At 39.5% G+C, this 144,179-nt stretch overlaps 2 protein-coding genes across 6 annotated transcripts in view; one reads left to right on the top strand and one right to left on the bottom strand.

Moving 5' to 3' along the window:
- Positions 1-7,392: 7,392 nt before the first annotated feature.
- Positions 7,393-89,770, bottom strand: EPSTI1 (epithelial stromal interaction 1). 5 transcript variants are annotated; one of them, XM_029936684.1, is made up of 13 exons: positions 89,444-89,766; positions 71,458-71,516; positions 69,426-69,509; positions 66,909-66,982; positions 66,183-66,266; positions 60,782-60,855; positions 42,705-42,798; positions 34,930-34,962; positions 34,672-34,704; positions 32,268-32,351; positions 17,897-17,970; positions 14,292-14,391; positions 7,394-7,922 (listed from the first exon to the last, which is right to left on the bottom strand). In XM_029936684.1, the coding sequence occupies exons 1-13, from the start codon at positions 89,620-89,622 to the stop codon at positions 7,914-7,916; spliced, it is 981 nt and encodes a 326-aa protein (XP_029792544.1). In that variant the 5' UTR covers positions 89,623-89,766; the 3' UTR covers positions 7,394-7,913. The 5 variants fall into 5 exon arrangements, with proteins under 5 accessions (XP_029792545.1, XP_029792544.1, XP_029792541.1 ...); XM_029936681.1 differs by lacking the exon at positions 7,394-7,922 and adding an exon at positions 8,781-9,406 and having other exon boundaries at positions 89,444-89,770; XM_029936685.1 differs by lacking the exon at positions 34,930-34,962 and having other exon boundaries at positions 7,393-7,912; positions 14,258-14,391; positions 89,444-89,767.
- Positions 89,771-117,586: 27,816 nt separating this feature from the next.
- Positions 117,587-144,179, top strand: part of DNAJC15 (DnaJ heat shock protein family (Hsp40) member C15) — a 71,441-nt gene continuing 44,848 nt past the window's right edge. The window contains exon 1 of the mRNA XM_029936686.1: positions 117,587-117,724. Coding sequence (XP_029792546.1) covers positions 117,620-117,724 — 105 coding nt within the window. The 5' untranslated portion in view covers positions 117,587-117,619. The remainder of the gene's footprint in view (positions 117,725-144,179) is intronic.

Below are 144,179 nucleotides of genomic sequence, written 5' to 3' on the forward strand. Positions count from 1 at the left end.
TAAAAATTAAGAAATGTTCATTATTATACAAAAGAAAAATATGAAAAAAGGATGTAAAATGATACCATACACATAAAATGTTAAGGGAGTAAAAAGGGAAGAGAAGTGGAAAAGAAAAATAATTCTTTTCTTCCCTTTTTTTTCGAATTGTTTGAACTGAAATGGCCATCAAGTTAGTATGGACTGTTACTGTTTAGGCTGCTCTTTATAAACCTCGTGGTAAACCCAAACCCAAACCCACGACCGATGCACAAAACAAGAAAGCCAAGCAAACCACTACAGACACTCACCTATCACAGAAAGAGATGGCAGGAGGAAAGGAACAATGAAGAATTACAAAAGCAATCAGAAAAAAATTTTTAATGGTAATAAGTACATACCCATCAATAATTACTTTAAATTTAAATAGCCTAAATGCTCCAATAAAGGACACAGAGTAGCAGGACGGATAAGAAAACAAGACCCATCTATATGCTGCCTACAAGAGACTCACCTCAGACCTAAAGATGCATAGGGACTGAAAGTGAAGGAATATAAAATGGATGTGAGAAAAAAGCCAGGGTAGCAATACTTATATTAGACAAAATAGACTTTAAAAAACTAATAAAAACCAAAGAAAGGCAGTTCATAATGATACAGGGATTCATCCAACAATAGGATAAAACAATTGTAAATATCTATGTACCCAATGCTGAAGCACCCAAATACAAAGCACTTAAAGCAAATATTAACAGACATAAAGAGAGAAATTGATAGTAATACAGTAACAGTAGGGGACTTTAACATTCCTCTTACATCAATGAATATACCATCTAGATAGGAAATCAATAAGGAAACATTGTCTTTCATTGATACAGTGGACCAGATGGACATAACAGATACATGTCTTCCAGACTAGATCATATATTATGCCATAAAATATATCTCAATAAATTTAGAAGATTGAGATCGTACCATGCATCGTTTCTGATCATGATGGGATAAAGCTAGAAATAAATCATGAGGGAAAAAAAAACCCAGAAAAAACACAAACATATGGAGAGTAAACAGCATGATACTAAACAACCAATGGGTCTTCTTTAATTTCAAAGAAGAAATTAAAAACAAGAAACATGGAAACAAATGAAATGAAAACTCAATGGGTCAAAATCTCTGGGACACAATAGCAGTACCTCAAGAAATAAGAAAAATTCAATCTAATCTTACTCCTAAAGGAACTAGAAAAAGAACAAAGCCCAAGGTGAGTAGAAGAAATGAAATAATAAAAATCATATCAGAAATAAATGACATAGAGACTAAAAACACAAAAGAAAAAAATCAATGAAACCAAGAGCTGGTTCTTTAATAAGATAAAATTGACAAGCCTTGAGTCAGACTAAACAAGAAAAAAGAGACAAGATCCAAATAAATAAAATCTGAAATGACAGAGGAGAAGTAAAACCTGACACCACTGAAATGGAAAGGATTATAAGAGAATACTATGAAAAAGTATATGCCAATTAACAGGACAACCTAGAAGAAATGAATTCTTAGAAACATACAATCTTCCAAAACTGAACCAGAACGAAATATAAAACCTCAACAGAATGATTGCCAGTAACAACATTTAAAGGGTAATGAAAAACCTACCAAAATATAGAAGACCAGGACCAGATGGATTCACAAGTGAAATCTACCAGACATTTAAAGAAGAATTAAAACCTATTCTCAAACTATTCCAGAAAGTAGAAGAGCTTCTGAATACATTCTATGAGGCTAGCACTATCCTGATACCAAAACCAGACAAAGACACCACAAAAAAAGAAAACTAGAGGCCAATATTCCTGATGAACATAGATGCAAAAACCCTTAATAAAATATTAGCAAGCTGCATACAATGCTACATTAAAAAGATAATTCACCACCCACAGGTGGTATTTACTTCTGGGATGCCAAGATGGTTCCTGATTCACATATCAATCAATGTGATACACTACCACCACAAAACAAAGGATAAACATTAATCTCAACAGATGCAGGAGAAGCATTAGACAAGTTCAAAATCATTCAGGATAAAACTGTCAACAAAATGGGGTTAGATGGATAATACCCAAAAATAATGAAAGCCAAATATGAAAACCCACAGCTAACATGATCGTTAATGGTGAAAAACTCAGAGCTTTTCCTCTAAGGTAAGGAACAAGGCAAGTATGTCCACTCTCACCATTTTTATTCAACATAGTAGTAGAAGTCATAGCCACAGCAGCCAGAAAAGAAAAAGAAATAAGAAGCACCCATATTGATAAAGAAGTTAAACTGTCACTATTTGCAGACAACAGGATAGTATACATAGAAAATTCTAAAAATTCCACCAAAAAACTACTAGAGTAATAAATTCAGTAGAATGGCAGGATACAAAATTAATACCCAGGAATTTGCAGCATATTTATACATTAACAACAAAGTTGCAGAAAGAGAAATTTAAAAAAACACACATTTACAATCGCACCAAAAAGAATAAAATACCTAGGAATAAACTTAACCTTAAACATACTCTGAAAAATGTAAGACACTGATGAAGGAAATTGAAGATAACACAAATGGAAAGATATTCCATGCTCACAAATTAAAAAATTAACATTGTCAAAATGTTCATATTACACAAATCAATCTACAGATTCAGTGCAATCCCTATCAAAATACCAACAGCAGTTTTTCATAAAACTATAATAATACTATAATTTGTATGGGACCACAGAAGACCCTGAATGGACCAAAGCAACCCTGAGAAACAAGAACAAAGTTGGAGGCATCACAATTCCAGATTTCAAGATATACTACAAAGCTGCAGTAATCAGAACAGCTGGAACAAAATCAGACACATAGATCAATAGAACAAAATAGAGAGCCCAGAAATAAATCCATACTTATATGGTCAATTAATCTGTGACAGAAGAGGCAAGAATATAATAAACGGTGCTGGGAAAACTGGATGGCTATATGTACAAAAATAAAGCTGGACTACTTACTAATGGTATACACAAAAATACACTCAAAATGGATTAAAGACCTAGACATAAGATCAGAAACCATAATAATTCTATAGGCAAACACAGGTAGTAATTTCTCTGAATCAGCCACAGCAACATTTTTTTAGATAGGACTCCTGAGACAAGGGAAACAAAAGCAAAATTAAACTACTGGGACTACATCAAAATAAAACATTTTTGCACAGGAAAGGAAACCATCAACAAGACAAAAAGACAACCTCCTGAAGGAGAGAAAACATTTGCAAATGACATTTCTGCTAAGGGGTTAGTATCCAAAATATATAAAGAACTTATACAACTCAACACACACACACACACACACACACACACTTACACACACTATGTGATATTACACAACTACAAAAAAAGGATGAGATCATGCCATTTGAGACAAAAAGGATGTACCTAGAGGGTATAATGCTACGTGAAATAAGTCAGACTGAGAAAGTCAAATACCATAGGATTCCATTCATAAATGGGAGTTTTAAAAAATAATAATAAACAAAAAGTAGAATCAGGACTATAAACATAGAAAACTGATGGTTGCCCAAGGGTAAGGGTACAGAGGCTGGGCAAATGGGTGAAGGGAAGAGGGAGATATAGGCCTCCAGTTACGGAATAAGTCACATGAATAAAAAGCAAAGCATAAGGAATAGAGTCAATGATATTGTAATAGTGTAATAAGACAGATGGTAGGTATACTTGTGGTGAATACAGCATAATATATCCACTTGTCAAATCACTAAGTTGTACACTTGAAACTAATGCAACATTGTGTGTGAACGATAATCAAATACAAAATTAATTTAAATTTAAAAAATAAAAAAAATCTATCAACATAATACCAAGAGGAAACCACAAAGGAAAAATATTGATAGATCCAAATACATAGTTAAAACTCAATACTAAGTTAAATAATCCTGTATTAAAAGATACATAAAAATTAGAATACTTACAACGCAGCATCTTTACGTAGATCTTTATAAATCAACTATATATAGGGGAACCCGGGTGGCTCAGTTACAGTTGAACATCTAACTTCAGCTCAGGTCACGATCTCACAGTTTTGAGAGTTCGAGCCCTGTGTTGTGCTCTGTGCTGACAGCTCAGAGCCTAGAGCCTGCTTCAAATTCTGTGTCACCCTCTCTCTCTGCCCCTCCCCCACTCACACTTTGTCTCTCTCTCTTGTGTCTCTCTACACACACACAAGAAGATAAACAATGACCAGTAAACCTATGGAAAATAGAAGGGTTAAGCTCTCTAAGTGACATTTTCTGCCCCGGATATAAGCTTACACACTTACACACCACTAACAGTATGAGGTATAGGGCATGCCTTTGGTGGTAATAAATATTTGTGTCACCTTTTGGGAAAGTAATTTGACTACCTATCTGAAAACCTCTATAAATGTGGATTCCTTTAAACCACCAATTCTAGTCAAGGTGTTTGTCCTTATCCAATCTTCAGCCAAGTATCTATAAGGATTTTTGTTGCAGGGATTTTGATATACAATCAGATAGAAAAGTATCTGAAAGGGTGCATGCCAAAATACTAACTGTGATTATTTATAAATAACCTGAAAAAATCGCTGGTTTTTTGGTTTTTATTACTCCTTGGTAGGTCTAAAGTTTCTATAACCTATTTTATAACAATTTGTCTCATTTTTATTCTCTTTTTCAGAAGAAGAAAGCATTTCAAAAGCACAGAAATTGTGATGAGAACTTCGAGATTCCTATCCAAAGTTATCCACAAGTCAAAGTTTTATTCCAATTGATTCAACAGGGCAATTAAATGTGAAAAACCAATAGAAGGCTCTCATACACAGCAACTCTTCCGTCTTTTCTGCTTACTCCCTCCTATAGAAAGAATTGTTCAAGGAAGATGTTTACAACCCCATACATATTCTAGATGATTTTGGCCATGAAGTCACAATTTTCCCTATCTGCACAATGGCATAGTGATTTTTTTCTTTCTTTACGTGAGACCAGGTACTCGAACAAAATCTTTGCTTGGGGAGGCAGGATAGAGCCAGCAGTGGAAGAGAAATTCATGCCAACTGTACTGAGATCCACTAAGGTAAGGAGGAATCCCTTTCCCCTACATCAGCTCCTGATTACATACTGGAAAACAGCCACAAGTGAGGAACGTCGCCCCTAGACACAACCCAAACAGGACTGTGGACCCGGAGGCCAGGCTGGCAGGTGAAGGGCCAAAATGGCTGCGTGCCACAGCAGTAAAATGCCTGCACCTTCACACATTTACAATCGTCTTGGCGACGCTTGCAATCCAGGCTGAGGGATTTAGTTTTCCCCATATTAGGCAATGACAAAGATTTCAAATGGACCAAACATTTTATATTAGAGTCAACAGCACCAACGCAGCTTCAGCTTGGCAGGAAGACCAAGCGCATCCACATTATTAATCCAGAGAAGCTAGCTGGGTGCCATCTGTTCTCAGCCCCACCACCCAGCGCAGCCCCTTCTATACCATACCTTCATCCTGCTTCTATGAGCCCCCTCCGTCTTGGCATAAGAACCTGAAGTCCCCATGCCTCCCTGGATACACATCTGGAAAGTTTATTTCAACAGAGTGATTGGTAGCACAGAAGATCTCTTAATGCCACAAAGTATTACTGGTTTGGGGGAGATTTCCACAAGACAGTGGGGTAGGAAGATCTTGAACTCACTTGCTCCTGAGGACACACCAAATCTACAGCTACATACGGATCATTTTTTCTTTGAAAAAGATCTGAAAACTAGATGAACTGCTTCTCCACAGAAAGGATAAAAAGACCAATATGGGGAAGGAGAAGTATAGGTGCAGTCTCACCAAACACCCTCCCCCCAGCTTGGGACACACAATAGGGATCTCAGCAGTCTGGCACTTTTACTGTAGAAAGGGGTTGGTACCCACATCAGTCACCCAAACCCCTGGGATCTGCACCAGAGAGATGAGCCCCACTTCCCCAAACATCTGACTCAGAAAATCAACAGGGCTGACATCCAAGGGACTCAAAGTACGGCAGCAAACTGAGATTTCCCTTTGAAAGGGCTCAATACAGTGTCGTTTGTCCCAAGATCCAGCAGAAATAAACAGCAATTTGAAAATCACCTAGTTTATATATGAAAGAGATACATTTACTAAACACATCTGCTGAAGGGGTAGGAGACAGCTGAAACTCCCCCCGTTGATGGAGGTACCGGCAGATGTCATTTTTGGACACCCCATCCAGCCTGCTGGCACAGGTGGGTGAGCCTGGACACAGAACCCTCCCACCACTTTGCTCAGACAGAAGCCAGTGGTCGCAGCACTATTTTACTGCCTTGCTGAAGCCAGAGAGCACAGGTGGCCGTAGCATTCCCCTAGTCCCTGGCTGGGGCAGGCAGATTTGAACAGTGGCAGCATTCTCCAGTTCATTAGCGAAAGTCCACGACGTGGGGAAGGCTGCAATACTTCCTCATTCCTTGGCTGGGGCTAGCAAGTGTAGCAGTCATGGCATTCTGCTCCCAGCCTAAAGCTGGTACTGGCACACAGACAAGGCACTCTGTCACTGCATTTCTGAAGCCCCTGGGGCACCTTCAGTCAAGACATTTTCTGAAGCCAGACAGTATTCCCCACTCCACTTTCCACTGCCTAGCTAAAGCCAATGGGAGATACACAGGAATTCCCCTTAATCACTTGGCCCTGGTGGCCAAGGAGGCTAGCACTGTGAGCTGAGCTTCTCAGGAATATAAAAATAAGAAAGACAATTCTTGGAAGCCCACCACCCCCAGGGCACTGTTATAGACAGCAGACTGAAACACAACTCTAGTCTTCCTGTGAAAAACCTTATTTACTTAGCTTGGAGCTTCAGCCTGAGGGACAGGCTTCCAGAAAAATTGAAGAGAATGCTTTCAAACTCATCTTATGAGGCCAGCACTACCCTGATACCCAAACCAGACAAGGTCACCACAAAAAAACAAAATCACAGGCCAACATCCCCAGTAAATACAGAAGGTCATTAAAGACCTTCATAGATAGAATAGAAATGCCTACTGAATTAGCTATAGTAAATAATAGATTACATAGGAAAAAAAGAGGATTCCAAAACACCTACAAACCACACATTGTATTTACATTTGTATCTAGTTGATTTTTATATAAACAACAGCCTTTCAGGGAATTAACTGAACCACTATGAAAAAAAGCAGAGCAACAGTAATAGTAAGTAAATCAAGACGAAAGGCATATCCGATAGTGATTAAGGTCCTACAATTAATCTATATGAACTACAAAGAAGAATATAAAACTGAGACCCATAAAGAGAGAAAAACTCTAGAGCCTTTCATTAAAAATGAAACAAACCATTTATACAGAAGTATTTCAAAATTTATTTAAAAGTGTGCTTAAAGGAATATAAAAATTTATTATTTTTTTGTTTTGTTCAAGAGTGTACCCTGGATTAAGTAGAGCTTAAAATCTAAAAAAAAAATGCCAAAGCTTCCCCAAACCTGATTTGAGAATTACATAAGAATTAGCTACTCAGAGAGGCAAGCTTGACGCACCCATAGCTCTTACAGACCTGAAAGCATCAAATGATCCCTCCTTTTTAATCTTACTAACACGGCTGTAATTATACTTCCAATAAGTTGTGAAACCAATGAGAAAAATAGTGTTAACATTTCACTGGCAGTGGAAATTAAGTATGAGCTCAGCAATCAGCTCCTGCAAACATGCAAAAATAACGACAGGGAAAAACTGGTCATCCCTACTTGCTAAGCTGAGTGAGTGGGCAGTTGAAGTCAAGGTAAAAACAGTAAGGATAAGCAAAGCAGCATTAAGGAAAAGCACTGAGTGATGTTCTTCAAGGTCAGTTGACAAAGGACAGATGTAAGTAAATATCTCTCATACATCCTGGAAGAAAAAGAAAACAAAAATTAGTACAGGCAGAAAAACAAAACTCAAAACCTTTTTAAGTCCAAAATGAAGCTCCTTCAAAGAATACTTTTATTATATCAAGTTCAAATGCTTATTTTTTAATGATTTAATGTCCCAGTGACATGGTTTAATTTTCAAGTCCCATTGCATTTGAGTCACAAAATAGACTCTGTCAACAATGTAATGACTTGTTGAGTGACAGTTCATCACCTGTGTTCTTGGAGATAGGCTAACATAGGTCACAAATAATAGTGTTTGCAAATATTGTCACCCACCTCCATAGTTACAGCAAGGACAGGACGAACACAGCGTGAAGCAGAACAATTCACATAGAAATGCATGGAATAGAATGGCACCATATTACACAGTAGAAAGCTAACTTCTAAGGGGAACTTGAGGAAGGGAGATGGACTAAATGAGTTCCCTCTGCCCCTACCAGGTGCAAAGGGTCAAGAATTCTCCATCAGGCCTCCAGAATGCTGGGACAAAGTTACACTTGGGATTCAGACCATTGCTGTTCGGACATTCTGGGAAACTAAAATCTCAGGTCGCCTCATAGGTCATGGCAAATGCTCAACTGCCCTTGAAGACATAGGATTTAGAGTTTCCACAGCATTTTAAAGGTCTCACCTACTGGCATTAGAGAAAAGAGAATTGGAAGTGATTCTTTCAACATCCTACACTACATACATCACGAGAAGTAGAAGGGTCTAGAAAACTTTTACTTTTAAAAGTAAAAGCAATTTTAAGTGATCAAAGAAAAAAATAGATATATATAAAGCAATATGAAAAAGAAAGTAATTTAAATGTTAAAAGATTTAAAGATAAAGATCAATCTAATTTGTCTACCCAAAATATACTTATTAAAGTCCTACTTCTTAAGTGTTTATATGATGTTTCAAGAAACAAGTCTTTCTCTCTTTGGCTTTCATTATTGTTTTGTCATGTTTTCTGCCTTCTTCCTTGTCTTCTTTTTCAGCCTTTTACTGTTTCTAGTATTTCCTCCAAGCCCTACCTGTGAGCTCCTCTCACTCATTCTTAGGGTAGTTCAGGTTCCATCAACTTCTAAAAAATGACACAGGCTAAATACATCTGTATACTAACGTTTTGTCCCCTTGTTGTTTACAAAACATGTCCAGGATAAAATCTTCATGTGTGGCTTTTCTTCTTTCTTTCATATGGTTTCCTTTGATGAACAGATGTTTCATTTTAATGCATATTCATCCTTTCTTTTTAGTTTATACCTTGGGTCTTACAAAATCCTCAGTTTTGTAGTCTATTCTAAAGTTTAAAAAGTTTTCTTTCTACTTACAATCCTTAATCCACCTGGATTTGATTGGTTATGATTCCATGAGGCTTCTCAATCTGTCCCACCAGCATCTGTTAAAGAGTTCGTTTTCCCCCAGTGATGTGCTCTGCCTTCTGTCATACATCAGAATTCCAGAAATGGCTGGGTCCCCCTGTACCAAATCCAGACTGTATTAAATATCTAACTAAGTCCCCATACATATTTCTTTATCTTTAGTAGTGAATTGGTTATTCTTGGTTCTTTGCTTTGATTAGAATTTAATGAAATCTATTGATAATTTGAGAGATCAATCTAATTCCTACCCATTAAACAAGGTATACTTTCTTCATTCATTCATTTATTGCTTAGGGTCTTTCTATAAAAATATTATAAATATTAAAAATATTTATAAATATTATAAAAAAGATAAAACTAGTTATAGTTATATATAGTTTTAAAGGTTTGGCGCATTTTTGGTTTATCTTTTTATTAAATTTTTTGTTTATCATGTATAAAAATGAAGTGAGTTTTATAAACTGATCCTGCATCTACCAACATTGTTGGCTCCTCATTTATTCTAATAACTTAAATATCAATTCCTTCAGGTTTTCTGGGTAGATAATTGCATCATCTATTAATTATAAATGTTTTTTCCTTTCAACCTTTACATATGATTTAAAGGAAATGCTTTTGATGTATTTTTATTATAGAATTTTGATCAGTATATTAACTAAAGAAACCTCCTTTCTCTTCCTCCTTTGTTAGCAATCTTTACCACAAATGAGTATTGAAATTTATTAAGTGTTTTTTTTTCCTGTTATCTACTGAGATGATCATATGGTGTTTTCCTATAGTTTATGAGATAAACCATCTCAGTTTTTGTTTTGTTTTTTCATTTGTGATAAATCTGTCAAAATTTGTGATTTTTCAATCTGTTTATGAGTTAGCCTAAATATATATTTTTTTTCTGTATAGTGTTTGTGTAATTTTGATTCAAGTTATATTCACCTTGCTTAATCCTTTGAGAGAATATTTTCTTTTTTCATTTGTCTGGAAAACTTTCTAGACATTTGAAATTGTTACTTCAACATTTAATACAACTTCTCTTCAAAATATCTAGGTCTGGTTTTTATTTTATTAAAAGACAGTGATAAATTAATTTAGACAGTGTTTACATCATTTTGAACTCCCATCAATGATGTGTGAATGAACCTTTATCAGCCTTGCCAACAGAATAGATTGCCAAACTTTTGTTCTTTTGCCAAGATAATAGATGAGAAATGGCGTTTTGATTTCGTTCTTTATTTGTATTCCTTTTATTGTGATGAATTCACTGAGTGCTTTAATTCCAAAGATTATATTTCTTTATTCCTAGAAGTTCTATTTTGTTCTTTTTTCAAATCTTGGTTGCCTTTGTCTCTTGTTTTCCCTCATTGTTTCAAATCCAAAATGTAGTCCATTCAATGTTTTATACATAGCTATTTTCAATTTAGTATCTAAGCATTTTAGACTATCAAATCATTTGGTTCTAAATCTTTGTTGTTTGGCCAACCTTCAATCACAGCCACCTGTTTCCTTGTGCCTGTGCTAAGTTCCAATTACTGTCTTATGCTGGGGATAGATCAGTGAGCAAAACAATTAAACAGCCCTGATTGATGCAATATGGAACAGACATTACCACAGGGAGAGGCTAAGAGTAAATAGCCAACAATACATATAAGCAAATAATATTAGAAAGATATGTAAGAAGTTGCAGAGTGCCATAGAAAAGGAAGTGGATGAGGGCAGAGGTGGCAGCATTAAATAAATGGCCAAGGAAACCTCAATGGGGTGGAATTTTCTTGAAGAAAATGCTTGGAGAACAAATCATATGGAGAAGGGTAGAGAGGGAGCAGCCATGCAAAGGCTTTAAGATGAAAGCATCCAGGTCTCTAAGTGTTCAAAGAGAAGCAAGAAAACTAGCACAGCTCGGAAGACTGAGGAAGAAGGACAGTGGCAGGAGAGCACCAGCAGGCTAAAAGTGCAGTCTAGATCATGAAGCACCTTGTAGGTGACTAATACAGACTTTGGCTTTTATTCCATTTGATTTGAAAAGTCATGGGAGCCACTGAGGGACTTTGAGCAGGGAAGTGACAGGATGTGGCTTCTGTTCCAAAGGGATCACTCTCATATTGAGAATAGATTCCAAGTGGGTAAGTGTGGAAGCAAGGAAATCATCTAGGAGACTATTTCAAGAATCTAGATAAGCATAATGGAGGTTAGAAGCAGGATAATGTGGCAGAAGTGGCGAGAAGCTACTGGATTGTATCGATTTTGAAGGAGAAGTCAAAAAGATTTGTTGATGGATCAGTGGTGAGGGATGTGAGTTGGGTTGTACAATTATATAAACAGGAAAAAGTACAGATGGAGTCTTTGGGTAGAGGGGATCAAAGGTCTTAGTAGGACATTCATGTCCTACTAAGTTTTAGACATGTGGAAGTTGAATGTCCATTAGACATGCAAGTAGAGATGTTGTGTGGACAAATGGATAATGCAAGTCTGGAGTCAAGGAAGAGGTGGAGGCTAGAATTAGAAATGTGGGAGTAATAAGGGGCACCTGGGCAGCTCAGTCAACTAAGTGTTTGACTTCAGCTCAGGTCATGATCTCGCAGTTCACAAGTTCAAGCCATAGGTCAGGCTCTGTGCTGACAGCTCGGAGCCTGGAGCCTGCTTCAGATTGTGTCTCCGATTCTCTCTGCTCCTCCCCCACTCATGCTCTTTCTCTCTCTCTAAAAAATAAATAAACATTAAAAAAAAAAGAATCATGGGTGTAATAAGCACATAAATTGTATTTAACTTAATGATAACGAATAAGGCCACCAAGGTATTAAGCGAACACAAGTTCAGGAGATGGTCCAAGGTGGATCTCTGAGGTGCTCCAATGCTAAGAGGACAACAAGATGCAGGAGATTCAGCAAAGGAGAATGAAAAGGAGTAACCACTGAGGTTGCTGGAAACTCAGGAGAGAATAGTGCCCCAGAAGCCACGTAAACAGCTTCAGAGAGAAGGGAGTGACTCACCATGACAAATGATGCCAGTACATCAAAAACAACCACTGGACTTTGTAATGTAGACATTGTTAGTGACCATGACAGGAGCATTAGAGTTGGACTGATGAAATCTAAATCCTGATTTAAATACGTGTAAGAGAAATGGGAAGAAAGAAATTAGAAACAGCTGAAGGACAGATACCTCTTAAAGTTCTGCTTGAAAGGAGAACAAAGAAATAGAACAGTAACAAGAGGAGGGGGGTATCAATATAATTTATGTTTCTATTTTATGCTGAAAGGAGTTTTCTAGTTGAGATGAATATTTGATTATTCAGAAGAGAGGGGAGTGTTATTAGACAAAGTCCCTTAGTAGGTGGAGAAGAAAGAATCTGATCTTCACGAAAAAACAGGCATAGAGGTAAGGATGTCTGTAGGGAGGTGGAGTTGGGAGCCTGAAGAAACTCTCATCTTTTTCACTGCTTCCTTCAAGTAAGGGAAGAGCTGATAACCATTTTGGGCTTGGCTATGATTGTCCTACTAAGGAAACTTTAATAATCTTCACTCCTATAATGAGAACATGATGTTCCTTTCTTTTAATCCATGAAGAATCTAGAATCTAAGCAGAGATTTATAGCTCACTTACGTAAAGCCTACCAGTAGTCAGTGGTGAACCAGATTCCCAAATTCTCATTCCCTTAGCAGCAGTTCATGTGGTATTCATTTACTCTGTCCCATTATCTTCCCCTCAATCCCAGGTATTTTTCTAAGTAGTTTCTAAATTTCAAGAGTTGATAGGTAGAGGAGAAAATGTGCAGAGAGTTTCCAAGTCGTGTCCAAAATCTCTCAATAGTATTTCACAACATACAAATTCCATGAACTTGGATAATGTCTCAAACTCACAATGCCCCATTTTCCACATGACCTCTACTCACATATTCTTACAAGTAAGTCAATAATTTGTAAATTGTAACTCATGATGCAAAGATACTGTGTTTTTTATTCTTTTCTCGCTCTTCCATCTCATCCCCATTCTCAATGCCAAAGTGATACACGTGAACATGCATTATAGAAAGACATGTCCGGTATCATTCCTTGAAAATTTGACTACACTCAATTATTGTCAGTATATATACTGAAGATAATTGTGAAATCTATCCATCAGTTTTAACTACTAAATGCCTTTCAAGAAAACATGCCTAAGATTTCCAACAGATGGTCTTCTAAAAATTATCTTTTGTCCATCAAATATTTATTAAAGGGTAATCTCTAGAGTTTCTAGGCCAGCAAGCACTTATTTTGTTGTATTTTTACCAATTTAAAGATCTCTATCTCTTCCATTTTTTTTAGTTGGTAAATATGTACTTGGCTTCAATTAAATTATAAAATCCACTGTAGTTGGTTTTGATTCTGCATGCATTTCAAACCCTGCAAACATATACATTCAGAAGATGTGGTATGGGTTCGATGATCCATTGTGCACACAAATGCATTAAACACATATTACAACACAGTTGCAACGTTTTCTTCACAGAAATCCAGAAGGACATTTCATTTTCAAAAAGTGCCTTTTGCTGCAGGGTTTTTGAAAAATCATTTTTGTAGTGAAAAATTAAATACTGGTTTCTTTGATGTGGTAGTTTCACTGAAAGAATATATTACTAGAGAATGCTTACTATTTTTATAACCATACTGCACTGAAAGTCTTCTTGGAAAAATTTTTCATTTGTTTTTGTTGTAGGTCTGGGCAAGGGGTGATAAAAAATCCTTACAGTCCAGGCAATTACCCTGAGAGCAAAGGGCAGGTGTCATTTTTTATTGTGACTGGCCAGAGCTGAAAGCGGGACTCTCTCCTTTTCTCTAAAAACTATTGTGGAATTTACAGTAATCACGCTGGCTGACTGCCCATCACACAGCTGAACAGCACACCAAAAAAATAATATCTTGGGAGAAGGCCCAACATATTTTTAAAATTCTCATTGTTTTTACTTTTCAACTTTGAAAGATTTTAAGAGAAAAGAAAAAACTCACCCAGCTGTTACCACTATTCATATTCCAATGGCCTCCCGAGTGCTCGAAGCCACCTGGCTGACTTTTGCCTTGGAGGCGGTCCAGAAAAGCATTATTTACCCTTTAAAACAATGAAAAATGTGTGTAAGTGGAAAGCTTGCCACAGGGCTGAGAGATTTTGGGGAACCTAACGTGCTATATGAATTGACTGTGGGGATTGCTTCCCCCTGCCCACCGCAGCTTAGAAGAAATCTATAGAAACTTCTCACATTAACCATATGACAATATGACATGCTGTTAATAGCCTTTGGCTGGAGCTGGTGCCAGTTGTGCCTCTGGGCAGAGGTGGCACAGCTCTGAACCTGAGAGCTTCATTCCCTCATCTTCTACCAGTTCAACAAGAGCTTTGTACCCAAGCAAATGGTTCCCCTACGGGCCATGCCAGGTTTGAACTCCAGAGGCTGAAGAAAGATGGAAGCCTCAGCAAGACCTAACACATGAAGGGGAATCCACAGTAGCGCTGCAGCACTGTTGTTGCAACATAGATGTCCCTCCTATATGCCCTGTACCCCCTGCCAGTCTTGCTAAAGTAAATCCTGTAAGTAAAAAGTAGAAGGAAAATGGGAAGAGAGTATAAGAAATGGGAAAGATCAGAAGAGGGAAACTCAAACTTACAGAAAAAGAATGGGCATAGCTTTCCCTGATGTTTGGTGATACTTGAAGCAACCAATTTCAGAAATGAACACACAGAAGGTGAAACCCTAAGGAAAGGCAAGGAAATGATGATCATAAAGGTCCATATAAGGGCTAACTATATGGTGATGGTGATATTCTATTTCTGAAGCTGGCTACTTGAATATTCACCCTGTAATTAACCTTTCTAAATATCTGTTTCATGGACTTTACTATGTGTTACATATTACACCTTTTAAATTTAGGGGCACCTGGGTTGCCTCGTCGGTTAAGCATCCAACTCTTGGTTTCAGCTCAGGTCATGATCTCACAATTCATGAGTTCGAACCCACATTGGTTCTGTCAGCACAGAGCCTGCTTGGGATTCTCTCTCTCTCTCTTCCCTCCCCCACTCACACTCTGTCTCAAAATAAATAAACAAACTTTAAAAAAATAATAAATTAAAGGCAACATCATGCTCTCAATTGCCCATGTATGGTTCAGTCAGGGATGTGGAAGTTAAAGAAACAATGTTGTAATAGGTACCCTACAATGTCAATGGATTATTAAGGAATAGCATCATTAAGACTGTAAGCTTCTTGGCAGAAACACAGTGCCTGATGCATAGCAGCAGCTCAATATATGTTTATGGAAGGAAGGGTAGGCAGGACCCATTCACAGCCTCCTTTTCAGTCATGAAGATTAACACAAAGTGGTCACGGTAGGTGGCTATAAGTCAATGACTGGGAAATTTGGGGACCTTGAGGATCATGACTGCTGGGTAGTAAAGCCAGAGGCTGGGTTTGTTTTGTGCCTGTCTGTGTTTTTTCAGTGCTAGCTAAAATGCCAACTGCACGTTGACCCACATTGATCTCTGGCTTGTTGGGTTGCTATTTTCTCAACAACTTCAAGACTTGCCAGGTGGTTAGTCACATCTTAGCTACTAGAAATTTTTTCTTTTTTCCTCCCTCACCATAAAGTATACCTAAGTGCCATATTCTAGTCAGCCTGGTTCACGACAGAGTGTGATATTTATGTCCCCTTTTCTACTTCTCAGCATGCACATTGAACAGTATCTTACTGAGCTAGAGGCCTGAATATTAAGAGAAATCTGACCCTTAAAAGTAGAACTAACTCCTACGATCCAGTAATTGCCCTACTGGATATTCACCCAAAAAATACAAAAACACTAATTCAAAGGGAAACATGCACCCCTAGGTTTACTGAAGTATTATCTACAATAGTCAAATTATGGAAAGAGCTCAAGTGTCCATCGATAGATGAATGAATAAAGACGTGGTGTATGTTTGTATGTGTGTGTACACAGAGAGAGAGAGAGAGAGAGAGCGTGTCTAAGGACAATACAAACATACACTCTCTTCAAATACTGATTGAAAACATAAAATATGTATTTAAAAACTTGATCAGTTATCTCAAAACTGGTTACTGAGTTTATTACCCAGAGAGATTTTCTATTAAATTTGCATCTATGTTTAACTAGAACCCATAAAAAGAAAAAATAAAGTGTAGAAAATAGCCCCCCCCCAATATCTAGGTATACAGCAGTATGGAAACACGCTTAAGAACAAGGGTCAGGGTTCCTATAAGAAAATAATCCTTTCCACCTCCAATCAAATAACTTGCATTTTTATTGGAGGCCCACTAAAGATGAATTTCTTAGTAATAGGGCCTGTTAATGTGATATATCACACTATCTTTAAGATGTTTAAAGCTTTACAATACAATTGGTCCTCAGAAATAAAGAGAAATAGGAGGAGGGAGAGGGGGGAAAAAGAAATAAAGGAAATAACTGGCTACCACTAACAACCAGTGATAAAGAAATACACTATCAAGCTTTTTTAATAGAAAGAATTTTAAAGAGAAGATGAGAAAAACCAGTAAGAGACTGAGCTAGTTTATAACCTACTTCATTAAAATAAAAAACAAAAACCAAGGTAGCCGTAACCGTTATCCCTCACCCAACAAAATAGCCTAACCAGTGTATCAGAGTTTTGATGTTTTCTTTTAATTGGAAAAAAGCCATATAAATTCACATTTGACATTTTAAAAATTATTTTAACTGAATTATGGAAGCAGAATAAGCCAGTCAAAAGATCAGGAGTACCCATCCAGAGTTCACAGTCGCAGCAGAATTGGGGGCTTCCATTAACACTTTGTAAAGTCTCAGTTACAATATGAAAGTACCACAATGTAAAAACACACATTAGCAATAGTGATAAGGTGAAACCTGGAAGTGAAAGCACTCGGTTTTAGGAAAAGAATTTGCTCCTTTAAATCACAAGAGCCTTATATGAAATACTTCTGAGATCCTCAACCACACTGCAATAAGCTAGGATAACCCAAGGGCCCCCAGGAAAATTCTGGAATAATGATAAATATGGCAGGTATTAGCACTGGCCAAATGTCAGTATGATATTTTCCTGGGTACTCTTAAGGTCTGATATTAGGAATAAGATAGAGAAAACTTAAAAATTGCTTGGTGGTCCTGTTTTAAGAAAATTTCCCCAATATGTTAGTCAATATAAAATAGTTCTTGTCTGAGCTTTCGTATGAGCATCTCATGAGTTCAGTTATTCTAGAGTTGTCTACAAACAGTAAAGGATCATCTCAAAGTATTAAAATGCTTTGTCCATGGGAGGTAAATTAAGTATAACCTAAATAAACAAATAGCTTGAGAACATGATTCTGTTTTCTAGTGTGAATTTATGCCGCCCATCCAGAAAAACTGGAAACTGGATTGTGTGTGTGTGTGTGTGTGTGTAGCAGTCGGCATCCTCACATACATACCATACCCCAATAATATAAAGATTAAAAAGGTAACACAGATTCTAAAATCATTCAATAAAACTACTAAATCTTGTCTTACAAGAATTACAAAAACTTTGTAAGTAATTGTTTTAACCAAGGATGCTAATTTTATTAGCCATTTATACCTTCTGTGTTCAACCTGGCGGGCTTTGGTTCTTTCTTCCTCCTGTTGCTGTCGGTTAAATTCCAGTAATTCACTCTATGAAAAATAAAAGTTTTAAAATATGGCTTTCAATTAACATGGTTGTACAGAAAATACTCAAATCAATTACATATTTAACCTTAGCTGGTAAAATATTTCATTTTTGAAACTTTTACTTAAGTACCATTTCCATGTGAAATTATTTTCTTATGTAATTAGGTAGCAAAAATGATTGTGCCTTAGTCAAACAATAGCTCTGTGAGTAGAAAATTGTAAAATTAAAAAGCCAGTGTGCATGCTCAAGATATTAGACTAATAGCTACAACATACATAGAAGAAAGTATAATGTGAGTCAAACTCACCTGTGTCTTACAAAGAAAGATCAAATTAGTTCTTAAAGAAATGCCACACAGTACTATTTCCAGATACTTCTCTAGCATTTCTTTCCCAACAAATTTATAGTAACTGACAAATAAATGTTGGACTCAATTTCATAGTATAATTCCATTAGTAAAACATTCTTCATCCTGAAGAATAATCTATTTACCTATTATTGACTAGTTACTTCGAATACCAGCAGAACTTAAGACTCCCTGGAGGGGATACTTGGCTTCAGGTAGGAGATCATGTTACCACAGCTAGATCTCTGCTTCTGACATTCCAATTATTTTCTCAAAGAGGCAGCTTCCACGCTTAGTTACTCTGTTTATGATTTTAACCAAAGAAGTAGGTGCCAGGATTTCTCTAGTACTCAACTGCCTTCTTGAGGCAGACTGATTTTTAACCTCTTTTCAAAAACAGAAAAAGGCAAAGGAGAGAGAATTACTAGGACTGTGTCATAAATTAATGCCTGAGTCAGAGAATTTTCTGGTGGAGAAAATACTGATATATCTTCATAAAAACATACCAACACATGTATTTTTAACCCTAAAACTTCCTTAATTAAACGTATAAGATAAATCCAAAGTTCAGACTGACATTTTGTGTTTTTTAACTTTATTCAAAGGCTCTCTGACATCCTACAGTCCTCAAAATAGAGAGACTGGTTTTATATATACTGTGATATTCCAAATATATTTCTTATCAATCCATAAAGCACATTATTTAATTCTAGTTCCTATCGAGCACCATCAACAAGGAGAAAAGACAGTTTTCTAAATAACTGAGTAATATTCACTCGACTATTCTACAGGCATTTATGCAAGTCTTATGCTAGAGACTCACTTTCCTACAGTGGCATGAAGTCATTTATTTCATTTTATTTTTTGCCGCTATAATACATGTACTAGTTTTAAAAGTTGACCAAGTAAGGTGCTACTTATTAGTACTACCAAGGCTTACACAAAAATAAAAGAAAGGGGCACATGGGTGGCTCAGTTAGATAAGCGACCCACTCTTAATTTTGGCTCAGGTCAAGATCTCATGCTTCTTGAGTTCAAGTCCCGCATTGGGTGCTGCACTGGCAGCCCCAAGCCTGCTTGGGATTCTCTCTCTCCCTTGCCCTCTCTGCCCCTCTCCCCGCCACACCCTGTCTCTGCCTCTCTTAAAATAAATAAACTTAATAAAAAAAAACCACTTCTGTCCTTCCCATCAACCTCAAAATCACTTTCATTTCCTGTGTATAGTTTCATCTGTCAATTACCTCCCTTCTTAACAGCATTCATATTCTTCTATGTCTTAACTTTTAGAAAACATATTATCTTTTGACTTCCTGCTATGGAAGATTTATGTCTCTATTACTATCCCCATCCCAGTCCCAACTTCCCCTCCCAAATACATCACCTTCCTCAGCTCTCATCTGTACGTGTTCCCACATTCTGTGTGGAAGGGGAGGGGCTTCACGTGTAGACTTCCAGCTCATCCTCATCTTTTCAGTCCCAGCTCTGGACGTACGAGGTGCCTCCAATGCCAGAATGGCACTAGGGCTGCTTCACCTGGCACCTCACTACATCTTGCAAATGAGTTTGGGCTTTTCCTGCTCTACTTTTCAGCTCCCAAAATTCTGCTGATTTCTTTTCTTTGCTGCAATTTCTGTCCTGTTCTTTTGCTTTTACTGGCTTATGGTTTTAATTTTTTTCCCCTTTATCTTCTTCTCAATGGGATTCGGGGAGAGGGGGACTGGAGATAAGCAAATGAAATGCTTTAGAAGGTGCAAATTTAACCAGAACTTAACACATTTTCAAACAAATCTGTTAGCAGAATTCTGTTATTTGATCCTTACACAAATTCCCAAAGGCAGACAGAAAAATAAGGTATTATTTGATGAGTGAATAAATTGAGTGCAGATTATGCTTGTTTTACAGATGAGGGAACAAGATCAGAAACTCAGTGTAAGTAACTTATCAAGAGCTAAATGGCTCGTTAGTAGCAAAATAATGACTAAAGCTTAGATTTTTTTGTATCTAGTCTCCCCTACAAGATGCATCCAAAATAGGCAGTTAAGATTAAGGATAATTTGTCAGTAGTTCATCATACTCGAGTATAAACACCACATCCAGAAATGTAGCACCCATTTATACTTAAAAGTTCTAACAGAACATATCCAGCCTAAATCAAAATCCCTCGTCAAAAAATGCTAATTCTTCTCACACACATTAACCCATTTCTCCGACAAGCAACTTCTGATATCCTGCCCATCCTAAATTTAATAACATGAACTCTGAACAAATTAAACTCTCATCAGCTCCAGACATGAGACAAAGACAAAACTAGAAAAGGCATATATTCTGAGTACATATGAATATTATCACATATTGCTTTAAAATATTTTTTCAGCCTTGGAAAATTGATCCTGAAGTTCATCTGGAAAAAACTGGTAAAATATGCAATTGTACCATGGAAAACAGAAAAGAAATGAGAGAGAATCAGCTTCACCAAATATTAAAACATATCATGAAACCACAGCAATTAAAACAATCTGACTGAGCTCAGGGACCCGTGGAAATGTAGTTTAACATAAAGTTTTATGCTAAATGCATGCAGGAGAGACAATTCAACGAATGACAAAGAATTAGCCAATGAGTATGAGAAAAATTAAAACCAGATTTTTAAAATATCAAAATAAATTTTATTGAGTCTAACAGTTGAACTTAAAAGATGGAACCACAGGAATTTTCAAAGGAGGCATGGGTAAATTTATTTATAAATGTGGAATAAGGAAGTTTCCAAAATCATAAAGGAAAATGATTGATAAATGTGGTTACATAAAAATTCAAAGCTTCTACTAGGAAATATTCCATAAGCAAAATTAGAAAACAAAAAAATTTTATAACACATATAGGTTAATTCAATTATTCTTTCATTCATTCAACAACGCCTGAATGCATATTATGAGTCGGGTATGGACCTATATGATGTGGATGCAATAATGAACAAGACAGATTAGATCCATGATTAAGAGTTTCTACTCTAGAAAAAGGAAAACCCATCAAAATATGAGAAATATATCCAGTTGTAATCCTATGCAGAGGATGAAACACATTAATGTGAGGCTCAGTTACAATTTTAGACCAAGCCTCAAGAAAGGTCTGAGGAGGTGGATAAACTAATGAGAAAAAAGAACAACCAAACAGAAAAAGGACCAAAGAATGGAATGAGAAAATTCACAAATAAAGTACAGATTCCTTAGAATTTCCAAATGGTCATCATCTTCACACACAACAAAGAAATATAAACCAGAACAGGGAGATAAAAATTTTCTATATACTGGCAAAAACTAAAAAAGACTGACAGAATCAAGAACATTCAAGCACTTTGGTGGCATATCTAAATTATTGAAAAACAATTTAGTTTTTGAAGGGCAATTTAGCAACAATAATTAACATGTAAAACATATACATCCTTTGCAGAACCATTCAAAGATATACATATAGGGATAGTCACAGTTGTATTATTGAAACACTAAAAGTTCAAGAGAAAGTCTCTGCCCATGAAAATGGACCTGGACCAGTAAATTAAACCATCTACACAATGGAATACTATGCAGGAGATACGGAGAATAAGGTAGATGGGAGAGAAGGAGGGATACCTATGGAGGGATCTCTAAGATACATGAAGTAATAAAAGGTTCAGAGAACAAACTGATGGTTGCCAGAGCAGAGGGGTTTGGAAGGTTGGGTAAAATGGGTGATGGCTTCCAGTTATGGAATGAATAGGTCATGGGAATAAAAAGTACAACATAAAGAATACAGTCCATGATATTTTAATAGTGATGTACAGGGACAGATGGTAGCCACACTTGTGATGTATAATGTCTAACATTATAAACTTGTCAATTTACTAAGTTGTGCACCTAAAACTAATGTAACATTGTGTGTCAAATATTCAAAAATTTTTTTCTTATGGCACAAATAAATAAAATAAATAGGAAAAATAGGTAGATTCAGAGCACTTTTCCTGGGACTGTTCCATGTAAACAGAAAAGATAAATGTATCCATTTCAACTTTTATATACAGAAGTATATCATGTTTAAACAATTTTCTTAAAAACATACACCAAAATGTTAACCATAATTACCACTGGGGAGAGAAGCATGGAGTGGATGGGCAGGATAGGAAGTTTTAACATCATATATAATTTTTGCTTTCTGACTTTTAATCCATGTGCATGTATTACTTCCTCATACCATCCACAGAGGTTTATCTGTGTGGCGAACCATCTTTGGTTTGTTTAGGTTTTCCTCTATTTAAAAATCCTAATGAGGGACATCTGGGTGGCTCAGTAGGTTAAGAGTCCAACTTTGGTTCAGGTCATGATCTCATGGTTTGTGGGTTAGAGCCCCACATCGGGCTCTGCACTGCTCTCTCTCTCTCTCTCTCTCTCTGCCCCACAACAGTTCTCTCTCTAAAAGTAAATAAATAAATTTTTAAAAATCCTAATGAATGTATATAGTTTTTAATACATAAAGATGGAAAAAGCAGAACACGATATTAAGAAGCCTAGAACTGCCAGGACGGAAGCAAAGAGGACAGAAGAGAGTTCCATGCATCATCCTATGACAGAGCAAGGACAGGGGGAGGAGAAAACCCAGAGCAGGAGGGAAACCAGGACAGAGCTGATGAGGCATTGCCATGCAAGGACATTGCTCCAGATGGCAGAGGGGAGGCTCTGGCATCGCTGCTCTCTGGACTATTATTCTATATCTAGCAAAGCATTTTTACTAGGAAGAAGCTGGTTTTCTTTTGGTGCCACACAGGATAATTTCGACTAATTAATTTGTTCTGCTGAAGTGACAGCCACTGCAGATGCATCTGCATGCCTTATAAGCACATCCTTGGCTCATTTACTGGCTTCTCATACAGAAGTGCAATATCTAGTTGGACAGATACAAATAAGTGGTTCTTGTTCCAAGGACTGAGATTTGGACATTAAGGAAACCAAAATACTGTAAGCAGGAAGAATGTGATGCACAGCATCTCAAACGCTGTCAAGTCTGGTCCCACTCGGCACCAACCATTTTCCAGACACCTGGATTCACACTGAAGATACAGATGCAAACAGACACAGCTCCACCCTGAAGGAAACCGTAGTACAATGAGGGAGACAGACCTGGAAACACAGGCACAAAGAAATATTGCTGATCACCAGTTCAAGCAAGAGGTCATGGGGCTACAGAGGAAGGAATGTAGAGAAACAAGATGCAAAGGTTGCTGGGTGTTGTTCAACAATGGAAGGGTATCATGAAGACTCCCAGAGGAAAGAGAACGTGTCTCCCCACATCTCCCTCCGCTGACAGAGCTCCATACCAAGAGGGCACTAAAGCAATAGGATAAACACAATATCATTTTGGAGATGCTAAGAGCAGGATCTGCTGTAAACATTGGCCAGAGTGGTGGAGGTAAATGCAGACAACACAGCAATCCACGCCTCTGCCTTTGCTCACCCCTCTGGAGCGGGTGGGAGGTAGCTCTCGCCAGAGGACAGGCTGCTGGGCTGGGGAGCTGCAAGGATCAGTGCTGGGGCCCAAGCTAACAGCAAAAAGTAGAGGGCTCACCACTTCCTGCCGGAGGTTGTCAAATCACTTCTCTGGGGTCCAATGAACCAAAGGGTCAATCACACAACAGCTAGGTGTGTGCAAGCTGGACGCTGGAAAAACCTGGTGAGGCCAGAATGGGATACTCCAGAGCAAGGCACTCATGCAGTAATTGAAGACTAAGATAGGGTCATTTGGAAATCATGTCTGAATCCCAGTGAGGCATGTTCCAACACGGTTCAGCTTGACTGCTTTATGTAAACATTAAAGTGCCATTGCCTGGCCAAGACCAACTTTTCCCAGGAGAGGGTGTTCTCTCAACTCAAGAGGAAAAGGACAGTGGAAGCAGGCGAGTTGATGTGAATGTTAAAGAACCCGTTCCTTTGAATGTTTTTTAATATAAGAGAGGAGCTCCATGGGGAGGGGACAGTTCAGAGAACGCCTGCTTTTGGAGGAGTAACACCTTTGCCCTGAAGGACAAAGATGGCCTCCACTAGGAAACAAAGTGGAAACTACTTGAAAAAATGAAGAGGGGACAATCAAATCAGCAGAAGTAAATATTAATGGGTAAAGTAGGGAAGTCAAAAAATAGCAATAGTGTGTATTCCCCTTTTTACTAATCACTGTTCTATCATTTTAATATAGACAAATGGACTTCCATCTATTAATAATCATTGAATCACATAGCTCTCACCCAGCACAGAAAGATTTCCTATCAACTTCCTTTTTTTAAAAAAATATTTCTCACAAAAGTTACTTGTTTATTGTAAAAAGCGTAGAAAATACAGAAACGATGAAAGCAGACATAATAATCGCTCATAAAATCTCTCTACCGATAACTGTTAGTATATTTCCTTCATTTCTTGATTTATACACAGAGATTATAACTTCTTATCAGCACCCCAGGTCACATTTTGTAGGCTTACCACGTGCCAGGCATTAAGATAAACTTTCTACAAGCTTTCTCTGATCCTAGAAACAGTATCACAGGGCAAATAACGCTCATACATAATAAAGCTTAGAGGGCTGAAGTAATTTGCACAAAATACAACATGAAAAGGCAAGTTTCAAAAGTCACCATTTTATAATATGTATTTGTTTCATTTTTATATGAGTGATCATATTCCCACGTCATTAAAACACAATAGCAGTTGTAGCATGGGATCCTGAACTGCAAATTCCTCACATCCTCTCTCACCAAACAAATGGTTTCAAACCTCCCAGTAAGATTATTTTAAAAATAAACAACAGTGTATGCACATCTCTGATCTCTGATTATTTCCACAGAACAAACGTGCACCTTTTATACCTAATACTTTCGCATTTAGGAAACTATAATTTGATATCGTCAGAGCGCCCTTCAGTCCACCTCTCACGCACGGCAGGACAGGGAGTTTCAGATACTTTTAAATAGCTGATGCCTTAAGCTCTCCTCGCCTCATCACACACACAAATTATTATCCATAGTCTGTAAAGCTTCGTGTTTAGTCTTGTGATTATTCTCACGGTTGAAATGTAGAAACAGTCTTTCCAAGCCACCTCATTCCACTGAAAATTTTATTGGAGTTGCACTAACCTCACAAATTAATTTGGATAGAACTCTAGTTATTACAATATTAAATTTTGCCACTCGGAAGCATCATCTATCTCTACATTATTCTAACTGAAACGGATCATAGGAAAGTTTGGTTTTTTGGTTTTTTTGCTTATTCACTTTTTGGAGGGGGCGGGGAATAGAGCAATTTCTTTACATAGTTGCTTTTTGATAAGGAATTTTTATTCCATTATATTTTCTAATTAGTGTTTGCTGATATTTGAGAAAGTTGTTGATTCCTGCATTTTATAACCAATTCCTTTATTTTATTCCATTTGTTCCAATCATTTTTTCAGTGGATTCTCTTATGTTGTACAGGCAAACTGCTCTCAGCCAAAAATAATGACTTATTTCCAATAATTAGAAAAGCTCCTTTTTAATTTTTGTCTTATCAAGTTGGCTAAAACTTTGTTCCATGCTATATTAAGAGTTTTTAGCTTAAAAAAAAAGTTTTCCATCAAATAACGTCAACTTACAAAGCACTAGGTTAAAATTTCCAGAACACTGGTTGGTAGTAGGGGTTGCAGATATCCTGATAATGTTTAGTGTTCTAATGTTTCACCATTGAATTGATGTTGGTTTGGAAGACTATATGTATGTTAAGACAATCTTTTAAATTTCTAGTTCACCATAGTTTTTTGTTGTTGTTGTTAATTAGCAGTAAAGATTAAAATTTATCAATGTCTTTTTTTTTTGGCAGCTAAAAAGGTGGTCCTATGAATTTTCTTTTATGACCTATCCTACCAGAGGGCAAAGATATAAAAAGTTGTAACACAGTCATCTTCATGTTCCTAGAATAAACATTACTTTGCCTTGGTAAATTATCTAAGAGAAAAAAATACCACTAACTAAAATTTTCTTTCAAATGTTAATTTCTTAAAATGTTTTTATGTTTTATTTTATATTTGAGAGAGAGAGAAAGCGCAAGCAGGGAAGGGGCAGAGAGACAAAGACAAAGGGTGCGCATCGAAGATGCAGAGAGAGAGGGAGACATAGAATCTGAAGCGGACTCTAGGCTCCATGCTGACAGCTTGGAGCCTGATGGACACGGGGCTCAAACTCAGAACCGTGAGATCATGACCTGAGCTGAAGTCAGATGCTTAACTGCCTGAGCCACCCAGACGCCCCACAAGTGTTAATTTCTCCAAGTTCCATGTTTGCATTCCCTTTATCAGGCTGTGACATCATAGGGATTAGAGTTCAATATTAATTCTAAATTAATCTCTCTCCTGGTTCATAAACCATTGTAAAGCATAGGGGGAAAAAACCTGTTCGTTGAAAATTCCAATGAACTTGCCTGTAAAATTTTCCAAGTTTAGCTTGTTAGGGAAAGTAATTCTCAGAAAACTTGAGAAACCACATGCATTTTCAATTGTCTTTATGTATTTTAACTCTGAGTCATTTTAGATTTTTATATTTTCCTATAAAACCGTTCATGTAATCCACATATTCAACTTATTAGCATAGCATTATCTCTAGTAATATGAGCTTAATCTTTTCCAAATGTATTGTCCTGGCTCCTCATTTCTAATGTTGTGCATTTGCATTTTTACTCATCTCTTCTTGATTGGGCTTGCCATAGGTTTGTTCATTTTGTTGACCTTATCAAAAAACAAGCTGTTGGATTTTTATAACAGCTGTTTCTTGAAGTTGTTATTAATTTATGTTATCTTAATTACTTCCTTCAGTGTCGTTTATTGTTCTTGCTCTAAATTCTTAGATTGGGGGCTTAATTCATTTCTTCTTTAGTACTGATTGGATTTAAAAGTTATGATTTTTCTTTTCTGAGTACATCTTAGAATTCAACCTTGCAAGCATTCCTCATTAAATGCTCTTATAATTTTTATCTATTCTATAATAACTTTCTCTGTCACTCAATTGTTTCAGTATTTTTGTAGTGTTTGGCTTGTTTTTTACTTTCCAAATGGCTATATAAAAAAGTCAATAAACATGCAAAACCGGTAAGGGCAACTGGCCTATCAGACATTCATTTAAGTTCTCGAGTGGTAGGAAGGAGGCTGGATAACTTAACACAGGGATACCAGGGTGCAGGATACACGGGAGCTGAGTTAGCTGTGCTTCTGAAAGAGCTCCAAGAGGCAGCACCGAGGTGGCCAGTAAGAGGATGAGCCGGAGGAGCACAGGGAGAGCAGGAGCGCAGGGAGAGCGGGGGCAGTGGGCCCTCTCCCTTCTCACTCCTGCACTACACACATCTCGGACACGGCCCACTGGCCAACCAGCGATCAGAGGAGGGTGTCTGGGCTCAGGGAAACAGGCAATGACCCTGGCTCCTACTGACTCTAGGAGGAACAGAGGCCACTACTCCTGATAATGAGGTCCCTGGCTTGGCAGCATGCCCAAAGAAACAAGAGCACCAAGAATCACACATTTGAGAGAGAAAACCACCGAAGATAAATCTCAAAATGGAAAGGCAAAAATGTACAGTGAAAATAGTAAATTGAAAACTTTAATGTTTGTGTAATAACCCTCAATGAAGAGATTAGAAAGAAGATGGCACTTTTAAAACATAACATGGTTATGAAAAAGTCAGCAATCTTGGTAAATAAACAAATTCAAGGCGTGTGCCAAATAAGCAGAATGGAATCTTATGAAATAAATTAGTGAGCAGGATGATCTAATTAAAGATTTCTACCAGAACACAATGAAAAATGCCAAACAGACAATAAGTATCAGGAAAACAATTGAGAGATATAAAGAACAGTTCTCAGATTTCCAAAATCCATTTGATACACATCCCAGAAATAAAGAACAGAGACAATATAGTAGAAGAAACATAAAAGAGAAATTTCCCTAAAGTGAGACATATATTTTGAAATTAAATGGGCCAAAGGTCATACAAGATTAAAAATAAAAACACTGAAATTTCTTACTACTGGGGAGGTGAGTTGGAGAGGGGGGGAAGAGGAGAGGAAAGAAAAGAGAAAGAGTAAAAAAAATATATATGGAAACCAATTTGACAATAAACTATTATAAAAAAAAGAACAGAAAACAAGAAAGAAAACATAGCTAAAAAGTAAGTTATGTAGCAAGAATATATGCAAATGTACTAGTAATCACAATACATGAAAATATATTAAATTAAAAGAGATGATACTGGGTAAAAGGAAATATAATTTAAACCAAATGACACAGAGAGGTTAAAATTAAGTGATGGAAAAAGAAATTGCCATATAAATTCTAACAAAAAAGCTGGAAGAGAAAATATTAGAATCAGACAAAATAAAAAGACAAAAAAGAAATCAAGCTGAAAGTCACTGAATAGGAAGACTAGTACATTTCATATTGATAAAAATCCATACTAAATGACAGATTTCCCATAAGTCTCATTGGTTGGAACTATTTCCTATGTCCATAGTGACCCAATCATAGTTGAAGAGAATGGATCTCCCAGGAGCAGTGAGACCCTTTGGGATTGGATCCCTGGAACCCAGATGCACCTGCCTTCTCTGAAACACGGCCCATGCCAAGTAAAACATATACCTGAAGAGAAAACTAAGGGTTTTAAGAGAAAGGCAGGCAATTGATAGCCTACAATACACAACCCCGATACAATACACAATTTATTTCCTTCACAGCATTAATTAGTACAAAGTCATTGATTGCTATACATTTAAAAATAAAGTATTTTATTTCTTTGTCTCCTTTTAGTTGTCTATCTCCTCCATTAAAAAGTAAACTTTGGGAGGTTAGGATTCTGTCTATCCCTATCTAGCATCTTACAAAAGGCTCCAAATATAATAGGAACTCAATACATGTTTGTTGATTGGATGGATGGATGGATGGAAGGATGGATGAATACTGGAAACATTACTCTGAGGTAGATTCACCAGAATAATAGAGTAAAAAAAAGAAAAAAAAAGGCCAGAAAAGGAAAGCTTTAAAGTGGTTTTAAATACCATTACAGAGTTAGAGAGAGACAGGGATTGCAAATGACCACTGAATTAAATGGTCAGAAGGGATTTACCCTTGGAGAGCAGTTCCAGTATGATCATTGCTAAATATAAACCAGAACATAAGGAACAAAGGGCAAAATGGATAATAAAGATGTGATCACGGGAAGATTCCCTCTGTCTTTGTCTCCCCCCCACCTCCCAGGTAGAAGCAGAAAAGGTAGCATCTCTGAGGATTGCAGAATCAAGGAAGGGGTTATTTCTGAAAGGCAAGAGCAACTATATCTGTTCACACACACACACAAAGTAGTGAAAAAAAAGAATATATAGAGTATAGGGGGAAAGGGGAATTATAAAAAAAATTCTAGAAGAAGAAACTGAATTAAATGTAAAATACTGAAAGGTTAACCTTCAGGAAGAACCTACTGTTCCCAGAGACTGGAGTAATGAAAGAATGTGAGAGAGACACAGAACAAAATAAATGTGCTATCACTTCAACTTAACCTAAATTATTTGCTCAAGAATCACTTTGTAGAAAGAATTCACTAAATATCTGTTGAATGAATGAAAAGAACAATCACATGAATAGATGTGATGTTATACATGTTTTTTTTTCCCCTGCATCTTCTTACCATAAACATGATCCTTGTTTTCTTGAGCTAAATCACTGAAGAGATACAGAATGAGACTCTACCAATCAAGATATGCCCTTCTGTGGACATGTAAATAACAGAGTGGAAAAAAGAAGAGAAATAAAAATAAGGTAAATATCCTTATATATTCTACTGTTATTGAAAACTCTAGGGGTGCCTGAGTGGCTCAGTTGGTTAAGCGTCTGACTTCAGCTCAGGTCATGATCCTTGAGTTCAAGCCCCATGTCAGGCTCTGTGCTGACAGCTCAGAGTCTGGACCCTGCTTCAGATTCTGTGTCTCCCTCTCCCTCTATCCCTCTCCCTCTCACACTCTGTCTGTCTCTCTCTCAGAAATAAACAAACATTAAAAAACAAGTTAAAAAAAAAGAAAACTCTAATGATGGAATTATGTGTATGCCAAAGTTATTCATTTTACTAACAGCTACAGTAAGTAAAGGGAAATAATTTATGCAAAAGAAACATATGCTCAATCAATAACCAGAAAATATGTATGTATCAATATTTGTCTAACTCTAGAAGAAAAACAAGATTAAGAAATAAAAAGCTTAATTCTCACTGTTTAAAATAACTGCTCAACCTGAAAATTAAATACCAGATCTGATTTTCTAATCTGTTGAGCATTCTCTTTGTGAAATATTCTACTTTTAATGGTTTTCACGTTCCAAATATGCCACCAAACTTTATAAAGTACTATTTAAAATTCACTAGAAGTTACTTTTCTATAAATCATATCTTACGCTGACTTCACAACATTCTCAGTATCTAAATACCTCAGGACTTGATATTGAGTTAAAAGGTCACAGAAACAGACTAATATTTACATATCACTTGATAGACATTATTGAAAATACACGAATGTATACCAGACTTGGCTTCTATGTGCTAATTACTACAGACTATTACTATAATATTAATTATTTAATTGTGCTTTCATTGTGAGGTCTTTGTCAAAAGAAAAAGATATTGAAAAAACACCGAGGAATAAAAATGTTTCCCGGTTTCTTCCTTTGTTACATAGTAACTTAAAAACTATATATACAACTAACATTGTTTCTTTCAATGATTTAATTATTACCTTCCATGCACAAAGCAGCTGAGTGACACAGTCATTTACACTGTGCATTGATGGAAACAACGACACAGAAGGGGCTGACCACTGTTGGACGAAGGGCAGCCCTTAGAAGGATCAAATTATCAGGGACCATTAATACATAGTCTATTTCATAAAGTAATTTTACACACAATCTCTATAAAAAGTTACGTTGTGCAGCAAAGACATAAGGAAAAAAAATGTGAGCCAAATCAAGGAAATCACATGGGAGTTGGAACTTAACTGTACAAATGAAGAAATATATTTGAGAGAGCTCCTGGAAAAGAGGACAGGATTTATCAGCCACCAACATGGCAAGCTGGAAAATAATGATGGGGAAGGTAACGGTGTCCAACTAGCTGGACAGTTTATTGTGCTTCTTTAAAGGATCTGGAATGCAGTGGCACCTTGGGGCGAGCCCCTCTGGCCACCCTCTCATCCCCTTCTGATGAGCTCCTGGCCCTCTCTGAGCATATGTGTGAAAGAAAGGCAGCATCAAGTCACAACACTGAATGTTTTCAGTTATCATACCAGAAGTTTTACATTCTAGCGAGAATCACCCTGTAAGTACCCTTCTTATGAAGCTCTGCATTCATTTCACTGACTTCCGTTGCTCAAAATAATTTGGAATACCTCACATATTTGTATATATGTGTAGAGTATCTTGTTTTATGTGTTTTCATACACATATCTGTTTAATATATGTTTTATAATATGTGTATAATATGAATATTGAAGCCGGCTTCATAACTTTGTATGAGTATTTAGTATTCATTATCCTCTGCACATGATTTGTAATTTCATATATCTTTGGTTTGGAAAATGGCCATGACACCGATTATACTTTGTAAACCAGAATTTCCCTGTGACCTGCTGGCCCACGTGTAGGACACACACGATGGCGCCCCCATGAGGCTCAGCATTGAGAGTGAGTATTGAGAGGGAGAGTTTTGACCCAAAGTTTTGACCACACCCCATCATACTCTTAAAACACACCGAAATCTCACCTTTTATGTTCAATGCTTTTTTTCCCATAATTTTCATATATGTAAATGTTTCTGTTCCTAAAGCCTTAAAAAGTATCTAGTACCATTAGCAAATAATTAGCAGTGACTAATAGGGTCTTGTGAATACCTTCTGACGTTGTTCCTCCTTCATCTTTTGCAATTTTTTATTTTCTTCTTCCTTTAGAGAATCCTTGTAAGCCCAGCTTCTGGCCTGTAAATGTATAAGGGAAAAAAAACATAGGAAAAAAGTCACCACCACAATTTACTAGTGTCCCCACCGTGGGACTGGTTCTAATAACTCAGCCTCTGGACTAAGCATCCAGTGAGCTCTCCATACACACTTGTTTACTGAGTGACTTATGCATGTGCCTGAAGATGTCCCTGGGGATATATAAAAAGAAGGCTTTTTGATTATGGTATAAGCATAATCATCCAGCACATTTTAAAGGATGATCTAAATGTTTGTTTAATTAAGCTTAAAAAATGTCCCGTCAGAGATAATCAACATAGTTTATTCTTCCAGTGATAAGGATTGAAGTAGAGGAAAGTTAAATGTTTTTCGAGAATATTCCAACTAAGTAACAACAATTCTAACCAGACTCTGGTAAGGAGAGAGCACAGAGATGCAACTGGACTGAAAGTCAGCTAATCAAGGGGGAGGAAACTCTATAGTCTTTACCTCATTTACAATGGTGGCAATGCATTAAATTGCCGGGCATTTTATTTCTGTTACTTTATCCAACCTTTAAATTCTATGAAGTAGAGATTATCCTCATTTTGTGAATAAGGAAATGGACTTGGTTACATGAAAGAACTGGACAAGAACACGAAATGAAAATGGATCTACAACTCCTGTCTGTCTGACACTGAAGCCCCAAATCCGCCATTCTCATCCTTGCCTGGAACGTCCTTCCCTCAGTCCTTTGTACGCTTTGCTGCTCAGCTAAAATGCTGCTGCATTCAGCATATAGAGAACTGAAACAATGCCTTACATTTCCTTAAATTCTAGAAGGTAGGCTTTGCCCAGTAAAGATATTGGTCCCAAGTAACGCTATATTCTTCTGTAATACATATATTCCAAGTAGCTGATCAATTAACATCAGAAACAAGCAACAGAGACAGCGACTTTAGAAGTACTGATGTGCCTACTGCTCATTAATGGCACCCTATTAAATAGCTTGTTGACTGGTGATTGATACCCTAGAACTCCAGAGATTCATTTCTTTCTAAGTCTTTGCATCCCCAATCAGTACCTGAAGCTTATTTTTATTTCTGAGAAGGAAAACAAAGGCTGTTCGGGAACACAGGAGTCATTACTTCTGGCTGTGTTAGAGCCTCAGGGGGCAGTCTCCTGAGGACCAACACACCCAGTAAGATACCCTTCAGCCCCACTGACCCACCACAACGGGGTTCCTCACACTGGCAGAGTGACCGTGCATTCTGGAATTTATGAGATTTCAAGTCTTTGTCTGTTCATTTGTCATATGCTTTCTCTGCTCACAGCGATTTGTAGCCGACCCTCTGTAAGGCAGAGGCGGCAGCCTGATAAGCTAATATGTAGGAAATTCCACTGTTCTCATAAAACTACAAGCAGCATCATGGCCACGGACTACATATTTCAGGCCTAGTTCTTTGCACTAATAATCCATAAAGCTTATGAAGGCTGGTTCCCGCCTTTTTCCTTACCATAATTTTTCTCAAGCACTTCTTAATTCATTCCCCCATTTATGTCACTATAAAAACCCCTATTCCATCAAATAATAGGCACTTGTCAGAAAGGGAGAGAGGCTTTCGGAATGGTATCATCTACAGCACTACCACCTGGAACAGTGGAACTCCAGACGTGCTCAGAAAGCCCTCGCATATTCAAACCCTGCTTCGTTAAACAAACACATCCTAGCATTTCCTCTTATCTAAATCCTAAACACAGGAGGACTGTGATAAGACACTGACGGTGGAGAGTGGCTCTTCAGTGACCCCTTCATTTTATGCTAGAGTCTTTCTATAAGACCTAAAAGACGGAAACAAACCAAGGGACACATCTACTCAAGAGATTAAAAGGAGTAGTGAAATACTTAGTTAAAGCAGATATGATGGCTTAAGTGAGAAACTTAAATTCTACTTGTAGACCTTCCTTTTAAACGTAACCTCTTAGGGGCGCCTGGGTGGCTCAGTTGGTGGAGTGTCTGATTTTGGCTCAGGTCATTATCTCACAGTTTGTGGGTTCGAGCCCTGTGTCAGGCTCTGTGCTGACAGCTAGGAGCTTGAAGTCTACTTCGGATTCTGTGTCTCCCTCTTTCTGCCCCTCCCCGCTTGCACTTTCTCTCTCCAAAATGAATAAACTTAAAAAAAAATTAAAAAACAAAAAACTTAACCACTTAATTGGTCTTTTATCAGAATATGGGTCCTAGTTTTTGACTCAGAAAAAAAAAAGGGGGGCAGGGAGTAGACACAAAATGTCATTTAAAATGGACACCACATGACCCATCAATTATGAAGGGTTCAAAGTTACTTACAATCTTAACGCTTACCAAGGTGTGATTCCCAGGCAGTTCAGGAAGTTTCTGTTCAAAAATAATAGGGGGGAAACAACCTCTTGATCACTGTTTTTCTTAGTTCTAAAACTTAACCACTTAATTGGTCTTTTATCAGAATATGGGTCCTAGTTTTTGACTCAGAAAAAAAAAGGGGGGGGCAGGGGATTAGATACAAAATATCATTTAAAAAGGGACACCACACGACCCATCAACTATGAAGGGTTCAAAGTTACTTGCAATCTTAACGCTTACCAAGGTGTGATTCCCAAGCAGGAAAGGAAGTTTCTGTTAAAAAAATAATAGGGAGGAAAAAAACCCTCTTGATCACTGTTTTTCTTAGTTCTAAATGCCAGCAATTTCTGTCACTGTGTTCACATACACTAAGTATTATTGTACTGAAAACACTGTATTCACTATCACTAAGTATTAATATAATACTAATACTAAATTTTTATTACTCAACTAAAATATGCATTTTTACTCACTTTACCGCAAAAGCGAGGCTTATAATATGTCCATTCAAGAAGTACTATTTAAGCCTCTATGTGCAAGCACGGTCATAAGACATGATCTCAGACAGCAAGTCACTAATAGCCTAGTGTGGAAGTCAGACACGAAGATTGATGGTTGCAAGCACAGCATGATGGGGACAATGACAGAAGAAGCTAAAAAGGACATTTAATTAAACTGGATTAAGAGCACCTCCTCAAGGTGGGGGCACTAAGTTGTGTTTAAAGAGGGAATAGGAATCAAACTAAGCGGGGGGGGGGGCACTTTGTGAACAAATGAAAAATAGCATTGTGGTAAGTTTGCGAGGTCTCATAAAGTAGCACAGTTCAGGAGGCTTAAACAAACAGAAATGTATTATGTCACAGTTCTAGAGGCTTGAAGTCCAAAATCCAGTATCTGTGTTGTTGGTTCCTCCTGAGGGCTATGAGGGAAGGATCTAGGCCTCTCTCCTTGGTTTGTAGATGGCCACCTTCTCCCTGCGTCTTCACATCATCTTACCTCTATGCATGTCTGTCTCTGTGTCCAAATTTCCCCTTTTTATAAAGACACCTTTCCTGTGGGATTACAGCGCCCCCCCCCCCTCAGTGACCTCGTTTTTAACTTGATTACCTCTATAAAGACCCAATCTCCAAGAAAGGTCACATTCTGAGGTAGTGAGGGTTAGGACTTCAGCATATGAATTCTGAGGTGGGCGGGGAGACCACAATTCAACCCTTGACAAACATTAAGTTCCCACTTCAAGATGGTGGAGTAAAAATGTTTCTGCACCATCCTTCTCTCAAAACTTACACAAAACTTGGGTGTCTGCGTGGCTCAGTTGGTTGAGCATCTGACTTCATATTAGGTCATCATGATCTCATGGTTCGTGGATTCGAGCCCTGCGTCCGACTCTGCTGACAGCTCAGAGCTTAGAGCCTGCTTCAGATTCTGTGTCTCCCTCTCTCTGCATTCCCCACCCTCTTTCTCGCTCTCAAAAATAAACATTAATTTTTTTTTAAATTATGCAAAACATGGGTGGCTCAGTTAATTAAGTGTCCAACTTCATCTCAGGTCATGATCTCACAGTTCATGGGGTTGAGCCCCACATCGGGCTCTGTGCTGACAGCTCGGAGCCTGAAGCCTGCTTCAGATTCTGTGTCTCCCTCTCTCTCTGACCCTCCCCTGCTCGCGCTGTCTCTCTCTGTCCCTCAAAAATAAATAAATGTTAAGATAACAATAATAATAATAATGAATAAAAATTACGCTAAACATAAGAGAAAATGAAACAAACTACATTCAGAAAGCAAGAGATACTTGTATTCTCAGAGAAAAACCTGTAAAGATGAAGTAGATGAAGAAATGGTAAGTGACTGAGAAAGGAAAAGAGCACAACACAAGGCATGCTGGGGATGGTACCCACAAGAAGCCAGTTTTCTCCACAGAGTGACATGAGGGCCCATGACATGGATGCCACAGCTATCAAGGACAACAGATGGATGGTGGGAAAGTACCTATGCCAGTTCCCACCCTGAAAACTCAGGTGCTAATTCTCACAGCCCAGACAGTGAGTCAAAAGTGTATTCTCTGGATAAACTAAATCGGGCACACCTAGCACAGGTCATGCTGGTTAAACCCCAGGTTGAGAATGAATGGCCTGTATAAATTGCTGGATACTGAGTAGTGAGCCTCTGGGCCCCTCCTCTGAAGTTTTCTCCTGCTTCCTGCATGATTTCTTCTGAAAATTAAAAGGGGATATTTTCTCCATGAAACAAAATCAGGTTGCGATTTTTTTTAAAAAGTAAGAGAAAAACAGAAGTTCTTGGAAAATAAAAAAATCTTCCCTCCCCTTGCAAAAAGATGACCAGTAAAATATTTAGGAGATACTCAAGAAAATGTGTGAGATCATAGAAAAAATACACATGTATGTACGTACACACACACACACACACACACACACACACACACACACACGTCTCCATCCCGGTTCCTGGAAGAGAGCTCCTCAAACTTCCATGATTTCCTAAGCCATAAGGGCAGTAGGAGCATCTTTTGTTCGAATGAAGCTCACTGGGCGGGCTCCTGAGTGGGAACTGGTCACCAGAAGAACTAAGCCAGGATTGGAAACTTGGAATTTCCAGACCCACCCATCCCTCCCAATCTTCCAGAGAGGGGAGAGAGGCTGGATACAAAGCTAGTCATCGATCCTGCCTGTGTGAAGAAACCTTCACAAGATCCCACAAGTACGACAGTCTGGGGAATTTCCAGGTAGGTGAACACATTCACACTGCGAGGGTGACCGCATCCCAACTCACAGGGACAGAAAGCACCTGCACACGGGACACTCCTAGACTTTGCTCCAGGCATCACTTCATCTTGCTGTTCATCTGTATCCTTTATCATATCCTTTAACAAACTGGTAGATGTGTGCCCCCAAGTTTTGTGAGCCACTCCAGCAAATTAATGGAACCCAGGAAGGGGGTATTGGGAACCCCCGATTTGTAGTCATGTTGGACAGAAGTGTAACCTGGGGACCTACTACTTGCAATTTGACATCTGAAGGGGGTGGCAGGGTTGAGGGACTGAGCCCTTTACCTATGGGAACCTCCAGGTCCACAGTGTCAGAACTGAATTAAATTGCAGGACCCCCAGCTGGTGTCATAGAATTACTCGGGGTGAGGCAAGTCCCCAAACATCTATCATCAGAAGTGTGCGTGTGGTAGTCGTGTGAGAGGAAAGGAGACACTCAGTGGGGAAAGGACTGGGGTTTTTTAACCCAATATGCCAAGAAGAAGGAAAAAATGTCAAAGAAAAAGGAAGGAAAAAAATTTTTTTCACAAAAACAAAGATAAATCAAGGAGGCCAAGGATTTCAATAAGAATTCCTTAGAGAAAATGAAGAGAAATAAATCAAAGAAATAACACAAGAAAATCACCTAGAACTAGAGATGAGTTTCCAGACTGAAAATGATATTAATGGCCCTCATACTAAGGCATATCATTATGAAGTTACAGAATATCAGAAAAAAAAAGATGATAAAATATTTCCAGGGGAAGCAGGGAAAAGCCCTGATATATAAGGACTGAAATTCAGAGTGCCTTGGATTTCTCAGGAACAAATAAATACTCGAAAGTAGAATAGAAAGACCTTCAAAATTCTGGAGGAAAATTATTTCCAATTTGGATCACTTACCAGAAAATTACAAGCTAAGTGTGAGGGCTGAATAAAGATAGCTTCAGACATGCAATGACCTGAGCATACATCTTCTCCGGGGAAGCTACTAAATAATATGCTCTATCAAAACAAGGAAATAAAACAAGAAAATAGAAGATAGGAGACCTAGAAATCGGGGGACCCAACATAGGAGAGCAATGCGAACAATTCCCCAGATGGCTTTAAAACAGTGATCCTCATCCTGGGCTGCACATTAGCACCATCTGGGGAGCTTTAAAAGTCCTGAAGCCCAGGCCACAATCCAGCAGGATCTCTGGGGGTACGACCCAGGCATCAGTGAATTCTAAAGTCCCCCAGAGGGTTCCGATGTGTTGAGAACCATTCTGTGAGAGGAAAGTCCCAGAACAACAGCCGTGTAGGAGGCCAAATGAGCCACCAGCCAGGCTAAGGCAGAAGAGGGACGCAAGAGGGATGTTTCCAGGAGGAAAAGAAACCCAAGGTTATCTGACAGACACGAAATGGAAAATTGTGTGGAAATCTGCATCAGAGACTTTTCGTGGGATGGTCACAAAATCTGAAGTCAGTCAAATATTCAGAAGAAACCAACCAAATGTTGAAGCAAAAATTCTAAGAAGTTGCAAAAGGAAGAAAATGTGAAGTGTACGTACTAACTGGCTTGGCAGTGAGAAAAAAGTTTATGAGTCATTATAGGAAGAGAAAGCATGAAACACTGAATAATTATATTAGGAGAATGGAGGGGAGGAATAAATGAACAAGATTTAAACTTGATTAGTCAGGCAAGAACAATACATACATAAAGAGCTACATGAATCCACATAACAAAGAAACAGTTAGCAGAGCGTGGTGGGAGGAAGAATGCCTCCCCCACAAAGAGTCCCATGTCCCAATCTCTGTAAGCTGTGAATGTCGCCTTATCTAGCAAAGGTGACTCTGCAGAAATTGAGGCTTCTGAGATGCAAGAGGACCCTGGCTGATCCAGTTTAGCCCAATGCAGTCACAAGGGTCTTTGTAAGAGGAGGCAAGAAAGTCAAAGAGTGAGAAGAAGGTATGAGGATGAAAGCAGAGGTTAGATGCAGCCACATGCCGAGGAGCGAGTGCCAGCAGCCAAGGAAAGCTAGGAGAGGCAAGGGACAGACTCCTCCCTAGAGACGAAGCCAGCCTTGCTGACACCTTGATTTTAGCCCCTTGAAACTCATTTATGACTTCTGACCTCCAGATCTGTAAGAGAATAAACCTGTGCTGTGTTAAGCCACTAAGTTTGTAGTAATTTGTTACATCGGCAATGGAAAATTTTTTTATTGAGGCATAACTGACAAGATATTATATTAGTTTCAGGTGTACAATATAATGATTCAATGTTCGTTGCAAAATGATCCCAGCAATAAGTCTAGTTAGTATCTGTCACCACACATAGTTACAAAAATGTTTTTCTTGTAACTGAACTTTTAAGATCTCTTAGCAACTTTCAGATATGCAGTGCAGTATTCTTAACTGTGACCACAGGCTGTGCAAGACATCACCAGGACTTAGTTTATAAGCAATGGGAAATTAATACACAAAGTTTAAAATACTGGGAGTGGGAGTGAGATTAAAGGAGTGCGAGGGACACATGCCTTCAAGTGTTGGCTTTTTTAAAAACGTGGCACATGAATAAAACCTAACCCAGACTGCACTAGGAGTTCCAAGCAGAAGTGAGAGGAAATAGCTGGAAAGGCACAAGCTATAGAGCAGTGCTCTGCACACATTAACGTGTGCACAAACATTAACCACAGACCGTGTGGTAAGATTCAGCTTCATATTCAGGACTGGAGTGGGGCCTGAAGTTCATCTGCACCTCTCTAGGCTCCCAGGTAACACCCACGCTACTGGTCCATGGACCGTACTTGGAAGAGCAAAGACCTAGCTTCTAGGTACAGAAAGGAGTCATGAAGGAAGGAAAGAAGGCAGAGGGCAGAAAGGACTTTATGCTTGAGCTAAGGCATTTTGACTTTATCCCTGAAGATACAGGGAGCCGCGGGCAGTAGAACACCAGGATGAGATTTTTTTTTTTAATTATTATTCGCTGTAGAGGAGGAGGCAAGAGGCAACAAAGCAGACTGGAAACCATGTCGTGTACAACCAGAAATATTCGATGATAATGACTGAGGAAGGCAGGAATACTGCTGACACTTCTCACCGGCACACACGCACAGTACAGAGAATTGTATCAATCCATGTGTAAGTAAACACTGTAAGTATCTTTTGTCTGAAACTCTCTTGTAAATCACTTAAAGGAATATTCTTGTAGTCCTTTTCACTGATGTGATTATATAGTATTTATTAAATTCCCATCCACCCATGGAGGAGCCACATGTAAATAAATGTAATAAGAACAGTTTTCTCCAAAAAGGTACCTTATGTGAGAATTAAATTAAAAAAAAAAACCAACTTGAAAGCTTATAGCTTATCACACCCCATAGAAATGGGTATCGCACAGTGTTTACATTCTGTACACTGACCATAGTTAAGGCAAACTACAGGTGTCTTCCTTCCATGTTAAAACATGCGCTGCAAAGTTGTGTCATTAGAAATGGGTCTGCAAAGCATCCTCAGAGGAATTCTACACAGATGGATTAGACAGAACAAGAAGAGTACAGTATTGGGAAAAAAAGCCACTTAAATATATCGATCACCGATAAATTATTAATAGTTTGGTGTCGAGATGGGAGCAGCTATCAAATGCAGTTCATAAAGAACCATCCTGCGTCCAATGCTGCTCCCTATTTTCTATTAATAGCTCTAGGATCGTGTGCCTAATGCACTAATCAATCCACAGAAAATGCAGTCCTCGGAGACATCACTCCTGTTTTGGGAAACAATATTAAAATTCAGGATGAGCTTGTTAAATGGAAGAAACAAGCCAAAATCAATACGCCGAGCACACACAATTCTGCCGTGTGTTTTGAACTGCAGGATTCAGGAAGGCCTCAAATAGAATCAAGGCCATCCTGGCAGCCAAGCACCCGGTTGGTAAAGTTATCCAGTTCCTGTCTTCCCTCCCTCCCTCCCAGCCACAGGGTATCTGGACAGACGTCAAAGACTGTCCCTACACAGGATTTAGCTCCCTACCTACTTTTCAAGTCTGTCCCTTTGTGCCCTGCAGTGAGGGGAGAGGGCAGACGTGACAGGACTCGTGGCAAACCTTAGACTTTGGAGCACCACGTTAGAAGCAGGGCAATAAAAGAAAAGGAACATTTAAACATTTCCGAGTAAGAGGACAATGAACTGATCCCAAGGAGTGTCATAATAGTTTCCTGACATTTTAAGTCATGGCCACTAAAGAGAAAGTAGCAGGGAGGGGAGGGGAATGAAGATCAGGTTTTCCTCATATCTTACTTACCCGCCCAAACCCTGGAAAAGCGCACACTTTTAAAACTTAAACCCATCCTTTCTTTCAACTACAATTGTTTCCAGAAGCATCCTGAATTATACTTACTTTCTTGTGCCCAGTTAGCCAGTCAGTCACCAAGGCCCTGCCAATTTTACCTTCTAACCGGTTCTCTAATCTGCGCTGCCATCTCCATCCTCCCACCCACGGCCCCGTTCCTGTCTTCATCATCCCTTACCTGGACTAATACGGAGACTCAGAGAGGCCTCTCTGCCTCTCTGTTCCTTTAGAGCCATCCTTTACACGGTTACCACAGTGATTCCACTAAAATACAGTCCTGACCTTGAACCTTCCCTGTGTGAAATGTTTAGTACCTTCAGCACTCACAGAACGAGGTCCAAGTTCTCAATGCAGCATGCAAATTTCTGACTCCCCTCATGGTTCCTGTGTCCTCCTCCGACCTTCTAGCTCATTCTTCTAACAGTGAGCTACACGACTCTTGTCCTCGAACATAAGCTGTGCATTTTCTTGCCATTATACTTTAATTCCTGCTCCTGTGTTCCGAATAATTTCTGATACCTGGAAGGACTCCTCACTTTACTAAGTCACATCTTTTAAACTTTAACTTTCTAATTGCTATATGCTCTAAGGTCTCCATTTTACTTTATAACTATGGTTTTCTCCCTCACTTAACTAAAGTCCTTCCAAGCAGAAATTGTATGCGCTTGGTAGACCTGACATAAACATAACCTTTGAAAAGGGTGGTGTTTGGTCCAGGTGCCTGTAATGTAGACAGCAAGTGCAAGCATTGTGTTTATGGCTCAAGGAAGCAACAGTTGAAGTTAAGTTTCAGATCAGGTCATCTGCCTATAGTCCCAGCCATCTGTTACATACAGGTCACTCGGTGCCCTCAGGCTTCATTCACCAAATGCCTCTTTATAAAGTACCAGACAGCAACCCTACACGACATTGCACTCACCCAAGCTGAAGACTGTGGGTCATGAAGAGCCATTTGACGGGAACTTCCGTCTGGCAACTCTGTGTCCAGCCTGCTCAAGAACTCCGCAGTTTTGCTGGCAGGAACACAAATAGGCGTTAGTGCCTTCATAAAAATAGAAACATCGTTACTTATTGTGCCTCTGGATACGAGCCAAGACGTTTATTGGGTGATGACTCAAAGTGTCCTGGGTAGAACAAAAGGTTAGTGTGAGAACAAGGAAGCATAGAAAACCAAAATAAAATGCTACCACAAGACCCCATTCTTGAAGAACATTTATATGAAAAGTATCAAATTAGCTTTGTGGAATGTGAAACTAGGATTTCAGTTTTTTCTCCTTTATGTACTTTGACATGGAGATAAATGCTCTCTCAGATTCCACAGTGTGGGGTCCTAACTTCCCGGCTCAGCATTTAAAGTTTGACATTCGGAACTCACACTAGAGTTGTGGAAATTGGGTCCCCGTGAGACCACATTCCACACTGGTTTCCCGTGGCCCTTAGCCTGCTTTCTCCTCTCGTTGCCCTCATGGCTTGGACTCCTCCTGGGATACAGACCCTCCAATCCAGTACCTCTTGGGCACATATGGATCGTGGATGCCCTCTGGGATTCTGGAAGCAGTAATGGCCCCTCGCTCTCCACACAGACACATACATACACACCTTCGCTTTGATCTGTACCTTCTATGGAAGGTAAGAAATGCTACGGGTTCTGGCCTGCATTTCCAACATCCCTTGTTAGCTCAGAAAGACTGGCCTAGAAATAGCCTAGGTTTTAAGAAGTTCTTTGTTTTTTCCTTAAAAACTCAAACCATCACCCCAATTTCTCCTCTCATCTATGTCAAGCAGAGAACACTAAAACTGTTTCCTAGACCTTGTTTCCTTTCGGCCCGCCACTGATCTCCATTTCTTTGTCCTTTCCCCATGTAATTTGTGGGATTTTTACTCCCCTGTTTCTGATTCACAACCAAACACTTCATTCAGGGAGGTCTAATTTATATTGCACCGGCCCCTCGCAGCCCTCTCTCTGCTGCCTCCTTCCCTCAGTTATCCCCTTCCCCCCTCTGATATTTTAGTCCTGCTGCTAAGATGCAACGCATCAAGTACTTAAGATATGGGCATCCAAAGAAACACAAGAGATTTGGTAAAAATAAATGGTATCCAGTGGAGGAAAAAAAATCAAACCAAGGAATTCAAAATTAAACAGGGATGCCAACATCACTTCAAATAATTACTTAGATAGAACATGGCATTTGAACAAGGTCAGAAGCTTGAGCTAGGAAAGGAAGAGCAAAAAGTTAAGCGACGTACATCACCCTGAGAAACACAAGGCTCCGGCACTGGAGACAAACAGCCTCTCCATTTGTCTAGGATCGCTTATCTTGCCCAGAATAGACAAGGAGACTAATGAAGCCGCAGAGTCTGGAAGCTGCCCCACTGTCTGGGGCTTTATGAAGTCATCAGTCAAAAGCGTTAAAAGAAGAGAGTTGCCAGAAGTTTGGAAGAGATTTCTGAATATCTTACGCTGCGTTCAGACTTAGGAAAAGCAGTGAAAAAGAAACACTGTGACAAACAAGAAAAGAACCTCAGACCAAGCTGACTGGTAGCGCCGTGCTGTGTTCTGACTGGGGTCTCTCATCCGCCGACGCCAAGCACAAAGCCGCCTGCATAGCCAACCACCAGCCAGGGCCCTTCTGCCAATTATCACTGCCCCACTTATGCCACAGGATTAAATCATAATGACAGGGCCACAGAACTGCCACAGGAATACAGGTACGGGTCTGTGGAGAATGTGGATTACTCCCAAAGTTGAACTATACAAACAGGCCATGTTCCAAGTTCCTAAACTAACTGATTGGTCTTTCTCAACTGTTAGTATAATACCTAGTACAGAATATGATGTCCATATATTGACTAAATTGAACTGGGATACTTGTAGGCAATTATGGTCATATTTGATAAAAAATAAAATACAGAAGAGGCTTTTTGAGGGCAAAAGTAGGCAAATCTTGAAGTGCCTGGGTGGCTCAGAAGATTAAGCATCTGACTTCAGCTCAGATCATGATCTCACGATTTGAGAGTTTGAGCCCCTCGTTGGGCTCTGTGCTGAGAGCTCAGAGCCTGGAGCCTGATTCTGATTCTGTCTCCCTATATCTCCGTCCCTTCCCCCGCTACAAAAAATAAATAAGCATTAAAAAAAAAATAGGGGAATCTCCCGGTGGGAAGTCCAACAAGACTGAGAACCCTCGACTGCAGCACTGGGTCCCCTTTCCCTTGGAGGTTTCTTGCTTGTCATCCCTGTGACTCTGCCACCTATTGAAGGGATAATCCTCTTTTGTTAATCATTCTGATGTAAGCATAAATCTAGGACTCCTTCCTTTATTTTCCACAGAGCAGATGAAGGACTACTGATTTTCCAGACTTGGTTTAGAAGACTTAGTTCACTCATGTCCAACTTAAGATGCTCAAGGGTCCTTCCTGCTTGTTGTTAGGGTGATTCCTATAGCTTATCCCACTCTCCCTTTGATATAATTCAGAAGCAGCAGGAATTGCTAAATGTCCATCAAATTCATGTGTTCTCTTACACAACTTGACTACACTTTCTGGCCTCCCTTGCAGTTAAGGTTGGCCATGGGGTTGAGTCTTGACTGATAGTCTGTGAAAGGAAATGATGCACACCCTTTCCAGGACTAATTACTAATTCTCACACATGCCTCTCCAAATGTTTTTCTCTTTCTGGCTGGCTGGAGTAAAGACAACCCCCAGCACAAACCTGAAAGTTGTACACTGAAAGTAGGAGAGCCTCGGTGGCTTGGTGCCTGAATATCTGGGTGGAGGCCTCCACCCAGACCTGTCCACCCAAGCCTTAAATGAGCAAGAAGGAAAAAAACCCATAGTACTCAATCTATTATATATTTTAAAGTCTCTCACAACCCCTAGACTAACCTAATAACACAATAAAAAAATGTACAAGAGAATTTCTCAATTAAGTGATGAATTCCAAAAGTGTAAGAGGCAGCCAAGAAGAGTTGAGGAAAAAAAGGATTCTCAAGGATTCAGTTAAGCAGCTTAGGGATTTCAGAACTTTAGTTGGGGGAAGGGAACGTGGGAAGGAACTTCATTCTGGAGGTGTCTTCCTGTCAGGCCTAGGGCTTCCTGGGCTCAGAGCATAAAGAAGTATGAACCTTCCAAATACTGGAGAGGGTGTCTTACAAAACTGGTCCTCTTATAAATTGATAATGGAAGGGAAAATTGGTGTTATGACTTCAGGGAGTAATTTAACAGTGCTTAGTAGATTGAATATGTGCATAATGCCTAGGTCCCAACTCCAGAGAAACTTTTGCATAGGTGTTTAAAGACACCTGAACAGGGTCATTTAATCCAGCACTGCTGTTAAAAGTCCCAGAGATAGAATTTTTAAAAAAAGAGAGGTGGGGGCAGCACCTGGTGGCTCAGTCAGTTAAGCATCCAACTTGGGCTCAGGTCATGATCTCAGAGCCCCCCCGTTGGGCTCTGTGCTGACAGCTCAGAGCCTGGAGCCTGCTTAGGATTCTGTGTCTCCCTCTCTCTCTGCTCAACCCCCCCCCCATGCTCAGTCTCTCTCTCACCCTCAAAAATAAGTAAGACATTAACAACAACAACAAAAAGAGTCCCAGAGATAGAGAGAAGGAAGATGCGGAGTGAGGGTGAGGGGAAGATGAGAATGGAAAGGAAGAAGAGAATGAACTAGATCTACATCAAGACTCAATATGGTTAAATCCAAAAAATAGTATCCAGGTGGTGGGGGGAAAAAGTTGTAAAGTGATCAAAATATCTGACGGACAGAAAACAAAATCTGTACCTTATGCGGATTCACATATATGTAGTAAAACCAGCACAATGTACATGATGAGAAAAAGAAAAGCAGCCCGAGACATCTAGGAGCTGTTCTGACACATCAAAATCTCAATGTTATTGCAAACTAACCCAGAGTTTATAGCTAAACCATGTTGTTCTACTGATGAACGTAAATGGTCCCACAGAATATCCACCTTACCCAAGTAGACCCCACAAATGATCAAATATCCCCCATCTTGCTAAATGAATGCGGACTTCCTTACCAATTAACAGCTTTATACTCATCTATGCTGTCCTCCCTAAAGGTAACATTTAGTGGACATCCAATCACAGAATTGTCCCCACATGCTGACAACACACAATCCAGAACAATCTCCTGCTTCTTTAGACCCTTCCCCAAATTAGCCAACTGAATCCTAAATCCTCATCGGTTATTTCTAACCGTCTTACTGAGCTATCCCTCTGTTTCTTACAGTGTGTGTTTTCCCTTTTTTTAAGTTTGTTTGTTTTTGAAAGAGAGAGAACACAGGTAGGGGAGGGGGAGAGAGAGAGAGAGAGAGGAAGACACAGAATCTGAAGCAGGTTCCAGGCTCTGAGCTGTCAGCACAGAGCCTGATGCGGGGCTTGAACCCACAAGCTGTGAGATCGTGACCTGAGCCTAAGTTGGACACTTAAGCTACAGTGCCACCCAGGTGCCCATGTTTTCCTTTTTTGTAATAAACCCAGAATGTTCAACTACTGGTATGTCCCTGGAGGTCTTCTGCTGAAGGCCAGACAAATGTTAAACGCCAGGACAGCTGTGACTGCTAGAAAAAAGATGGAGGGAAGGGATAAGCATGAACAGGTAACACTTTACCTGTCACTATACCAGTTCATATCTTTTTAAAAAGTGAAACAAATGTAAGCAAAGTCTTAGGTGTGACCTTAGTGGTTGATACATATTTTCTCAGATTTTGAAATGTTTCTCAAAGAGAGAAAAAACACACACACTCTTGTGGTGCTTATTGGGGAAAGCTTTACAGATGCCATTCTGGGTTCCTTAGAATAATTTCCAAAATACCAATAGGAATACCCGTGTGCGGCTGGCACCGTGAGAATCATTTACGGTGCTTCTTGTTAATCCCTGGACTCAAGACTTAGACTTTCCAATGCAGCAGTTGCTGTAGGATCTGGGAACATGTGTTCCTCAAAAGCACCCCTGGTGATCTTGAGATCCACTCTAGAAGTACAGATGGATATTTAATGTGTGTAATTCTCTTAGGTCCACATGATCCTGACTTGATTAAATCATGACATGACACGCATTTAGAAACACAACTTCAGAGTGTCTTAGGATCCCTTCTATAGGAGTAATATCTAACAATACATTCTTCCTGTCTTTCCCAATAGCTTCACAAACCTGAACTTGCCCACCATGAGGTTTAGGGGAGCAAGTAATCATGCTTACATTCACATACACGTGTGTGCCAGCAACAAATACCTCCTCAGGCTCTGCTTTGTGCTTAGCAATATGGGTTATTGGATAAACGAAACAGATAAGGTTTTGCCTGAGTCAGTTTCATATAAGTGGGCGTGAACAAAAAACATTCACACATGTATAAGCACTCAGAGCTAAAATCAGTGGGGAAACATTTGAGGACAACAGGATATTAGAATAGTCTTAAAGTATCTCTCCCAATTACAAAATATCAATTAAAAAGGGAAAAAAACCAATAACTTTCCAGTGGAGACCACCTTAACCAAGTAATAAAAGTTAATATCACCAGTAATGAGGACATCAACATCATATACCCGCTTGATAGGATGCTCTGAGGACACAGAATCACCTCTCAGTATTCTGAAAATTAAAACCTCAATCTTATCATATGAAAATTTCAGATAAACCCAAATTTGAGGTACATCCTACAAAGTAACTAACCAGTACTGACTGAAAGTGTCAAGGTCATGAAACATAAAGCAAGAATGAGGCACTGTCACAGACTAGAGGAAACTAAAGAGTTATGACCACTAATTATATTATGTGATCCCAAATCAGATCCTAAAAGAGAAAAGGAACATTGAGGAGAAATTGGTGAACTTCTAATAAAGCCTGTAGTTTATTGTGTTATATCAATGTTAATTTCCTAGGTTGATCATTGTACTCTGGTTATATAAGATATAACATTAGGGGAAGCTAGAAGGTCTTACTGCGAAACTCGATACTATTTGTGTAACCTTTCTCTAGGCTAAAAATTATTGCAAAAGAAACAAGACTCTCCCTCAGCTCTTCCTTACCTGAAACCAAGACTATATCCTGATGACAGTGTTTTCCTCTGAGATCCATAAGTGGAGGTAGTTTATTTCTCACACTAAATTTTCCTCAGGGCCAGGGCTGGGGGTGGTGACGCAGGCATCTTCTTTGCTCCCCATGCTACTTTCAACAATCACTTCTCCCTCCATCACTTGCCAGAAAAACTGTTCCGATCATGCTCTTGACAACAGCATACCCTATGTTCCTCCCCTTTTTGCTACTGCCACCCTCCAAACCTTCTGGGCCAAAGCCTCTGTCATTCATCACGACCAGGCTTCCTCCCTGTCTCAACTGCTTTCGGCAACACGGGAGTCCTGGATCTCCTTGCCTTCCAGCCCCCAGGCTCCGCTTTTTATTTCCTCATCTGCAACAGCTCTTCAGTCTGCCTCAGCCACACTCCCAGAGTCCTACCCTAGACTCTGCCATCATGAACGAGTAACCTTCCTCCCGCAGAAACAGGACAAATCCCACCCTTGAACACAACTTTCTATCATACCATGATCTTTGCACAAAGATCCTCATACAGCAATGTTCTACTCTCTTGGAGATTTCCAAGCCATCATTCCCCGCTTTTCCTCGCCATCAGGTCCACCCCTCTCTATTTACTGTGCAGTTTAGAGCCCACAGGCCATTTTTACAATCTTTCCTTCATAAATGCCTTTAACTCTCTAAGACAAAGTCAACCATCTGCTTTCTCTGCAGGTGCACCAGAGCAAGTGAATCAAACTTAAGGAAAAATAACCTATCAGGTGTTTGGGGATGGTAGGCATGGAGGAGGACGGAGGCGGAGCTGTAGATAGGCTTCACATGAAATTCATGAACACTGACAGCACTCTGGTCTAAGCCAACACCAACTCCCGCTTGGACTCCTGCCGTAATGTTGTCTCTAGCTTTTTCATTTCTATTCTTGCCTCCTCAAATCTATTCTTGACACAGCAAACAGTAATCACATCTTTAAAAAGAATAAAAAAGCTTCTGAAGATTTGCCCCTGTAGCTTAAATAAAACCCAGACCCTGTGCTATGGCCTCCATGATCTCTCTGGCTCCTGCCAATCTTGTCAACTTCATGATCTCTTTCCCCACTTCAACCCAAATATATTAGCATCCTTTCAGGTTATCGAAAATACTGGGTGCTGCTCCTGCAGCCTAGGACCCAGGTCCCTGGTTCTCAGCATGACTCATTCCTTCCTTGGCCTTCCGTTCAACTGTCATTTTCTCAGAGATTCAGGTCTTCCCTACACGCTAAGGAGATTCTCCCCTTCCAGTCTCCATATTCTTGATCACTGGTAGAGATCACTATCTTACACTAGGTTCTCTCATAGGAATTATGAGAACTGTTATGAGAATCTGTTGTCCTATATATTTCTTGGTCATCTGGTTTATTATCTGAATTTCCACATTTGGTCATGGGGCTAGATTGGCTTTATTCATCATACATACCTAGAACCTAGGAACCTAGTGTGGTGTCTGACCTATACCACATGCTCATAGTTGAATACACGAAAGCACATTGCCTCATGCTAGATATTATCAATACACTCACATCTTGGCCAGTGTCAAATTTTTTTGTATTTCTCTGATCATTAGTTAGGCCAAATATTTTTACTGATTTTATATGTCTTCTCTTTTAAATGCTAGTTCAAACCATTTGTCAATTTTTCTACAGTTGTCTTTTTCTTACTAATTTATAAGAGTTCTTTGTGAAATTAAGCCTTTGTCCATTACTCTTGAGGCAAATATTTTCTCCTAGACTCACTTGTAACACGGTTCACTGCATCACCTACAAACTTTTTCTGCATTCAGATCTGTATTTTTCCTTATGGCTTCTGAGTTATATGTGTGACTTATCATTTTGGAAGTAGAATCTCCTTTCTAAAAACACTCTTCTTCATATTCTAATTGTGTTGGCTTAATACAATTTGTCAAATTGTCTTTTTGACACTGATTTGAAAGGATACCTTTCTCAATAGCTGAAATCCTAAATACTAAATGCCCATGTGCGTGGGCCTACTTCTAGATTCTTTCACTGAACAGATTTATTATAATGCCAATAACACTTTATTACTACCATACTTTTATATTAACACATATGATACCTGGCACAACAAGCCTCTCCCAAGTCCATTCAATTTCTCATTTTCAAGTGTATCTGCTTTTTTATTGTTTTCTCTTTAAACTTGGTTTATCAAATTCCACAAAAGGTCCTGTTCAGAAGAAATATTACCTTTATAATACTGATTTTTTTTTCCTTTTAGAGTAAATGGTCTACATTTATTTTCATCTTCTTTGAGGTATTTTATTTATGTAGGATCTATCTATTTGACTCACCTGTTTTAAAGTATGCTTATTATTTTAAATGGGTTTTTTCTTCAATTATACTTTGTAATGAGCTTTTCATGGTACAGAAAATGGTACAGACATGGTACAGACAAATATTTGCATATTAGCTTTAGATTCATTGATGTTAGTTGAACTGTTTGTGTTAGTTCTAATTATTTTTTAGTTGATCCATTTGGGATGGTTTAGACAGATAATCAGAGACATTTATCTCTTTCTTTCCAATATTTAGATTATTTCTTTGTTAAAAATAGGAACAGTCTCTAGTAACAGGGCAGTAATAACAAGCACTCTCATCATCCTGTTCCAGATTTCACTGGAAAAGCTGGCTTCTTTCTTAGGATTTCAAATGAAATCTAACACCTTCCTTGAAGGTTTAGTAGAACTCACTGAAGAAATAAAAACAAAAACAAAACAACTCAGTTGGGCTTTTTTAGGTAAAAGTCAAACTATATTTTCTCTTCCATTTCTAGTTATTACTCTATTCAGGCTTCATGTCTAGTCATGTATATTCTCCCAGGAAATAAATGAGGAAATCTGAGTGAAAAAAATTAACAATTAGAAGTAGGACATAGTATTTTGCTCTTCCAGAATTCTGGCTATACTTCCTTTCTTGTCTTTGGAGCTTTTTTTTCTTTTTAAGTCAGACAAGTTCAAGTTAAAAATTGGTCTGAAATTTTAACAGAATTTTCAAAAAAAGAAAACCACTAGCTTTGGGGTTAATTTACAGACGATTAGTTCATTTTCTACCTCATCAAAAATATTTTTCTGGGGTACCTGGGTGGCTCAGTCAGTTAAGCATCCAACTCTTGATTTCAGCTCAGGTCATGATCTCATGGTTAATGAAATTGAGCCCCATGGAGGGTTCTGGGCTGACAGCACAGAGCTTGCTTGGGATTCTCTTTCCCTCTCTCTCTGCCCCTTCCCTGCTCACATGCGTGTGCTCTTGCTCTCTTTTTCTCTCTCTCTTAAAATAAACAAACATTTTAAAACATTTTTTTCCTGTATTATCCTTCCTTTTCTCTATTTGTACTTATCTTATTGTTATATTACTATCTTAATAAAAAGCTTAGGTTTTTTTATTTCCATTTTTACTAAATGCTTTTAAAACTCTTTATTTTCTAAATAATTTAATAGCAACATTCTATAGATTTTAACATGGGATACTTTAAAATTTGTATTCTTTTATCCTAAAGTAATTTGTAATTTCAGTTTGGGTTTCAATTTGTACCCTAATCGTCATTTAGAAAAGTGATTAGAAAAAAATTTATGGGAATAGGTGCTAAATTTCCTTTTTTGTTTATTTAAGTAATCTCTACACCCAATATGGGTCTCAAACTCCTGACCCTGAGATCAAGAGTCACATATTCCTCTGACTGAGCCAGCCAGATGCCCTGGACACTAACATTTTTTATTGCTTGATTTCTAATTTTACTACATTTTCCTTAGGAATAGTGGTTCTCTAGGATTTGGGAGTATTGGAGGGATTTTCTGAGAAACTTTGAAACCTTAGTCAAGGTCAGTTGTAGTTACATCAATATTTGTAAAGATTCTGTATTTTCATAAACTAGGTACAACACTTTATAACTGTCTATATAATCATACTGAGTGTTTTTCAAATCTTCTATTCCTTATGTAATTTTTTGGTTCACATGATCTGCTAATTTCTATGGAGAATTAGTTAAATAAAAAGGAAAATGTAGGGCACCTAGGTGGCTCAGTTGGTTAAGCATCCAACTCTTGATTTTGGCTCAGGTCATGATCTCACAGTTCATGAATTCAGGCCCCACATCGGGCTCTGTGGGCTCAGTGCAGAGCCTGCTTGGGATTCTCTGTCTCCTCTCTCTCTGCCCCTCACTTGCTTGTGCTTGTTCTCTCAAAAATAAACTTAAAAAAAAAAAAGAAAGAAAGAAAAGATGAAAATCTACAAATCCATTATCTATATTACAGACTTTAGCAGTTTATTTTATAGGTTTCAAACTGATATAGATTTATAATTCAAACTATCTTTTGGTTTATGTATTTTATCCCTATAAAATACCCTTTATCCTGTTGAATGCTTTTCCACCATGAATTCAACTTGTCTTCTTTTAATGGTGATAGTAATGAAACTGCCTTCTTTTGTTGGCATTTATGGTTATACTTTTCAATCCTTTATTTTCATCTCTTCTGTTTTATGGTATCTCTTGTAGTAGCATATACCTAGAATTTCACCTTTTTATGCCGTCCAGGAACACTTCTTTTAATAAAGAGATTTGGCCTGTATACCTTTTCTGTGATTGCTGACTTGTTTATAGTTCTTCCTCTTTTCTGCCTTATATCACAAGGATTATATATTCATTGTATTCATTGTATTTCAGTGTATTTCATGGTTGTGTTTTTTTCTCTTAATGTTTTTATGTTATATATCCTATCTGTACATATAATTAAACACATAAAACACATATTAGTCTTCTATCAATATGCAGAGTTCACAGCCTTTACTCACACAGAAAAAAATACTCATGTTACTTCCTACCTCCTTCTCTTCCTTGTGCATCTTCTAGCACTAAAATCATCTATATTAATGTGATCATGCTTATTCTTAATTTTTTTAAAAAGAGAAAGGTCTATCACACAGCTGATTATAAGTTTTACTATATTCTTTGTTCACAGCTGTTGTGATACTTTCTCCCTTCCTTTTTCTTGGATTCATTCTTTGTTTGACTGGAGTTCGTTTTGTGTTAATTATTTTTCAGTAAAGATCTTAGAACTCACACAGAAGCAATAAAGTTGGCTCTGCAGGTAGCTTTTCTCCAGGATGGGGGGTGGGGGGGGGGCGGTACGCACATATTCCCCCAGGTACAGCAGATTTACCAGGAGCACTTCCTGGGTCCCATGGCCTTAGTGAATTTCCTGTGTCAGAAAGAAGTTCCTAGGCTCTATTCTCGGGAACAAAGGCCAGAATCAGCGGTCCCTCTCTTACTTCCCCCTGTGCTGTCCTCGCTTGCAGTGACTTCAGACTCTTGTTAGCTTCTCCCTCCACGCACTATACTAGATCACTTACATGGGTTATAGTGGTTAATCTTCTTGTGAGTTAGTAACTAATACCAGTCCCGCCCCCATGCCCTACATGAGGAAACAGAGGCTCAAGGAGTTAGATAATGCTCTTCAACATTATCTATGAGCAGGAAGGTTACAGGCTGAGCCCAAGCAGTCTGACCCCATATTTGCCCTCACAAGAGGAAAACACTGATGATACCAGGTCCCAGTGATAAAATAATTAAGTGCAACCAGTTTATAAATAAGACATTAGTCAACTTTCACCTTTTACCAATTGCTAATTACCTACTGAGAAAGCAAGAAGCTATCCCTGGCATCCAGGACCTGGCCTGGCGCTCAGAGCTAGGGCTTAGTGTTCTCCTGTTGGAAGCAATTCACACAATATCAACATCAAAAGAGGTCACTCTGGGGCTGTGATGGACCCTGACAAAAATAAGACCATTCGTTAACATATCTGAGCAAAAAAAGATAGACAAACCTTGTCTAAATGACCAAAGTGACCAAACACCCCCAAATTCCTACCTAATTTGTGTGACTATGCTTCTTTATCAATCACATTACAATTGTGATTAATCACTCAGGTTTTCTCTCGTTTTAGATGAAATGAAGATACATAATCACAATGATAACATTCAACCCAGAAGGAAGCCCTGCTTCCTCAAAGCCTCCTCCAGTCACCTAACACAGGCCCAAATCCTAGCATGTTCTGACATCTTACCAAGGTGGTCCACCATCCCCCCACGATGTAGCTAAGAAGTTGAGAATTCAATTTATAACCTGTGGGAATTTATAACCTATTAGAATAGGGTAGTGACATGATTAAAGCTGTGCTTTAGAAAATGAAATCCAACAAAACATATAAGACAACTGAAAGAAAGACAGTTAGCAGAGACAGGAATGAAGCCATTCCAGTAGCCCAGGGGATGACAAGGAGATGGAAGCCACAATGCAAGTGGCATGTGAGATACCTATGGAGGGTGGTGGCAGTGGGAATGAAAAAGTTAATGTGTGCTAGGACATCCACAGGAAGGGTGGATAGTGGTAGAAATTTTGATATGGTCTTAACCATCAGCATGATTTAACATTCAGCAGGCAAGGATTCTCTCACATCAGATTTCCCATAAAATATTCAGTCTTATTCTGAACAAAATAGATAGGGGATTTTTGTATCTATAAGTTCACTTCATTAGCATAAGATAGAAAGTTATGAATAGGATGACTTTCAATTCACCTTACTTGTATTATAAAATGCAAAGTTGGATTTAAGCCTACCATATGGATAAGGGATCGATTTAGCCCTTAAGTGTCTTTTGCAAGCTCCCGTGAAGGGCATTAGAAGTTTGGGGAGCATATTAGAAGGCAAACTTGGGGCCTAAGTGTGCATATTCAGCAGACCTGCCTAGATCTTCCATTCTAGGAAACTAAAATAGATGAAGATGTGCCTCATAGGAACTAATCACACTATTATTCAAATGGAAATAAAAGAGATGCATGGTTCTGACCGTGGAAATGAAGTAAACTTCCCAACATTTCAATCGATAGGCTGAACTCAAGGTGGTGCTTGGCAGTTTAGGAATAGGAAGGTCCTGTTTTGGAATGAGCTTGGTTCCAAGACCTTCCTCAACTAGTTTTTTAAGAACTTAGCCCTCTCATATCATGCTAAATGAAATAAGTCGGGCAGAGAAGGACAGACACCATATGTTTTCACTCATAAGTGTAACTGGAGAAACTTAACAGAGGACCATGGGGAGGGGAAGGGGAACAAAAGAGTTAGGGAGAAGGAGAGAGGCAAACCATGAGAGACTCTTGAATACTGAAAACAAACTGAAGGCTGAAGGGGGTGGGGGGAAGGGGGGGTAATGGGCACGGAGGAGGGCAGTTGTGGGGATGAGCACTGGGTGTTTTATGGAAACCAACTTGACAATAAACTATAAAAAATAAATTAATTAAATTAAAATTTTAAAAAAGAAGAAAAAGTAAGCCCTCTCTCCCCTACAATTATTGGAAACAGCACGTAGGAGCAGAGTACTGCGTGGAAAGGTCACAAAAAACCCACATACTCTACAGTAAGTTTAACTATGGTACTAACCCAGTGTTGGACCAGGAAAAGGACAGCATTCATATATGATGAAAATGAGGAAGGTAAACATATTTTCTCAGTTTTTCTTTCAGCTACTCTAAGAAAAATACAGATCTTGGTAGAAGGAAACAGAAGTCAACACTGCCCAAATCTTGCTCTCTTTACTGAACTTCATGCCCCCGCTTAACTCCAGTGCCTATAGCCCCCACCCTAGGCAGATATTCTGACCTTCCAACTACACCACACCTCCCGATGACCTATTTTCTCCAGTCTCCACAAATCTCAAGCTTTGGCAGCATCACTTATGGTCTCAGTGACTTCAGGCAATTTAAATGACTCAACCCTCCATCTGTAAAATGAGGAGGATATACCCTTAATAGAGCTGATCTGAAAGTTAGAAGAAAAAATGCATATAATATGCCTAATACTCCTGACACTGCAGAGGTTCTCAGTTAGAAAGCGGCCTTTTTTAATATTTTGCTTATTTCAAAGAGCCAAGTGTTTTGTATTTAAAAAAAACTGTACAAATGTATAGTCCATTACATTAAATGATGATTAGAAATGAATTAACATTTTAAATGTTTGGAAGATACCCAGTTGTTAGCTCTCGAGCATTCCTTAAGAGAGCCTTGTTTCTCCTAAAACCACACAGAAAATGTACCTGATTGCTGTCACCCTTTGTGAGCCCCAATCACTGGTCAAATAGGCTCACAATTCAAACTTGCCTCTATATATATCCAAAAAAACATAATTAGAAAGATGACTAGAACCCTCAAAATGAGGTACCATTCAAACTTTTAAATGTTGAGATGTGTTTACTCCGTGTTTTAAATCCCCTATATCCCAACATCCTCCCATTGATATTTTTAAAAAGCACAAAAATTTATTATCTATCACTTCAAATCCTCACATCCACCAGTAATATTGATTAATAGAAAAGACCTTCCTGAAAAATACCACATTTGACTTTGTATAAGGAATTACAGAAAGTAAAAATAATGGTGAAAATGACACCAAGGTTAGGTGCCTATTTTTACTTTTTGCTTTTTGTGCTCAAGAATCCTAGAACTTATTCTAAACTGTGAAATGAATCTGTCCCCAGCCAGAGTAGCAGACTTAATGCACCATTAATCTGGTCTGCTCTCAGCTGCCAATTGAAATAGTCACAGTCATTCGGTTTTTAAGGAAAAGACAGTGCTGCAGAAGTACATTCCAGAGGTCTTTTCATAAAAGTCGGCGTGTGTGCCCCATCTGCACACACCGTCTGCTTGTGTATTTCCAGCCAGCTCGCATGGGCAGATTAATGTGTACAATTAGAAAGCAACCTCACAGGCATTCAATAAACTGCCTTCATTATTACACTCAGGAGAGCCCCTTTGGATGTCAATAAAAGCCTAGTTTTCTGCCTGTTAGCTAAATAATTGACAACACTAAAAATAATCAGAAGCAAATGAACGAAGTCAGGGATAAGGTGTTGAGGAAGAGCGCATTAAGATTCTCATGGTGGTGCCCCAGGATGCTATCCTGAGCTTTTTCTCCAGCAGCTTGAATTTACAGTCTGCTCAAGTCCATCGATGTACTACTCTCCAAAAAAAAAAAAAAAAAAAAAAAAAAAAAAAAAAAAAAAAAAAAAAAAAAAAAAAAAAAAAAAAAAAAAAAAAAAAAAAAAAAAAAAAAAAAAAGAAAGAAAGAAAAGAAAGGAAAAGAAAAAAGAAAAACCCACGACCATTCCTGGTCTGCTATTTGAACCAAATATCACCGTCTGCTGAAACTAGCAAGGACATGAGGTATTAACTGGTTTGGAAGACTTTCTTAGCTGTGTTCTATTTTGTGTTCCTTGGTCTGACAGCCTCGGGATAATGTAAATTTTTGGGGAGGGTAAGGGCATTGGGGAATGGAGAATAGTCTGCTTGGTCTGGTGAAATCTTTGTGCTATTAAAATTCTAACAGTTCTCCTAGACAATTTTTGTACCATAAACTGATAAGAAGAAGGTATGATAAAGGCATGTTATACAGAGGTTCCATGTTTTCCAAGGAGTCCCTTTCATATTTCTAGCTGTATAATGATCATTCACTTCATGAGCTATCAGTCTTTTAATTTCAAAAGTAGTTCAAAATACTCTTTAAAAAAAACTCCTCACATATTTTTTTAGGTTTCTCAATATGCTTTAAAAATCAATTTGAGATACTTCTCATTTTTAGTCAACTCCTTTTTCCTGGTTAACTGGGACTTTCATGATAAGCAGAAGAAAGCCCAAGAGTGAAATGTGCATGTAATTGAATTCAGCTCCACTGATGGTAGAGGAGGTGGCTAAGGGTAAAACTTTTTTCTTCAGAGAAAAAGAAAACGGGTGATTGATCTCTAGTATTTAGTAAAGCACACCTCAAGAAGCTGGAAGACAGGGTGCCTGGGTGGCTCAGTCAGTTAAGCGACTGACTTTGGCTCAGTCATGATCTCATGGTTTCGGAGTTTGAGCCCCACATGGATGTCTCTGCTTTGGATCCTTTGTCTCCCTCTCTCTGCCCCACCCCTGCACACGTGACCGAAGGGGGAGGGTCTCTCTCTCTCTCTCTCTCTCCCTTCCCTCTCCTCTCTTCTCTGCTCTCAAAAATAAAACAAGCTGGACAACTATGAAAGAAAGGTGACTGAGGGTCACAACCCCCTATGCCCTTTCAGACTCTGAGAATCTCTTTTTCTTCACCTTACCATGTTTAAAACTCTCCAGAGAATGTGTTTGTTCAACTTCCTAGTCCTGTACCTAAGACCCCTCCCCTCGTAGGTAAGCAGGTCTTCCCTTCTCCAGCCTAAAACTAGAATGACATGGAGATAAATGCATTGGTTCTTATTGTGCCCCTAGGCTACAACTGTACCCTTATCTCCTTCAACTCCTCTGGCTGGCCTAGAAATACTCTCATCCATCCTCCAACCAATGAAGGGAAAGGCAATAATGTACCCTTAGTCTATTGCCTCCCTCCTGCTATCGCTCTCTAACACAGTTCATTTTTCCTGGTGTTTCAGCCTCCCACTCGCCCCCTCCCCCCCTTCCTAACTTAGAAGGACAGCAGGGAAAGATATGCTATGGAATCAAGGACTCAAATGAGGGCAATGCCTATTTTAACTTTGGAAAGATGATGTCACTCCTTGGCACTTCCACCCAACCCATCCCTTCTACCATTTTGTGGCCTAAGAAGCAGAAGCCAAGTACCCAATTTGCTAAGAAGCAAAGTAAGGCACTGAGAAACTTCTTCCCACTCCTCTCTCTGAGACTCAAAGCAAGAAGGAGCTGCTTAGGAGAGAGGCAGAATAGTTGCAGTGGAATGAGACAGACAGAGGACACTGTACTTAGAAGAGCAACATGGTTTAGGGTGTCACATATGCTCACCCCAACATTAGAATAATCTTAAATTCTGAAAATGAGGTATGACCATGGGAAGAGAGAGAGAACAGGAGGCAGTCAGAGGATCATCCATCTGAAAGTGGAGACCAATAGCCAGTTCTGGGCAGGACCAGAATCATTACCCAGTCTCTACAAAATACAAGTGGTCTGATCCATTCAACAAGGACCGCCGTAAGAAGTTTCATTTGTCTCTCCGTAGAATCCAGGCACTTTTATGCCATTTATGTAAACTATTTTATCTCATCCTTACAAATGGCTTATGGGAGAGATACTGCCATCCTTTTTTTTTTTTTAAATACGATTTAGTACTTTGTGCAAGGTCACAGGTGGATAATGCAACTAGGACTCTGAATCCAGATCTGCTTGGTTTTAATTCTACCACATTTGGAATTAACCTAGCTTATATATATTATATATATACCCAAGTTAAATAAGATGAAATATGGTTCTTGGCTTTTTCTACACTTTTAAGCAGTTTGCAGGTAATCTAGCTACTGAGAGTTAGGACATGAGCTTCTCTTTAAAGCCTGTATAACAGTAGATTACCTACATTATAAAGCTTATAGAAATTGCCCTATACATATTAGCTGCTGATATTCCCAAATCCTACTAGAAAATAGACTTTGATGTATGACTGCCAATTGGGAATTCTGCCAATAATTGCTCATTTCTCAATTTTAGTCTACAAAAGTACAAGGATGACTAGTCTTCAGTCCATTTGATAAATCCCTCACTAGTTTAGATTCTGCTTGGGTACTTCTTTTCAAATATTACCTTCCTTATATCAGTGTTTTGAAAGTCAACATTATCAGAAGTACCTTGGATCATCAAAGAATCAGCCCTCTTAGAATGGGGGATTTCTCAAATTTAGCAATATTATTTCATATTGACAAAGAATACTCTGGTAAGTACAGAGGTATCCAACCTCCAACCTCACTTACATAATGACAGAGTTTAATTATATAATTAATATAACAGCCAATAATCCAGTAACAGAGGTCTTGATGTTACCTAGAATTCAAAGGCAGAACAAACAAGGTCTATAAAAGTACAAAGTTCAGAAGATACAAACTTACTACTGTCGGTGCTCTCTAAATGCTTCTCTTCTTAGGTTTTCTTGAAGTCTTTCTTTCTCCTCTAGTTTACTGCTCTGAAATTGCAAATATCAAAATGTAATCTATTAGGGAATCTTTAAGCAGAATCATGGTATTATAGTGACCCAAAATCCCAAATCCTTAGGTTCAAGTGACCTCAGTAATCCAATATGGTACCTACCAGGGCTTCCAAGATGCAACCTCTCAACCCACGGTCACTATTAACTGAAAGCCAGAAACCCCAAGTTCCTTCCATGGCTCCCTTTCCCAACTTGATTGGTATAATCGCAGAATCAATATGCATGTTTTTATTCTTTAGTTCAAATGATAGCAATATTTATATTTTAAGAAGTGTGTTCAAGATGCTTTAAAGGAAACATGAAATTTCCACACCAAGTATGTTAAATGAAAATTACAAGAAATGGTTAAGTAGTTCATAAAATATTTATGTATATAAACCCACATCCCACTAAAGCATTCGGAAGAAGATTTTCAGTAAGCCAACGCAACTCCCTTCTGACTCAGAATCAGATACTTAAAGCTATGGAGAGACTGAACAGCAAATGTCATAAAAAATGGAATGGAAAAGAGTTCTTTTTTTAATTAGTTTTTTGGTGAATCTAGAAACAAAGGACTTCATATTTGAGATTACTGTCACCAAGGCTCTGGCATATTTTAATCCAATTTAAATAATCCTGGAGATTTTTGTTCGCTATAACCATTGTGGTTTTTTTTTTAACATGCTTATGAGAAACAAGTAAAGTTCCTAGAAAACAAGTTTAATGGGGAGTTGAAACAAGTTCTGCAATACAGGAGAGACTTCAAGTTTTAAATGAGCCCAAGGGAGACAGCAGGCAGCTGGGTTTGCTTTAATAAAAGGAACTGGATTTCCCGGCAGGAAGACCTGTGAAAAGGGAATAATGGAAATCATCACTTCTAAACCCTGGCATTAGTTTGGCTCCATCTTTCAAAGAGGGAGAAAAACTGTTCATATTGTTCATTTCCATGAAAGTCTTCATTTACACAGAACCATTTACTGGTCCCATTTTGAAAGGTAAAATGGAGGATTTCAGTTTCAGGGAAAAAAAAAAAAACCATAAAGGAAATTTACTGCCAAAGGAACCAATTATATTACAAAGCAATTGGATTATTAATTAAACAAGTTCTAGGAAGCAAACGAATAGAGAATTATGAAACCAAATCAACAGGATCTCAACCTAGAAAAAAAATTCTGATTCATGACACCAAAATAGTGAACTGTGAGGAGCCCCTACATCTCTGGGGAAAAACTGGGGGGGCAGTAAAAGACAGCAAGCAAGCAGTAGGTATTCATTAAACTACTGTTAGAAATGCTACTTGGAAAATAGCAAGAAAACCACATAAGCATCCGGAGACCAGGGCGAAGTTCCTTTAGCAAGGTCACAAAATGGAAACCCAGTTTTAATTTCATCACTAGTAGATTAGCATTGAATTCAACTCATGAATAACTGATAACTGACTACTCATGAGTTATTCAGTAGCTAAATTCTGTCTAACAAAGGTCTGTTTATCCCTCAGACGTTGAAGGAGAAATAATGCAAAATACCGAGTATCTGAGAAATTATATTCAGTACCTAACAATGTAGGAGCTGTTTTAGTATAATAATCCAAATACTTAAATTTAGTCATACTGTTTAGGTCTTTTCATTTTTACATAGCGTTAAGGAGTCATCCAACCATACTTATACATACAGACACAAATGCAAAATGTCTAGAAGCACAGGGTCTATAAGAAAAAATTATGTAACCAGCTCTAGATCCACCCTGAGTCACCATAAGCAAACCATTTAATATTACTGAATCTCATTTGCTCAAACAGTTATCAAATGCCTATTATATGCATGGTCCTATGTTAGATGCTAAGAATACAGATTTGAGCAGAGCAGTGCCTCCTCTGCAAAATTTCAGAGGCTAGCTGGGAACACAGACAAGAAAACTGAAGGGCTGGGGTGTGAAGACCAGAGGCCAAGCTAGGGTTCTCGGGTGGCAACAGGCTGCTTGGCTTCACCTTGACTCGGGGCTCCCGGACAGTAGCCTGGGGAGGAGGCCGGTGTTCTGCAGGCTGGCGACCATGTGTGTGTTTGCTGTGCATTTTAAAGAATAAATGTTCCACAAGCACAGCCATTATTGCTTCCTTCGGCCATTTTCACATTGGCAACGTGAAGTATGCCATGTCTGGATGGCTAAGGTCCATTTTTCTTTTATCTGACACCAGCTACTAAATAGGCTCACATTTACTCTGAAAAGCTACAGATTTATGTACAACAGGAAGAGCTAGGTCACGGTCACAGTTAACCAAAGAAATCAAGTCCAAAAAAGGACCAGGGGAGGCTGCTCCTTATCTTGTTATGTAGATTACATTAATGCTCCTCAACTTTTATATGCACAAGAATAAACTGGGAAGCTTATTAAAATGCAGGTTCTGGTTTAAAGGTTTTGGAGTCTCAAGAGTCTGCATTTCTAACAAGTGATGCCCATGGGGCTGGTTCAAGGAACACCTTTTGAATGGGGAGGATCAACATATCAACTTTCTCTCCCCATCTTTCACTTTTGGGCAAAATTATACCAATAATCATTACAATGGTCACATTAGAAAAGCAAACCCAATTAAGATTTCTGTAGTTAATGACTGCTATGCATCTAGTGTTATGGTACAACTTGGAAAGAGGGAAACGCTGCTATTACTCAGTGTTAAATAAGACCATTTCAGGAGCGCTTGGGTGGCTCAGTTGGTTAAGACTCCGACTGTTTTTAATTTTTTTTTATAGTTTATTTTTGAAACAGAGAAAGACAGAGGATGAGTGGGGGAGAGTCAGAGAGAGAGGGAGACACAGAACCTGAAGCAGGCTCCAGGCTCTGGGCTATCAGCACAGAACCTGACTGGGGACTTGAACCCACAAACTGCGAGATCATGACCTGAGCCGTAGTCGGGCGCTCACCCGACTGAGCCACCCAGGAGCCCCTGACTCTTTTTTTTTTTTAAAGTTTATGTATGTATTTTGAAAGAGAGAGAGAGAAAAACAGAAGGGGAGAGGCAGAGAGAGAGAGAGAGTTGGGGACATAAGTCTGAACACAGAGAGCCTGTTACAGGGCTTGAACTCATTATGAGCTGAGCCAAAGTCTGAGGCTTAACCCACTAAGCCACCAAGCAATTGCCTCTTGATTTCATCTCAGGTCAGGATTTCACAGCTCAAAAAGTGAATCGAGCCCCACCTCAGGCTCTGTACTGGCAGCCTGGAGTCTTCTTGGGATTCTCTCTCTGCCCCTCTCTCTCTCTCAAAATAAAGAAACTTTTAAAAAATGAAGACCAGAGATGCCTGGGTGGCTAGTCAGTTAAGCATCTGACTCTTCATCTCTGCTCAGGTCATGAATTCTTGGCTCCTGAGTTCAGGCCCCATGTCAGGCTCTGTGCTGACAGTGCAGAAACTGCTTAGGATTCTATCTCTCCTTCTCTTTTTCCCCTCCCTCCCTCTCTCTCTCTTCTCTCAAAAAAAAAAAAAAACTTAAAAAAAATGAAGACCATTTCAGCCACTAATATTTCTGAGTAGTATACATTGTTTGACCTTGTGAAGAAATGAGCTATAAATAACCCACAAGTCAACTATTTAGGGGTATTAAATGACAACTAACAAATGGCTTTTAGAATAAGAAGTTGCAACACTGTCATTCTTCAGGATCTGCAAGACTCTTAATTCAATTCCTGGTGATGATTTGGCGATTTTTTTAGTTCCAACTGAAATGCAGAAGGACTAGGTGACGGGGACATCTCCTCCACAATCACAAGACCAAAATGTGAACTTTCCTCTGAAGAAAAATATGGGAGGGGGGAGTTAGATGGAAAGAATGGGGGAACAGAGAAGTAGAAAGACTAAAATAGTGTTTTTAAAGATTAAAAACAAGGTAGTGTAACAAAAATCTTTCCAGTGAAGGTGTAGTAGCTAATCAATTGGAGACAGACTGCCAAGCCAAATTTTGTGAGAAAAGTTCCTATATTCTTTTGTCTTACACCTCCAGCAAGCACTTCGTTACAGTTCCTCACATAGAAGGCCAGTCTTAGCTCCAGCCCAGAGCCCACAGCTCTGCGCCTACATGTGCTCCCAGAGCCAAGCAAGCAGAGAAGGAGGCGGGGCTTAGTTTAGAGGCATGGCGGAGAGCCGCCCAGGATCACACAGGACCACAGGACACCTCGTAAGAAAGAGTCTGCTCACCGGTCACGTAAACAGCCAAAGAGGCTCATTCTCTCATGTGTTTTATAGGCCATCACCTTTTGGCTCATTAACTGTGACGGGCAAAAATATCTATGGCTGGTAACCAGGTTTAAATTGTGGCCAACACTCAATCTTTAAAAGAAAAAAAGAAAGGGAAGGAAGGGGAGAGAAGGAGCTAGACAGTCAGACAGGCAGGCAGACGCAAGAATAGGAGCTGTGTTTCCATGACTTACACTTGCAGCAGGGGCCATACTTGGTGGTCAGTATCATGAGCCAGCCCCTTGCCCCCCACCTCCAATACCTAAAACCTACTACAGCTTAGGACCTTGTGGGGAAGGGGAGGAGGAAGAAGGGAGGGGGTAGAACAACACTGCATTCTTCCTTCTTCTGCAGCAGAAAAGCATTTTTTAGAGTTCTTTTTTTTTTGCCAAGCCCCAGAAAGAGTATCAAAACTAAACACCTTTGAGATTTATCACATCACTAATACTGAAATGCAAATACACACTTTTTTTTTTTTTACACCAGTAAGAGATGTATGTTCACCTACGTAACAGTTGCCCTGGAAAATTCAGACTTTGGACATAAACATGGCCGTGCACAGTGAATTGCTGTTGTTACTAACTGCTTTGCCTTCTGGTCAAATACACAGCCACTACTTGATCACTTGCCTGGGAGGTGAGACAGTGGTCACTAAGAACTCGAGCTCTGAGGGGCACCTGGGTGGTTAAGCATCCAACTCTTTTGATTTCGGCTCAGGTCATGATCTAACTCATGGTTCCCTGAGTTCAAGCTTAGCATCGGGCACAGCACAGAGAGTGTAGAACCTGCTTGGGATTCTCTGTCTCTCTCTCTTTCTCTCTCAAAAGAAATAAATAAACATAAAAAACGGTCTAGCACTGAGGCTAGTCTGCCTGGGTTTGTATCCTACTTCTCCTATTTACTGGGTCCTTCAGCAAGTTACCTACCCTCTCTGTATCAGTTTCATCATTTGTAAACATAGGTCATAAGAAGAGTCTATAGTCATAAGGTTATTTTGAGAATTGAATGAATCTGTAGCTGGGCGGTGTGTAGAAGACAGCTTGGTACACAGGAAGCCGTCGATCAGTGGTAGCTCACCATCCTTTCTGCTATCTTACCTTCTGTCTCTGAATTGCCTTCATTTGTTGGAATTTGGCTTCTTCCACTCGCTTCTTGCTTCTTACATATTCTTCTCTTTTTAGCTAAATTGTGTTGAAATTACAGAGGACAAAAACCAGTTACTATTTTTCAGTCTGAACCTCTGGAACTCAAAATTATGATGAAAGCCAAATTACTGTATTGTTTGTGTGCTACCTCGCCGTGATTATAGGCTGGCACTTCCAGCGACGAATATCACAGAGGATGGTCAGGCTGCGTCTCCTGCCCGTGAGAGTCCCCTCTCGCCTTTCTTCCTCGGTCTCAGTCTCTCTGTCTTCCCAGCCCACCCACCCAGGTTGGGGAGGAGAAAGAGCAGATACTATTTCCTTATTATAAAATTCATACGCTTCATGACTTTTAAAAAGTCACTGGCATCTTCAATCTTTTTGGACTATTTTCACGCAAATCCATGTTCCTGGCATAAAACATTCAAAACATGGTAGAGGGTTAAACTATAAAAAATAAATCCCTTTATGAAAGGTGCTGCTGACTGATGTATGGCTCAGATAAGAAGTCTAGATATTTGTCTCCTCACTTCCTGACTTCTTTGATTTTGAGAGTTTCCTTTTGCAACTGGTTTCAAGGTCTTATGCTTTTGGTAAAGTTACTGTATTGTTTCATGGTGACTGAAAGTGCCGGCACTCAAATTCCTTGCCAAAATTAAACTAAAAGAGATGGATTCTGACCTTTTGCTGGTATTTCGATCGCATCAGTTGGAGTTGTTGTTTCTGCCTGACTTCAGCCTCCGATTGGCTTCCACCTACGGGGAAAAAAGTCACAAAGGTGAAACATGAATATTAAGCTGAAATGTCAGCCATCAGAGACTAATTAATACATGATAAGTCTAGACCATGAGTTTCTTTAACATGTTCATGCCCCTGGAAATAAGGATATAAACAGTTTTCTTAATAAGACATGGGGATTTCTTAAAAGAGAAACAGAGCTGGACAGAGCATGGTACCGCATTCCTCAAAGAAGAAAATCCTACAAAGATTTTCAGTTATGCAGGTATTCAAGCCTTCACTTAGACTGAAAGTACACCTGAAGGCACATGCTAACTAGTGTCTGTCTTAGATATTCTAGAACATTCCTCCTACTTGAGAATGGCCATTCCTTAACCTATTAAGGATGAGGAAGCTTTGCTTTGTTTGTCTTCTCCTGACTCTACTGCCCCCTCCTTTTGTACCAAAGTGCAGGAAATCCTCGGGCATCTTGCCACTAGACAAATTCGTAGTCTTTACAACTAGGTTTTTAAAACTACAAAGGGGGGCGCGCCTGGGTGGCTCAGTCGGTTAAGCCTCCGACTTCGGCTCAGGTCAGATCTCACATTCGTGGGTTCGAGCCCCGCGTCAGGCTCTGTGCTGGCAGTTAGCTCAGAGCCTGGAGCCTGCTTCTGGTTCTGTGTCTCCTTCTCTCTCTGCCCCTTCCCCTCTCATGCTCTGTCTCTCTCTGTATCAAAAATAAATAAAACATTAAAAAAAAGTCTACATTATAAAAAAAACTATGAAAGGAATGTTTTAGTTAGTAATTGATTGTAAATCCATACAACTTATTTTTCTTGAGGTATTCAAGAGAGAAACATGGAAGTTAGATTATTTGCCTATTCTCTCTTAAACCTAAAATAATTCGGGGACAGAAATCCTTGCAGCTTGACAGTCATCTAAGAATTGCTGTTTAGGGATTTCTCAGTGTTTATGCAAGCTTGGTATGTGTATTATAAAGATTCCTTTGAAATAATCCTCTGGTGTTTTGGTCACTAAAAGTGTCAGTTCTCTGAAAGATTCATCTGCACAGAAGATGCATTAAAACAATTTGCATTCACTGTAGTTTTTGTAATTGAACTGATAAAAACACCACAGAGACATTTCTTCTGAGTCCCAAAAGATATATAAGGCCTATTTGGTTTTGGCCCTTCAGTCTCTGTTGTGGGAAACTGGGGAATGGGAAAGAAACAATGAGGAATACGGAAGCTTTTATCTAATGTTACAGCCACTGTCTGTGTCTCCTGAAACTATTCCAATATTTTAAAGGGTAGATGAATAGGGGAGGAGTAGAGAGTGAAAAGAAATAAAGAAAGGGGCTCCTGGGTGGCTCAGTTGGTTGAGCTCCAGACTTCAGCTCAGGTCATAATCTCACAGTTTGTGAGTTTGAGCCCCACATTGGACCTGCTGCTTTTAGCACAAAGCCTGGTTCAGATCCTGTCTCCCCTCCTCTCCCCTCCCCCATGCTATCATGCACATGCTCTCTCAAAAATAAATAAAAAATTTAAAAAAAGAAATAAAGACAGAGGTCTAAGAATTTGAAGGCTTTGTTCAAAACTCATCTCAAAGTTTAATATATTCCAGAATTTTCTTTTTTACCCCCTCAACTCTCATGAAATACAATGGAATGATAGTGATAATACCATTACATTCACCCATTAAATGATTTCCCAATTAGCTTATTTTTACCTACGTCCTGGAAAAAATACTTTCCTAAAACTATTGTGACAGTAAGTAGCCCCGGACTCTAATGCATTTGTTATTAACTAAATCTGTGGGAACAATGTATCCAGCCTTTTAGTTCTCAGCTGCTGCTGGAAAGGAAATGGGAAGAAAGGACGGAAATGATTCGCATTAGGTGGCATCCCTGCTGAATGACTCAAACACCAGGCACGGGCAGCCCACACAATTCATCACACTGGCATGCGCTCCAGAGACCTGAAGGTCTCTATCTGTAGAATGAAAACACAAGTGAGGTTCTCTTTATACCCACCACTGGGTCCCCAGCTCACTCTCATCTTCATTTTAGAATTGAATCTCCATTCGTTTTTTTCCCCTCCATTAGCATTCAGCACTGCCAGGATTAATATGCTTGTGATAGCTTTTACTCCCATCCTGACTGTGCTATGACAAGGCATATGCAGCGCCCCAGGTAAGCTTTCTTCAGAGGTGATCATCTAAGAGACTAAATTATTCAGCAATTAAGCCATCACTTTATTCCCACATAACTGGGGCATCATATATTTGCTTCTCAAAGAAGATCAGGAACAACAACATACCTGCATACCTAAGAGTTTCAAGTTTAAATGCACTCTATTTCAAGCAGCACTGCAACCCCAAAACCAGTAACTCACATTCGAAGACAGATGCAGGCAAAGCGCTAACAGGAACCCTGGGCGGCCCTATCTCCCCACCATCCAGGCACCTGGTCTGCTGCCTTACCTAACTGTGTTGGGACCAGGGTAACAAGCTTCACTCGCTGTTGCTCCTTCCACTTCTCAAGATTTTCCAGCTCTTTCTCAGCAACTAAGCCAGGTGAGAAATATCAGATCATCATTAGAATGTGAAAAGGAAACAGGTCCATTGAAAGCATAAGAAACAAACATCAGAGGGCAATTAACAACATGCAAGCATGAGTGCACACAACAGAGTGTGCCAGGAAAGGAAGGCACCCCTTGGGGCCATGCTGCACCCGCTCCAGAGGCTCGTTCTCTCTCTAAGAGTATGAACTGGAGGCCCAGATCTGAAAAAAAAACCTGACCTCCTACTAAAATAAAGGGGTTTTGTTTTTCCTCTCATTCTGGCATTTTGAAACCGTATATCAAATTAGCTTTTTAAATTTTCCATAGAGAATGTGTACAAAACTAGAACATTTGTATGTCAATAAGAACTCTTCACGCACAGTAAACATATCCCCAGAGAATTCTAATGCCCAAATCCACTATATTTCAAATGTCCCCCAAGCTTACTGCAGCTAGGAGTGAGGGCTCAGGTCCCTTGCACTCCACACCACCGCCACCGGGCAGAAAAGCTTCCTCTTAGTGGGGCAGTGCTCAGTCCCCAAATACACACTCTGCCTGACATGACAGCAGGGGGCACCCGAGATACTAATTCTGTTCTTCCAAAGCCTGTCCAGCTAGCTCTCCCCCACCTTAGACCCGATGGTTTCAAATGCCCATATGCAGTAGTTTTTAATTATTAGAGGGGAAAAAAAAAACCTTCTGAAACATACCCTAAATCAAGACCACACTAAGGCTTAAATTCCAGGAAAGTATTTAAATCAAAAGCTCATAAAATGCCAGAACCTTTGGGATTGAGTTGGTCACCTGCCAGCAGTCCCCACAGTCACTGTCTGCATAGATGTGATTGTCATACTCTGCACTGATGCAGGTGTACCACCAAGGGTGCAACATGTCTGGTGGAGATCCAAGTCTCTAATTTAGAGACCTACCTCCATATTGTGCCTGTATGTCCATCGAATAAAGGAGAGGGGCACCTGGGTGGCTCAGTTGGTTAAGCGTCTGACTTTGGCTCGGGTCATGATCTCATGGCTTGTGGGTCTAAGCACCGTGTTGGGCTCTTGTGCTCACAGCTCAGAGCCTGAAGCCTGCTTCAGACTCTGTGTCTCCTTCTCTCCCTGTCCCTACATTACTCACGTTCTCTCTCTCCTCTCTCTCTCTCTCTCTCTCTCTCTCTCTCTCAAAAATAAATAAACATTAAAATTTTTTTAACTGAAAAAAAAAAGATCTAATAAAGGAGAGCACAGAATGTCAGGTCTAGTCCCACAGCTTGAACTGAACAAGCCTCCTAACTTCTCGGTGAACTATTTGAACTTTAGTTCTCTATCCACCTCTAAGGTACAATGCTGTAATTTTAAATGGCAGCCTTTATTTTATGGTACAACGTCAAATAGGCTATGTACCCACTAGGTACAAGGAACACAAAAATGAGTAAAGTGTAGTCTCAGCCTTCAAAGAGGTTGTAATCTAGACAAGAAAACTGAAGCTCTCAAGTAAAAACAGCTAAGGGCAGACTGATACGGAATTATGGCTAAAGAAAAAGTCCACTAAGAAGGTATGGGACAAGACAGATGAAGAAAGGGACAAATCACATCATGATCTATTTTATGTATAACACATCTGCTCTGCAAGTACCCATGGTCCTGTAAAAATATCTGGGAACTAGATAGATTTATTGGCAATAGATGTGAAATTGTTTAAATCCAACAGAAATCTGAGATTTGCCATTGTGCTATGAGTTCTGCTATTAACACAGAGAAACTAATTTAGAAGAATTAACAATAGAATCATTTTCAAAGGTATAATTAATGCTGCTAAAGTTAAAAAAGAAAAGACTTGATAAGATCTGGTGAGTCTATACATATCAGAAAATAAACTACAAACCAAAGTAAATTAATCCTACTCTATAAGAAGATGAGAAGCATTCTGAATGTTAAATGAATAAATATACCTACTCCTTTGTATCTGATTTCTTCGGTTCTCATTTGGTGTTATCAAGGTATATGCGCCTGTGCTAGAATGAAGAGAAAAAATAACTGATTATCATGAGGAACTACTAATACATATAAACTTCCAGACATTCTTGCTGCTAATATACTGTATTTATGATCATCATCAAATAGGTACTATGGAAGATAATCTTCTTAAGACCCAGCTCTGTTCCCTGGGAGCTTACAATCTAGTTGTCAAAGTAAAACAAATGCACATGGCCAAATATGGAAATATCAGGCAATTGATCATGGCCGACAAGTGACTGCCTCACAGTTGGCTCTTGGGAAATGGTCTTTGTAGGGATGCCCTGTTCCTCCAGATGACAATTGTGGGCACGTCCCTTTAAGATCGCTTTAGACTGGCATTCTCTTCCATTGTGACCCACCTCACAAGTACAGAAAACATTCATGCATTCTTTGTTCCTACAAACTGGAAATATGTGCCATTTGCAATGCAGCTGCCTTCTCTTCATGATGCATATGAGTGGCCATGTGGCCACAATCTTGTGCTTTCAGGCTCTAACTCTTCTAGGCATGAATCTGCTAGGTCCCCTATTCTCCCAGAGACACAGGTAACACATAATCAGGAGCTCAGAGAAGCATCCTTGAAACATTTTAATTCATGGGGTGGGGATCTGGGAAGATTTCATTTAAGCAAATATACACAACACGGAGATACCAGGAAACTGTTAAAATACTGTGAGCTTTTGAGAGCCGGAACGTGACACACCCAGCCTCTGGCACAATGCCGGACACAAGGTAGCTGCTTGATGATGTGGGCTGACCTGAAATGAAATGATGCCACAGACCCAGTCTGTAAATCTGTTCAGGGTGGGGGCGGCAGGGAAGCTCTTCTCGGAGATGATGGATGTGGCCCCAGAAGAACACAAATAGTTCATAGATAACACACTGCAACATATGTGTGGGTACAGTTTTAGGGGAAACGCTATGAATAAACACGATCAGCTTGTAAATGAAGGTTTTTTTCTTATTTAAAAAAAACCCTAGATACTCTTAGAATTCTCTCTCTTCAACACAGAATGTACAATTTCAAAGGACAAATTAGCGAAGATTGAACAGTAGAGGCCAAAAGTGCTGATTAGCAGAAGTCATTTCATTCCTTATCTCGTTATTTTTCCTAGCAGTGAGACTTCAGCCTGCTTCAAACTGGGCTTTAATTTTAGACTTGTAAATGGGAAGTGTACAACCACCTTTGCATGCAAATGGGGCTGCAAGACGCCCAATTACCTAATGTATATCAGCAGACACTGCATTTGTAGCCTCACATGCGTACAACGTTACGAATACAAAATTAGGAGGCTGCTACAGAAAATTAATCCCTTGTCCGTTGCATATTCTTTGTTCACCCTAAGAAAGATTTTTCACTCAACTGCCAGCACTTCATAGGAGCTTGGGAGCTGCAATTCTGTGGGTAATAGCTACAGCTCGAATACGATGCAACGGTGAGCCATTGTACAGAGCCTGAAAGACGCAACACGAGGTGCTGGATGTAAATGCCAGCCGTGACGTGACTGCACAATCTTCCATGTCCACCAACACCATGGCATAGAGCACAGAGCTTCCCACCATCCCAGGGATTTGACTCGATGCAGATGGGCAGTTCTCAAACTTGGGAGCACGCATCAGAATCACCTGGAGGGTCGGTTAAAGTGCAGAGTTCCTGATTCAGGAGGTCTGTGGCGGGGAGTGGTGAACTGGCATTTTTAACAATTCCCAGGTAATGCTGATGTTCTTATTCTAGGGACCACACTGTGAGGACCACTGCTGTAGATCAATCAAGTTATCTTTGAACATTTAGACTTACGGGAATTTAGAGATTAAATCATTGATAAAAATATAGAAATAGAGATATGCCAGAGGTCACAAGGTTAATTAAGCAGTGGTGCTCACACTCAAACCCAAGACTTTTGTTTTCGACTAGTTGGGTGTTTGCAGCTAACTCTTCAGCTTGATACGGGGAGCATAAGGTATGATTGCCACGTATCTCCAGCCTCTTGAGAGACTTCCAAAATAACCTACTTAACTGAGCACCAACTTATGGACTTGTGTTAAGGGGCTTAATGAAGAATGAAGGGAGATATGAAAAAACAGACACCAACCACTTTTATATTTCAGTTTGGAACAATCTCAGAAGCCACTGGAGCACACCACAAGAATATGCTTACAAGTGTCAGAGTAGGATGACATTAAGTCAAGATCCAAGGTATGGGAGTCAGGGAGGGGTCGAAATAAGAAGTATAGCAAGCTTCGGCTTAAAAGATAAGGTCTGAAATGGCAAAAGAAGGGATTCTTTGCTAGGACTTAACCAAGAGCAGCTTCATAGAGAATTTTTCCAAGTCCCATGGGCCTCCCTTATGCAAATTTTGTTAAAGATGTGGAAAGAAAAATCATTCTGTTGGTAAAAGATTTTATTCTACAACATCTAATCTGAATAAGTTCAAGTCTGGTAACATCACAGAATCTTTAGTTGTAGGAATAGACCTGTGGTCCATCTATTGCAATTTGTGTAGCCTACAGGTACCCAGACACAGTGCAGGGCCATGAAAAGAGGGAAAGAATTATCCAACCCTAAATTCCGAGCCTTTGCATTGAAAGCCTTTTAACATAACCCCAGGCTCAAGGACAGAGGTCTCAGTAATAAATATTTCATGTTAGAGAATTCCTTAGCAACCTTCTTAGTAACATTTTCTTGGCTGAAATTGCCAAATCTGAAACATAACATTCAGAAGAAAGCATGGCAGGTAATTGGGCTTCTAGTCCTTTTACTCGCTATGGAAAGAGGAGCCTACTTCTAAGGATCTGCTTTTTAGTTTCTTTTATTATCATGTGGCAGAGCATAATGCCTTAGTAGATACAAATATTCGTCCCTTCTCTCCTCGCTTTTTCTCGACATGAATAACAAGTATAACTTATTCATGTTTTCAGCCAATTAATTTCCACCCACAGCAAGGGCCTCTGCTGTTGTAACCTGCATGTCATCCCTTTCAACAGCCTGATTCTCAAAGATGCTGATCTAGACAAGCCCAAGCTACCTATATTTAGTATTCCAGGCATTTCCCGATTAAGCAACATTCAAGCCACTGAAATAAATGTATATCTTTGAAAATGAGTTTCCTTAATTACCTCATTGAAATTTAATGAAATATCGCAATTTGTAAGATTATTTTCACTTTCCAACAGCACACATCCAGGAGACATACTAAGGGAGAACATATAAAGAATAACAGAAGACAAAGAGAAAATGTGTCTCTGTACCATTAAAAAAAGAAATATATAAAAGAAAAACATATTTAAGAGATGTTTTTCTTGCATGGTCTCTACTGAGCTACACAATTGCTTCTCTCATGTCCATTCCTGCATGATTTTTATAACGTCTCATCAATAAGCGCTCTATGAAAATGTTATGCTGAAGTTATGAAAAATATCTTGGCTGGCTAAAAGTATTACATAAATACATCCCCTGGTGTGTACAAACTGCAGCAGATGTAATTTAAATTTCTAATTAGGAACAACACTGGTTTGACTGAAAAAGAAACGTAGTCAGGACCAAAACTTCAGAAATAGAAGATGAAGTAACAAACAGATCTTTTCAAGCAGAATAGTAGATGTATAAAGTCTACCGTCCTACAAAAAAATTAGTTTGAGGTTTTCATAGTTTAAGAGAATCTTAACCTTGCATGAACTTGGAAAACAAAGATTTTTGGTTAATCAAAGGCACTGCATTTTCTTGCTATGGTTTCCATATTGGTTTTTGTTATTAAGACCTTCAAGATAGGTATCTGAAGCTTACTATTTTTAGCCAACACGAGTCAAAACTTGAGTCTTTCAGGTTCCCAAAAGTTTTCTTTTATAAACAGACCATATTCCCAAGAAAAACAAAAAAAATAAGAAGATTCGGCTGAGAAAATCATACTTAACCACTAAACCTGTTATACCAACCCCGATCCAGCATTCCACAACCCCAGTAAGAAAGGGCTCGTGAATTCTTCCATCTCAAAATCTGCAAAGCCCAAGACATTGTCTACCCATCCAAGAAGCTGATGTGAAGTTAGTTCTTGAACTCACAGCTCTGTTGGACAGTTCAATAGACACCCAGAGGATGGAACAGACACCCCGTGGGAAAAGATAAACAAGAGATCAGAGGTCATCAGTACCTTTGAGCATAGGATAACTTTATGGAAAGTCAAAAAGGTGTGTGTATACACACACACACACACACACACACACACACACACACACACACCCTCCATCCCAGTATTTCTATGTAGGCTCATGGCTTAGTGGGATATGGTAAATTTATGCAAATTAGAAAAAAGTACCTCTTCTTTCAGGTAAGAGCTAACCCTACCCTAGGGCACATGGTTTGGTATGTATTTCACCTCTAAATTATACTACCTTCGCCAGCCAAGTTTGTGCAGTTACCAACCTGCACAACCATACAGACCTGAAAGATGTCACATTTCATCACTTAAAACACATATACACACATAAATGATAAAGGCTTTGAGAAAAAGCAAGAAGGATTCCCTCTAAATATACAAAGAATAGATATGAAACATATTATTGAGACTAACCATCTCTAAGAGGCCAAAAACCAATGACGGGAGTGGAGATGGGGACCAATTGTTAGGTATACTTGCAAAATGTATAAAATTGAATTCATATTTTCAGAACATAGAGATGTCAGATCCGGGACTTGATTTGAACTTACTTGCAAACTACTTGCTTAACCTAAAAAGCTAACCTTGGCCTAACAGCCTATTACTGTTTCATAGATGCTGGCAAAAGCCGTGAGACTCCTGGGTCAGAGATAAAGACTGTATTACTCATAGCACAGCCAGTAGCAGGAGCATCAGCACATTTAGGTCTGTTCTCTCTGGCTCCAAGTCTTACGGGGGCAACATGACAGATGCTGCACACACAGAGCGTTCGCATCACAGTTGAAGAACACAGTTCAGGAATCCACCATTTTTACAGCAGCTAGTAAGAAAGCATGGTCTTTGTTCTGGGGAAAGCAAATCTCATCTCTCAAGATTCCCATCTATAGAACAACCCTGAGGAACAATCCAGATGAAAGAACAGTCTGGTGTACTGTCTTGGCATACCGGCAAGAACTACTAAGAGTGCAAGAGGCATAAGGAGGAGTGTCTTTTCTAACAAGAGAATATTAATCCTGAATATTCTAAACAGTAAGAATGGCTTAGTTGTGGCACCTGGGTGGCTCAGTCGGTTAAGTGTCCGACTTCGGCTCAGGTCATGATCTCATGGTTCGTGGGTTCGAGCCCCGCATCGGGCTCTGTGCAGACAGCTAGCTCAGAGCCTGGAGCCTTCTTCCGGTTCTGTGTCTCCCTCTCTCTCTGACCCTCCCCTGCTCACACTGTCTCTGTCTGTCTCTCAAAAATAAATAAAAAACATTAAAAAAAGAATGGCTTAGTGATAGGTCGCCTTGGTGGCTCAGTCAGTTAGGTGTCCGACTCTTGATCTGAGCTCAGGCCATGATCTCATGGTTCCTGAGTTTGAGCTCTGCACTGGGCTCTGTGCTGGCAGTGTGGAGCCTCCTTGGGATTCTCTCTCTCCCTCTCTCTTTGCCCCTCCCCTACTCGCTCGCTCTCTCTCTCTCTAAGTAAAGTAAACATTAAAAAATTGTAAAAACAAGATAAGGAAATTGGAATTTGCGTAAAAACCACTTATTTACAAACATGTACATTTTCTATTGTTATTATTATTATTAACAGACTAAGAGCTGATCTACGTATTATTTGGCAATGCCTACATGTCTTAAGCACTGCTCCTCAAGATTATCTATAACTTAAAGGAGAAAGCCATAAATGCAAGACATGAGGGATTTTTATCTAAGTCTCTGCATAAAGCATTTAAAACCAAAATTCATATTTTATTTCTGATTTTGAAAGACACATGTTTATAGAAGAAAATGCATAATATTTTTAAATATTTATAAGGCACTCATAGTCCCACCCCTCAGAGATCACCATTAGTCTTATTTGAGTGAATTTCAGTCCAATCTATATTCTGTACATATTACTACACCTTTGCAAATCATATCTTAAGTCCAATTTTAGGTCTTACCTTCACTTAAAAGTGGCTTTCCCAATTATTCATGTAACAGGCTTAATATTAAGTGGCTACATAGTATTTCACAGCATGCATGCATCGTAATGTAACTACTCAGCTACGGCAGGTATTTCAGTTGCTCACCGTTTTACACAATACTGCACCATGTACAAAGGATAAAAATAAAGTCTTGCATAGAATATTATCCAGAAATAAGCTCTAATAATCCTCCAAAGTCAATACAGAAATATGGACTGCATTTACATTTTTCTTCCTTAGATATCTCATTTGCATTTCCAAAATCCTTGAAACAGAATGATCAAATGATTAATTTCTATTCTTGTGTTTGAGTCTCCTCAATTCTTAAACTAGAAAAGATGCTGGCCCTACTGAACCATTTATTTTCACCTCCTCCTTATTAAATGGCATCTTTATATTATTCAGCATAACAAAGTACCCAATAAAAAGACTACAGTCTACAACCTTTTTTATAGGTAGGTGTGACCATGCTATTAAGTTTAGGAAACTAGAATGTAAGGGAAAGCTATTGAGAAAGATTTCTAGGAAAGCTCTTTTAAATGAAGACAGACAAGAAAAACTTTTCTGTTGCTTTCTCCTTCCTGGAAGGCTGAAGTGGTAGCTGGTGCTCAAGCAGCCCTCTCGGTCAATGAGGCAATGTGAATATGGAAGACATGTATCAGAAATGGCAGAGCTGGGGTGCCTGGGGTGGCTCAGTCTGTTAAGTGTCCGACTCTTGACTTCAGCTCAGGTCATGATCTCATGGTTCTTGAGTTTGAGTAGCACATCAGGGCAGAGCCCATCTGGGATTCTGTCTCCCTCTCTCTTGCCCCTCCCCCACTTCCTTTCTATATCTCTATCAAAATAAATTAAAAGAAGTTGGAAGAAGAAGGAGGAGGAGGAGGAGGAGGAGAAGAAATGGCAGAACAGAGGGGCGCCTGAGTAGCTCAGTCAATTAAGAATTAAGTGTCCAATTCTTGATTTTGGCTTAGGTCATGATCTCACAGTTCATGAGTTCGAGCCCTGCACTGGGCTCTGCAGTGACATCCGCAGTACAGGCCTGCTTGGGATTCTCTCTTCCTCTCTCTCTCTCTCTGCCCCTCCCCTGCGTATGTGTGCACACACGTGCTCTCTCTCTCTCCCTCAAAATAGATAAATAAGCATTTTTTTAAATGGCAGAACAGAAAGACAGAAGCAATCTGGTGCCCCGAGTCTGTAAAACCTCCACATCAGTGGTAATCTATTGCCAAACTGCCTGGCTCTAAACCCTAATTCTGTTACTTTCTAACTACAGCTTTAGGCAAGTTACTAAGTTTTTCTATTTTTTCACCTGTGAAATGGGGATAACCATTAACTACTTCTTAGTAGCACATAAAGTGCTTAGATCAATGCTAGAAAATATAGGTTCTATTATGGTTTCCTGTTATTTATACCACATCACCTCTAGGCTAGCTACCTTTAGACTTATCTCATAGGTGAAAACACATAGACAAAGCCATCTCTACTTAAGACACCTAATTGGAGATATTGTAGTATATGTAATTATAATGTAATTATAATAATTGCATATGAGATATGTATAATATGACACCTCTTTTACCATATGTAATAAAACCTAGCCCCGAATCACATTCTGTGACTCAATGTCTTTGCTCCATCTGCTTCAACAATGTATGTGATTTAGTTTTTCTGTCTTTTTACATCCTGGTTCTGGCATTTGCTTCTCACATCTATATCATAGTTTCTGATTCTTTCCTTTGATCCACGTCTTAGGAGTAATAAGAACCACTGCATGAAACAAAGTGGTGCTGGTCAATATCTCATTAAAGATTAGCAAAGAGTCTTCTGTAAAAGACAGCATTGTTCTGAGCCCAGGTTTTTGCTGAAATTATTTATTGAGATATGATACTTTTAAGTAAACTGCATAAATCTTAAGTATATAGCTCTGTGACAAACTTTCTTTTCATTTATCCAGATTCCAAAAGAATAAAGGAAAAAAGAGAGAAGCATAAAAAATCTTTAGAATATTATCTGAAATTACTGTTTCCCCAATTTTTTATCTTAAATTTAAGCCTATAAGCAAAATTAAAATATTAGTAAAATGAAAATCCATATACTATTTACCTATATTTATCAACTGCTCATGCTTGGCCATATTTCTTTCACTCCTTTATATTTATTTTTTCTGAACCATATGAAAAGTAAGCTGCCCAGTCATTAACACATAACCCTGAAAACTTCAACCTATGTCTCTCAAGAACAAAGATATTCCTGAGGCTCCTGAGTGGCTCAGTCAGTTAAGCATCTGACTTTGGCTCAGGTCATGATTTCACAGTTCATGGGTTCAAGCCCTGTGTCAGGATCTGTGCTGACAGCTCAGAGTCTGGAGCCTATTTTCAGATTCTGTGGCTCCCTCTCTCTCTGACCCTCCCCTGCTCACGCTGTCTCTCTCTCTCTCTCTCTCTCTCTCAAAAGTAAATAAAAACATTAAAAATTTTTAAAAGAACAAAGACATTCCCCTACTTACAAATTAAAAACTATCACAGCCCAAAAAATTTTTAATATTTAGTCTCTGTATTCAAATGTTTAAGTTGTTTCCAATTTTTAAAATATAATTTCCTACCCCCAACACATCCTGGATCTAATCATGGATTAGCCTGTTGTTTGATATGTCTCTATAACTCCTGTAATCCAGGACTGTTCGTTGACATTTTTCTTCCTTTCATGACTCACGATTCTGAAGAGTCCAGGTGTGATGGTTAATTTTGTGTGTCAGCTTGACCTGGCAACAGGATACCCCCGTGTCCAGCTAAACGTTCTTTCTGGGTGTGTCTATAAGGGGGTTTCTGAATCTAAGGTCTGAGTAATGCAAACGGCCCTTCCTCTTGTGGGGGGCCATCGCCCAGCCCCCTGAGGGCCTCACAGAACAAGGAAGGCAGAGGAAGGTGGAAACCAGTCTCGACTCGACTGCTGGGCTGAGACATCCATCTTCTGCCCTTGGTACTCCTGGTTCCAGGCCTTCACACTTAGCGGGGAATGTGCACCATGGCTCTCTTGCTTTAGAACTTCAATCCACACAGTGGCTTTCCGGGGTCTCCAACTTGCAGATGACAGATGGTGGGACTTCTCAGCCTTCAGAATTATGTAACCTAATACTTTATAACCTTATAATAAATATCTCTATATATAGGAAATAATTTATTTATATAAATATATACAACATATAAGCATATTACATAAATAATATATATTACATAAATGTAATCTATTCTGTTTTTCTACAGAACTCTAACATACCAGGTAAACTGTCTAATAGAATTTACAGAATGCCTCATAATCTGGATATGAAATATCGATGACTTCCTCATGATTAGATATTCAGTGGAAACATTTTGGGGAAGAGTACTACAGAAAAGATATTATCCAAGATTCCATTATTAGAACAAAGGTTATTTCCTTGCACAACTAAATAATAAACTAATGTGAGAACAGTATCTGCCTATAGGTTAGCTAGCAATCACATTTTAAAATAAAGAGTAGAGGGCACCTGGGTGGCTCAGTTGGTTAAGTGTCCAACTTCAGCTCAGGTCATGATCTCGTGGTTTGTGAGTTCGAGCCCCGTATCAGGCTCTGTGCTGACAGCTCAGAGCCCGGAGGTTCCTTTGGATTCTGTGTCTCCCTCTCTCTCTGCCCCTGCCTGTCTGTCTGTCTATCTCTCAAAAATAAAATATAAACAGTAAAATAAAGAGTAGAATGAAAACATACCCTATCCTGCCTGTCACCTTCTATTGGCAATAGAAATCAGAAGGCATAATGGCTCTAAAACCCTCTATTTGGCCTAAAGAGTCAAAAAGCACAGCCTACACATTAAAAATAAAGATGTCTTGGTGCACCTGGGCAGCTCGGTTGGTTAAGCATCCAACTTTGGCTCACAGTTCATGAGTTTGAGTCCCACGTTAGGCTCTGTGCTGACAGCTCAGAGGCTGGAGGCTGCTTTGGATTCTGTCTCTCTCTCTCTCTCTCTGCCCCTCCCCAGCTTATGCTAGGTCTCTCTGTCTCTCTCAAAAATAAACATGAAAAAGTAAATAAATAAATAAATAAATAAAGATGCCCTCACATCAAACTATTTGAAGTGTTTATTTCTAAGGATTAAAATGACAGGGAACTTTCACTTTCTATGTTATTTCTGTAATGTTTGAGTTTTTATAACAAGCAGATATAACTTTACTTTTACAATCGGAGGAAACATTCCAAAAAAATTTTAATGAGGAATATTTAAAACAAAGACTTCAAGCAGGGGCTCAGATTTGCTTACAAAACTAGGTAGCATAAGATTTCCACTCTCTCTGATGCGCTAGTAAAATATACACTGGGCTATACTAGCCCTTGAGTTTTAATGATGATAAACATCTTTAGTTTTTCTATAGGACTTAAACGGATTGCTTTTTAAGTGTTCATATTTGGGGCGGGGGATTATAAACATTACAGAACAAAGGAAGATGTCACTAGCTGATTCTCTGATACATAACAGACCTTTCAAAAGCAGTCTTCTCCCTTTGATGATTTTTTTCCTGTTAAGCTTTTGTTTCAGATTCAAATACACTCTGAATAGATGCAATTAACCTTAACAATATGTATAACCTTACAGCACTCTACTGACTTTGAATTAAGTAACCTTACTGTGTAATTGAACTAAGTTTCTTTTTTTCTCATTTCTGCTATGCTTCTACTGATTATTATAGGTATTATGTATTTTCAGGCTTTCATCGTCCTGTTGATTTATTATTTCACTGTTTCAGCTGTCAAAGACTTTTTGAGAAATGCTCACTCATTTTGGTATTGTATTTGAGCAAAAGTGATTGTACCCCAAGACTTGGCAGATTGCCAAATGCATTCCATACCAAGGAACGAAATCCAGTGCAGAAAAGTTGGAAATTCCTTCCAAACACAACCATAATTTCAATCCTCCTAGATAAATAAGAAGAGAAAGTGGATCTAAGCAAACCAAAATGTCTTTCCTTTCCATCCACTCCAGCAATCTCTTCTGCCACACACAGAACCATGCTTTTAACACTATTCAGGGAACCCACTAATGGGCCATGAAACCAATTTAATGGGTTTATTTTTTAACAAATGAGAGTAGAAAATGTCAGAGTGCATCACATAGAGGAAGGGCAAGAGCTGTTTTGTGAAAATTTTTTTCAGTTATCTATAAACTCCTATATACCTACACCTGTACCAGATGACGACGGTCAGATGCATGGCTTACACTAGCCTTTGGTCAGAAGTCTGAAAGATCACTGGAAGGCAGTGTGTTTAGCTTGCTCATAAACAGGGACAGTGAGAAAATTATTTTAAGGCGAGCCCACCAAGTAGCCATTTAAGAAAAGCAGCAGAGACAAGAAGATCCCCACAGAAACTTCATTCTTGCAAACTACTTCTCTGTCCAAATCATTTTAAAGTTGTAAATAAAGGTCACACTACTGTTTCTACAATGCCACTTTCCTTAGCCTATAGAATTTCTATTTCCTTGATGTGAAAATATGACAACTGAAGGAAACTTAGCTAGCTATATTCCTACTCCTTCTTCCAGCTCCATATCATGGTCAGGATCTAGACTTTGGTAGATAGTCTCAGGTTTGAGTGCTGCTTCTTTTGCTAAAAAAAAAAAAAAAAGCCATGAGACTCCAGGACATCATTTAATCTGTCAGGACTCAGTTACCTCAACTGTAAAGTGGCAAAGTGTTTACTGTGTCAAGAAAAAGGAATTATAGGACATGCATAGTACAAGGTCTAGCACATGGTCAAGAGTTCAAGACATAAGAGTTCTATCTATTGATTGTTATTTTGGTTTTATTCTCTCAGGTTGCCCACTTTGACTATTCTACGTCACAAGTAATTTACTTTAAGCTGCTACAGTATTGGAATGCCTTGCCATACTGCTCGTTTCAAAAATAAGTCAAATAGGCAGAGTTCCACTGATTAGCTTGCTAGTAGAATATAGTAATCATCGAGACACCTAACAAGCTCATTGAGCCATATAATTATCATTAAGAGTTAAACACTGTTGTTTTACAGACTTTCTGAATGCTTATGAGCCTCGCCTGAAGACTGAGTTACAGTCCTCTAATGAATAGCCGTCTATATTGAGCCGTCAAGAAGATTAGTCATCAGAATCAATCATATATTTTTCTCTTCCTATGTACTATTATTTCACACCACTAAAAGGGACTTTGTTATTATTCAGCTCTGCATCCCCAGGGAGGAGTAATAACCTGATGCTCATGCCATTTAAACATCTATAAGCAAAAGCTTACCTTCTCAGAGTCATATGAGGATTCAGAAGAGAAATTTGGGGCATTGCCACGAAGAAGAAATAGTGAAAGCAGTTCCTGTAAGTTTGTAAAAACCTGCACTTAATTTAAGACTATTCTATGTGGCTAGTTCAGATTCAAATGAGATGAGTTAAGAATATATGAAGTTTTTGATGATCTTAGACATAAGACATAATAAATCCATTATATCAGGATTCAGAATATATTCAGCAATTATTCAATAGTGATGTTCATAAAAATCGAACACTGTAACTTAATGACTATATTGTCATATATTCCACTCTATATCCCATACTATATTTATAAAATGCTTTATACTAATGCCTCACAGTGTCCTTCAAGGGAGAAAGAGAAAAATTGGGAATTAGCCATTAATAAGTGGTCTTACCAAGCCGTCCTTTATTCTCCCTTCACCATCCCTTGAGACATTGAGGGCAAAGGGAAAGAAAAGTATCAGTTACCAGGTTTATTTCCTTCCCTGCAGCACAGCAAACTGGGGAAAGTCCTGAAGTTTTGAGTAAGGAAATGAGAAAATGAGAGCCACAAAGGGAGGAAATAAGGAAAAGCAGTGAGTTTCCCTGGGATACCTACATAGCGCTTCAACAGCGTAGTGTCCAAGCTGTTAGTAATCAGGGCTGTGGTGTATCTGAGAGGCTGTGGCAGTCTGGGTCCTCCAATTAGAAGACATCAGGACAGGATTAGACATGCAAGAGGTTTCTGTGGGGAAGTGCTTATGAGGAATCACAGGGGAATGAGCAGGGGTAGGTAGGAAAAACCTCCCCAACATGAGCAGGTCTGGTATCTATGAAAGGAGAGAGGGGAGGTGGGGGGTTGAGTGCGAAGAGCCTCAGACTGCTATATAGTTCTGAGAAAATCTCGGATAGTTCAGTGGGGAGTCTTCTGGCAAAAGTTGCGCAGTAGAGAAGTCTCACGTAGGCCGGGATTAGGCTGGCATTAGTGCCCTGGAATGTTCAGGCACTGGCTGGGAAGGGTGCAGAGTAAGAATGCTCTCAGAAAGAAGGGTATAACATACAAAGGCTGGGCCGTCAGCTGACCATGCTCCCCACAGTAAGTTCTTGTGAAGGAGATCTGAACAGCACATTTCCCCGGCTGTCATAGAGGCTACATAAACTCCTATGGTATAGTAAAATATAAATACTTAGACTTTGTCCCTGGTTCCTGGGTTCCAGGAAAATCCTTGTGAGTCCAAGTGATAAGAGTGTTGATTATATGCTAATGAGATGATCCCAGAATGCTTCAGGGTAGGAGCGATTGGCCAGGAAAATCAACCATGTGATTAGAGGATGATTCAATCAACGGTGCCTGTGTAATGGGGCTGAAATAAAAATTCTTGAACAGGGACTGAGGAACTTCCAGAATGGTGAGCACGCCAAAGTGCTGAGAGGGTGGCCCACTCAAACGGGGTACGGAAGTTCTGTGCAACACCCCACCCTTCTGTCTTGCCCTTGCATTTCTTCCATTTGGCTGTTCTGGAGTTGCATCCTTTATGATAAAACTGTAATTGTTAAGTACAAGTGTTTCCATGATTTCTCTGATTTGTTCTCGAAAACTAGGGGAAGAGAGGTCATGGAAACCCCACATCTGTAGTCAGCCAGGAAGAAGTGTGGGTAGTGTGAGCACCGCATCTGTGGCTGGTGTCTGAAACAGGGGCAGTTTTGTGAAACTGAGCTCTCAACAGTGGGGTCTGCACCAAACCTGGGTAGTGTCAGAGCTGAACTGAACTGAAGCTGGTTGGTGTTGGAATCATGTATTTGATGTCAGAAGAAAGCCACACACCTCCTAACTAGCCTGTAGACTGCAGCTCAAACATCACTTCTTGGTAATGCTTCTCCTGCTCCCAAGATGAACTCAGACCCTGGCTTTCCTTTATAGTGCATATAGTGTCATTCCTATAATTATCTAATAACTGTCTATCCCATCAACTAGACTATACGCTACACAAGGGCTTGTCTCTTGTTGAGTAATTATTTGTTCCTGAATTTGTAATTAAGTATCCAGAGCTAGAGATCCTCTATTATAGGATTGTTGTGAGGACTGAGTTAATATACATAATGCACCTTCATATACTAAGCATTACATATGTTATTTTATTGCTCATCTTTAACTCTCTTCAGTTCTCAGTATAAAGTAGGTCACAAATATGTTAATTTATATGCAAATTCAGTTCACCTGATATTAAAGTAAATTGTATAGCAAAATTCCACATTATAGGTTCATTTTGAGAATATCTTTTTATTTACTTTAAATGCCATCAAGCTAAAGGACTATTTCCAGGTATGATTACAAGTGGCAAGTACCTGAATTAAGTGAACCCTGTGTTGCTATCATAAGCAAGAGCCTATTGCCCAGAATTGGGTAAAGTCAGGTGAAAATCTCCTTCTTTATATATTATATAAGATTAAACCCATGCTCTAATATTATATTTATCTAGAAATTATATAAGTGAGTATGAGATATTTACAAAAAAGCAAAATATTGGGGCACCTGTGTGGCTCACTCGGTTAAGCATCCAACTTCGGCTCAGGTCATGATCTCATGATTTGTGGGTTCAAGCCCCATGTCAGGCTCTGGGCTGACAGCTCAAAGCCTGGAGCCTGCTTTGGATTCTATGTCTCCCTCTCTCTCTCTCTGACCCTCTCCTGCTACTGCTCTGTCTTTCACTCTCTCCCTCTCAAAATAAATAAACATTAAAAACAAATTTTTTTATAAAAGCAAAATATTGAAAGAGACAGTGAAGGTAGAGTGTTACTTTGGATTCAAAGTACATAAAGCCTTTCTTCTCTTTAATCTGTGTAGATTGCTTATAATATATGAGGACAAGATAAAATCACCAACGGAAAAGAACTGGGACAGCAAACATGAATTAGCACTTATAATTATTTAAATCCAAATATAGAGTCACCTGGGTGGCTCAGTCGGTTAAGCATCCAACTATGGCTCAGGTCATGATCTTGTGGTTCGGGGGTTTGGGGCCCCATGTCGGGCTCTGTGCAGACAGCTCATAGCCTGGACCTGTCTTCAGATTCGATGTCTCCCTCTCTCTCTGTCCCTTCCCTGCTCGGGCTGTCTTTCTCTGCCTCTCAAAAATAAAATAAAATAAACACAAATATAGTCAAGAACACACCCTTGCCTTAGAGTCTATTGGAGGTTCTCATGAGTCATTTAAAATTTTAAGAGACTGCCTTAACTTCTCTATTTATGTGAAAGTAGATGTTTTAAGTCAGTGTGTTTTTACAAGGTTCAAATACTCCACTTCAGGGTGACAGCGCAGTACTTGATCAATCAACATCTGTTAAATGAATTCAAGGGTATCAGAACCCCACATTTACTGGACATTTCCTTTCTCCAGGCATGAAGTTATGTTTTATGCATACACACAAATAAAGGAACCCTCAGTGGTTGGTACTCTCTCATTTTAAGTAATGAGGAAACTGAGGCACAAAGTACTTAGGCACCTGGTTGAAGTCCAGAGAACAAGTAACGGCAGAATGAGAGCATGGGCCCGGGTGAGCCTGGCATCACAGCCCACGCTCCTACACTGGCACTTCCCTAATGAATTAATGGGAAAATGTACACAAGACAAGGTTAAATTGTGATCCTTTATCATATCAATAAGCTCATACTGAGAGTGAACAAATGAAGTGTATTAAGCACTCTGTCCTTCCTTTTTCTCTATTTCCCATCAGACCATCCCAAATGGTTATTTACCATTCGACCATTTTATTGGTTTTCCAGTGTCATTAAAGGATACAAGTGAGAATAAACATAGTAGTGACTAATGGAAATGTAAGAATTCAGAGTGGTCCAAACAGGATCTTAGCTATTAAACACCCAAAAGGGAATGACTCTCATAATGGTCTACTTCTTGCAAGCGGTTCTCAGTTAAAAAAAATAAATAAAAGAGCTCTGTGAACGCTAACTCTCCCGTGTACTCTCTAATGGTCTATTGGCAAATCTTAAAAATCACAAAACAGCGTGGCATGAGGTCTTCAGGTATTGAGGCCTGGACAATGAATTAGAAAACTGCCCCTTTCTGAACAATTTGGTCCAGCAAGATTCTGAGAACATTGACAATCAGGGAAAAAAAGAAGAAAAGAAACAACACCAACCAGATAGATGCAAATGCTAATATTTATGAGATGATATGAACTTGCAAATAAATGATTATATCTAACTAGATGCTCTTTAACAACAAAAAGGCATGTAAAGGGCATTCGTCATGAGACTGGAGGCCCATGACCTCCACTACATTAAATGCTATAGCTCACTGAGAAACTGAAATTAATGAACCTCTATTGTTGCAAGACATCTCTATTCTGCAAAGGTGAGAAATGCAGCCATCTCTAACTGCAATCGCCCAGGTCACCCACCCATCTAAGGGTAACCCTAAGCAGAATAATATTAAAAGGCCAGCACTTAGGAATTCTTTCAAAGTTAAGGGATGAAAGAAAAGTCATAAGGTTATATACTGTTCCTTAGCAACTGGTAGGTCTTTAGGGTGCCTAGAAGTTGATGGAAAGGCAGGAACTGAAAATGAAACCATTCAGAGGACTCCAGTTTACAGAGGCAGCACTTCAAGAGCCCTGTTTGTGTAGCCATAATATCCTGTTAAAGAAGCTCCTCCCTTTAGGAGGATAACAAATGTTTCCAGGGTAGACTCTGAACCAAAGACCAAGATAAAAGTTACCTACAGCAGGAAACCCTGCGGCCACTGCTGCCCTCACCTGGTCCCACTCCTCTGGTCCTAAGAGGTTTATCCGGGAATTCTGTTGAGATGCCAGCTAGCTCCCAGAGCCAGCATTTGGATCTTCTACCCCATATCACATTCCCTCTCCACCCTTACCCTGGCAGCTGATGTGGAGACAGACACCTCTCAAGGGCACCGGGTTTTTTTTTTCTAATTTTTTTTTTTACATTTATTTATTTTTGAGAGGTCGAGAGAGACAGAGCGTGAACAGGGAGGGGCAGAGAAGGAGACACAGAATTTAAAGCAGGCTCCAGGCTCTAAGCAAGCGGTCAGCACAGAGCCGGATGCAGGGCTCGAACCCACAAACCCTGAGTTCATGACATGAGCCCAAGTCGGCTAAGCCACCCAGGCGCCCCAGGGCACCGATTTTTTTAAAACAGGAAGGAAAAATATAATTCATACTAGTTAAAGAGTATGAGTTCTGGAGATACCTGGAAAGTTAGTAGGAAGCTCAGGCGATTTCTACACACGTCTTTTCAATCCTGTAGGCAGTCACGAGAATCAGGGAAGCAGTGTTCTCGAAAGGAACAGGAGCTCGGATATTTAGGAAAAAACCGCAGACTGGCACACTCAATGTATAATAATTCCTGAAAGCTTTTGTGTAGGAAGTGAGCCTGCATGCTCTCAGAAACCCTGTTGCTGGGCCCCCGTGGTTTCAAACTCCAATGATCAAGAAGGTGCCTGTGAGTTTGTTGGAGGTCCGGGCTCCCGCCCCCAAGCCAGGTTGTATACTTACGGCCGCGGGCCCGCGAGCCCCGGGCTCTCCCCCGAAGGGCTCTGGGGGGCCGCCTTCGAACCCGCTCCGACACCTTGCAGCTGGTCGGGCTCCCGGGGCCGTCCTGAGGGGTCCCGGGCCGGGCGGGGGGCAGAGGAGGCGCCGAGCCCGGAGCCCACCGCCCGAGTGCGGGTGAACATAGCTCTCGGTCCGCGGGTCCCCGGCCGCCGCTGCGGGAGGGACTAGGGCCGGGACGCCTCGGGAGTCTCGAGATTGCGATTCGGAAGGGCAGGGGCAGCGGTTTTAACAGCTTGAGTTTCGATTTCCCGCTCTTGGCGGCAGCCGCGCCCGCCGCGGAGGACTTCCCCATTCGTGCTCCGCTCGGGCGCCCTCTGACCTCGGCGCGGGTGACACCTGCCGCTGCGCTGCCCCGTCGGGACCCGACGGAGCTGGCTGCGCCCCTACCCGTGGCGCTTTACGGACTCACAACCACCTTCGAGGACAACAGAGAGAGCTGTAATCAACCACGGACACCTTGTGAGGAGGTAGCCACAAGGGGCCTAGAATCCTCAAAGATAATTTAGGGACAGTGTAACAGGTAACCCCTAAATTGAGGACTGCTGGAAATTTGAGACTCTGAACAATAGATTAACCTTCGGACGCCAGACATTAGGTGAATAAATACATCGACACGAAATTTTGCCTTTTATTAGTAATGACTGCTGTTTGGCTGTTGTGCTAATACTTTCAAGTTAAAGGAAATGTGAAGTGAAATCAGAAGTCAAAGAAAGCCCAAAAGAGGGGAAGCAAGCTCTTGTTATTTCACCGGTGCCGTGGTGGCAATAGCATTTGTTTACGTGTCTCCTTTGATGATACAGGTTATGGGAGGGAAGAGATTTCTCTCATTTTTGTATAGCCAGCATTATGACAGTCATGATCAACCCAATACACATCAGAATCATCTGGGAGCTCTTTAAAAATATGGATGCTGAGACTCACCCCACCCTCTCCCTCCCCAGCTCTACAAATACAGAGTCTTACAAGTCCAAATTTGGAGGGGAAAAAAAAATCCCCATTCCATAGATGAATCATTGCACAATGTCTTGCACAGACCAGGTATGGAATCAATACTTCTTGAATATTTGATCAATTACTTAGCAAGGCTGCCTGGAGAATTGTTGCCGCCTAACCCCTCGGTTTGCCCAAGGATTTGCATTTCTAACAAGTTTCCTGAAGATACCTATGGTGTTGGTCTTGGGACCACCTTTTGAGAACCCTGCCCTGGGCAATGTGGAAGACACAGAGGCTTTTTCCATAGGGAAGTTATGTAATAAGATTAAGAAAGTTCTGCCAGCAATGTGAAAGGGAGATTGAAAAATGAAGAGGCTGAAATCTGAGAGATAAATTAAAAGCCTAGTTATCATAATCTAGGTAGGAAATCTGAGCTAAGGCGATAGCATGGGAAATAGGAAGAAGGGGACAAAACCAAGACGTTTCAAATGAAAGGTTAACATAGTTCGATGAAAAAAAACAAACCTAGATGCAGAGGGGACCTGAGCTCCAGAGGTAGCAAATGGGGAGACAGATGAAGAGACAATTTGTACAGTACTCGGAAACCCAGCTCTGCCATTCACCCGCCCCATGACCAAGGACAAGGCACTTAATTCCTTAGAGGCCCAGTTTCCTAATCTGCATTATGTGGAATGAAGTTACAATATGTACCTTGTGGGGTACTGTGAGGAGTAAAGAGACAATCCACGTGGGCGCTTCTCAGATGGAGTTGATTTTGCCTCCAGCAGACATTTGATGATGCCTTGAGACATTTTTTATTGCGAAGTCTAGTAGGGGAGTAGGGGTATGACTACTGGCATCTAGTGGGTAGAGACCAGGAAAACTGCTAAATACCCTGTAATGGACTGGACAGCCTCCCAGGACAGAGAATCATCTGCCCAAAAAGTCAATAGTGCTGAGGTTGACAAATCCTGCTCTACGTAGTATGCCTAGCTCAGAGTCCCCAGTAACTTAATGGTTGCTATTTGATGGTAACTATGAGGTTTTAGCCTTGTGTGTAGGTAGAAGGCAGAACCATTCGTCATTAACCAAGAGGAGGGACAGGTTTCTGGCAAGGGTGAAGGAACTGGTGGGTTGCAGGTGCCTCCAAGGTGAGAAAGGCAGTTCCGAGTCCCCCACAAAGTGGATCTGGATGATCTTCCTGGAGGTGATTTTCTTCAAAATATCATCTGCTGAGAAAATACCACTGGAACTTTTGTTTCAGAAGAGAAAACAACTGTTTTGGTGGTTGGATTCAATTCAAAGTTTGAATAAGAAAAACTCAGTTCTTCTAAAGGAATGAATACTAGTAATGCTGACTTCAAGGCACACACTTGGTTGATCATATTTATTTTAAAATCTCAACATGTAGCACACCCAAGTTTCAAGCATGAGAGAGAAATAGAGGATAATAGGCAAAATCTAAATTGTTTGTTCTGTTCATTTCTCATTTGGCTACATTCTTTCTTTTTTTAAATTTTTTTTTGTTTTTGAGAGAGAGAGAGAGACAGCATGAACAGGGTAGGGTCAGAGAGAGAGGGAGAAACAGAATCTGAAGACAGGCTCCAGGCACTGAGCTATCAGCACAGAGCCCGACACGGGGCTCGAACCCACAAACCGTGAGATCATGACCTGGGCCAAAGTCGGGCGCTCAACCGACAGAGCCACCCAGGCGCCCCTGCTACATTCTTAAAGTTAAAAAATGTGAATATGATTTATTATTGCAATAAACATTACAGGCTCCTTTAAGATACTTGAGAGTGGGTTATCTATTTGCGTATCATATATTCTCTCACCTTATATGTGGGTGTATTTGTGTGAAGATGTGGGCTGGCCTTTTACCATGTTGCTAACAGATGTATGCCTCTGTAGCAATGGTTAGTGGAGAGAAATAGCTAGAGTAGAGAAGATTCTGGACCCCCACCCCCACCTCTGCCTCAGCCCTTACGTCTTCTATGTACTAGATTGCTACCTGATTTTGTTTGAGTAAGAGCTCTGTGGCTTCGAAAGTTCAGGAACCATTCATTGTACTAGACAATTACCTGTATGTTTTAAGGACCTAGGGGAATGCCTGAAATCTAGTGAGATTATTAAATTGCCTGAAATTTGGCCAATTAGAGATTCCTTTAGGAAATGGCTTTCTTTTAAAATGTAACTGTCTCCGGGAAATAATTATTTATTCATTCCTTAGGTAAAGGAATTTAATCTAAGCAAAAGATTTTTTGCTTAGATGAAGACTGTCACTTGGGTTGCAGAAGAGGGAAACTGAGTGGAAAGAAAAAGAGGATTCAAAGGATATACAAAGGAAAGCGTTGTGAAATGAGACATTGATAGAAAATGGCAATTCAGGGCTACAATGGGCAGTTTTAGCCCAATATACTAGGATAAGATTAAAGATAAGATGAAAGCAAAAAGAAACCTCATCAATTTGGGCTAATGCTAACATATCCAAGTATGTCTTTTATCTTCCAAAAAAATAAATGAAGATATATATATGATTTTTAAATTGGTTGCCTTTGATTACTCTCTCATTAGTGTGAGTAAATAGAGACATTGATTCTCAGCTGTTTCTTGTCATAAAATGTCTCAATGAAAACCTTAGTTTCTCAGGGTACTTGGGGGGATCAGTTGGTTAAGCATCGAATTCTTGATCTCAGCTCAGGTATTGATTTCAAGGTCCTGAGTTCAAGCTCTACACTGGTCTCTGTGTGAGGCATGAGCCTACTTAAAAAAAAAAAAAAAAAAAAAAGGGAATAGAAAAAGAAACTCTTGGTTTCTGAAAATTCCAAAAAGTCATACTTCCTTAAATTTGATTCTGCAGGTAGAAGTTAGATTAATCCAGTAGATTGAGAACAGCAGTTATTTTAAAGATTTGATTTCTCTCTTCCAAAAAAAAAAATGTATGTGAATCAGTGACTACTTTACTAGGCACTCCTCATTTTAAGTGTGTGTGTGTGTTTGTGTGTGTGTGAGTGTATCTGTGGCAATTTCATATTTTTTAGAAATTATTTAAAATTATGCCATAAATCATGGAATGCTACAATCATAAGTCACCTTAAGTTCAGGTAATAAATATTTATTAAATAAAAAGCACAGACCACTCGCTCCATCAGACCCAGCAGTTACAGTGGGGAACAGACAGAACCTTGATATGCTAACCCCATGTTTAAGATCATCTCATTTTTAAAAATTTTTATTTGAAAATTTTTTGTATTGTCTTTATTTTATTTTGAGAGAAAGAGAGACAGAGCGTGAGCGGGGGAGGAGCAGAGAGACAGGCACAGAATCTGAAGCAGGCTCCAGGCTCTGAGCTGTCAGCACAGAGCCCAATGCAGGGCTCAAACTCACGGACTGTGAGATCATGGCATGAGCCGAAGTCGGATGCTTAACCTACTGAGCCACCCAGGCGCCCCAAGATCATCTCATTTTAGACAGGATGAAACAGAGACTTAGAGAAGTCAGGTGACTGCCAGTCTTGTATGACAACTTAGTGGCAGAACCAGAACTTGAATTTAGGTCTTCTGAGTTCATATATACCTTTCTACATTTTGGAAGATGATTGTGATGATATACATCTTTTGACAAAATCCAGAATTTGTAATGTCCTTCATTTGTTATAATTTCCCAACGAGCAGCTGTGTATTATTTTCCAAAACGGTTATGTCAAAGTCTGTAAACCTATCAGAATCAACATTAATAAAAACCACTGCACTCCAACATTCATCCCTATAATTACATGGTCAAATAATCTTTACAATGACAACGCTTTATACAACTTGTCAAATTTTCATGAATGGAAAACATGATAAACTGGGGTTAGAATTCCTTTTCCTTAATAGTGTTAAAAAAAAAAAGTGAGCTTCAGAGTGTAGAAATGGAAAGATACACATTTGTTCACTCTCTTTTTCTGATGACAATGAAGACCGTCACTTGGGGCAATGAGGAGAAATGTGCTTTTAATAATATTTGTGATCTTCTGGAACGTGGCTGCTTTTCTTTGTTAATAAATTCTTATCTGAGGAAAGCGTAATGGCTTCCATCTCTGAGTTGAAACACTGCGTAGTAGCTGTCACGAGATCTCTGCTGGCATCAGGGATGAAAGAAATTTCCCTTAACTGGGGAAAGTTCTGAAGACTTTGTTGTTGGTACGGGAGAGAAATTCCCCCGAAGAGTTTCTTTAGCTATGATAAATGAATCAAACAGAAACTTTCCATAGCACTACCCATTTAAAACCCCACCACTATGCCTTTTCCAAAAATGCCTCTCTTAGGGAATTACTGACTGTTCTGTTGTTTTAACTCTAAGCCAACTCCTGTGGGTATTCACATCCTTTGCAAGTTTAGCCAGGTATGTAGCAGAGAGTGTGGTGTAGGAGCAAGGGGCAGAAACACCTGAACTTGAGACTTGGCAGAGCCATTTAAGAATTTTGTGACCTCAGGCAAACACTGAAATTCTCTGAGCTTTGGTTGCTTCATTTGTAAGATGGAGATATTAATCATAATAAGACCAGCTGTCCAATCTACCTTCAGGGGTTTGTGTGGGCCAAATGAGATAATGTATGTGAGAATGGTCCGTAAATTGCACCTTGATGCCATATAAATGGAAGATTGTGTTGTGGCTTTTTCTGAGCTGTCAATGCAAGCACTTTATATATGTTTTCTAATAATACTTAAATTTGTCCTCAAAGAGTTCTTAACTTTAGTTCCACCAGCTCCTAGCTTTCAATTGCTATAACATGATAGAGCTATATCCTCAGTGTGTTTTATCTTGAAATCCCTTTCAGAATAGAAATAAAGCAGTATATAGTTTTACCTACCAATATATAAATGCCTGGCACAGGAGTACAGTACCCAGCGAAGTCCCCATTGGCATAACTGGAAGGCACTGAGCACTCCATAGACATTTTGGGACAGTGTTCCATCTCTGGTATTTTCTGGAAGCCAACAAGAGTTCCATTTCTATACATAAAACTTAGGATTCTCCTATGTGATTTGACTTATAAAAAGGAGTCATATTAGAAATTCCTTTGGCCTTGTAGGCTTCCAAGAGTGTGATCTGGGGTCGGAATTCCCCACAGGCACACCACAGGGGTGAGAGTTCAAGACTCTTCTAAATAGTCTTCAGCAGCCAGCCAACTAGATGGCTCCTCTTTTGAGGTCTCAGTAAAACAATCTCTGACAAAGGGAGGGTGATGAAAATGGTTACAATAATGAAGTTACAATAATGCAGTCTGAAGAAAGGGAGTGATTCCCATGTTATTCACCAAGGGTTTATCATGCACACTTCACACTCTGTCAGATGGACCTGTGTTTAGATCTTGGCTCTGCTACTTATAATACAAGAGACTTCGGGTGATCCACTGAACATCTCAGAGCTTCCGTTTCTTCAACCATAAAATGGAAATGAGTTATAGACGTACTGAAGATTGTTGTTATACACATTAGGTAACTATAAAGTGCTTAGTACCATGTATCCAACACAGTAGTCTCAATAAATATAGGGATCAATACTATTTAAATTCACAGCAGCTCCCAGGTGGCTCAGTCAGTTAAGCCTCCAACTCTTGGTTTCAGCTCAAGTCATGATCTTGGGGTTTGTGGGTTCAAGCACCACATTGGGCTCCATGCTGACAGCACAGAGCCTACTTGGAATTCTCTCTCCCTCTCTCTCTGCCCCTCCCCCACCTCAAAATAAATAAATTTTTTAAAAAAGATTGCCAATGGCTAGTAAATACATGGAAAGGAGGTCCACTTCATCCATCATGGGGGAAATGCAAACTAAAATGATAATTAGAAACCTCTATACACTCAACAGAATAACTAAAATGAAAGAAAAAAGCTACTATGAGTAAGGATGTGAAACTAAAATTCTCATACTCCACGAGAGGACTGGTAAATTAGTACCTTTTTGGAGAATTGGCAGAATCTTCTAAGGCTGAATATTTTCATATCTAGCCATTCTACTGTTCATGTGTTCACCACATCCAATACAAGAATTTCACATAATCAGGATTCATCAGAGTAAAACCAGAAACTACTTATCCACCTATCAGTAATAGACGGATTGTAAATCAAACCAACATGCTGTAACTTTACACTTAGTGATGTATATCAATTATGTCTTAATAAAATTAGAAAAATACACAGAATAAGGCAAAGACAAAGTAATGGGAGAATAAATTGTGTACATCCCTACAGTGTAATACTACATATGAAGACTTTTATACTCATCATTCTTAAGTGCTAGTTGGCCATTTATCTTCATTCCTCAAGCTCTTTTCAGGCATGATGATATTTCTATCTAGCCCCTCTCACTCAGGTAACCTGGATTAGCTAAACTACAGGTTCAGCTGCAATAGAAGAGACTCAAAATAACTGTGGTTTAAACCGCTTAGAAACTTGCTCTTAGGTGCCAGTCCCAGCACATGCAGGCCAGGGCTGTACAGTGATGGTGTTACTGTACTATTGTGTCAAGGGTCCAGGCTTCTGTTGTGTTGCTCTGCCTTCTCCAAGGTGTTTCCCTCATCTACATCGAATGCTTAAATAATCCACTCATGAGGAGGGAGAAAGGGAAACTGCAGGACAAGTTTACCTTTAGGTGTATAACCTAGAGATTGCTCTCATCACTTTTGCTCACATTTCATTGGTCAAATTTAGTTGCACAGCTATACCTAGTTACAAGAGAGGCCAAGAAATGTAGTCTTACTTCAGTCATTTAACATGTATTTTTTTAGTATCTAATATAAACCAGACACTGAGGATACAGTAGTGAATAAACCCATCAAAAATCCTTCTGCCAGGGGCGCCTGGGTGGCTTAGTCGGTTAAGAGTCCGACTTCAGCTCAGGTCATGATCTCACAGTTTGTGGGTTTGAGCCCCGTGTCAGGCTCTGGGCTGACAGTTCAGAGCCTGGAGCCTGCTTCAGATTCTGTGTCTCCCTCTCTCTCTGTTCCTCCCCTGCTCATACTCTCTCTCACTTTCACTCTCAAAAATAAATAAAAACCTTAAAAATTTAAAAAAAAAATCCTTCTGCCAGTGGGCACCTGGGTGGCTCAGTAGGTTAAGCATCTGACTTTGACTCAGTTCATGATCTTGTGGTTTGTCAGTTTGAGCCCCATGTTGGGCTCTGTGCTGACAGCTCAGAGCCTGGAGACTCCTTCAGATTCTGTGTCTCCCTCTCTGTGCCCCTCCCCTGCTCACACTCTCTCTGTCTCTCTTTCTCAAAAACAAATAAATGTTTTTTAAAAAATCCCTCTGTTACATTCTTTCATTCTAGATGGGCAACTCACAAAGCAAGTGTGTTAGATATTGTTAAATACTGAGGCAATCAGATTTCAAGCTAGTCTCCAGTGATTTCTTGTTTCCTGCTCCAAATTTGGGGTAAATTTTAGTGCAGCAGGAAACAACTTACAGATTATAGCACCCAGCAGTGTGGTGTAGTCTAAAATAAAAACATGGGGGGGGGGCGCCTGGGTGGCTCAGTCGGTTGGGCCTCCGACTTCGGCTCAGGTCAGATCTCACGTTTGTGGGTTCGAGCCCCGCGTCAGGCTCTGTGCTGACAGCTAGCTCAGAACCTGGAGCCTGTTTCCAGTTCTGTGTCTCCTTCTCTCTCTGCGCCTCCCCCTCTCATGCTCTGTCTCTCTCTGTATCAAAAATAAATTAAAAACATTAAAAAAAATTTTTTTAAAAACATGGGTTTGGCTGCAGAACTGGTCAGAAGGCAGAAGTTGGAAGGACTTTGAGGGTAATGTCAGCACAGGTTTAGAAACATTAGAAGGGATCCTATGTGTGGTGGTGAATAGCAGCACTGTTACCTGTGATAATATGGAAAGCAAAGTACCTAATGACTGGAGTGAGCCAGCTACGGAGATAGCCAGGCACCATGTGGAAGATCGTGCCTGATTCATTCTTGCTGCTTGTAGTAAAATGTGGGAAGACAGAGATAACCTAAATGAAAGGTTGTGAACCAAAAAGGAGCTAGGAATTGCTGGTTTTGGCAGTTCTCAACCTCTCTAAGTGGCAAACTATGCTAACGTTAAGAACTGGCTCCAGGAAGAGATCAAATCAGAGAACCATCATGAAAGCCTGATTTAAAGTGGAACATTAGAGAGTGGCTATTAATTCCTTTGTTAAGACATCAGAATGATCCAAGGAAATAAATATCTCAAGGAACCATTCAAAGTATAAAACTTTTAGAAGCTTTAAAAATGGTCTTTAACTGTCTGGCAGAAGCCCAAAGAAGACAGAAGCCAAGGTGTGGTTTTTGTCCAATGGGATAAGCCCAAATGAGATTTATAAAAACCTCTCAGACTTGTCTTTAAAGAGAATTGTATTTTCAGAAACACTACCGGTTTGGACTGAAAGGAACAGATTCACAATGAAATGAAGTCTCATAATGACAGAGATCAGGCTGGGAAAACTATCTACTGCACAGGTGGGCTATTTTTCATGGAAAAGGAAAGATAACTCAAAGGGTAGACCTTAAAGCCCACAGTGTGTAGCCAAACGCCATGAACAATTATTCTCATGCCTTGAGTTCTAATCAAGGAAGTGCCAACCTCTATCTTGCTGGATTTCAGAATCACTATGGGCCAACGACACCAATTTCCTCCCATTTTCCCCCTTTGAACAAACACCTATATTCATTTTCCCGTGTGCATCCTCCATTTTATGTGGGATATATTGAAAGCAGAGAACTTGACCCTTTACTTCATAGGTCTCAGGTCAAGAGAAACGATACTGCATGAGCTACACCTAAGAACTACATGTGTGGAGTCTCACCTGCCCCAGACTTGCTTTAGATAATAAGATTCTAGATTTTGAGCTGATGCTGTAATGGCATGAGACTTGGGGGGAAGGAGTCTTGGGAGGAGATTAGGATAACTTGCACGTGAACCTGTGGGGACCAGTGGTCAGACTGCGGTAGCTGGCCTCCATGGTAGCCTCCAACGATTCTTGCGTTCTGCTATTCTTGCCCTTAAGTAGTTTCCTTCAATTTTGAAGAGAACTGTCTGGTGTAACCTCCAGCCTGTATCAAGAGGACTGTAAGTCTAGCAGACATCTTGGTGCAGGGTGAGCAAGACCCACACAGGCAAGCTGCTCCTGAATTTCTGCCTTACAGAGACTGTTGGGGAAAAGACACATTGAATGTTTTTTTATTAAGCCACTACATGTTGGGGTAACACATGATGCAGCAATGGATAACTAATACAAGTACAAGGAGACAAATTAAAGTGGAAATTGAATGGGAAGTAAAATTTGTATGAAATTTTAGATAAGGTGGCCAGGGAATATCTTCTTGTGACCTCTCAGCAGGTCTCTCAAGGATGCAAGGACACAAGAGCATGTTGATACTCAAAATATTTAACAACTAATACGACACAGGTGCTGGCCCATCACAGCATACGCCCCAACCAATAAAAGCTAACACAACCCATAAACATCCCCGAGGGCCCCATGTTGAAACCCAGCTGAATTTCAGCCTTGAGCAAACGGAATACCGTCAAATGCCCTGAGGTGAGAGAATGTCTGTGTTTAATAAACACCAAATAGTTTGATGTGAACAGAAGGAGAGAGTAGTAGGAAATGAAGACAAAGCCTAATATGGGACTAGACCATATAGGGTCCTTTAAGTCATAGTAAAGCTTTTGGCTTTTACTCTGCGTGAAATGGGAAGCATTGGGAGGATTTGGTGCAAGGGAGTAACATGATGTAGCATGTTTTAACAAGATCACTTTTGCTGGTATTTTGAGAATAGAAGGAAAGAAAGGGTAGAAGCAAGGAAGCAGGTAGAGACAGTTGCAAAAATCCAGAGGCTGAAGATGTTGATTTGTACCAACCGTGTGCACGTGCGCATGCGTGCACGCGCACACACACACACACACACACACACACACACACAGAGTAGAGGAGGTGAGAAATACCCAGGTTCTTGATAGACTTAAAAAGTATAATAAACAGGATTTTAAGTGTGGATGAATAGAAAATGGATTGGATGTGACTTGTTGAAAAAGAGTTAAGGATGATATGTAGGCTTTCAGCCTTAGAAGATAGAGCGACCATCAATGAAGTTGGGGAAGGCTGTGAGGGGGTGTTTCTGGTATTGGTGGTGAAGAGGGTATTGTCATGAGCTCACTTTTGGATATGCCGAGTTTTCAGAGCCTACTAGACACTCGAGTTGCATAAGTTGTTAAAGTTCAAGTGTGGGTTCAAGTAAGATGTCTAAACTGAAGATATAAATTTGGAACTCATCAGCTTATAGAGTGTTTAAAAATTTTTTTTTAACATTTACTTATTTTTGAGAGAGACAGACAGACAGAGCATGAGTTGGGGAGGAGCAGAGAAAGAGGGAGACACAGAATCTGAAGCAGGCTCCAGGCTCCAAGCTGTCAGCACAGATCCTGACGTGGGGCTCAAACTCCCTAACCGTGAGATTGTGAGATCCAGATCCAGGCCGATGAGTTAGTAAGGGTGCATAGGTATCCGGGAGTGGGCATTAGTGAGCCAGGCCAACATTCTGGTGGTGTGGGGTCAACACTGAGAGTGTAAGAACAAACAGACACACCTGAACCTCCAAAACTCAATTCTAATCTGGAACACAATCACCTGAGCTGAAGCTGGACACTCAACCAACTGAGTCACTCAGGGTCCCTGACTTATAGCATGTTTTAAAGCCAAGTGGCTATATGAGATTGCCAAGAAGTGAGTTTAAACAGAAAAGAGAATTTGAGTGTCATTTTCCCTACTTTTTTTTTCCTCAGACAAAACATATTTTATTTTATTTTTTTCCCATAATATTTTATTGTCAAATTGTTTTCCATACAACACCCAGTGCTCTTCCCCATAAGTGCCCTCCACCATCACCACCACCTCTTTTCCCCCCTCCTCCTTCCCCTTCAACTCTCAGTTCATTTTCAGCATTCAATAGTCTCTCAAGTTTTACATCCCTCTCTCTCCCCAACTCTCTCTCCCTCCTCCGCTCCCCCGTGTTCTCCATTAGGTCTCTCCTGTTTTCCTGTTAGACCTATGAGTGCAAACATATGGTATCTGTCCTTTTCTGCCTGGCTTACTTCGCTCAGCATGACACCCTCAAGGTCCATCCACTTTCCTACAAATGGCCATATGTCATTCCTTCTCATTGCCATGTAGTACTCCATCACGTATATATACCACATCTTCTTGATCCATTCGTCAGGTGATGGACATTTAGGTTCTTTCCATGTTTTGGCTGTTGTTGACATTGCTGCTATCATTTTCTCTACTTTTAAATTATAGAGGCAATTTTATCGCTATGGAAGAGAAAAAACAATATTGAAGGAGAAATAGAATTCTCTCCCTGCTCACTCCAGATCCAGACCGATGAGTTAGTATGAATGCATAGGTAACCAGGAGTGGGCATTAGTGAGCCAGGCCAACGTTCTGGTGGTGTGGGGTCAACACTGAGAGTGGAAGAACAAATCGACACACCTGAACCTCCACAACTCAAGTCCAATCCAGAACATAATCACAGACAGGTGGAAAAGCTGTTGACTGGCATTGCAGCTGATGAACCACCTCTTTATATTCTAGCTCAGTGGTTCTCAATGTTGAATATACTTTGGAATTCCTTGGAACGCTCTAGAATCACTGAGGCTTGGGTCCCATCCCAGAATTACAATTTAATTGCTCTGAGGTACAGCATGGACAAAGGGGGTCTTACATACTTGCCAGGGACTCCCACTATCGCCAAGGCTGAGAATCAGCACTGTAGATGGAGAATACTACAGTGAATATGCCGTTCTTATCAGTTCCTCCAGGAGCAGCTCATAACTTCCTTTTGGTCCAGAAAGACATTACAGAGAAGTTACTAAACTGTAACAAAACAACAGCTTAGAAGGCTGAAAAGTAGCCAAAATACAAAATACAGGGAGAAGTTTTGAACTTGTATTTTGTATTGGTTCCTGTAGGTCATTTCTCAGAACATTAGGCCTAGACTGAATGCCAGATGCTCTCAGAACAACAATTCGGGCTTTTGGGCAGTTCGTGATAGAGTAGGTGTCGTATGGCATAGAGGAGACTCATTGGCTGGCCTGTGAACAAAAGACAGCGAAATATGTACACAGAGTGTACTAAAACACAGGTTGTGCAGTGAATGTTATACCTGACACTTTTTAGGAGAATGTGGAAAAGGTAAGGATGTAAACATTGTTTATTGATGTAAGAAATTTCTAGCTGTTTCAACAGCGCTTTCAAAACTCCTGAACACACATCTGGGAAATCTGTCAGAGATTCTGCTGGTTCTGCTTGTTCCCCGAGCAGCTGACCCTGAAAAGGTCACACTGTTCTTGTGGCTAGAGTACAGGGACGTCACCTTGGTGAGATGAGTTTTCTGGGCCAGCGTTGTGAGAAATAAAAGTATTTTGAAGAGCAACCCCACATCACCCGCACTCCCTTTTGCGTTCAATAAATTACCACGGCTGTATAGTAGGAAGAACAAGTAAAATGCGAGGAATGTGGTACAGTTTGTACTCTGGCAGCACCAGACAGAGGTTCTTTACTGCTCAAGGTAGGTTAAAACCAATAGACTTGGTCTCAAAACTTTACACATTCACACAGAGGCTGCACAGAAACAAAGTTGAGACCCAAGCAAGAAAACCGATGTTTTGTATTTCCTAGTTGGGTTTGTCAGCAATGCTATTTCTGATGCAAATGGCCTTGCATCATCATATTCCCTTCTAGGGTGTATTTAATCCACGAGAAAAACATGCTCCTGAGTTATGGAAAGTCAAAATGAATGTTCAACCCACTGGGAAAATAAGTGAAGCAATCAAAGGTATTTTGTTATAATAGTAATCGGTGGATCTGTTCTCTGGTAACATCAGCAATCTGTGCTTCAAACCAGGTGTTTGCTTCTGGCCAAGCTTCATTCCACAGAGATGACTGACTCGGGTATTTTAGGGATTTTAAATAAGAAAGTTACCCATGTTGTCTCTTCTTAAAAGCACCATGACCTTGAGTGAATTATTCCCTCTGTGTAAAACCATTCTTCCCCATTTGATTTTACATGACTTCAGGTCCAAATGTGATCATTCCACCCTGAAATTATAAAGTTTTTTTTTATAGTTATTACTTAACAAGTTAACAATGGCATACCCAATAATCTGGATCTGCAAATAGTATTGTAAGCCTGCAGTAGTGGGGTAGCCTTTTTACAGGTAATGTCAATGTTCTCTGCAGAAGGGGTTCAAGGTTAAAAAGAAATTTTCCATTTACTATCTCATTATTTACCCTGACATAACCTGGGAAGATGTTAGTTTCTTGATCTTCAATTTAAAGCAAGCAATTCTGAGTTATTGCATAATAATTCTTACCCACACACAAACATGTGCACGCATGTGTCCACATGTATTTCTATATACATTTGCTGGGTATACACTGCTGTGTGTCAGACACGGTTAGGCATTTTTACGTGTGTTGTGTCAGTTCCAAAAGCAGGCTTCAAATCTAACTCATCTAATTCTCTTCTACTCTCTCCACTATCTTACTCTGCTTTATTGTATTGGGCATTTTAAAGCAAGTACTATCCAGTAAGAAAATAAAAATTAAAAGATATTGTCATGAGCCCATTTGGGCTGCTATAACAAAACATCACAGACTGGGTGGCTTATAGACAGGAATGTATTGCTCACAGTTCTAGAGCCTGGAAGTCCAAGACCAAAGTGCCAGCATGGTCCAGTGAGGGCATTCTGGGTAACAGACATCTTGTTTTGTATCCTTACATGGCAAAAGGAGCTAAGAAAGCTCTGTCCATCTCTGTTATAAAAGCACTAATCCCATTTATGAGGGGTCCACCTATATGACCTAACTGCCTTTCTAAAGGCCCTACCTACCAATGCCATCACCCTTGGGGGTTAGGATTTCAACCCTAACACACATATTCTGACCATAGCAGACAGTGACAGTATTCGCTAAACTTGCACTGGTATGTGGATGAAAGATATGTGCATAGACAAATAACAAATATTTTCAAGTTCAGAAAATCATATACATAAGATGATGATCCAGTATGCCTTCCTTTTACATTAGTTATATCTTCCAAATGAGGACACATTCAAAGGGATAAGGTTAGATCTTCAACATTATCTCTTTGGGAGATCACAATTCAACCTTCAACAACACACAGCCCAATTACATGTAAATACCTGAGCAAGTATTTCCTAAAAATGGAGACACTCCTCTACATAACCATAGTATACCCATAAAAATAATAACATTAACATCAATACATACTACCATCTAGGCCACATATTCCATTTAAATTTTACCAGTTGTGCTGGGAGCCATTTCTGAAGTCAGGCAGGTTTGCCAGGCCTCCCACCTCAGATGGCCAACAGCATCTGCACCCACTCAATTTCTGCTTGAGCACCGACCCCCAAGGCGCCTGACTGACTGATATCAGGAGTGACTTGCCTTCTTATTCTAAAAATATGTGAATTGTACCTTGTGAAAAAACTTGTCATAGGAGTTTCTCCTTTTGTGATTATAGGAGCAAATGTTACATTTCCTGAGAAGACCTGTTTTTCTTCCCCTAGGAAAACAGGCTATTGACCCCTGCTCACAAAGACCTAACTTTTGCCTTTTCTATGCTAAAAACTGTGCCTTGTATTTGAATGCTAAAGATCCCTTCCTATCCCATATAAAGGTTATCCATGAGTCTTCCACCAATCTATGTTCTGAGAAATTTTTACATACCAAAGAATTTAGTATCAGAAATTATTGTCTTAGGCAAATACCACTTCTGTTTTGTACCCCACACATTTTTTCAATAATAAAGCTGACTCTTGGGTCAGAGCAGAGATGCCTGCCTGCTGATCAGAAAGAACCTCATGGCTCCCTCATTCCCTTCCCCCTTCGCCGATTCCCATCTCATTCGTGCCGACACTGTCCATCCTTTAGGGGAACCCTGGACCTGCTGGAGCTGGACTCCGGCACAGGTGCATGAAAAAATCCTTCATAACAAATAAACAAAAAGCAAACTTCTTCCCTTTCCCCTCTTTCTTCGTGATCAAGTATCCAGTCTAGAACAATCTAGGTGTTGTGCCTATGATCTCTTTCAAGCTAGACCTGTTCCCAATTTTTCCTTGTCTCTAGTGACCTTGACATTTTTTGAAGAGTACAGGCCAGTAATTCTGCAGTGTCCTTCGCAAAGGTTTGTCTGATGTTTCCTCAAGATTCAAATGAAGCTACATATTTTGGCAGAAATACCACAACAGAGATGGTCTTTTTTTTCTCAGGACATCAGATTGGGAAATGTATTATGGCAATTTGTCCCAATGTTGGTCATACTCTTATCACTTGGTGAAAATAGTACATGTTCAATTTCTCCACTGAATAGTTAATGAATAACTAATGAGCAACAGGTTTGCCATTTGTAGGAAGATACCCTGAAGCTATGTAAATACCCCATTCTTCGTCAGACTTATATACACTGATATTTTTTGCCTGAATCATTTGTGATTGCAAAATTAATTTCTGACCTCATCATCTCTTCAACACTTATTAGCTGACATTCTGCTTCAAGGAAGAGTTTTCTCTTTTCCCTTATGCGTCTATTTATACAAATAAGGACTCATGGATATCTGTTGTTTTCAATGGGTTATAATCCATTATTATCATTATTTTTTTAGATTATCATATTTGGCTAATGAGAAATCCCTTCATGCTGGCTCCTGATACTTTTGACATGTCCCCATCATATTTTGAGTGCTTCCTTACATTCTGTTACAAGATGTTCCAGCCTTATCTTGTATTTTCCCTGCTTCAACCATAGAACTATCCAAGAAACCCTCTTTCCACTTAGAGGAATGATATTTAGAAACCAAGTGTACTCACTTTTACTGGGGTATCATTGTTTCTAAGCTCTTTCCAAAGACATGTATAGGAAATACATATGCACACGCACACACACACACACACACACACACACACACACACTCACTCACTTCTATATCCATCCTTATAGATATTTATTAATCCCTTGACAATATTGGAAAAAAGGATTCTAAAGATAGCTTCCCTAAGATTCTTGTCTCTCGTTTATTCAATCAAACATTAAAGGTACTGTTCTTAAGGGATTTTGCAGATATAATTCAAGTCCCACATCAGATGCTTCAGGTAGGTAAGTCTTGTTTATTCAGGTGAGTTCTTTAAATGTAGAGAGTTTTCTTCAGCTGGAAGGAGAAGGGACATCAGAGATGTGAAGCACAAGAAGGTTTGTCATGCTGTTGCTGGCTTGAAGATGAAGATGAAGAGATAGCATGTTGAAAATGCAGGTGGCCTCAAATAGCCCTATCTGACAGCCAGAAAAAAACCAGGGATCTCAGTCCTACATCCACAAGGAACTAAATTCTGTCAACAGCCTGACCAAAACAGATTCTTTCCCAGAGCCTCTAGATAAAACCCTAGCCAGACCAACACCTTGATTTTGGTCTTGTGAGACCTTGAACATAGAACCCAACTGAGCTTCCTTGGATTTTGGACCTACAGAACTGAGACAATTAATAAATGAGTGTTGTTTTAAGCCACTAAATTTGTGGTAATTTTATAGTAGCAATAGAAACTTATACAGATCGACTATGAGATAAATATAAAACTGAATTACACTGATTGATTGAATACCACAGAGTTTTTCTAATCTTCTTTTTCATATCTGTACCTTCAAAAAATAATAACCAAATTCCCCTTATGTTCAAGATATTTAATAATTTGCTTAATCACCTTATGTATAACCAACTGCTTCACCTGTGGGCCAGCCATTTCACCTGTGAGTCCTCTTAGCCTTGGCCCCACAGCACACAGGGGTTGTGCTGGTTGAGTTCCTACCACCCTGGACTCCATTATCCACACTAAACCCAGACTTTACCATCCATGGGGGCTGTGCCAGACAAGTTTTGCCTGGCCTGTTCTCTGCTCCTTCACTGTAGAAGATTTATCTTCATATGTATTTTATTTTTTAGCATCATTTTAGAGACAGATCTCTCTTAAAAAATGGTAGGTATGTACCAATTCCTTTTCTAACAACGTTATTGCTGCCCTCACCTTGGAATATCACTTTACTGATCACCACTATACTCACTGCTGCCTTAGATGTTCTGAAGCAATTCTAGGTGAGGAATGATGGGGTTTTGGGTGACAGTGGGGTTCAAAGCTTATGGCCAAGGAAGAATTCTTGAAGACATCTTTGGTGCAAAAAGGTGATTTTGTTAAAGGATGGGGACAGGATCCATGGGCAGGAAGAGGTACACTGGGGTTGTGAAGACTGACTGCTCATATACTGGGAAGCTGGGGCAGGTAAAGTCAAGAGAAAGGTTCTTAAATGGATTTTCCTATGCTAAAGAGGATTTACAGATTACTGGAGGCCTAGGTATTATCATACTGAGGTTGTTTTTCCCCCAGCAAAGCATTATCAAGATAGTAGAGAGTTCCTAGAGATTAGGCTATTGACTAGATAATTGTAAAATGATGGAGACTACCAGTTTAACCATTTGTTTTCTGTCCTTTCTTTTGTTCTTGAGCAGCCTGGAGTAGCCTTCAGAATATTAGACATATCCCCCCTGGGCGGCGGGTGGTTTGTGGGGTGTCAGCTTGCCTTATGCTCTCCCGTCAAGGAATAGGAGGTTTGCTTTCAGACTACCATTTTATGATATTTTATGTATGGAAGAATTACAACCCTAAATTGGTAGCTGAACTGTTACTTTGCCTACCATTTTTCTTCAAAAAGGCAGACTCTCTCATCCAATTTTTAAAAAAATGTTTTATTTTGTTTTGTTTGCAAACAGTCCATGTGTTTATTAATGTTTAGGAAAAAACACTCCTGTGTTTTTCCTTTACTATTCACACCAAACACTTCTGACATTCCTGGTCACCAAATGTGTGTGGGGAGGGGCATTTCCCCATACCACGCAATTCTGCAATGTCAGCTGGGTGCTCTATAATTCAATTTCTGACACTACCTGGAGATGGCATTAGATTTCATAGATTAAGGGCTCAGACTGACAAGACCAACATCCATCCCACTTCAGATGCCAAATACAAGTCCAGGTTGTTACCTGTACCTCTGACTGACTGGCTAGAATTTAGAGGTTCCCAAGACTGCCTCCTTGGGTTTGATTAATTTAATAGAATAAGTCACAGAACTCAAGACAAACATTTACTTTTGTGTACCAGTTTACTCTAAACAATATTATAGAGGATACAGATGAACACCCAGGTAAAGAGGTGCATAGGATAAAGTCCAGAAGAGGGCCAAGTGCAGGAGTTTCTATCCTTTTTGAACTGGGGTGCCTGACACTCTTCACCAACCTGGAAACTCACCAAATCTCATAGTTTAAGAGTTTTCATACAGCCTAAGGTGCAGCCCCTTTCTCCTTCCCAGAGGCTGGTGGGTGGGGCTGAAATTTGCAACCTTCTAATTTCTTGTGACCCCCTCATCCTGAGGCTATCTAGGACCCCACTCTAAGCCACTTGTTAGCATTAACTCAAGCTGCTCCAAAGCAACTCCTTGTGAATAACAAACAAGACAGGATCCCACTACTCCAGAAATTCCCAAGGTTTTAGGAGATCTATGACAGGAACCAGGGACAAAGATCAACTATATTTCTTATTCTACCACAATTAGGAACACATCTTCCACACATTTCTTCTCCTTTTGGAACAGAGAGAGAAAAGGGAAGAGCTAGATTTGGGAAAATGTCAAACATAACAAATTCTAATTATAATAGGCAGGTAATACAAAGAACTTGTTTTGCTATCTGGTGGAAAAAGACCTCCTCTCTCAACTGTAAATCTGGCTGAAAGACAAGGACAAAATAATTATATATTCACCTCAGTCTTTCAATAAAAGCAGAAAGAGCTTTCCATTTCAAATTTGTTTTGTTTTGTACCACATGTGGGTTAATTAGATAAAACCATGTCATGTGCCAGATTCAATCAGCCTGAAAATAATCAGAAAACCGGGTTTGGCATTGTTTATGCTATTCTGGCTCAGATAGACAAAAGCACAAAATGTAAATTGGCTCCAGAAAATAACATGTGTGTCGGTGCCAGCTTTTCTTTCATGGGATTATCTCTTGTGGGCACCTAAACGGCAGAGACTGCTCTGGGTGACCATTAGATGAGCCTACATGATGTACACTCCCATTTCCCTTGAGCTCCATGAAAGGCACTCACTGTACTGCCTTTGACCTAGGCCAGAACCAGCTTTCCAGCTCCTGGCAGTCAGTCAACTGAAAATACTTGTTGAAGCGAAAAACTGAAAATGCATTTTTGTTTGGCTTATCCCCTAGTGACTTCCTATAGGCTTATTTCTTTGTTTTTAAAATCTCCTATAAGATTAGAAATACAGTCCTGAAACCACCACCTCAGCCATATTTCTTTTCTGGAGGTAGTTTGGTGAATTTTATTAAGGGGAAGAAGGCAGAGCATTTTGCAATCTTCCTACTTAAGTTCCAAGGGATGAACATTTTAGCAATTATCCAAGCAATGATGGAGAGAGAAATAGCTATTAAAAAACTAATCATCCGATGGATGATAAAAATCCAAATTTGCTAGTTTTTTTTGCCTTCTCTTTGTGCTATGTAAACTATCTAATATCAATGCACAGAGGAACAAGATTCCACATTGCTATCCTTTCACTTTTTTTAAAAGAATATTTTTTTAGAATATTCTAGATTGTGTGATGGGAAGTGATGGATGAAACCACTTTTGCTTGGGTCACAAGTGAGTACCTGAGATAGGGAAACTAAGGGGCCTCCATGAAGAATTGCTTTTTTGCTCATTTTCCTGCTTTTATTTTTGCTGGGACCTGCACCCCCCCCCCCCATGCATGCCTTATAAAAGGGATGTCTTCTTTGTAAGGGTCAAGGAGTTAATGATTTCTTTGGAATCTTCCAGCACAGTAGATAACATCTAAGGAGTGACCAGGTCACTTTAAGATCATCTGGCATGTTTTCCAGACCCTCTGATACAACTGACCACCAGCTCCAGGACGTAAGTGACTTATGGAGGATACCTAGACACTTGTCTTTGTTTTAAACGATTCCTCGATGCCTGAGAGGACAAAGGGCATGAGACAACACTCCTCCAAAACACCCAGACCCCATGCAAAGGAGAGATTCACTCCCCTTTCCTTTCCCAGTTTCCCAGATGCTCTGTCTGTATTTGCAATCTCTCTGTATCTTCACTAAACCCTGCTCTCGCTTCCTTCTGTAAGGAAGCAGGTCTGATTCAGGCTTCCCCCGTACTTAAGGTGAAGGTGCCAGCTTTTCCGTATCATTGGCCAATGGAAGGGTGCACATTGCCCAGGGAAGGAGGGACAACTCTTGTGGCACCCAATCAGGAGAGGCCAGCTAACACCTTTGACCTTTCTAGCAGTGGGCCTAAAGATGGAGGCTAGTCATGCCCTACATGAGGGTCCTGGGCCTACTCTGTGATTGGTCATACTCTAAATGTTGTGATTGGCTCCCACTACTGCCAGTATTGATAGGGGGGTAGGGAATGGATCGTTGTACCTGTGTCATCGTTTCTTGTAATGCCCCCTTCCTAAAAAAGCCCCTATGCCGCCATGTTCGGGGCTCTCTCCATGTGGCCAGCGGGTTGGTGGAGTCTGTGAGCCCGAGCTTAAGCCCGTAATAAAGCCCTTTGCTTTTGCATGTGTGACTCAGTCTCCCTGGTAGTCTCTGGTTTCTTTTGGGGCGATATTGGAAACTTGGGAATAACACTTCCAGCTCATGTTTGACCTCTATCCTATGTGAAGCCAAGGACCCTCTTGGCTGGTCCTATGGGACTCCTTCTGGGTCCTCAGACCTGGCCTGCCTATGTCATACTTACTTGTCAAATTCAATGGGTATATTAGATCCTCATCTTACTCGGTTTATCTACAGGTATCTGGCATTTTCCACTATTTCAGCCTTTTTTGAAATTTCCTTGGTTTCCATGACCTCACTTTCTCCTAACTTCTACATCTTCTACCTTTCTGGTTTCTTATTTGTACTCCCCCGCCCCCTCACATTTTCTTCTTGAGTCTTGGTATGCAGAGAGTCTAATCCTTTCTTTTTTTGTTCTATATGATTTTTCCTAGCTCAGTAGTTGCCAATGGCAGAAATCTAAGAATCACTTTGGATTTTTCCCTTTCCCTTTTCATTTCTATCTGCTCAATCCCATGCCTTCTTAACTCCTTAGATTTCTCCCCTTGGATTAGTAAAACTACTTTGATGGCAAATACAGAAAATCTCACTAAAACCTGGTTTAAAAATAGGGTGATCAATTCTTCAACAAGTCAATGGCATGAAAAAATGTGAGGAAAGAGATTTTTGTGATTAAATGAGACTAACATGATTGAAACATCAGCTGCTGCATGTTTGCTTGGATTTTGTTTGGATTCCAACATGAACAAAGCAGCATTTTAAAGGTTTTTTGTAACAATGAGGGAAATTTGGATAAGTACTAGATATTAGATGGCACCATACTGAACAAGAGCAGGCTGCCCCAAGGTGGGTCACCTTGGCATGAACACTATTTTGAGTTAAATGTAATCAGAACACAGCAGATGCAGGAAAAGCTCTCTTCCTGATTCTCAACTGCCTAAATTGACTTTGGAAAGGAGAGCCCATACCATAAATGGAGCTATTAACAGAAACTCCCATTTACCTAAGAAACTTACCTGTATAATAGAGCAAACTTTTTCCAAAACATCTCCTTTCACCTTCCTGCTAATGGCCTTCCTACCCTTTGTCTCCTCAGACTCTACCCCTCTCCTTATCTCTTTTAAACTTCATGTTGCCTCATTGTCTTTGGAACTTCATGTTTGTATGGATTCCTCATATGTATAGCTTTTAATCTGATTTTCTCCTCTTAATCTGTCTCATGTCAATGTGGTTCTAAGTCCTGATAGAAGGACTGTGAAAGGCAGGGGACAGTCTTCCTTCCTGACAATACAAAATGTTATCAATAATTTTTTCAGGTTCACAACAGTGTGATGTTAGAAAATGTCCATACTGAAACACATGCTGAACTAGTCAGAGTGAAATGACATACCTTGGTTTTCTTTAAAATACTTCATCAAAAAAGGAAAATACATGAAGAATTGCAACAGAATCTTGATAATTGTTGAATCTGGATTTTTGGAATATGAGGGTTCACTATACTTTTTAAATACTTAAAGAGAAATTAAAACAAAAGGAATTTTTACTTTATAACTAAGAAGTTCAGAGATGAGGTAGACTTTAATTGAATCTTGCTGTAGTAGTTAATAGCATTAGGGTCTCAGTTTCTTTGTAATCTCCTTGTGACTTTCAGTGGTGTTTGTTGCATCCTAAAGTCCTAACATAATTATTTATAGCACTGACTTTCACTCAACTGTAACCTAGTTTGAGATGGTAACATGGTCACCCTAATTCATGGTTGTCAACTGATTGCCAACCACAATTAGGGCTTTACGCTTCTCTGTTCATATCCAGTGAAAAAGAGAAAAGCTCCTTTCCCAGAAGCACCCAACAAACATTTTCTATAACCCCAATGTCCTAGAAGAGATGTGTGCCCATCCATGAAACAAACACATGCTTAGAATGATGGGATACCTTGGTTGGCTTCAGTTAATCAGGACCAACCCTGACAACTGGGAACAGAGTCAATACTTGGGTCCTTTTGGGTGGGGTCAAGAGGGATTGAATGTGCAGAGGAAACTAGTGAAGGTCACCATACCCCTCCTTGTCATGTCCCTCCCATGTTCCTATCTTAGCACCCGACATTTTTTACTCAGACTTTTGAAATAACTTTCTTGCTGATTTCCCTCCTTTCGTTTTGGCCCATCAACCCCATACCACTACCAGAATGATCTTCTTAGCATGTAGTATGTCAGTATGTCACTGCCATATTCAACATTTTTTGATGTCTTGGCTTTACCTATAAGATCAATTCCAAATGCCTTTTCTTATTAAGTAAAGCTGTTTAATATGTGGCTCTCATCTGGTTATCTGTCCCCTCTCATCTATCTCTATTCTCTTGTCTATACTTTAAGCTTTAGCAAAACTGAATTACTTGTAGTACTGTTCATATTCTCAAACCTTGTTCCCCCGTGCCTGTCTCAGTCTTCTCCATCCAGCAAATCTGTATTCATCCTCGCACAGTCAGCTTGAACACTACCTTCTGTGACTCCTTTCCTTTTTTTTCAGACCCATCTTCCTTTATGCTCACTGCACTTGCCACATAGGAGAGCCTTCTTTTCTGACCAGACCAGGATAGTGATTGATGGGTTAATTGAAAAACTAAATACATTGGAGATCATAACAATAATGACATATGCTTTAAACACTATGGTTATTTATTTTGTTTTATTGAGGGAGAGAGAAAGAGTGCAAACTGAGGAGAGGGGCAGAGAGAGACAGAGAGGGAATCTCCATGCTGAGTTTGGAGCCTGACACAGGGCTTGATCCAATGACCCAGGGATCATGACCTGAGCTGAAATCAAGAGTTGGCTGCTCAACTGACTGAGCCACCCATGTGCCCTTAAACATTATATTTTTAAAGATCACTTAAAAATCACTATTTCTCACCAAGGCACTTTCTTCTTCTTCTTTTTTTTCTTTTCTCTTTTTCTAAAGTAAGTTCTACGCTCATTGTGAAGCTTGAACTCAGGACCCTGAGATCAAGAGTCTCATGCTTAACCAACTGAACCAGCCAGGCATCCCTCACTAAAGAGCTTTTTCGGACTTTTTTCCCCCCTAAAAACATCCTTCCTCCCACTCCCTATGAAATTTTAATACCACAATAGACACACACTGTATCTATTCATGTACTCTACGTATGTCTTCAGGGGTAAGGCCTTTTATATGGATGTGGGTCCTCTGCCTCAGATTTCTTCCACATAGATAATCTTCCTATATGATTCCTATTTTGGGTTGCTTCAAAACAGAGGAGGAATAAAATATTTTCAAAACAAATTGAATGTAGAATCACACTCCATTGTTCTGATTCTCTTCCTATGCCTACCATTTAACAGCTTTTTATTTTATTTTATTTTTAAATGTTTACTTATTATATTTGAGAGAGAGAGAGAACAAATGGGGTAGGAGCAGAGAGCAAAGGAGGCACAGAATTCTAAGCAGTCTCCAGGCTCTGAGCTGTCAGGACAGGCCAGACACGGGGCTTGAATGCATGAACTGTGAGATCATGACCTAAGCAGAGGTCCCACTTAACTGACTGAGACACCCAGGTGCCCAGTTTTTTTATTTTTAATTTTTTAATGTCTATTTATTTATTTTGGTGGGGGGAGGGGCAGAGAGAGAATGCCAAGCAGGCTCCTTGCTGTCAGCACAGAGCCCAGCTCTGGCTTGATCCCACAAACCATGACATCATGACCTGAGCTGAAATTAAAAGTTGGAGGCTTAACTGACAGAGCCACCCAAGCACCCCTGAGCTTTTTAAAAATATATACATATAAGTTGCTTTTTATGAAGTATTTCTAAAGCATTTAGTTTCATTTTCATAAAAATAACTTTTTCTCTCCCCACAATTACACTTTATCACTATATAATGTCTAATCACATCTTATCATGTCAATGACAAGACAATCACTTGGGGATCAAACACAATTATTGGCAAGGGGCAGGGAGTTGCAATAAGAAAATATATAGGAAACAAATAGGTGAAAGAATATACAGAAAATAGTAACTAGCACTTTCAAAGAATTTACAAGCTATCCAGCACTGCTTCAAGAGCTTTACAAAAGTCAGGGCACCTTGGTGGCTCAGTGGGCTGAGCCTCTGACTTCAGCTCAGGTCATGATCCCACAGTTGGTGAGTTCAAGCCCTAGATCAGGCTCCCTACTCTCAGTGTAGAGCTCACTTCAGATCCTCTGTCCCCCTGTCTGCTCCTTCCCCACTTATGCTCTCTCAAAAATAAATAAAGCATTAAAAAATGGCTTTACAAAATTCATAATCCTCTCAACAGAGGTTCCATTATTTTCTCCCATTTTCCTGATGAGGAGACTGAGGCACACAGAGGTCAATTTTTCTTTTTTTTGCTAAAAGTCTTCTTAAGCAACAAATGTTTAAAACATCTTTTACTAAAATGTTTCTAAGATATATGACCAGCATCTGCCTTTCTTTTACAGTCTATTGAACATAATGTAACCTGTTTCTAAAATGGTGTAACTAATAAAAACAGGCTAATGGAAATTGAATGTGACTTCCTTTTTGGGTTTCACAAAAAGCATTCCTTTTCATTCTCATGGAAACCAGAGTAGTGAGTTTAGCTAAATCAGGAAGACATCTGTGTGAAGAGAGCGAGGACTTAATTGCTCCTTTCCACCCTTTCCTTGAGCCAAGAGCCAAGAGCTGAGAACTGATAGTCTCTGTGGATGCTCTTTAAAACCGGCTGCTACTGTAGGAGATGCTTGAGTCCCCTGTGAAACTGTACCAAGTCTGCAAGGGGTCAGCGAGCTGCTTTCATTCGGTTGGGGTTTGAGCTGAGGCACCACTCTGCTGACCCGACCTCCCTACAATTCTATTCCCTGCCCCAATCTTCTTTCTCCCTTTTCCTGAGTTCTGCTCTGGAAATTTCTCTCAGCAGCCTCCCTATGAGGAGCTGGGGCTAACCTGGGTCTTGCTGTGATTGCTTGTTTGCTCTAGGCTGGTAGCCTGTGTGGGTGAGGACCCACGTGCTAGCGGACACGAGAACCCTCCCACACTCCCAGAGAGGGGTGTGAACAGCAAGGAATCAGGAATCGTATGTTTACTTGACACTGTAGGCCCAACACCTAGTAGAGTGAATGAGATCTAACAGATGTTCAATAAATACTCACCAAACAAATAAATGGAGGAATGAATGAATGATCTGTGGGCCTCAATCTAATTCATTTGCTTAGTTCGCCAGTGTCCTTGATACTTGTGGATCAGTCTAATAAAGATTAATTTCTGTAATAAGATCATGTCTCTGCAGAGTCTTGGCGTGGTTGGGGTTTTTTTAAACTCAGTATTACACACCAACTTTCTATTTCTTTGAATTTGTTTCCAGCTGAAATTTTCAGCTGTCTTTTCCATCTAAAAAAGTCTTACCCATTCTTTACTGACCATCTCCATGGCTAAGCCTCCCCCAACCGTCTCTGAAGATCCCTGTTAAAAGTGACAATTCCCTCCCATAAGTGTCCACAGCACTGTGGTAGTAACTGTAGAGTATAGACTAAGTGCATGTTTAAACGTTCTCCGTATCTTCCTCTCCACTCCCCCTACCACTTTTTTTTTTTAATTTTATCCTTTTAACTTCCCTGAGTCAGAATGTTGGACAAATGTTAGGGACAGAGCCTAGAAAAATGATAGGACATACACTAGAACTCACACCTCTTACAATGGCTATAAAGTGCAAAAGAGGGGCCAAATTGGTTCAGGATTTGGAAAACACTTCACTGGCTTCATTTGTTGGTTAATTTTTGCACCAAAAGGCTTCACTTAAAAATTTATGGGTCTTTCTACATCCAAGTCGGCACAAAACCATTTGTGGGGAGTGAGGGTTTTTTTTTCCTTGCTTCTGTTTCTTCTTTGTAATTTCATCTTAAATATAACCAACCATGCGGAGGGAAGGGTAGAATACGCAAATTGCCGCTTCTATTGCTTTTGCGGGTCGGAGAATTGCAGCATTGAACAAAATTATGATCAGTAGTTGAGGGGGTGAAGAAAGGTCTGGTGTGGGTCAGGGACCTTCAGGCACTGCAGGTGGAGCCTCTGGGTGTCCCCTGAACAGCCATTTGATAAGACCAACACCAGACCTATAAGGGCTTAAATCCTGGCCCCTGGTAGCGAGGAGCGTTGGGGAAGAGCCAGGCTCCACCACACAATGCCCAGGAGGCCCAACGTTGCCTTTGGGCCTTCGAATCTTAATCAAACAAAAAACCCTACACGTCCAAGGGGTCTCAGCTCGGGAGTCTGACCCTTGGTTTCGCTGGGACAAAGGGTCAGAGCCCCCGTGAGAACGAGATCTTCTGGGGCCCCGCCCTCCATTGGGGCAGCGGGGGCGGTGCCTGCTAGACCGGCGAGCGAACCACCCTAACTAGTTTGTCCCTGCGGCCGTCCCGTAGGCGACGCCCCCGCGCACGGACTCTTCCTAGCGTCTCATTGCCATGGCTGCCCGTGGCTGCGTCGCTCCGGCAGGCGAGGGTCTGCGTTACGCGGAGTACTCCCCGCCCGCGACCAAAAGGTCCGACGCGGACATCGACCACGGACTGGTGAGTCCCGCCGGCTGTTCCCGCTCCTCTCGGGGCCTGCCTGCCGGCAACCCCCGGACCCCTGGAGGCTGTGCGGCGCTCCTCACCCCACTCCCGCGTCGAGCCGTGGTTGTCCCGGCTTTCACATCTTTGTCCCATCCCCTCGTCGTGCGCCTAGTTGTGCTCCGTGCCGGCCTTGACGACTAGGCGTGTGTAGTCCCTGTTCCCTCAAGGAGCTTACAGTCTAGTCACGGAGATGGGCCAGAAGACCGGCAGTTGCAAGTACCGTGTGATAAGTAGGGTAGGATGGGTTCACCTATCAGGTAGGCGGAGACCCCAGTCCAGTCTTGCGGGTAGGGGGTGAAGTCAGGGGAGGCTTCTTGGAGAAAGATGCTTAAAAACTAAGATCTGAAGGATGAGTGGCAGTTAACTCGGCGAAAGGAAAAGGAACAAGTGTTTCAGGCACCAGTAGTAGTAGTAGCTACAAAGTCGTAAGCCAGAGAAACAGGGCCCAATTGGAAATTTCAAGTGGTTTATTCAGGCTGAAACGCAGAGCTGGGACAAGTAAGCGTCCAATAGAAGCATAACGCAAGCCACATATATATCTTTAAGTTTTCTATAGCCATAGTTAAAATGTGAGAAATAGGTGAATTTAATGTATTTTTGTGTTTATTTTTGAGAGAGAGAGCGCGATCGAGGGGGAAGGGCAGAGAGTGAGGGAGACACAGACCCTGAAGCAGGCTCAAGGCTCTGAGTTTTCAGCGCAGAGCCCCATGCGGGAGTGGAGGGGCCTTGAACTCACAAACCAGATCATTACTGGAGTTCAAGGCAGATGTTTAACTGACTGAGCCACCCAGGTTGCCCCCAGGTGAATTTTATTTTAACAGTGTATTTTATTTAGTCCACCGTATCCACAATAATATTTTGACATGTAATCAATATAAAATTATTGAGGCATTTTATATCCTTTTTTATATTGTACCAAGTCGTTGAGATCCAGTGTGTATTTTACACTAACAGCACTTGTCACAATGAGCCTAGCCAGATTTCAGGTGCTTAGCCACATGTAGCTAGTGGCTGTTAATCCATGCAGTTGCCAGGTAGAAATGGGGGCTAGAACATGAAGTATCTGGTAAAGCACGTGAATGAATTGGGATATCCTGAGGGCACTGGTACCATTTTGAGGAGTTTTAAGCAGAGAAGTGACAGGCTGGGCTCTTGTAAAGTTCTCTCAGGCTTTGTGTAGGAAAGGTGGAGGAAGTCTAGAAACATGGCTGTTTTGTTTCTTTTTCACATGGCATTCCATGCAGTGCCAGCCCCCAACGATATAGACCTTGCCTTTAGATGCACAGCACTTACTGTCCCATACCATTTGTTGACTGCCGGAGTCCAGCTCCAGCAGGTCCAGGTTCCCTGAAGGATTGATGGTGTCGGCAAAAGGGAATGAGCGAGCCCCCAGTTTCTTTCTGATCACTAGGCAGGCATCTCTGCTCTGTTTTGGTGTCTATTTATAGGTCAAGCGATAACATGACAACAGAAAATAGAATTCTTTTACAGTGGCTAATTTTTTGTGATAAGATGCCTTTTTTTAGCGAAAGTGTACAGAAACAGGTTTTAGGGAAGTATTCTTGTAGAGCCATTCCATTCATTCTTGGCGTCAGTCCCCCAGATTAAGAAAGTAACAAACCTCTCTTATTTTGCACGGGTTGGTCTTTTGACAAGATTTATGACTTTGTCTTTAATTGACAAGTTATAACCGAGTCATGTAGCACACTTACAGTGAGGTTAAGTAAATCTTATAACCAAGAGAATAACAGATGTTTTTAGTAAAAAACAGGGTAACATACACAGTATTTAAGTTAGTAACGCTAAAATTAAAACATAGGTTAAGTTGTATATGGATAGGCTAGGAGTTATTTTATCTAGCTCATTAACCACATGAGAAAGAATGCCTGTTAACAAGTTGCTTGAGCAAGCCCTGTCTTTGATGTAAGCACAATGGGGGCCCTATGTGTACTGGCCTTGCACCCGGCTTTCTATTTTCTTATCCAACGTCATAACTGAGGTCAGTACAAGGGAGGGTATTTGTAGAATTGGACCTTGGGAAAGGACTGTGTTCTGTCCTTGTTTTCTGTTTCTTATCTCCATATTAGGCTTCTTTTCTCCGGGCCAGACTTAAATTCACTTCTTGTGTTTTTAACCCCTTCATAGTCTATGTTTCAAATCTACAGAGGCCTATTGGAAGAGTCAACGAACATCTACAGCGCTTTGATCTAAAATCTCCTTTGTAGGGGTAGGAATATGTTTCTCCTCAGGAGGTATCTGTGTGGGGAAAATCAGTCTGATTTGGAATATTGTGAGGTCTAGTCAATAGCAGCAGGCTCATTCCCAACATGAGCCAGTAGTAGCAGAGGGAGATACCAGTTTCGCTTCTCATGGCAGGAGTTGTGCCAGCGTCTGCCATTTCCTCTCTGGGACTGTGTCATCCAGTGAGGCCGGTGCGGCTCCCAGCAGTTGACTACTGGAAAATGACATTTTTTATGTTGACCTGTCATTTTCTGGTATTTTTCTAAGCTTCCTAAGAGAGGGATTGGGAATTTACTTCTAGTAAGCACTCAGTTTGTGGGCACTCAGTTATCCTCACTTGATTAACTGATACATTTCTGGAGCAGTCAGATGCGCTTGCCTGGGAAGGTTTCTCAAAGCAATGTGTTTTCATTCAACAGACGTTTCTTGAATACTGCTAGATGTCAGTTATTATTCTAAGACCTTGGGTTAGGTAAGTAAACAAAACAGGTGAACATTTGAGGTAGTAAGCTCTGAGCTCGTACTTGCCTGATTCATTCCATACCACAGCCCTGTGAGGAAAGTCCCTTTTATTTCTCATTTAAGAAATGTGGTGAGTAACGTACCCAGGATCATTCTCCTAATAAGCTACAGACCTAGGATTCCCTCTGCCCTTTCCACTATGACTTGCTGACTTCTGAGAAATAAGATTTTTAAGTGTAATGTCCAGTCTGTGGTGGAGACCAGATGAAGTTATTAGGTTGGCTAGAGGAATCTCTTTATGGAGCGTTGTAAAAATCTCAGTACTGGACTGATTTGCTAGGCAGTTGGGATCTCTGTGGTATTTTGAAGATAGAAGTAATATTGGTGATCTTTCACATCTATAGGTACTTTTCACATCTGTAGGTATGTGTAGTATTTAAGATATCAGTTAGGAGATGTCTTCAGTAGTCCGGGCACATAAAGGCTGAAGTGTAGGCCAGCAATTCTAAAGGGATTCCTGTCCAACCTCGTGCCCCCTTTTTTATAATAAATATTTTGTAAAGTCTCCTGTAATATCCTAAAATGATATTCATAGGTAATGAAATATACTTATAAAAATTACTTGTAAAAATCAATGCAACGCAGGGTGCCTGGGTGGCTAAGTTGGTTAAGAGTCTGACTCTTCTTTTCAACTTAGGTCATGATTGCATGGTTCACTAGATCAAGCCCCACCTGGGGCTCTGCACTGACATTGTGGAGCCTGCTTGGGATTCTCTCTTTCTCTCTGTCTCTGTCTCTCTCTCTCTGTCTCCCTCCCTTTTTCTCCCTCTCCCTTCCTCCCCCCTCTCAAAATAAATAAACTTAAAAAAAAATCAATGCAATGCTTTAATTGAAACAAAAGGTGAAATATTTTATTAGAAAATAACATGTTTGCTATTTAGGTATATAAATGCTCAGGTATGGTTTATTAGAAGATATAAGGAAGTAATCGGTTGCTGGCATATTGCTCCAATGCAAAGAATCACTGAGTGTGGCAACTATAAATGCAGAATGATTTCACATGGATTATACTGGCATTTCAGATACTGTAAGGGCCATTGTCATTGACAAAGTGATTTTTCCCAATTTGTTAACAATTTTTGGTAAAAGTTTGAACACAACAAAGAGGAATCTTCCCTCAATTTACATAAATAATAGTTGCAATTTTGAAAAATTCAGCCTTCTTTAAAACAGTGCAAAAATGATACAGTTTTTATATACTATATTATAAAGTTTTAGACTAAGGTGATCATAAATAGGCTTTTCACCTACTTAATGTCCAGCAGAGTCTTTTAAAATCCTGAGGGATGCGGACACTTCTCTGTTACTCAGGGTTGTCTCATACATTTCAGGATTTCTAGGATGAATAGTCCCCCATTCACTAAATACCCTCTGTCCTATTGAAATTATTGTGACAACCAAAAGGTCCTCACAGATTTTCAAAATGTCCCTAAGGGCCTGTTCTGCTTCTGTTGGAATTATTGGGCCAGGTAACGACCACTGATGTGTTAGAAGATAAGAGAATGATGATAATTTTGGGAGACCTTGGAAGTACTGAAATGATGGGAAGCTGACAAAGAGTAAGTGTTGGGAAAAAATAACAACCCAGGAGCGGGACGTATGGGGAGTCTTACTGAAAATAGTACAAAATAAAATACCAAGGAGTGGAAGAAGAAAGTTTTTACATTGTTTTTTTAAAAGATGCAGTTTCTTTTAAAGTTGTTGAAATAAACTGTCTGCAGCTGTAGATGTTAAATAAGTCTTTGTCAGGTAAAATTCCCTTTAGGGAGTAGGAATTAATGTGCAATAATCAGTTTAGGAGATTAAAAAGATAAAAATTTAGGCAAAAATACCTGTGTAGTACCTTGAAAAAAATAGTAGCTTATAATGAATTGTTTAATAGAGGTCATGGTCAGATTTTGCTTGGTAGCCAAACTGGTTCTCATAGGAAAGTTGAGAAGAAACTTTAATGTTAAGAAGAGAATATTACCAATCTTTAAAGCATTTTGAAAAAACCCCAATTTGTATGAAATGATAGCCGTCAGTTTTCGGTACTTTCCCCAAAAGCGTAACTCGTAGTGTTAGTAGGATAGTGTAACATGTAATTAGCCACATATACATTTCAATATAGGTCAACTTGAAAACTAAAACCTTTCAAACATGTAAATCATTACGTACTTATTACCAAAACAAATCACTTCTATTTATCAATCGCAATTTGATTTAAAATGTTTACCTTGAAGCTTTCCTTTGAACAAATCACACGAATGATATACTGTATATCCATATTTTTAGTTTTATATACTTTCCTCACTGTATCATAAGCGGAGGTTAACTTTATATCATAAGGCTAAAATCTAAGTTCCACGGGCCAGGACTTTGCTTGCTGTCTGTTTTTCCAGCATTTATAATAGTGCCTGATAGTGATAAGCTTTCCAAAAAAAAATTGCTGAATGAATAAATGTTATTCTGGAATGGGAAGGAATGAGAACTATTCTCTCAGTGAATGGAGTTAATAAGAATTTCCAGTTGCCTAACCACTGAGTCCTACAAACAGAAGTACAAAATTCAGCTGCCTAAAATGTCGCTTATTATGTTCTCTCCCCTACAAGCTGATTTCTTCTTTCCCCTATCGTGAATAATGCCATTATCAACTCTGGTTGTTTCTTTACTTCCAGCCTTCTCTGTCAGTCCATTATCCTGATCTTTGATTTCTTTCTCTGACCCTGCCACGCTATTCTGTTAGTCCTTATCATCTCTCCCCTGGCCTATTGGTTTTTTTTTTTTTTTTTTAACATCTATTTATTTATTTTTGAGAGACAGAGAGAGACAGATCATGAGGAGGGGAGGGGCAGAGAGAGAGACACACACAGAATCAGAAGCAGGCTCCAGGCTCTGAGCTGTACGCATAGAGCCCGACCACAGAGCCCTACGCAGAGCTCAAACCCAGGAACTATGAGATTATGACCTGAGTCGAAGTCGGATGCTCAACCAACTGAGCCACCTAGGCACCCCTCTCCTGGCCTGTTGTAATAGCCTTTAAAAAACGGCTCTCTTTGCTTCTGGTACTTGATCCTTTTTAAACTTCACACTATCATCAATTATTTTTATAACCTTTTTATAAGTTTCTCATGGTCCAAACTTTCCTCAGGGTGGTATACAGGACTTTCCATGAACTGGAAACAGCTTACCCCAACCCCATTTTCTATCCCCTACACTGCCCATGCTGTGACTTTACATACCGTAGTTTTCTCCTCTGTCTGAAATTCTTTGCCCAGCAAACTCCTATTCATTTTTTAAGACTCAGGTTACTGATTTGGAGCCTTGCCTGACTCAAGTTCCCCTTCTCTAGTAATGTTTCCTCTTGTTTACTTCCTCAGAAAGTTGTGCAGTTTTTTTACTAAAATATTTCTTATTTCAAAATATTTCGTCTCTGGAGCACCAGGTGGCTCAGTCAGTGAAGCATCTGACTCTTGATTTCGGCTCAGGTTCAAGCCATGTGGCGGAGTCTATGCTGACAGTTCAGAGTCTGCTTGGGATTCTTTCTCTCCTTCCCTTTTTATGCCTTTTCCTTGTGAGTGTATACTCTCTCTCTCAAAATAAATAAACTTTAAAAAGTTATTCATCTTTGTGTAAGCACCTAGGCTGTGAGGTCTTCTGGGCATGAACTTTTATATGCTTCTGTGATTGGCACTGTAATTGACACAGGGTAGTTACTTAATTGCTTATTAAATGAAAAGCTATTAACTTTATTACTATTGAGTGACTTAAACCTGAGTGTTCCAGTCTGACATTGATGAATGTGTTTTATTCTGTAGGATTTCTCCTTTATGTTAGCCTCTAGGGGAGAACAGGAGTCTTTGTCTTCCCTAGCACATTCTGAGTAAATGTTTGTATATGTATGAGGTAAATGCTGAGTAAATATTCGTGGTATGAGTCAATAGTCTCCATCTTGACTTTCTCCATCACAAGTATCTTTCTAAGGCAGAATAATTGTTTTCCTTCTTCATTTCCTACGGGTACCACTATTGTCTATCTTGAACTTAAATGTTACAGTCTCCATAGAAGTTTCAGCATTTTATAACACTTTCAGGCAGTTTATATTTATTGAGAAGGTTATTTGCTGCTTATGCTCTTTTGAAAGAATAAAATGCCTTAGGGAGTTAGTAAAGAAATTTGATGCTCTTTTTCCTTCCCCCAGTGGTAGCAGCTATGATGGAGTGAGCTGTTTTCCCAGTTTATAGAAATTCTTGGATTCATAGTAGTGGAACATTTAAGTTTTTTGGGTTTTTTGTTTGTTTGTTTGTTTTCTGGTGGAGATTTGAAACTAGGTGACAGTAACAGATACCAGACTTGGCCCATTTGTTGATTTGCTGGTATTTAAATAGTGCTTCTCCTTTTTGAAATATTCCTTTTAAACTAAAATTCCTTATAGGCAGGGACCAAGTTTTAAGAATCCTCATTCTCTCAACTCTCAACATAGTACCAGTAACCTGGTTACTGCTCCATTAATTTTTATTGACTATTTAAATTAGCAATGGAATGAAACAACTGGATAGGAAAAAAATATAGGATGAGAGAAATGTTTTATAGAATTATGAACTGATAGCCCTAAGGAATAAAAAAATAATAAATGAGACTCTATTGTTTCACTTTTTAATGATAAAGAGAAGGCTAAAATATAAGCATCCAATAGTACGTGAAGTCAGAGTACTCATAATACTGATTTCTGATGTGCTTTTCCAGGTTTTGGTAATTTTATTGCTTATTACCTCCAATAACACAGTCTCCAACTCTGTTTTTAAAGTTTGTCAATTCATTCAGTTTAATATAAAAAAAATTTTTTTTGAGCCCCAAATATATGGAAGCTATTGACTAGGTGTCTGTAGGGAGAATATGGATAAACCAAGATTGCCACTCTCAAGGACAGGGTCAGCAAATTTATTTTGTAGGGGACTAAATAGTATTTTAGGTTTTGCAGGCTACATGGTCTCTGGTACACTACTGAACTCTGCCATTGTAAAGCAAAAAGTGGTCATAGATAATGCATAAATGTGGCTGTGTTCAAACAAAACTTTATTTACAAACACTTTTGGAAGGTCAGATTTGGCCTGTGGGCTAGAGGTTTGCCTGCCACTGCGCTAGAAAGTAAATTGGATCACATTTAAATACGTAATTCAAGACTGGATCTATTACGTGCTGTCATTTATTTGTTCATTCATTGAACACTTATTTATTGAGTCTTACTTAAAACCTCTAGAAGAAAAAACGGGCAGTCATTTCTTTGGTATTACAATATGTTTTAGATACATCTCTTCAGACAAGAGACACAAAAGCAGTCTGCCTCCGTGTGAGATATGGAGTCTCGTTTTACTAGGCTAAGTACTGTAGTAAGTACCAAGATGAATCAAACATGGTTTTTGTCCTCAAAGCCCTTGAAAATCATTTCATTTTTCAAGAGAAGCTAGAAAGAGAAAAAACAACTGTAGCTTATATCAAGGGAGGAAAAATCAGGGAAAATATGTTGGGATAAGTTTGTGGATATGCCTGAATGGCAGGTTAAGGAATGAGTACTGACTGTATCTAGGGACTGTTGAAGTTTTGTCGGTGCTGTGTGATCCGCAGTAGGCTTCAGGAAGATTAAGTGTGGAGCAGTGTTTAAGAAGGGCAGAGGATGGAGGAGCAGACGCGCAAGACCAGATAAGATTGCATTACAACGGGCGGCCCTCTGGAGTCTGGGGCCCTAATGGCAGCTGTAATAGTGGTGGTAGCTAAACGTTTTGTGCCTGACGTTAGGCTAAGTCATTAAATGCGTGAACTCATTTAGTCCATGTAATAACTCTGTGAAATGTAGATACTGTTATAATCCCCCACTATGGATGAACAAATCGAGGCTTAAGGCAGTGAAATAATTTGCCCAAGGTCACACAGTTGATGTGTGGATGAGCCCCAAAGGTCTTCTGCTGTCTTTACTCTGCTTTTACTCAAAAGACTTTCTATCTTCATTCCCCTTCAACCTATCTGTGTCCTCAGAGTCTAACCAGGATAACAGACACATTTAAATGATGTAAAACAACGGAAATGGAGTGCAGAGAGTTGGTTTTACAGGGGAAGGAGTTGTTGAGGCAGTCCAGAGGCTGAGGGCGGTTACCAGCCACTAGCGCTCTCGGGCTGCAGGGTCAAAAGGAAGAGGTGGTGTTTTCATGGCCCCTCTGCTGTAACCTGACCATGGGGGTCTGTGCAGGTGTGCGGGGTGGGGGGAGGTGGGGCCACGGAGACACTGCTGCTGCTAGAGCTGCTGCAGGGCAGAAAAGAAAGGGGAGAGGTACCCTGGCCTTTTCTTTTTCCCTTCCCTCCTGTCTCCCACTGTCGCGTCCCCTTCCTCAGACTCACCTGGAGCCAGGAAAAGAACAGAGCAGGGAAAAGCCGGGGAATGGATCAGTGAATACAAACAGGTCTGGGACCAACACACTCACTTTATCTATTTTCAGCTATAAGGTGATTTGAATTTCACAGATGTGAGAAATTTGAAAGCATAGTCTTCCTCCAAAGCAGTGTTACAAAACACTATTTATACATGGTGTGTATTCCCTTAGCCCACAGGGGTCTTTAACTCACAGTGTAAGGCAGCGAATTATTTCAGGGACTCCATTTTCACTGTCTTACGTACTCTGAATGTTATTTAAATGCTGTTAGGGATTAAATAAACTTTATTAGCTCTCATGAAAATCTGATCACCATATATAACTTTTTTTCTGTTAAACTTTCTAATTTAAAATTAGATGTTTTTTCAACTTCAGTTTTAGAGCTACAGAAAAGTGAGAAGCTAGCACGCAGGAGCCTTAGGTACCCCCACTCAGTTTCCCCTTTTAACACCTGGTGTAGTATGTGGTACGTTTGTTATAATTAACAAACCATTGTCGCTTCATACATTATTAACCAAAGTCTGTACTTTATTCAGAATCTCTTTGTTTTTCCTATAGTCCTTTTAATGTTCCAGGGTCACATCCAGGGAACCACATTACATTTCGTTTTCATGTCTCTTTTGGCTCCTCTTGGCCAGTTTCCTCTGACAGTTTCTCAGACTTGCCTTGTTTCTGACGACCCTGACAGACTTGAGGAATATTATTCAGATATTTTATAGAGTGCCCCTCCACTGGAATTTGTCCATATGGAAGGCACATACTATAAACCTGATTTCTCACTATGTAAGTTCTCCTTGATCTAATCTGATGAAGTATTTGCCTGGGTTCTCCACGGTAAAGTTAACTGTTTTTTCCCCCTTTCCCTTGTCCTACTGTAAGTTTTGAAAGGGAGTCACTATGTATGGCCTACATTTAAGGAGTTGGGAGTTTTGCTTCCCCTCCTTGGGGGTGGAGTTCTTTATAAAATTATTTGGAATTTTGCTACACAGGAGGTTTGTCTCTGTCCCCCATTTATTCATTTACTCAATCATGCATTTATATCCATCTGGATTCATACTTTGGGTTATAACAGTATTATTTATTTTGTTTAAATTATTCTGCCTTTGGCCTTAGTATCTCTTTCAGTTGGCTCCCATATACCTTTGACACACCCCATTATTATAGGGGTTTTTTGAACACTTCCTTACTTTTGGCACTATAAGGTGTTCTAGGCTCATTTTGTATATTTCTTGCTCCTGTCTTAGAGTCAGCCATTTCTCTAAGAAGGCTTGTGTGTATAACATTTTATCTCATGGGAAACTTCATTCTGGATCACAACTCTGGATCCCGATAGTTTCATTTTTATCCTCTTACCCAACTTGTTCCCATTTTCCTTACCTTCCCCTTGTGTAGCTGATGAAGTATGATAGTAAAAGATTTCCTTGTCTTGGAGTAAGTGGCTGCACTTTCAGTCCACTAGAGAATGTGGCATTTCTCCTACAGCTTCAGCAATGAATGCTCTTTTTTGTTTTGTTGGTTGGGCTTTATTTTTGTTTTTCAGTATCTGCTAACAGAGAATGTCAGGGGATTATGAAATCAAAGAGAGAGAGTCATCAATTTTTCTATATTTATCATTATATTTCAAGTTTGTTACAGAGCCTAACTGGGTCAGTGACCAGAAGTGCCTACCTCCAGGTATATGATAAAATAGCACATATTCCTCTAAGTGATATATTATGGTCTTCCAGAGAATAATTTCCACTTCCTTTCGGCATACTTGGAATTTCACCATAACTATCATCTCCATGGCAACTGAAAAAATAGTTTTGGGGGTGCCTGGGTGGCTCACTCAGTTAACTGAGTCGGTTAAATTGGTCCAACTTCTGTTCAGGTCATGCTCTCATGGTTTGTGAGTTCGAGCCCCACATCCGGCTTCTGCTCTCAGCACATGGCCCACTTAGCTCCTCTGTCCTTCCTCTCTGCCCCTCCCCCATCACGCTCGCTCTCTCCCTCAAAAATAAACATTAAAAAAGTAGTTTTGTATAGCAGGTATATAGAATTGACGAGATAAGAACTAAGCCAGCCATGAAATCAGTTACAGATAGTACTACAAATAGCAGTTTTTCCCTCAAATACTGCCTACCTGCAATGATGTTATAGTTTTATTCACCAAGAACTTTAGGAATACTATTAAGTACTATATAGTAATAAAAATATGGTTTTAGTAAAAGTAGTAGATTTTTAATTTTTTAAAATATTTTTATTTATTTTTGAGAGAGAGAGACAGACAGCATGAGCAGGGGAGGGCAAGAGAGAGAGGGAGACACAGAATCTGAAGCAGGCTCCAGGCTCTGAGCTGTCAGCACAAGAAACGTGAGATCATGACCTGAGCCGAAGTCGGATGCTTAACTGACTGACCCACCCAGGCGACCCCAAATTAGTAGATTTTTAAACAGTTTTTATTTTATTTTTTTTTTAGAGAGAGAGTGTGATCAGGGGAGAGGGACAGAGGGAGGCAGAATGTTTTATTTTTATTTATTTTTTTATTTTAGAGAGAGAGCATGCAAGTAGGGGAGAGAATAGATGGAGAGAGAGAATCGTAAGCAGGCTCCATACTCAGCATAGAGCCTAATGCAGGGCTTGATGCCCCAACCCTGCAATCACGACCTGAGCCGAAATCAAGAGTCAGACACTCAACTCACTGAGCTGCCCAGGCGCCCCTTTTGCAGTGTGTGGCTTGAACTCATGACCCTGAGATCAAGACCTGAGCTGGGATCAAGAGTCAGACGCTTAACCGACTGAGCCACCCAGACATTCCTGTGAAGAGTTTTAAATAGAAGTTTTAAAAAGTGCTCTGAATTGATACCCAATTTGTAGATTCCTTTAACTGAGGCAGGGTAACCCGTTTCAACCTTTCCTTCCATTCTAGAAAACTTGTACTACTATGTAAACTACATGGAATATCATATAGTTTAGAACTGTTGACTCATTCATTTTCATTTCTAAGTGTCAACACGTCTCTTTTTTTAATTTTTAAAAATATTTACTTATTTTTGAGACAGACAGAGAGCGTAAGCAGGGTAGGGGCAGAGAGAGGGAGACACAGAATCCAAAGCAGGCTCCAGGCTTGTGCTGTCAGTACAGAGCCCGGTAACCTGAGCTGAAGTTGGATACTTAACAGACTGAGCCACCTAGGGTGTCCCTAACACATCTATTTCTGATATTGAAGTTGTCTACGTTGGCATCATAGGGATTTTTGACTCAGATTTTGTAGAGGATCACTTTAGGTCCTTGTACTATAAATTCACTTTTGGGGGCGTCTGGGTGGTTCAGTTGGTTAAGTGTCTGAGTTTGGCTCAGGTCATGATCTCACATTTCATAAGTTTGAGCCCTTCATCTGGCTCTGCACTGACAGTTCAGAGCCTGGAGTTGGCTTTGGATTCTGTGTCTCCCTCTCTCTTTTCCCCACCCCCGACTTACACTCTGTCCCTCTCTCAAAAATTAACAAACATTAAAAATAAATAAATGAATTCTTTTTTTTAATTTACTTTTGGTCAGTACAAGTTTTTTCTCCAAATTTGCCCTAAAACTCTGCCTCTTAATTTTTTCAAATGTAAGTTCTTTTATAAAGTGAAAATTTTCATACCTGTCTCCTGCTTCCATAATATTAGAAATATTTTCTATTTTTATTCATTGAATGTATGAAAATAAGATAGAATGGTATGATCTGCATGAATGTACTGAGTTGATGGTGTGCATGCAAATGGTTAAGGAGGAAGTAAACTAACAGTTAATGTCTGCTAAGTGATTACATTTTCCCATTTTTCATCATAACCCTGTGAAGTTAGATGCTACTTTTCACCATTTTACATATAAGAAAACTGAGGACCAAAGAGTTCTCAAGGTCACATAGCTGGTAAGTGGCAGGACCAGGATATGAAACCAATTTTGACTTTGAAAGTCCTTGACTTTTTCACTAGATGATATTGCTGCTTCATCATTTAGATATTGGAAATTGATGAAATCCAACTCTAAGAAATGATTTATAGTCCTGATATATGTGGTAATTTTCGGAGGCTTCAGATGCTTCAAGATAGCTTAAAAATTCTTAAACCTTGAAGCAGAGTTAATTTTATTCCACCTTAACTCAGAAAGGAAGAAAAGAATACTGTGTAATGAAATTTAAGCTGTAAGCATTACCACTCTAAGAAATTGTTGCCTAAAGTAAAATAGGTTCTTGTAAGGGAGTAAAAGTAGCTTTCAGAACGTGGCATGATTTGCAAGCAAGAAGAATAAGCCAAGCCACATAGTGTTGCAGGAAAGGTGTGCATCACATGTAATCTAAAAGTTTAGGGAGTACTTGCCAGGGCCTCTAAAGTCAGCATAAGAAGAGCTTGTAGGAGTACATGATAGAGAAGAGGCTAGCGAGAATGCAGCAAGATCATTTTTATGATCAGGGGGCAAAATTAAGTGCAAGGATAAAAAGGGAGATGCCAAAGACCAGAACATTTGCTTTTATTGAAGAGTGCCAGGAAGAATTTGTTTTTAAAGTTTATTTGAGAGTCGATAGGTCAGTGCATATTTCAGATATGCCCTAACGTATTTAATTATCCCCCTGTTGTTGGGTATTCTAATTGTTTCCAACTTTTTATGTTTTCATATTATGAATACTGTAGTTATAAATATTCTCATTTTCTTAGTATAATTTTTTTAAATTGTAGTTACTGAGCCTAGTGTCTTGAATACATTTAAGGCTGTTGATTCCGACGCTGAAATTACCCTCAAGACAGATTGTCCCGATTTGAATTCGCAGCATCAGTTCATGAGACTGTTCATTGAATTACTCCCTCAACAACTTGTAAGACTTTGAGTTGTTGGCTAAAAGATATGCTTCTTTTATGTTTTATATTTTATGTTCCCTCCAGAAGAAAAGTTGAAGGAAATATGAGTAATTCCACTTATTTGCTTATTGAAGTGGTCAATTTTATCCACTTCCATACTTAAAAACGGAATGATTTTATATTAAATGTGAGCATGTTGAAAATATAACTTACCGGAAGTCGGGGAGGGAAGATAAGATTTTGTGGAAAATGTAGGAATTATGAGGAGTGAGGGCATCTAGGACTGGTGCTAGAATCTCATTTGGCATTAGAGAGTTAAATGACATTATGTTCTCTAGGTCAATTCAAAACTAATAAATAGGTTAAGACATAAGGTTTTTGTGAATAGGTGTTGAAGTCAGATGGGGATGTTTCATTGAATATGAGCTCACACTGGAAAGATTGATGGGTTTTTATAATCTATTAAAAGAGCATGGCAGTAGTTTTAAATTGTTGCTTGAAGACATCAGGCTTGGTCTGGAATTAGAATACCTCTATTTTAGTATACCAAGGACGGACACTAGTAACCACTGCTAAACCTTGGGAAAGGTATGTCACTTTTTAGGACATCAGTGTCTTCCTCTATAAAATGTAGCTTTTTCTATGCTAGATGTTTTCTATAATTTCTTTCAGCTCTATGATTGTGACATTGACTTACTATATTATAGTCAGATATGACAATCAAACATTGGACACCCTATGGAAACTGTGGAAAATAAAAACAGAAATGTATCTTTTTGTATAAAAATATGATGTCTCTATATCTAGAATAATTTGTGTATATCTGCTTGTACCTTCTACAACAAACAGATAGAAATGGAAATTTTCCAGGGTGCCTGGGTGGCCTAGTGGGTTAAGTGTCCAACTTCAGCTCAGGTCATGATCTTACAGTTTGTGGTTCGAGCCCCACATTAGGTTCTGTGCTGACAGTTCGGAGCCTGGAGCCTGCTTCAGATTCTCTGTTTCCCACTCTCTCTGCCCCTCCACTGCTCGTGCTTTGTCTCTCTCATTTTCAAAAATTTTCTAAAAATTTAAAAAACGAAGTGAAAACTTTCTAGAAAGAGATAACAAATTAGTATATTAAGGGGAGAAGTATGATTGAGTATGGAGGTGGGGGGAAGGGAAAGCTCATTTGTAGAAAGGTGAAAATTGTTTAGAACTGTAATTCAGGGATAGTTTAGAACTCTTAATTCAGGACATCACTGGACATAGAAATAATTTAATAAAAGTACAGTAATAAAATGGTAAAGGAGATCTGTTGGGTAAAAAAGTCTCTTTCCTCCAAATTTTAGAAAACAGAACTAAGGATACTCCTTAAACTTAAAAAGAGATCAGTTTAGGGCCAGTGAATTAAATAGCAGTGATGAACAAGTTAAAGAAACTAACTCTTAGACCTAAATGAACCTTAAAGTGCCCAGAAGACCCAGCTTTTGAGAACAGGTATATCTGAAGCTTCAGACCAAAGAACACATCTCAGAAGTTATGTTTATAGATTTGATGTGTTTAACATCGAGAGCTACAAAGCAGGAATACAGTGCCTACAATAGTTCTTACTTCCTAACAGACATTTTCTAAATGCTGTAGTTGTTTTTCAGTATCATTCTGAGTTAGTTTTGTGATCAGAATTTTGCTTCAAAAACCTTGTCTGTTTTGGTCTGTCCACTTAATCTTGAGATGATTCCATGTTGTTAAATAGATGAAAGGTTGACTTTATGCTTTATGAGTTGTCTGGTCTAATCTGTTTAAAATATTCCTTAAGTAACTAGTCTAATCTGTATTTAACATTTTATAGATATTTCATCTATTCTAAGATGATCCCTGCCCTCTGACACATACATATTCACTTGCAATGACCTAAGGTCACAATGAATTAAGGGCAAAACCCTAATCAGAAGTCAGGTTTCTCAGCTTCTAACCTTTATTTTGTCTCTATACGTTCCCTTTTCCCTCCTTGGCCTAACCTTGACTGTGTCCTTCAGTTTTATCTGGATTCTTCTCAGAAGCTATCTGTTGCCCAGAAGCAGAATATTCAGTCAACTGGCCATCTGTCTGATATACATCCATCCTGTCAATTAACTACTAACTTGTTTAGCCCATACTATATTTTGGGAATATGAAGATGAAAAGAGCCTACTTTTTGCTCTCTAAAGGCTCAGTTTAGTAAGGGAGACAAGTTACGAAGTTGTAGTCTGGGATCACAATGGAGAAAAACTGGGAAGTGGAGAGGTGGTATTGATGTTGGAAGACGGGAGATTCCGATGACTTTAATTTCTTTCATATCTGGGAGTTTACTTGATCTTTTGCCTGTCTAGAGTAGTTCCATTTTCCTTCTTTCCTGTTTAGTAGCTGAAAAGCTGTATTCCCAACACTCTTCTCTGTTAGGGATATCTGTCCCCTTTTCATGAAGGGTGGTGACCTAGAAGAGCAGGCAGGGATTAATGGAGTTGGGGAGGTTGGTGGGGATATGACTCTGGTACCTCTGCTCCCTTCCTCACCGCCAGCAGCTTCAGAGGAAGGAGAATTTATTTTGAGACAAAATGCTGTAGTCTGGATATAGGGTTGGGGCCAGTTCCAAGGGGAAATGTGTAAGAGTAAGTACAGGTTTCTTTTGACAGCCTCTATGAAATATCTGCCAAAGCCCTCATTCACCCTCTCAATTCCACAGCTCCCCACTACTTTAATTTATTGGCTAAATGAAATAAAGATATTAAAGTGAGGCCTTCCCCTCTCAAGTTAAACCTAGTGTTAAAGTGAAAGTTTTTACAAAATTTCTAATGCCAATTACTGTATTATTATAGTTTTATATACTTAGAGTTTTTAGTTAGTGCATCCTTTTCCAAAATTGATGAACTGTGTTAAAATTAGCAAAGTATGTGCACTAGATTTTTCTTAGCACACTGGCTATATCAGTATGATTGTATAAAACAGTGGGTCTTAACTTCCATGTTCCTACACATTAATATAGCAACAGGAGAAACAGATGGGGTTTACAACCACGACCTTTGTAAGTAGCCTAGAGCATTGTTTTATTTGTTGTCCATAATCTGATTTAAAATCTGAGCCTAAGAATGGAAGTGTCCTATGCATCAACTTTTGAGAACCCTTGACAACTAACATTAGCACACCTTTCTTATCCAAGAAGTATTTCTAGCTAAAAATCTAGTAAGTTTTAAAAGGAATTAAATACATTTATGGATAGATAAAACAATTAAAACAAGCTAGTAAAATTTGAAGACATGCATGTTTTGTTTTAACCTTGTGACTCAGTTTGTAATCTTCGTGAGACTATCTTACTGATCTCTTTCTTTACCGCTAGTGCAGTGCCTGGTCTGTAGTACGCACCCAGATTAAGTGTTGAAATGTTGAATTAATTAGTGAATAATACATGAATCAAAGGGATATGCCTAAAAGCTTTATTTTCTGGTCCTGAAGCAGAAATCTGTATCAGTCAGGATTTTCCAGAAGACAGAATCAGGTAGTATGTATTATTTATTTATTTATTTTGCTGATTTGGCTTATATAATTATGTGGACTGACAAGTCTAAAAGTTGTAGGGCAGGCCTGCAATCTGGAAATTTGCCGCTTATTCTTGAGGCAGAATTTCTACTTCCTCAGGGAAACCTCATTTTTGTTCTTAGTGCTTTTCAGCTGATTCTGTATGAGGCCCACCTATGTTATCAAAGATAAACTACAAGACAATTGATAATAGACCATAGCCACATGTATGAAATGCCTCTACACAATGGTGTTTAATTGACTGGTGTAGCCAAATGGACGTATGAAGTGAACCATCACAGTATCTTTAAGGACTTGAAACCAAATGAACAGCCTGGTTTGGGAAACCTGTGATGAGCCCAGGAGCTCTGTGTGCTCTCTGAGGCATCCAGGGCTAGGGTGATACTCGGGCAGGACTTTGACCAGCTGTGTTTAATGTGAACAAAGAAAGCTGCTTATTAGGAGAAAGTGGAGATAAGGTTTGTATCAGTGGGTCACTGAAGAAATGCAAAATAGTACTTCAAGATTATTCTTAAGAAATCACTATTTATAGCAAGGATTTAAGTGTGGGGAATTTTTGTTAATTATATTAGAAAGTGGAGAAATAGTCAATTGGGTGACGCTTAAGAGTTTTGTTTCTTTTTTTAAATTTTTTTTAATGCTTTTTATTTATTTTTGAGAGACAGTGCAAGCAGGGGAGGGTCAGAGAAAGAGGGAGACACAGAATCTGAAGCAGGCTCCAGGCTCTGAGCTAGCTGTCAGCACAGAGCCCGACGCGGGGCTCGAACTCACAAACCGTGGGATCTGACCTGAGCCGAAGCTGGATGCTTAACCGACTGAGCCACCCAGGCGCCCCAAGAGTTTTGTTTCTTATTATGTTTGGCTTCTGGTTTTGTTTCGTTTTATTGTTTTGCCCTCTTATTTTCTCTCTAGTCTTGTATAAATTAATGCTTGCTTGTAGTTAAAAATTAATCAAGTAACGTTTTAAAACATTTTTTAAAATGTTTTTATTTTTGAGAGAAGGAGGGAGGGAGGGAGAGAGGGGCAGAGAAGGAGGAAGACACAGACAGGCTTCAGGCTCTGAGCTGTCAGCCCAGAGCCCCACCTAGGGCTCAGACCCATGAACCTCAAGATCATGACCTGACCTGAAGTTGGATGCTTAACCGACTGAGCCACCCACATGCCCTTCAAATTACTTTAAAGTGGAGGAAATACAGATGAAGTTAATTTTGCCTTTCCTTTTTATGTAATTTAAGGTTTTCAGGGGAATTGGTATTTTCTTTAACTGTTTGTTTATTTTTGAGAGAGAGAGAGAGAGAGAGAGAGAGAGACAGTGTGGGGGGGCGCGGAGTACAGAGAGAGGGAGACACAGAATCCAAAGCAGGCTCCAGGCTCCAGGCTCCAAGCTGTCAGAGCCTGACATGGGGCTCAAACTCATAAACTGTGAGATCATGACCTAAGCTGAAGTTGGAGGCTTAACAGACTGAGCCACCTAGGCGCTCCCAGGGGAATTAGTATTTTGAGAGAGGCTCAAGTGTATTTGCTTTTGGCAATGGATGGTAAAGGCCAGGTAGATTAATGTGGACTAGTCCAATTTAGATATGAAAATCTGGAATTCATGCCAGCTTGAAGATTTTTAGGGAAGGATAATTGTAAGAATTATCTTCCTAATGCCATTTTCTCATGTCTGACACTTTTTCTTGAATGTCAGTTCTCTTTCTCTCTTTCTTTTGATCTGAATGTGCAATACCATTTTTCCCAAATTCTGCTGATTTGCCAGCAGTCTTTCTTGTTTCCTCTCTTTTTTCTTTTCCACTTACGTTGTTTAAATTCAGAGAGCTTTCTTTGTAGAAATTGAACCAAATAATAAGGCAGTATAAAACTCTGAGTTCAGCAGAAAGTGATTTGCTTGTGATTAACCCTTGAGAATTGAGTCACTGCAAGCTAACAAAGAAAGAGTGTTTTTTGATACAGCCTGCTCATTCGTCTTTTCCATTTGTAGATCAGACCTTTTTTCTCCCCAGGTGTTATGAATTCACATACTGCTTTGGTTGGGCTTTACATATTATACTCATCATGGCTTGGTTTTAGAAAAACAAGTATCAAAAGAGAGGTAATGGCCTTCGGTTCCTCTGACTGCAGTCCTGTCACAGACTTTACTCTCAGCAAAAAGGTGACTCATTGTCCAGTTGTTTTAAGGCAAATAACCTTGACATCCCTTCCAACTCCCCAGCTTTATTGAGGTATAATTGATAAATAAAAATTGTATATATGTAAGGTATACTTGCGATTTGATACACATTGTGAAATGATTACTACAAACTAATACGTACATCACCACACATGTGTGTGTGGATGTGTGTGGTGAGAATACTTAAAGACCTACTCTAAGCAAAGTCAAATGTAAAGCTTACTCATAACTGAAAATCTGACCAACATCCATTTCTCCTCCCCACAACCCCTGGCAACTACTGTTTTACTCTCTACTTCTCTGAGATCGTACAGTATTTGTCTTTCTGTGTCTGGCTTACTTCACTTTGCATAATGCCCTTGAGGTTCATCCATGTAATTGCAAATGTTAGAATTTCCTTCCTTTTTATGGGTGAGTAACATCCCTTGTATATATACATATTTTCTCAGTGGCTGTTTCTTTCATATTTCACATCTAGTCTCTCAACAACTCTTAATGCCTTTATCTTTAAAGTATATCCAGAATCTGATCACATTTCCCCAACTCCATCACTAAGCACTTTGGTCCAAGCTACCATTACCTCTTAGATTATTTTAATAGACTCCTAAAGCATCTCCATGACTCTGGCTTTGACATGTTTCTTCTTAACATGACAGCTAGTGGTCATTTTACAATTCTAAGATAATGTTAGGCGTCTTCTCAAAACAATCATGTCTCATATCACTCAGAGAAAAGTTAAAATTTTTCTGTTGATCTCTAAGGCCTGACACGAGCTGTACCCCATGTTACCTTCTGACTTCATTCCCTTATTCCTCCCGCCAGCCCCCTCACTTCCTGCTCTCTGCACACTGGCCTTCTGGGTGTTCACAGACACATCAGGTAGGCCCCTGCTTTGGGGCCTTTGAATGTGTTCCACCTGCCCAGTGATCTTAGATATTGGCTTGGCTTCCTCACTTTCTTCAGTGTTATTTTCATTTTTTTCTAAAAGTCACCTTTGCAGTGAATCAGTCTCTGGTTACTCTATCTAAATTTGCCGCTCTCAGTATATAAATACACAGCCTCTTCTTTACCTGCTTAATATTCTCCATAGCACATAACACTTTATATTGTAAATTTTCCTGATTTATATTGTTTAATGTCTGTTTCTTGTGCTAAAATGTAGCTTCAGAAGGATAAGGATTTTGTCTGATAAATCATCAGGACTTAGAATTGTGACTGGCATATAATATTGTAGGCACTCATTGAGTATTTATTGAAATCAGTCAACCAGTCAAAGATGAGAGATAGCCTCCAAATAGCTACTTGAAAAATACCTAACTCTTTTATTGGGAATTTCTTTATTTTTCTTTGTATAACAACTCAGTCATTTTTTCATGTTTTCCTACATGGACCTGTGGACTATCTCCATTTTTATAATGAAATTCACCTAACATATGACTCTTTACTTCATTTTCTTGGTCACATATGAGACTTTTGGATCTATATTTACCTGGTCCAGATGTTTAGAGACATGATTATGTGTTATTTTCTTAATTAAATTTGACTCTCTTTGTCTATTTTATTTTCCTTTTTCAAATATAACTCTATTCACCAACAGACACCAATGCAGTACTCAAATCAGACAAACTACAAAAGGCATCTGGATAGTGGGGAACCTTCATACGTTCGTTTTCATCTCATTATACAAATTTTTGAAAACCTATTATGTACTGAGTACTGTTAGATTTTGGAAATCTAAAGCGATAAACAGTCCCTACTTCCAGAAAGCTCACATTTTAGAAGGGGTTTGAAATACAGAGGTAAAACCACTATTATTAATGGACCATGTATTATAATAGATCTGTTAAATACTGTGAGGGCACTAAAGAGGTTTGCTTGTGTGAGGAGGTGAATGGGGAAAGCTTCATTGGGAGATAACTTAAGGCTATTTGAGTTAGGAATTTTCCAGGAGGACTAAACAAAGAGGAATAGAAAGGAGTAAGAGTAAAGATTTGGGAGTAAAGGATTGGCAGAGATCAGCACAGTGTGCTGGTCATTTTTCATAATCTTGTCTCATAAATCATTTTGAACATCCTATGACATAGGTATTCACATTCACATTTTATTGATGAGGAAATGAGCCCAGACAGATCAGCACAGGGTAACAGAATTGGTAAATGTTTGGATTTTGAACCTGATTAACTTTAAAGCCCACGGGTTGTTTCTATACATTCAGGGGTGGAATGTATGGATAATCAGGGTGGAAGATTGAGAGAGTTCATACTTGCTGCATAGATGACAAGCATGAATGAAGTCTCATTAAGACAGTAAAAATTTAGAATAGTAAGGGCCAACAGGAATGATACGAATTAAGGATGAGGATGAGGATGATACTGAACTGACTTGAAGGCCAGCAGACAGGAGAAACCGTAAGTTTCTACTGATGCCATTTAGTGTGGACATAAAACATTTCTTCAGCCAGACTCTGCACTCTAGGAAAAGGGTTTTCTATGGTAACTCTCCAACCATTTTGAAACCAATCAATGATTTCACTGAGAAGTTATCATTGGTTGGTTTCTGCATATGCTATTATGCATATGCCTGGACATTTTAAAATTTAAAATATTCATACTTTGTATATGGTCAGAGGTAATGCTTTGTGAAAAGTGAAAACTACTTTTTGGCATTTTCACAGATATAATAAAAAATTGTCATGAATTTTTAAGACTTAGTTAAAAATTGGCCATATGCATTCGTTGTGTATATACATCTAGTCTTTGTTTTTCATGGTGACCATAATGAAATTGTTAAAAACTGGATTTCCAAATTTGGTGCAAGTAGAATGTTTTCTATTTTTCTTATATATAGACCACTCTTCCTAAACACCAGTCTGGACCAGTTGTAAAGAATTAGCTGGTGGAGGGGCGCCTGGGTGGTTCAGTCAGTTGGGCGTCCAGCTTCAGCTCAGGTCATGATCTCACGAGTGTGGGTTCGAGCCGCACATTGGACTCTGTGCTGACAGCTAGCTCAGAGCCTGGAGCCTGCTTCGGATTCTGTATCCCCCTCTCTCTTTGACCCTCCCCTGCTCACACTGTCTCTCTCTGTCTCTCAAAAATAAATAAAAAACATAAAAAAAAAAAAAGAATTAGCTGGTGAAATTTTTAACTGATTTAGTTCTTAGGTGAACAGTTTTTCCCCCAGTTTTAATTTAAATTCCAGTTAGTTAACATATAGTGTAGTATTAGATTCAGGTGTAGATTTTAGTGATTCATCACTTATGTACAACCCCTGGTGCTCATCACAAGTGCCATCCTTAATCCTCACCACCTATTTCACCCATGCCCTTGCCCATCTCCCCTCCAGTAACCCTCAGTTTGTTGTGTATAGTGCTTGGTTTTCCTTTCTCTCTTCCCCCACGTTCATTTTTTTAAGTTTGTTTATTCATTCATTCATTCATAGAGAAAGAGTGCAAGCGCACAAGTGGGGAAGGGGCAGAGACAGAGAGGAAGACACAGAATTTGAAGCAGGCTCAGCACAGAACCTGTCAACACAGAGCCTGATGCTGGGCTCGGACTCACAAACCAGATTATGCCCTGAGCCGAAGTCAATGCTTAACCAACTGAGACATCCAGGCGCCTCTTGCCCATTTAATTCTTTTTGTTTCTTAAATTCTACCTGAGTGAAATCATATGGTATTTGTCTTTCTTAAATGTGCACATTTTTATAGAAAGATCAGCTTCTTTAAGTATGTGCTTGCCTAATTTTGTACAGGAAAGAAAAATGTATCTACAATTTATTTAGATCTTCTGCAGACTTAGAAAATGCTAGCTGCTTGTTAAACTCATATACATCTGAATCTTGAAAGAAAATGTTTCAAAACAGAACTTGTACAAGGCAGCTTTGTGGATATTTTTAAAAACAACAACAACAAAACCCCTTGTGTGGCCTCCACATTTACCATCTTATCTCTTCTGTGTGTGTCTGACACCTGTGACAGTTGTAGCTAAGTCAGAGTACAGGCAATATACACATCTTTCTTTTTACTTTTTTTTTCAGTTTATTATTTTGAGAGAGAAAAAGCACAAGCTGAGAAGGGGCAGAGAGAGAATCCCAAGCAGGCACCATGCTCAGCACAGAGCCCCATGTGGGGCTCACACTCAGAACCATGAGATCATGACTTGAGCCAAAATCAACAGTCAGATGCTCAACCGACCGAGCCGCCCAGGCGTGCCACACATCTTTTCTAAACAAGACTGTCTGATTTCTTCTCCTTTCAGCACATGTTGTAATTTCCCGAAGTTTTTCTCTAGTTTCTGTGAAATCACAGATGTACCGTGTCTAGTCGCAGGAGACATTTAACCTGGTTATTGCTTAGTTGTTAGAAAATGACTGTCCTTGTGGTAGTAACACTATGCCTCACTCACCATTTTGCTTTAAAATTGTCTTTTCAGTGTCATTTTTGTCATTCTGTTACTGGCAATTTAGTTTTAAAGAATCATTGTTTAAAAAACATTCAAAATAAAAATTGAATATATTACGTGCTTACACTGGATCAGATATGATGTTGCTTATATAAAAGAAAGAAATTAGATCCTGTTAGCCTGAGGATATAATACTGAAATTTAAGCAAATGTGAAATAGCATAGCAATAGAGCATATGTGAAATTTTTTTTTTGAATTGTGGTAAATTAGAGAGATGTTGATGGAATTCTCTGATATTTACACAGTTATGCCAAATGAACCATGGGCTATTTAAAAGCCCCGGTATGTTTTAGATGTTATTTTACTTTTAAAAATTAAAGTCAAATAAAGGTATTGTCAAGAGTTCTTTGTGAACTACTTGCTGAGATTTCAGATTTGCTCTCTTGTACTTCCTGTTTCTTTTTCTTTTTTAAATTATTTTTGAGTTTTTGAGAGAGAGAGAGAAAGAGAGAGAGACAGACTGTGAGCAGGGAAGAGGCAAAGAGAGAGGAGACACAGAATCAGAAGTAGGCTCCAGGCTCCGAGCGGGCAGTGCAGAGCCCGATGTGGGGCTTGAACCCAGGAGCTGTGAGATCATGACCTGAGCTGAAGTCAGACACTTAACTGATTGAGTCACCCAGGTGCCCCTGTACTTCCTGTTTTCTATATATGCGATTAGATAGTTTCTTTTCCCTTTGGGGTCATTCAGGGATGTGGAGGGCTGGGGGAATTTATTGTTGCTTTAGTGCTCTCTCAATTTGTGTCTGAAAAAAATACCAATACTTTTTTACTGCATGAAAAACTGTTATGTAGCAGATAAATATGTTTTTCTGGGAAGTTGATCATATTATTTTGGACCAGTTAAAGTTTTAAGCTAATTGCTTATATCTAACAGTTTTAGTATTTCCATAGAAAACTTTATGAGAAAGACCTCTGTTCTTATTTCAGAGTATAAAATCTGTTTGTGTAAGATAAATGGTAGTTTTTGAAAATCTGAAGTGGAGTTCAGTTTCTAAATAATATATTTTTTATTATCAATGGTTTATGCCTAAAAAGTGTAAACTATTTTAATACCAATTAATTAAAATACAATTAAAGAGGTAAATCAGTTACAGTTTTCTTCCAGTAAGGAAAACGAATTTTTGATGAGAGCTGTGCATAACTTTGTCCATTTGTTGTGGGTAAATAAGATTGATTGCACAATTTTTGGTCATGTATTGAACATTTTTAATTGCTCCATTGATCTACCTAATTTGGGTTTGGTTTCTTTTTGTTTTTAAAGACTATAAAGCCTTTCATGTTTATCTTTTTATAAAGTTAGTCTTGAGAAATAGAGGTTAACTCTGTCATCAATGTTACTTTTATTGTATTATTATTTTGATATATTATTAATATTTTTCTTGTCTTGTTGAATGAATGAAAAATGAAATATATATGGCAGGGCTTCTGATGTGCTCCTGGAGCACAAAAGTAAATGATAATACCCTTTTTGACTTCATTGAGCTTATATATTTGCATATTTTTTATGGAGCTTCTCATGTTGGGACTTGTGAACTGAAGGGCTTCAGAGAAACCTTTGTATCCCTTCAAATTATGTATAAAAATTTGTTGTGTATATAGATCTGTGGTTTTCTGAGGTGACCCATAGATTTAATCATATTTTAAAAGGCTCGATATCTAGAAAAGCTGAAGGAGACAGAGCACATCTAACTATAAACTAGTGTAATAAATATAATAAGGATAAAAATAAAGGTCCTTGGGATATTAAACATTGGAGGCCCATCATGTTTCAGGTCCTACATAGGACTCGTTTGATATGGGCCTTTGCCTTGTTACATGCTCTCTCTGTTGTGCATAGTGTAGTGACTGATGTACAATAATGTTTGTTTCAGTGAGGGTCCTGGCAAGTAATGGATGTGGTGTTTTTTTTAAAAGATAGTTTAATGAAGAGATTATTTGCAGAGGTAGGCATGGTTTAAGTTAACCAAAAATGGGTGATGAATGACCCAGGGGCTAGCAATGGTTGGAGACTGTTATCCACCCAGGGAAAGGGGTAAGAGAATGGAAATTATGTTCCAGAACCCTATGAAAGTTGTGGGCATGGAAGAGGAGCCCTTTAACAGGAGCTGTAGTTGAAAAGAAAACATGACAGGAAGTAAATTGTACCATTACTTATATTTTGTTCCACCTTTTGCTTTTCTGCTGATGCTTCCTGTTTGAGAAGACAGTCTTTAGTGCATAGTGTATGAATCCCATTT

Source organism: Suricata suricatta, chromosome 4 (genome assembly GCF_006229205.1).
Source record: "Suricata suricatta isolate VVHF042 chromosome 4, meerkat_22Aug2017_6uvM2_HiC, whole genome shotgun sequence".
Taxonomy (NCBI): domain Eukaryota; kingdom Metazoa; phylum Chordata; class Mammalia; order Carnivora; family Herpestidae; genus Suricata; species Suricata suricatta.

Bases quoted from the DNA above. Each gene is read 5' to 3' on its own strand.
- EPSTI1 (XM_029936685.1), bottom strand. From the start codon at position 89,622: ATGTTCACCCGCACTCGGGCGGTGGGCTCCGGGCTCGGCGCCTCCTCT. The intron at 69,510-71,457 runs GTAGGTATATTT...CACCTGGCTTAG, and splicing joins AAGAAATCAGATACAAAGGA to TTGCTGAGAAAGAGCTGGAA. The intron at 66,983-69,425 runs GTAAGGCAGCAG...TTTTCCCCGTAG, and splicing joins CCTGGTCCCAACACAGTTAG to GTGGAAGCCAATCGGAGGCT.